This window comes from Garra rufa, chromosome 10 (genome assembly GCF_049309525.1).
Source record: "Garra rufa chromosome 10, GarRuf1.0, whole genome shotgun sequence".
In the NCBI taxonomy this organism is placed as follows: domain Eukaryota; kingdom Metazoa; phylum Chordata; class Actinopteri; order Cypriniformes; family Cyprinidae; genus Garra; species Garra rufa.
The window spans coordinates 32,049,459-32,189,609 of record NC_133370.1 but is presented as its reverse complement, the minus strand read 5'-3'; the positions used below and the strand labels follow the sequence as shown (position 1 = coordinate 32,189,609).

Here is a 140,151-nt window from a genome sequence, read left to right as displayed (position 1 = left end):
GTTTGGTATGATATCAAGGCAGTATTTGTTTTTCTGCAATGCGTTCGAGGGAGGACTTTTGCTTTATGGAGAACCGCGGCGGTGAGGATATGCGGCTGCCTCCTGCTGTGAACCCGAGACAGACGTGTTACAGAAATACATCCATTTCAATTGACTTTCTACTTTTCGTGACATTGTGCATAAATGATTAATAACTGCGGGAAAACAGTGGAACAAAACCTCTAATTTCAGCTTTCATGATGGTCTATTTAACTTCAAATGGAGCTACAGTAAGTGCTTTCGTCTGCGCTGATTTTGATGGACCCGTTCAGTATCGTCGTTCAGTTAGATGATTTTTTCAATAGAGAATTTGCTGTTATTATGCGATGAACTTCTGCGTATGTTTTGGCATTAATACGAATAGGCTACTTTCCAATTTCAGAATCACCTCTCTTGAGTATCATAAAGGGTAGTCAATTAAATCTCTTCCATATCTCTAATCTGTGGATGTATCTAACCGCCCTTCATCTAGATAGTAAAATTCCCTAAAGTGGTGTGCTTTGAGATCTGACCCTCGGGTTAATTAAAAACCAGCCGAAACTGGATCATCAAGCCGATGTCACGAAGTTCAGTGTATCTGCTGCGTGGCGGCGAGGGACGTGATGCTTTTGCCGTTGGCATTGTCATATTGAAATTGGAGGGACCATTGAATATCATTCGGCGGGTGCCGCTGGGAGAACGCCTGGCACGGCAAGCGTTTGTGCTGGCAGAAAGATGAAAATCCATTTAATAATTCTTTATTGGCCTTTTTTTCTCCTTGCTCTCCCACAGTGGGCTTTGGCCATTATCTAAGAGTGGCACCACTCAGTGACTCATTTAACTCCACTCTCCTCCCTCCTGTTATGAATCGAGGACGTAAGTGTTTTGCATTGCGTGCTCGCTCACTCTCTAAAGATACGGCTCAGGGCGTTATACTGAGAGGCATTGTCTGTGAGGTGTAGTTCATAACTCATATTCATGAATTTTGGCCACAAAGGGGCTTCTTTTCACTATTCGAATGAATCTGAGAAATGGTTTTGAATAAGAATAATATAGCTTTCTTTTTTAACGTTTTAACAGAAGACGTGCACGGCTTGCATTATGAAATCTTATGATGCAACGCTGTCTAAACGTTAGCCCTCACACAGCGGCGTCTATACTCCCATGCCCCATTACTATGAAACATAGCAATGTCTGAAATATATTGTCTGTCTTCATAGGAAGTAGAAAGCATACTTTCATGTCAGTCCCTCTTGTTATGTTTTATCCTGACCTTGGTTTCTCCTGGAATGTGTTTTCCTTCAGAAGCCTCTCCCATTTTCTCTATGTTTAAGTTCCCTATAGCTCAATGCACAGCATTTGTGAGACCAGCCACTATTAAATTGGATGAGAAAAAAATTCGTAGTACATTTGCATAAACTACTTGTTTTCTAAACAACTAGAGTTAGAGTGGAAGTCCACGTCTCTCGCCTCCCCTGAGTCCACTGAGTTTTAACAGACCCCCTAAAGCATGCAGTAAGTTTGGTGGAGAGTAATTGAGAATGAATGGGGGAAAGTAACATGAGAGGAGGCAATGCCTCCATCGTGATATGATTGGATATGACTGGTTATGTGATAAATCTGCCTCGTGTTTGTTCGCGTTTGCGAATCAATATAATGCCGTTAATGGGAACACTAAAGGCCATTACATATTGAATCTGAAATTTTCGTCCGAAATTCTTCCATGTAAAAAAAAAATGACCTCAAGACATTTACACACTGCCTCCAAAACTTTCGTCCATCATAAAAAAGTTGAAAATCTGTAGGAAGCATTTTGATAGGAAAGGATGACGAATACAAAAAAAAAAAAAAAAAAAATGCATACGAAAATTTTGGACTCAGTGTGCAATGACCTTAATTTTAAAAAGTACACAACTCACACACTTAGATATAACCACTTTGTTACAAGACTTAAAACAGCCTGAAAAATGATCTGTGGGTTTTTTAGTGAGTAATCAGCTTGGTGAAATTTAAAGTAAATCGTCTCAGGTTATGAATGTAACCCTGGTTCCCTGAGGGAACGAGACACTGCGTCATCAACGCTATGGGGAACGCCATTGGCGAGCCTCTCTCTGAACGTAGTCTTCAACCAATGAAATGACGGGAGTGACGTCACCGAGGCGGTGACGTAAGCGACCAGGAAGTATAAAGCACGTGCGTTTCAAACCGGCGTCAGCTTCCAGGAAATGAAGCGATGCGCGGCAGGAATGCGGGAATTATGGTCCATGACGCAGTGTCTCGTTCCCTCAGGGAACCAGGGTTACATTCGTAACCTGAGACGTTCCCTTCCGGGAACTCGAACTGCGTCATCAACGCTATGGGGAACGAGATACCCACGCCCCCATGATTCCAAATCCCTGCCTAGTGTCTGTGTTGCTAGGAGGAAAGGAAAGCGTTGAGTCTGGTGGGTCAGGCCAGAATACTGAAGGCCCTCACCTGGGGATACCAGAACGTGAAAGATAATACACCTCTGTCTGGGGAACCGCCAGAACAAGAGGGCAGTGCCTAAGAATACTTACCTGTCCAGGGCACCGGAGGATCTCCGCCTGGGGAAATTGCCAGGACGTGAGTGGTATTACACCTCTGTCTGGGGAAACTGCCAGAGCGAGAGGGAGAATAGGCCTTGGTCTGGTCATACCAGAACCAGAGGGAGAATAGACCTTGGTCTAGTATTGGACTAGAACCAGAGGGAGGACCTGCCTCGGCCCTCGGGCACACGAGGTGAAGTGATACACCTCTGTCTGCTCTACAGCCAGACCAAGAGGGAAATATTGTACCTCGGCCCTTGGGCCCACGAGGATAGAGTAATATACCTTTGTCTGGTCACTACCAGAACAAGAGGGAGAATAAGCCTTGGTCTAGTATTGAACTAGAACCAGAAGAAGAACCTGCCTCAGCCCTCGGGCACACGAGGCGAAGTGATACACCTCTGTCTGCTCTTCAGCCAGACCAAGAGGGAAATACTGTACCTCGGCCCTCAGGCCCACGAGGATAGAGTAATATACCTTTGTCTGGTCACTACCAGAACAAGAGGGAGAATAAGCCTTGGTCTAGTATCGAACTAGAACCAGAGGGCGAACCTGCCTCGGCCCTCGGGCACACGAGGTGAAGTGATACACCTCTGTCTGCTCTACAGCCAGACCAAGAGGGAAATATTGTACCTCGGCCCTCGGGCCCACGAGGATAGAGTAATATACCTTTGTCTGGTCACGCCCAGAGCAAGAGGGAATAAGCCTACCTCGGCCCTCAGGCCCACAAGGGTAGAGTAATATGCCATTGCCTGGTCACACCCAGAGCAAGAGGGAATAAGCCTACCTCGGCCCTCAGGCACACAAGGATAGACGACCACACCCCTGTCTGCTCTCCAGCCAGACCAAGAGGGAGATAATAAACCTCGGCCCGCAGGCGCACAAGGAAAAAATATGTATCTGTCACTCAAGGACAGTGGAGCCTGGAGTGGCTCTCAGGTCTAGCTCGTAGAACCTGACAAATGTTAAGGGTGAGGACCAACCCGCCGCACTGCAGATGTCCTGAATGGGGACACCTGCTGCCAGAGCTTTAGAGGCCGCCAGGCCTCGGATAGAGTGAGCCTTGACCTCCAAGGGTGAAGGCAGGCCAGAGGACTCGTAAGCAGTAGAGATAGCATCTGTGATCCATCTACTGATAGTAGGTTTCGAAGCAGGGCACCCCCTCTTAGGGGGGCCGTAACAAACCAACAATTGCTCTGATTTACGCCACATGGAAGCTCTGTGGACATATGTGTCGAGTGCTCGCACGGGACACATACAATTGTACTTCCGATGGTCGCGCTCCACGAATGGAGGAGGATAAAAGGCCTGGAGAATGACTGGCTGCTGTACCACTGTCGGAACCTTCGGGACATACCCCGCTCTAGGGTAAAGAAAGGCTTTGGCCATACCGGGCGCAAAGTCAATACAGGAAGGGGCCACAGAAAGGGCCTGAAGGTCACCTACTCTCCTCAGAGAAGTAAGCGCGAGCAGCAGTGCAGTCTTAACTGTCAGATGGCGGTCCGAAATCTCCTCTATAGGTTCAAATGGAGGCCTACAGAGGGCTTCAAGGACCACGGCGGGGACCCTCGCTCTCACTCACTTGACATCCTTCTTTGGAACAATGAAGTACTGGCTGTAAAACCCAGCTTCTCTGAGTGACGGAGGAACCACCTCGATGGCCTCCTTCCTTAACAGAGAATTTACTTCTTGCTCCATAACCAGACCCTGCTCGGGGCTCACCACCGTAGGAAAGACCCCTTCGAAAGGCGGCGGCGGAGCGCCGAATTGGATGTAATATCCTCTTTCTATAGTACGCAGGACCCACGTAGATACATTTGGCAGTAGTTTCCACGCTGCCAGAAAGTCTACTAAGGGAACCAGCCTCTCGAGGCTGGCCTCTGGTGTTACCAGAGATATTTTTGGAAGGCTGCCGCTTGCCTCTTAGCCTCCTGGTGCCTGTCGACGACCTCATTGACTGAGTCGCCGAACATCCCAGAAGGGTGTAGCGGAGCGTCCATCAGGAGGACCCTGTCCTTTTCTTTCATAGAGGACAGGGTCAGCCACAAGTGTCTCTCCGCCGCCACCAGGGCTGCCATAGACCGCCCAACAGCGCGGGCGGTCTCCTTGGAGGCGTGGAGAGCAAGATCAGCTGTGCGGCGCATCTCCGAAACATTCACCTCCCGACCGTCATCTAACTCCTTTAGCAGGTTGGCCTGGTAAGCTTGCAGAATAGACATTGTGTGCAAGCATGCATCGGCCTGACCTGCTGCCGTGTACCCCTTGCCCAGCAAGCCTGATGTTACTCTCAGCGGCTTGGTGGGCAAGGAAGGAGCCTTCAATGATGATGCCAAACCAGGTGACAGATAGCCCGCGAGCGTCTGTTCAACCTGTGGCATCATCTTATAGCCACTCTCCTCTAGCCCCCCGACATTTCCATAATAGTCGGAGGAAGGGACAAAGAGGCGGGCTGAGAATGGTTTTTCCCAAGACTTCGACACCTTGGTGTGGAGGTCAGGGAAAAACGGAAGGCTCCTTCTTTGGAGTGGTGACTTTGCCCGCAGGAAGCTCTCATCGAGCTTGCTTCGCTGCGGTTCATCAGTTTGTTGAGCGGGCCAGTTGATATTCAGTTTCTCAACTGTCCGAGTCACCACTTCCAAAAGCTCCTCGTATTGGGGGGACCGGGGGAGCGGTTGTGCACTTTCATCAACGCTCTCCACATCAACCTCCTCGGAGGAAGATAGGAGAAGCGTTGAGACCTCTTCCTGGTAGGAAGGAACCGCAGCGCGGGCTTCCTCATCCAGTAAGAGGTCATCCGATCTGTTAGGTGAGGAGGGAGATAGGGGATCACCCGTCTCCATTCCCTCTAACAGATCGAGCTGCGAACCCCACGAGTGCAGCCGACGCTCCGCCTCGGCGGAAGCGGGGCCAGACCCGCGAGGGACGCTGGTGAGAGCTCCCTCCTCGAAGAGAGCCCTCCGAGAGCGAAGCACCCGCAGTGGAAAACGCTCACACTGCAGACAGCCAGCCCCCTCGAGGGCTGACTGAGCGTGCTCCGCTCCCAAGCAGACCACACACAGAACGTGTGTATCCCCACCAACAATAAAACGTTGGCAGGGAGGGACACACGCTCTGTGGGGCTGCTCAACCGCTTTCTTAAACAAATGTTTCTTTCCCCCTCTAGTTGACATATCTGCTCAAATAAAAGCTGTGCAAACTGGCACAAAAACAGCAGATATGTAGACAAACAGACAGAGAGCGCTTCGCTGAATGACAAAAGCTGACGCCGGTTTGAAACGCACGTGCTTTATACTTCCTGGTCGCTTACGTCACCGCCCCGGTGACGTCACTCCCGTCATTTCATTGGTTGAAGACTACGTTCAGAGAGAGGCTCGCCAATGGCGTTCCCCATAGCGTTGATGATGCAGTTCGAGTTCCCGGAAGGGAACTCCATGTCTGTGACCAATATTTACAGAGCTCTGATGATTGATGATCCAAAAAATTCAAAAATAGTTATCAGTTAAAACTATTAAAAAGAATAGTTAAACTTAAGTTCACAAATATAATATATTTAGGGGCCAAGCACAGAAGGTGCTTAGATACCTCTTGTATCCATTAGATTTCTTCTTCTTCTTTTGTTTCTTTCGCTCTTGAGTCAATGTCAGCCCACAGAACTGCTTGCAGGAAAGTTATAAAATTTGACACACAGATAGAGGACAGTCTCATCATTAACCACAGCAAGTTTGGAGAAAAAAATCATGTTTATGCTAACAACTTTTGAACCATAAGGGCTAGAAACAATTGCACTATATGACATCATTTTCCGTCATTAAATTTTTTTCAGACAGTTTGAATATTCTGAAAAACCTACTCTTTCAAACTCGCCCTAGACGGTTTGTCTGATTTTCACCAAAATTGGATCCGATCATCTTCAGACCATGGTGGCATAAAGTCATGGAATTCAAGATGATTAGTCAAACCGCTCTTAAATAACGCATGAACGAATTTTACGAAGAACACGAAAAAAAGGATGTGAGACTATCTCCGCAATAGTTCGATGTATTGAGACCAAACTTGGTGTGTTATAACAAGCATGACCTGAGGCTTCCTGCACAGTTTTGGATCAGCACAACCTAGTGGTCAAGAAATATGGAAAATTGCATTTTTTGCTTATAACTTCTGAATGGTATGGCCAAAAACCTACTTTTTCGAACTCCTTCACAAGCTTTTTCACCAAAATCGAGGAAAATCGATTATCTTCAGACTTCCAAGTGTTCCGCACGAGTCCCAGAAAGTGAAGCCAAAAGTTTTTGATTGCCCCCCCCCCGGTGGCCAGCTGCAGTATATGTCATAAACCCCGCCCTTTCCATGTAATCTAATGGGACATTAGCTAAATAATCGAATTACACTTCAAATAATTTTTTTCCAAAGATAGTTTCCATCATGTGAGGTAGTTCTTGTAATGCTGATTCATGTTCAAGTGTTCGTTTTTCTAATAAGTTCGCTTTTAGGTAGTTATTTTATGCTATAAAAACAGGGTGTGGTGTCATAACTGTGATTTTGCACTTGGGTCTGCGGGAGTTTGGGGGGGGACTTTGATACCGCGGATCCGCCTCATGACACTACTGCGCAGACTCTGGCTCAAAATGAATCTCTACTGCACAGACTCTGGCTCCAAATGACATAATTTCCCCCAAGATGGCAGCGACCATATTGAGATGCTTTGGCTTCACTTTTCTACAGTCGTGGCCAAAAGTTTTGAGAATTACATAAATATTGGAAATTGGAAAAGTTGGTGCTTAAGTTTTTATAATAGCAATTTGCATATACTCCAGAATGTTATGAAGAGTGATCAGATGAATTGCATAGTCCTTTTTTGCCATGAAAATTAACTTAATCCCGAAAAAACCTTTTCACTGCATTTCATTGCTGTCATTAAAGGACCTGCTGAGATTATTTCAGTAATCTTCTTGTTAACTCAGGTGAGAATGTTGATGAGCACAAGGCTGGAGATTATTATGTCAGGCTGATTGGGTTAGAATGGCAGACTTGACATGTTAAAAGGAGGGTGATGCTTGAAATCATTGTTCTTCCATTGTTAACCATGGTGACCTGCAAAGAAATGTGTGCAGCCATCATTGCATTGCATAAAAATGGCTTCACAGGCAAGGATATTGTGGCTACTAAGATTGCATCTAAATCAACAATTTATAGGATCATCAAGAACTTCAAGGAAAGAGGTTCAATTCTAGTTAAGAAGGCTTCAGGGCGTCCAAGAAAGTCTAGCAAGCACCATGATCGTCTTCTAAAGAGGATTCAGCTGCGGGATCGGAGTGCCACCAGTGCAGAGCTTGCTCAGGAATGGCAGCAGGCAGGTGTGAGCGCATCTGCACGCACAATGAGGCCAAGACTTTTGGAAGATGGCCTGGTGTCAAGAAGGGCAGCAAAGAAGCCACTTCTCTCCAAAAAAAAAAACATCAGGGACAGATTGATCTTCTGCAAAAAGTATGGCGAATGGACTGCTGAGGACTGGGGCAAAGTCATATTCTCCGATGAAGCCTCTTTCTGATTGTTTGGGGCATCTGGAAAAAGGCTTGTCCGGAGAAGAAAAGGTGAGCGCTACCATCAGTCCTGTGTCATGCCAACAGTAAAGCATCCTGAGACCATTCATGTGTGGGGTTGCTTCTCATCCAAGGGAGTGGGCTCACTCACAATTTTGCCCAAAAACACAGCCATGAATAAAGAATGCTACCAAAACACCCTCCAACAGCAACTTCTTCCATCAATCCAACAACAGTTTGGTGAAGAACAATGCATTTTCCAGAACGATGGAGCACTGTGCCATAAGGCAAAAGTTCCATGATAACTAAGTTCCTCGGGGACCAAAATGTTGAAATTTTGGGTCCATGGCCTGAAAAACTAATATTTGTGTCATTCTCAAAACTTTTGGCCACGACTGTATAGTGGAACGAAGCGGAGATGTGTTGTCCATCTTTTTTTACAGTCTATGGTGCTGACACAAAGTTATGGATTTTGTGTTGATGGACAAAACCATTTTTGCATAGCAATGCAACAAATTTAAGCCATGGTGCCAAAATGACTTATCTCCTCAAAGCTTTGACATATTTACACCAAACTTTTGACTCTGTGTGTCACTGTCACCTCACACTGAACACAGTGATAACAGTGCCACATATTGGTCAAAAGTGATAACTCATTAAATTATATTATTAGTGGTTGTTTTCATGATTTTTCACCCATTTTAACCAAAACCATCTTAAAATGGCTTCAATTATGCTCTGATGCTTGCCTAGTGCTTGGCCCCATAATTGCTGCTTGTCTAGATTGTTACTGTCTTGAGTTATTATTTTGGAATAAAGGAATAAATGTAAAATGCAACCCAGGCTCATGAAAGTATGTGCTTCTAAACATATTTCTGCAACACGTAATTATATACCTTACTGTACGTTTCACGGCAGTTTCAATGTGAAATGTCCAAAGAGTGGCGCTAAAAGTCATATTAAATATGTGACCTTGGCACGTTTGTTTTACATTGGTACAAAGCACATATTGCTGCATTTTTATTATGCTGCTTGAGGTACGTATTGCGGATGTTCAGAATTCAAATATATGGGGAATGTCGCTAAAGGTAAATGCTCTATTGTGTTGGAAATATCCCCTACATCAAATCCAACCCTAAACCTACCCGATAGTGTTAAGAAATGCAAAAGTGATATAAAAACGCATTTGTTGATGCATATTTTAACTTCCTTATGCGGATTTAAGATGTTTTGTCAAACCATAGTTTCACAGGGTTTGTAATGGAGCTCTTTATCACTCAAGAGCAACAAGCTGTATATGTGATGACAATGTATCAGTTATGAAGTTATGAAGTCATAACATGAAATTCTGCAAGTAACGGTGTGAGAAACTGGCTTTATTATTAATCAAAACTCTGTACCTGTAAATCATGCTTCCTTTGAAAAGGTTTTACTGCCTCTAGTGTTAATTCCAACTGGAAACTGCAATGATTCATACATATAGTTATGTTTTTTTCTTTCCAATTTTGCAGAAATTTATATTGAGGCACGTATTTCCAATGAGCCTATGTTGGTAAAATGCTTAAAAATACAGAATATTGATTACATTGTTAATGAAAAAATAGTTTTCTTATAGTGTAAGTAATGTTTATTTAACCTACAAAATGTGACTGGGGCATGAATTTACATTTGGAAGAAAAATATTTTTTTTTTGGATAAAAATAAGATTTGGCCTAGTACCAATCAGGATGTAATATAGGATTAATAATATAGGAGAGTAATATAGGAGAATTTGACTCTGTATGCTCTGCTGTCTTTATGCCAAACGATATTTGTACTTAGCATCTAATAGTTTCTTCTTTTTTCTGTTTTTGTATTTTCCTTTTTATTATGCTGTATGTCTCATAAAGAATAATTCCAGTGTGAGAACACAAATAACAAAGACTACTGCATGGCAATTTCTTCGTTATTGTTATTGTGCTTGAATACCATAAGTTTATTGCTAAAATAATGCATGTTATTTTGTAGTGTTATTACTTAATGGCCTCTGCAAATGAGGCTAAATGAAAGAGTTATTTTCAAGCTGATGTGTATCACAGGCTCATCGCAATCCTGCTGTTTACTATCAATTGTCAGCCTTATTTTGTATTGTTTGCAAATGCCTAAGGCTATAAAGGCTGTAATGTGAAGTCTTATCAGGCAAAGCTAATTGTTCAAAGATGAGATCATAATACCATTGCATGCAAGTTAAAGATGAAATCAGTAATTTGTACCTTACTGAATTAAATTTTCCCACAAAGAAATTAGTACTGATACAATTATTAGTATTATACATGTGTTGAAAATGCTAAACTTAAATAAGATTAATGTCAAAGAAAATATTGTTTTGCCATTTATACCATCATATTTTTAATTTAATTTATTTAACTATATTACATATTCTGAATTCATAATAATCCTCTAATAAAACATTTGTCATGCATTTTAAATGTGAAAACATATTTTCTAGACTGATATATGATAGATTTTAGAAGAATTTTGAGCATGTCCAGTAAGTAAACTTTACCAGTATCTGTGAAAGTCATAGTTTTACTCATGCTGTTTGACCCTATGGGAACTTTCTTCACCTTCTGGCCTTGAGGATTAGAGACTCTTAGATGTCTTTGTAGTGAGAAGCAGACTTGGACTCCAAATGTAAACTCGAGTGGAGGCACAGAGACATCTGACAGCCATCTCATCAAAAAGTAAGGCGAGAGAATGCCGTACCTGTCTGTCTTCCTGAACTTCACAGATGTAGCTGAAGGTTTCCTCGCTTTTGTATGTCAACCAACCTTAGTTACTGGAGAACCTGCCTGGCTCTCGACATCTGCCCTAACAGCTTTTGTTGAGCGACAACTGTGATGTGACCCGTATCGAGAGAAGTAAACACAGCACAAGTAAGGACTAGAGAAGAAGAAATTATTTATTTTTTAAATGGATGACAAAGTATGGAGGCCATAAGAGATGAAAAATCATATTTTAATGTGGTTGTGTTCACTCCTCTTCCTATTATTACCATCACCCATTTTGCATTTGCTTGCAAAATTTTGATCACAAATGAAAAGATTTTCAGGGAAATTCAAAAGTTTTGCAAGCAAACATAAAACCATAAAAAGGGCTATAACTAGGCCTCAATTTGTCCTATCAACATGAAAATATTGCATTTTTCAAGGGTGTAAACGATTATACTTTTGCATGTTTTTTTGCACATACACGCAATATTCGTATCATATGACAGAACTCCTCATTCTGAACTTTGCCTCTACAGCCATTGCTGTCAATTAAATTGTTTGTTAAATGATTAAGATGTACTTTTGTGAACTAGTCCTAGGACCTCAGCTGGCGCTATAATAGTCACAAATGTAAAAAAAAATAAATAATAATAATTATATATTTATTTATTTTATGGTAAATTACCTGGATTTGCCAAAAATGCTTAAAATAATTAATTTAGGTGGTTACAGGCTTGCTAAATCTCTTTTATGTATGCAATTGTAGGCCTATGTACTGCATATTTTAAAATTGGATTGCATATCTGTTGCCGCCATAATAATTCATAATAATAATTCCATTTCAAATGTTTACATGGTTTTCTTCTCCTTTTTGTTCTTAACAGCTCCAACTCTCAGCAGTTATGAAATATTGTTCTTGTAAATATGTTTCAGCATTTAACTTTTTTTCAGAAATAAATACGCATGCAAATTACAGTGAAGTGCAACAGTTTGAGTAAGGTGTTTGGCAGTGGTCAATGTGGCTTTCAACTTTGAATTTTGAATCTGTTTCTTCGGATGGCAATGAAATTACCACACGACCTTGGTGTTTGTCAAGAAACAGTAGGTAATTTGGCCGGGGATTTTTACGCAGGTGGTGGGAGAAAAACACTGGCATTCTGGATTCAAACAGGGAAAAAAAACACAGACTAACCTTTGTAAATGTTGAAAATTGCTTAGGTCCCCATGAGAAACAATTACCGTCCAAATTGGGCTGTAGTCAATAATGTGGACCTGCTTTGAGCCGCTTGATCAGTGCTATTGATCAGTGTTCACCCAAATACATCCTTTAAATATGAGAATAATCAGATATAGGCCCTATAAAAAAACACAATATTTATGCTCACATCAGTATATATATATATATATATATATATATATATATATATATATACACACACACACACACACACAGTCAAGCCCAAAATTATTCATACCCCTGGCAAATTCTGACTTAGTTACTTTTATTCAACCAGCAAGTTTTTTTTTTTTAATTAGAAATGACACAGATGTCTCCCAGAAGATAATAAGAAAATGTACAAGAGGCATCATTGTGAAAAAAATATTACTCACCTTTTATTTGCATTTAAACAAAAAGTTGCATGTCCAAAATGATTAATTCCCTTCTAAATAATCAATAGAAAAGCCTTTATTGGCTTTTACAGCAATCAAACGCTTCCTATAATTGCTCACCAGCTTTTTGCATGTCTCCACTGGTATTTTGCCCATTGATCTTCAGCGATGAGCTCCAACTCTGTCAGGTTGGAGGGTCTCCTTGCCATCACCCTGATCTTTAGCTCCCTCCACAGATTCTCAATTGGATTTAAGTCAGGACTCTGGCTGGGTCACTGCAAAACAATGTTTTTGTCTGCTAACCATTTCTTCACCACTTTTGCTGTGTGTTTTGGGTCATTGTCATGCTGAAATGTCCACTGGTGCCCAAGGCAAAGTTTCTCTGCACACTGCCTGATGTTGTTGTTGAGAATTTTGATGTATTGCTCCTTTTTCATGGTGCCAGTTACTGTGATTAGGTTCCCTGGTCCACCGGCCAAAAACAAAACAAAACAAAAACAAAACCCCCCCAAAACATTAGGTTCCCACCACCATGTTTGACAGTGGGGATGGTGTTCTTAGGGTTGAAGGCTTCTCCTTTTTTACGCTACATAAAGGCTACATCATTGTCGACAAACAATTCAATTTTTGTTTCATCTGACCATAAAACAGAAGACCAGAAGTCTTCTTTGTCCAGATGAGCATTTGCAAAGGCCAAGTGGGCTTTTGTGTGCCTTATCTGGAGAAGTGGTGTCCTCCTTGGTCTGCGTCCGTGGAACCCAGCGGTGTGTAGTGTTCGTTGGACTGTCTGCATTGAGATGTTGCCACCAGCAGAGCCCAGATTCATCAGGATGGCCTTGGTGGTGATCCTTGGATTCTTTTTTTACCTCTCTCACTATCCTCCTGGCCAGCACAGGTGTCACCTTTGGTTTCCGACCACGTCCTCTAAGATTTGTCACAGTGCGGAATGTCTTGTATTTTTTAATATTACTTTGCACTGTAGCCACTGGAACTTCAAAACATTTAGATATGGTCTTATAGCCCTTTCCTGAATTGTGAGCAGCCACAATGAGCAGCTGCAGTTCCTCAGAGAGATCCTTTGTCTTAGCCATGACTGTCTACAAACCAACAGCAGAGAGCTTCTGTTTTACACCTGTTGAGTTGATTAAAACAGCTGTTCCCAACGAATAAGGGTAATTAGGATGCTTAAGAACAGCTTGGACTATTTGGAATGGTGTAGAACTTTGGATTTTCCCATAGACAGTTTGCAAAGGGTATGGATATATTTGGACGTCATTTTTGTTCAAATGTAAATAAAAGCTGAGAATTTTTTTTTTATTATCCCTTGATTATGAATGATGCCTCTTGTACATTGTCTTATTATCTTTTGGGAGAAGCCTGTGTCATTTCCGGTCAAAAAAAACAACAAAAAAAAAACAAAAACTTTTTGGTTGAATAAAAGTAAGAATTTGCCAGGGGTTTGAATAATTTCAGGTTAGAATGTGTGTGTGTGTGTGTGTGTGTGTGTGTGTGTGTGTATATATATATTACTTTTTATATATTATTATATATATTGAATTACTTTTTTTTACTGAAGGTAATATTACTGATGTCTCTAGGAAATTGTTCTTTTTTCTCTAACCTTTAACCATTGATTATAGCTATCAATTTTAACATGTATTACACTTTACAAATTAACTAAATTAATTTAAGTGAACTTAAAACAATCTTCACATAAAGACATTATTTACCTGTGCCCTTCAGCAAGTAGGAAATACACAGAAATTAGTTATCAACCAATAAATTCTAAATTAAATATAGATGAATCCTTAAAGCTACTAAAGTTATTGATTTCCTTTTTCCTTTGTTCTTTGAAAAACAGATATCAGGGTGATTAGGTTATTTATCTGCTATTACTTTAAGAGCTGCCGCTGCTGAAGGTCAGCTACTATGTCTAGTTGTCACCCACAATATAACAGCAGCAGCTCCAGTGAAATACTTTCAGCCTAGCCTATGTTATTCCTTTATTCAGTTTTGCATGATACTATAAGCAGCAATGCACAAGTCTTACAATTGTATTTTGACATGTCCTGTGCCTTGGGTGTATTGAAACTTCAATAATGACCCTAAAAGTCAAGGCCACATAATTTGCCATTGTGATGCTGTTAAAATGAGTAGTCCTATTAGGACTGACTGACTCTGCGCGGTGGCCAATTTCCTAACTCGTCTGCATGGAATGTAATACATCTCAGGCAAATTGTTTGTGTCTCACCTCAAAATGTAGTCGACCCTGGAGGGGCTCTCCAGATTTCCGGGGAAATATTTGGAATTCATCACAACGTAATTCGCCTACTCCGATTATTCCATTGCGGCCAAATCCGATTTGAATTTGTGACACTCTGGTTGGCATTGCTGAGAGCTACGCCTGCAATTTGTTTCAATGACAGGCCCTATTATGGAGCGTTTACTCTGATCTGCATGAATATTATGCTAATAAGAGACTCTGTCCCATCCTTGCTTTGATCAAACACAACCTCTCCCTCATCTTCAAAAGGGCTTGGATAAACAGTGAAGTGGGGACACAGCATATGTGGAAGTATGTGATAAAGTGCTATGATTATTGATAAGTATAGCGGTGGAACGGTTTCTGGAAAATGGGGAATTAAACGGTGCATAAAATATAATAGAAATGATTGACACTACTGTGCTTTTCAATCTAATTTGATCAGCATATGCATCTTTATTTATATTCACGTAAGATCTGTTATAAAAGAAAACTTGCATAATGTTGGCTCTAAAGCAGCTGGGATAAATGAATAATGTAGTGTTATTTTTGAGAGTGCAAAATGTGTTGATATTCAAGTTTACTGCAGTGCCTCAAGGGAGAGTTTATGTTGATGTTTTTTTTTCCAGTTGCTCGTTTATTATTGATGACTGCAGCAAAGCTTCTCATTAAGCATAATTAAATATCTTAGATGTGAATCAGAAAAGATTGGCAGGGAACATGGTCAGTTGTGACAAACATCTGTACTCAAAAGCTCAGCCTATGACTTTCAAATCAAGCCTCCTGCGAATAAAGCAATTTGCAGTTTAACAGTCTGAATTGCCAGTCTGAATTGCACTTCGAAGAGTTCACGAGGGCATGTTATCATCGACTGACACCTCTGAATAAAATATTACATTCAATATAAGACTAATTCAGTGTTTATTAATTAAATTGTGAATCTCTGTGATTGTTGATAGCTTCTGAAAAAATTGTTTTTATATCCACTGTGGTTTTGCATCAGTATGAGTTCAGTGAACACAAATCACACAAGTAAAAAAATGAGGATAACAGAAGGGTTGAACTACTAGGTAGATCTTTGTGCAAGATGCTATAAGTTGGCACTCTTTGACGTGTGAAGTATTTATTTTAGTATTACAACGCGAGAGTCTGCTGGGACTGAAACAGCCAAAGTGATGCAGCTTTTTTTCAGGGATTTTTCTTTTGGAGCGTTTCATCTGAATAATCTCTCCTCAGATCATGCATATTTAAATTGGGATGAAAAAAAATGGCAATGGCCTAAAAACATTTTTTATTGAATATGAGATAATCCTAAAAGTGGAGTGCTATGTTAAAGGATCTTGAAGGCAGTTTTTAGTCTTTGCATGGCCTTATTTCATTTAGCTGTTAAAAATCTACTCAACAACAGTCAATAAAGGAATAATTCACCTACAGATGAAAGTTCTGTCATCATTTACTGACCCTAATGTTGTTTTAAACCTACCCACCTACCTTTTCCCGCAAGAGCGGGCACGGCCATTTGTAAATTTTATGGGTCTGGCTTCTGATCTCATCTGCATCCAGGTATTTTTAGCTGTACAGAGCAGCTTGTTATGCTGCTTGATATTGCAATTAGGTGCACAGTGGTTTGCAGTGCAAATAGTTTAACCGTTTACTGCACATTTTTATTCTTCTCGTTATTTCCCTATAGCTGCTAATGAACAGGAAGTCTCGCCCATAAGCTTACTTCTGTGTTGAAGAATTAGGTGGATATGACTTTCGGTATGCAGTTACAATAAAGGAGAAAAGGGTTTTCAAACTTCAAAAAGGATGCAAAAACACCATAAAATACTGATGCACTATATAGTCAAAGACTTCTAAGGAAGTACAACAGTTTTGTCAAGTGTAGTGAATTTTACAGGAGACTCATCTCATTATAACTTGGCTCAACCAGGGGCGCCAAATTATGTAGTGAGTTCTGCTTTCGCCCACTAGGAAGGTGAAATAGTGTAGTGATGGGTACTTGTGTCACAGATGACGTTATGATTCTTGGATCACGTGTCACTTCATGTGCGGTTATGAGTACATCACATAAGACAGATTGGTGGGATATCTAACTTGTAGAACCACTCACTGTATTATCAACACAAGGAAGACACAAGTGTAATAAAATAAATTTATTAACAAATGATAGACAAGAGTAATCAACTATTAAATGAATACAATAAATGCAAATAGAATAAAGTGCATAAGATGCATAAAATGTGATTCAGTTGGGTGTTGCTATGTCAGAGCTATGTTGCTCTGTTGCTACTCTGAGACAAATAAGGTGAAGAACCTTACTATGTATTAAACAAATAAATTAGCTATTATTTGTTATCAACTGCAATCAGCTATATAATATCTAATGTAAATTAGAAAGATCATATACTGATAATACACAACAATGCCAAGGTCTCTGGAAGAGGTTTGGAGGTGATATTTACGTTCTCTGTGGTTGATTGAGCAGTCCGGTGGTGGTGAATTCTTCCACTGGTTGTGCTGGTAGCAGTCAGTGGGAAAAGGAGCAGAAATCCATTTCGACAGCCTTGAATGTGAAGTGCTGTAGGATGCTGATCTCCTGGAGCACCAAAGGGTCCTAAGATCTGGAACACGCAGATGTGGCCCTGGTGTAGGTGCTGAAGGCCCTTAGCCTGGAACACGCAAGCAAAGGTACCTGAAGTGAAGGTTTGCTCGCTGGAGCTTAACCTTGTTGCAAATGTCTATTTGTCTTCTGCCTCTCTGGGCTAGAGACTCAGAACTTGGTCAATCCGCTTTGTCTCTCTCAGATGGAGACTTAGGATGTGCTGCATCTGTTTGTTGTCTCACTAGACAAAGACTCTGAACGTGGAAAATATCTCTTTCCTCACAGGCAGAACGTGGTCGTATCTGCTGCTGCCTCAAAGCTGGAGACTTGAAGCGTGGAGCGTCTGTTTCTGTCTCATTGGACAGTAGGCTCAGAACGGAGGTACGGACTCATAATGGAGGTATCTGTTGCTGCCCCCTGGACGTGCCGGAGACTCAGAATGGAGGTGTATCTGTTAGCACCTGACCCTTGCGGGGCAGACTCAGTACAAGGAGTGTCTTTTGGAAGGGTACCTTTACACCTTTCCAATGAGAAGGAGATTGCAATTTGGCGCTTCTCCATTTCCGTGCTGTGATTGGCTGGTTCCATCAGAGCGGGGGGACATGGGGTAGCCCACCCTTCTTACCTCTTGTGGAAGTCATTTGCATAGTCCAAACACAAAGTTAGAAAAGTGTCAATAATGTTTTACTGGTGCAGTTCTCACTTTCCAAAACACAATCAGAAAACATTTGGTCAAGTAATGAACACATTAAGTCCAAACATGATGGGAAAAGATTGAACTGTCATGCATGCATTCATTTGTCCATTAACAGCCTAGTTTGTGTAGGATGTTGCACTACACATCGCTGTCCGTGAGAATACTTATTTCTATGAATAAGTATAAGATGTGAGTGTTATGGTTCGCATCAGTTCAAGGTTTGAAAACATAGTTATGAATGGATTTGGATGGATCTTTGTGATCTCTCTTTGTTTCACCCACTGCTGCTGCGTCTGGAGATCCTAAGGAATTTTTATGGCCGTCACAGGACCAAACCTTAGGAAACAGTCTCAAGGTATTGGAACTTCCAATAGGAAGTTCTGTCCTTTCCTGGGTTTTTGTATCAAAGGTCTCTTCTTGCCCTCTAAAAGGTGTCTGGCAGTTGTCCTGGCATCCTTATCTGATGGCGTTGGACAGTCTGCTAATGTTATTCCACCAAGATCCAATCAAAATGTAGCAAACCTTTGTCCACTATTGTGGTCAGGAAGGGGCCCTTGCCATAAACTGGGCCCTGGAATGCATGTTCCACTACACAAGTCAAGTCAAATATATTTTTATAGGGCTTTTTCACAGTACACGGTGTGCCAGATTTACTAATAGCTTGCACCAGCGTAAACCTTGTTTTGGTGTTAAAAAACTACTGTCAAGATTCTCTAAATACATGCAGGGAAATATTAGCGATAAAATAAACATTTATACACAGTTATTTTGTGACTGTCATTATTGCATATGCATTTCTAGGACTTTCCCTTTCAGACATAAAATTTGGGAGGAGTGAATGAATTAATCACGCAATGTCTTTACCTTTATTTACTAAGGTTTATGGTAGTCGGTTTATAGATTTTGGGCCATTATTTAACCCTAAAGTTAATTTCCAGAACAAAAATGTACAGATTATTTACTTATCCCCTTGTCATTCAAGATGTCCATGTCTTTCTATCTTTAGTCATAAAGAAATTATGTTTTTTTAGGAAAACATTTCGGGATTTCACTTCATATAGTGGACTTCTATGGTGCCCCTGAGTTTGAACTTCCAAAATGCAGTTTAAATGCAGCTTTAAAGGGCTCTAAACGATCCCAGCCGAGGAAGAAGGGTCTTATCTAGCAAAACAATCAGGTAATTTCTAAAAATAATTTACAATTTATTTACTTTTTAATCTCAAAGCTCGTCTTGTCTAGCTCTGCGTGAACTCTGTGTATTCTGGTTCATGACAGTTTGGGTTTATCGAAAAACTCCCATCTCAATTTGTCCTCCAACTCCTCCATTCTCCATTCGCCCTACATTGCTGTTTTACCTTTTTTTTTTGGAGCGTGTTTGACCCTCCTTGCACGTTCACTTTGTAAACACTGGGTTGGTACTTCTGCAGCGATGTAGGATATTTTGAAGTTGGAGGAGAAAATTAGATGTTTTTTTTTTTACATACACCAACTGTCTTGACCCGCAATGCACAATAAAGTTCACACAGAGCTAGATAAGACAAGCATTTGAGGTTAAAAAGTATATAAATTGTAATTTTTAAAAAAAAAATTTTTTTTTTTTAGAAAATAACCAATCGTTTCGCTAGATATGACCTTTTTTCCTTGGCTGGGTTTGTTTAGAGCCCTTTGAAACTGCGTTTTGAAAGTTCAAAGTCATGGGCACCATTGAAGTCAACTATATGGAGAGAAATCTTGAAATGTTTGCCTCAAAAAACATAATTTCTTTACGATTGAAGAAAGAAAGACACAAACATCTTGGATAACAAGGGGCTGAGTAAATTCTCTGTAAATTTTGGTTCTGGAAGTGAACTTCTCCTTTATCCCATGTTGCATCTGTGTTGTAAGTAGTATTGTCAAAAGTACCGACTTCGTTACCAGTCGTATGGGATGAAAAAAAATACCAGCATTTCCCACAAGCATTTTGACTGCTTTTGAGCGAATTCTTAAAAATCTCTGATTGGCTATTGTGTTCATGAACTCAACAGATATGTCTGTTATTGGCTACAATGATCATCGCTTCACACTCTTCACAAAGCACTTACACAGATACACACAGGACCGTTTGAAAACCACGTCTATGAGCGGTATCTGCTCAAAGATGGATCCTCTGATAAACATGGCTTTCAAAGGCTACTGTGTATCGCTCGGTAAAACCTATTCATTCCAGAAAGCCTTTATTAACCCCCTTGAGCTGATTGGAATATGATATATTGACAGTTTTTTGGGCTTAATTTTGGAAGAGCCAGGACATGCATTTAATATACAGTGGGTACGGAAAGTATTCAGACCCCCTTAAATGTTTCACTCTTTGTTATATTGCAGCCATTTGCTGAAATCATTTAAGTTATTTTTTTTCCTCATTAACCCCTTACACTCTGCGGCTATTTGGGGGATTTCCGCCTGCATTTGGCCTACCTAAATTCAAATGGTTCCCCTATACACATACAATGGAGGAAATTAAAAAAAATGGTTTCATTGTATAGAAAACCATTTAAACTACATAATATCAGTGTAATTATTTATAAATAACATTATATAGGTTTCAAAAACTACAATAAAAACAAAAAAATCATAGGCGCTTTTTGATTTTTTTTTCAAAAGTGTTTTTTTGAAAGTCTGTAACTCAGGATTTAGGTGTCTCAGTTCTTTGCAAATTGTTTTGTTTGATTCCACTAGGTCTCAGGATATACCAGAAAAAAGATTTTTTCATATAACAGTTTCTAATTGAAAGTTATTGAATTATAACCAAAGGGAGTCACATTACCCCTTTTACCCCTATTTCCCCACTTTTCCCCCCCTAAAAGTATACTTCTGTTTCTTAGCAAAAACAGGTTTTATAAAGCATATTACCCCTTAGAATACTATTTTACTATGTACCATAGCACTTTTCATGATTATTGACTGAATTATGTTTCATTTTTATGTTTGCCTGTGTATTTACTGAAACACCTACTGTACTTTATTGTCAATATTCAATATACACTCAATACATAGCTTAGCAGATTGTTTTGGTGTCCTTTACGTTTCAAAGTAATTATAGGAATAAAACAAACCTGAATAGAAGCGCTGTAATACTTATAGACGCGCTTATGAGCCGCGGATCCTCTGCTCTCCATGGAAACGGCCCGTTATTTATTCATTTAGCGTCTATTTTGGATAATGGCGACCGCTATATTCCTCTGAGACATTATATCTACACTCAAAGAGTCCAAAAACTACATATCCCACAATTCCCCGAACCGAAGTGTGACCCGGAACCTCTCCATGACACTTCTTCTTCTACGCGCTGGATATGCGTCTGTGTCATCGTTCACAGCTCTGTTCAGCACAGCGGGCGGCCGGAGAGTGTAATCTGATCTACTGAGACGCTCTGAGTGCGGCCGCAGACACACACGCAGCTGCTTGAGCGGCTCAGAGCGCACACACATAAGAGCGCAAGTGGATGGAAAAGCGCGTCTGGCAAAACAACGGATTTCTCAGCAATGAAGCAACGCAGAAACGTGAGAATGGTCTCGTTTGAAAGAAGAGATCCTAATCTAAAAGATAAAATGGCTTTTTGTTTAGTTTGTGGCTATTTGCGACTAACTGAAGCAGTAGAATATGGAGGAAAGTTATAGAATATGTCATTTTACTCTTGAGGTAATATTCTGACATCGCGATTCGATTGAAGATTATTTGATCTCTGTTTGTCACACAATAAAATGATTTATATGGTCAGAATCTTGAGAAAGAGAGCTTTCTTGTGATATATGACTTGTCTGTTTTGAGAAAAATATAAGAAATACACATTCTTTGTAATAATTCTTCATAATCGTTAGGCGGAAATTTGTGTTTGGAACAACATAAATTCTAAGCATAATTTTACTACTTTATCAATCATAAAACTAGAAGTTATGGTATTCCTAGTAAAGAGGAGACTCTAAGCTTTCAAATGAGATCATTTATGGGCTGATACTATATGAGGAAGGTCATGTAAATGAAGCAGCAACATTTTGAAACACTTTTTATTATATTCTGACATCGCAATTCAATTGAAGATTATTCGATCTGTGTTTGTCACACAATAAAATGATTTATATGGTCAGATTCTTGAGAGTGAGAGCTTTCTTGTGATATATGACTTGTCTGTTTTGTGAAAAATATAAGAAAAACACATTCTTTGTAAGAATTCTTCACAATCGTTAGGCGGAAATTTGTGTGTGGAACAACATAAATTCTAAGCATAATTTTACTACTTTATGAATCATAAAACTAGAAGTTATGGTATTCCTCGTAAAGAGGAGACTCTAAGCTTTCAAATGAGACCATATTTGGGCTGATACTATATGAGGAAGGTCGTGTAAATGAAAGAGGAAACAATTTGAAACACCGCAGAGTTTAAGAGGTTAATGTACACACAGCACCCCATATTGACAGAAAAACACAGAATTGTTGACATTGTTGCAGATTTATTAAAAAAGAAAAACTGAAATATCACATGGTCCTAAGTATTCAGACCCTTTGCTCAGTATTTAGTAGGAGCACCCTTTTGATCTAATACAGCCATGAGTCTTTTTGGGAAAGATGCACCAAGTTTTTCACACCTGGATTTGGGGATCCTCTGCCAATCCTCCTTGCAGATCCTCTCCAGTTCTGTCAGGTTGGATGATAAACGTTGGTGGACAGCCATTTTTAGGTCTCTCCAGAGATGCTCTGTTCCATTCAAGAACAGTCACGGAGTTGTTGTGAAGCCACTCCTTCGTTCTTTTAGCTGTGTGCTTAGGGTCATTGTCTTGTTGGAAGGTAAACCTTCGGCCCAGTCTGAGGTCCTGAGCACTCTGGAGAAGGTTTTCGTCCAGGATATCCCTGTACTTGGCCGCATTCATCTTTCCCTTGATTGCAACCAGTCGTCCTGTCCCTGCAGCTGAAAAACACACCCACAGCATGATGCTGCCACCACCATGCTTCACTGTTGAGACTGTATTGGACAGGTGATGAGCAGTGCCTGGTTTTCTCCACACATACCGTTTAGAATTAAGGCCAAAAAGTTATATCTTGGTCTCATCAGACCAGAGAATCTCATTTCTCACCATCTTCAGTTTTTTTTTTTAGCAAACTCCATGCGGGCTTTCATGTGTCTTGCACTGAGGAGAGGCTTCGGGCCACTCTGCCATAAAGCCCCAACTGGTGGAGGGCTGCAGTGATGGTTGACTTTCTACAACTTTCTTCCATCTGCCGACTGCATCTCTGGAGCTCAGCCACAGTGATCTTTGGGTTCTTCTTTACCTCTCTCACCAAGGCCCTTCTCCCCTGATAGCTCAGTTTGGCCAGACGGCCAGCTCTAGGAAGGGTTCTGGTCGTCCCAAACGTCTTCCATTTAAGGATTATGGAGGCCACTGTGCTCTTAGGAACCTTAAGTGAATTAGAATTGTTTTTTGTAACCTTGGCCAGATCTGTGCCTTGCCACAATTCCGTCTCTGAGCTCTTCAGGCAGTTCCTTTGACCTCATGATTCCCATTTGCTCTGACATGCACTGTGAGCTGTCAGATCTTATATGGGCTGTGTCCAAATTCAGGGTCTGCATCCTTCTTAGGATCCTTCCTACCAGGTTGAAGGAGGAGGGGTCCTCCGAAGACCGCAAAACCTGAAAGTAGGTGTCAGTGAATTTGGACAGCCTACACTTCTTTCAGTTCCCTGCTTCCCCGTTGCTCATATCCTGTCGCCTAGCAACCGTGACAGCGCTAAGCAAGAAGTAAGGTTATCTGTACTGCACAAAACAAAATAACTGCTCTTTCATCCCTAAAAGCGTTAAAAACATCTTCAATCACTAACAAGAAATTAGCTGTGTGTAAGGGGATATTCACACAGGCAGTAAGAAAGAAGCTGTTTACGAAAGTGATGTTTTTTAACATATTTACATACAAATGTAAAAAAAAAAAAAAAAAAAAAAGCTTAACGCTAAAACCAAAGGGCTTACTAGACAACCGCTGTAAAAAAATTTTTTTTGAAACGCCAGTTTTTTTTCAACTTCCATTATTACTACCGCTTGCTTCGTCCGCCATTATTTGAAAATTCTGGAAGCCTCTGCCGAAAGGAATTGTGGGATAGGTAGGACGGGAAAGGATCCACCAGACCCATCCTTCAAATTCGGGGAAAAGGAGGACGTATTTGTGGGCCGCATTTGAAGGATCCTATGAATTTGGACAGCCTTCGTCGCGGCGCTGTGACGTAACATCCTTCAAATGAGTCCTCCGAAGGATGTAGACCCTGAATTTGGACACAGCCATAGACAGGTGTGTGGCTTTCCTAATCAAGTCCAATCAGTATAATCAAACACAGCTGGACTCAAATGAAGGTGTAGAACCATCTCAAGGATGATCAGAAGAAATGGACAGCACCCGAGTTAAATATATGAGTGTCACAGCAAAGGGTCTGAATACTTAGGACCATGTGATATTTCAGTTTTTCTTTTTTAATAAATCTGCAAAAATGTCAACAATTCTGTGTTTCTCTGTCAATATGGGGTGCTGTGTGTACATTAATGAGGAAAAAAATGAACTTAAATGATTTCAGCAAATGGCTGCAATATAACAAAGAGTGAAACATTTAAGGGGGTCTGAATACTTTCCGTACCCACTGTAACGCCAGTTTCACACTGCACGCGTAAGCAGCGCATATTTTTTTCGGCGCCCATGTTAACAGATTAGAGCATTCACACCGCACGCAGGGACGGCGCGGCAGTGCGTAGCAGGAGCAGAGCAGAAGCGTTAGTGCTGCGATCGTTTTGGCGCCGAGTCTATTTTTGCTGTGCCGCTTACATTGGGTTAAAGCCACAGTGCATCGATCTTGATCAAAACTGGCCTGATTAACACGAAAAATAACAATTTCACCATAAAATCATGTATCACATGTAACACAATCACGGTTTAAAAGGCTCACCAGTAAAAATAATGTTTTTTTTTTTTTTTTTTTTTGTTGTTGTTGTTGTTGTTGTAAATAATGTCTAGTTAGCCTACTTGTTCAAAACAATCACTTTAGCAAAGTTTGTACTATTTTCTGCTTGTTTTGATATATACAAGTATAAATAAATTTATACTACTGCCATAAAAATGTTAATATAAAACATATTTTAAAATACAGAAACAAAATCTTTTTTAAAAGTGAAGATTCTGAAAGTATTGAAGGAGATCCTATAATAATTTTATATAGATTTACAGTAGTAACAACAAATTATATTTTTATATGATGGTTTCATTATCTCAAAGTTGGACAACCACCATAAAAAATATGATATATACCATATGAGTCAACAAATGTAAAAGTCAGTCATCTATTACTTATCTTGTAAATTATTGTGCCTTTAGCCCCAACAGCCGGGGCGATTAGTACCCCAAATATCATACTTTTACATATTCTTTTCGTTATTGAAAAACTGTTGCTTTAATTATCTTAAACCAAACTGGTAATCATTAAGACCTTTAAGATCTTTGTCTAAAAATATAATCAATATTTTAGCGTTTCTCATTTTCTACTTAAATCTACAACATACAACCATATCACAATTCAATGCACATGACAGACAGTTGTCGGAGAACACCTGAAATGCAGGACCGAATTAACAATACTCGTCTATATTTGCAGTACACAAGCTGCGGTTCAGCTGCGCGCGACAAACGCTGCCAGTGTGAAAGCCCAATGGATGCACGCTGCTTCTGCTCTGCTTGCGCGCTGTGCACGCGCTGCTTACGTCCTGCTTACGCATGCAGTGTGAAACCGGCGTAACCCTTATTGTATTCATCTGAAAGAGGAAAGTCATATACACCTAGGATGGCTTGATGGTGATTAAATCATATGGTAATTTTCATTTTTGGGTGAACTATCCCTTTAAGAACTAGTCTGGCCAACTAGCAGTTAGCAAAGGGGTAATCAGTCTTATTTTTTAACTTAGACTAACATACGTTTTTATGTAACTAAATGTAAAAAATGATAACCAGCCTTAAAGAAACAAAAAAATTGTAAAACTGTAAGGCTAGACTAAACCTTTTATGTATCCGGCCACACTCTTCATAATTTGGACTGTTCCAGTCACAGACATAAACAGCTCATTAGAGGGGAGAATTTTTATTATGAATAATGACTTAAATTAAGGTATGTTACACAAAAAGCTGTTGTATGACTTCAGAAGGCTTGGAATATAGCCCTCAAATTGTAAGAACTACTTCTGTGGTGCTGTTGCATCCTTTTAGAAGGCTGAAAACCCCCCATTCATTACAATATTGAAGAAAGTTTGGAACCACATGAGGGTGAGTAAATAAATAATTTTTTTTGTGTTTGCATGCACAAACTTGCATGATTATGTTTGGCACCATAAGTGATATAAATGCTAAATGTAATCTTTTATCAAGATGATTTATATCATTATATAAACGGTTGAAGCGAAATGTGTAGCACATGCACATTTTTGTCCATTTTCGCAATTAAGCTTTGCATGTAACCGCCTTGCATTTATTTACGTTTTGACAGAAAAACTAAAAAACAACCTAATGATTTTTTTTTTTTTTTCATGAGTCTAATTTTTCATTCCTAGGGTTTTGTACATATGAACACACTCGATCTTACTTTGAAAAATGTTTGAAGGACATGACTGCAATTTCATCTTTCTACCATTGGAATGTGAAAATCATCTAATTAATTTAAAGCATAACATTACTATAAATATGCAGATCTTGTTAGAAATCATGCCTGCACTATTTAATGTTTTCTGAGCTCTTCTGAGTTCTGGGGACTTCTGAGACATTGCTTCCTTCAAAAATACTAAGCCCATCCAAGTGAATAACTACACAACCCTGGTCGAAATACCTCCTCTGTAATATTCTTCTCTGTGTCAGAGATTTTTGGGATTAAATTGAACCGAAAAACCCACAGGCAGGAGAAAATATTGGATGTACCTGTATTCACCTCTGATTTGCCTCGGGAACTAATAAATGGCAAAATATGGTGACTGCAAAGAAGCAGCGACCTCAGATTTAACACTTTAATAGTAAACAAAGGTTGTTTCCTAAAACATACATCACTTTTCCTTCCTTTCTATTACCTAAAGTAGCATTTCTTCATTTGAAAAGGTAATTTTGTCCATTATAAACAACATAAAGACTTCCTCCTTACATTGTTAAAAGAGAAGATCAAAGAATTTCATTCTTTTATCATAGGAGGAGGTTGCCAGTACATTTTAATTGATGCATTTTTCGAAAAAAGGAAGCAGTATTTTTGAAGTACGATGACTCAATTGTAGCTTTTAATGAACCTAAGACTTCCTGTGAAGATAATTTGGTGTGGAAGCCGTAGTTCATAAGGAGACTATAGGTGGAGGTCCTTCCCAACATCAAGCACTGCAACCTCCACACCTCCCTCTTCTAACAGACTCTCAACACATCAAAGCCAAACAACAGCAGCCCCACATGCCTTCATTAAGACATAGATCAGCCACTTATGTCTCCCCTTTGCTCTGATTTAAGTTCCAAAGTTAACGTGAGGCAGTCTGACAAACTAATTTTAGATCTGCACGTAACATACAAAAAAAGTCTAAGTCTAATGCACTCTATAGGATAATTTGTAATATTGTGTTGTTGACACTACAGTGAAACTGATTGCATCAGGTACAACAATTTGCCAAATGTCAAACTTTTTTTTTTCTTATTTAGTTTGTTTATGCCTCAGTGATGGGCCATGTGCGAAACCATAAAAATAAGAATCGAATCGAATCGCCGAATTGGTCACAATACCCAGCCCTATTCCCAAGCTAACTTAAGATTTGTCGGCTCATTCAACTCAACAAGCAAACAATTCCTGACACGAGGAGTACTGTCTACTGGGGCGTGCATGTGTACTACTTCCTTTGAACTATAAAATCGGTTTGAAATATTGTGCAATGGGTCTTCAAATGAAAACGTGTGCTCTAAAGTCTACAGGAGTACAATATGAATGATCAAAAACCATGCACCACCATCTACATAAAATACCCTCAGTAATCATTACAGATGCAAAGTCATATTAATGTCACCCAACAGGCACACTTGCATGGTGATGTGTCCCCAGTGGTTATTATTTAATCAGCAGTAAATGGTCTTAATTAGTAGATTAGTCTCTTTCCAATTAGCTCATTCTGTAATTGCCCTAATCTACCACTGCAGTCCTTTGAATCCTAATTTAGAGCTGTGCATTTAGATTCACAGGGGACCTATCAAATGTGTCATTATGAACCAAGTTATTCTCACATAAACCAACTGCTTATGAGCCATTCCGGCCCAATTTGGAGAGCAGCTGCTGTGTTTTTGTTTCTATTGTGCCATCATTTGACTTGTGAAGACATTGTGAAGTCATGCTGCACTTTTTTGCTTTTTTATGCTGGCTAAATGAGACCTTTGAGGTCCATTTTGTTCTTTATTGCCCATTTCAATGTCCCTCCATCCGGCTTGACTTCTAATTTTAGAGAAGAATATGAGTGGTCACTCATTATGCGTATTCTGTCATTCGACACCATGTGGAGCCCTGCAAAAGCTGTGCTGGGGCTACAAGCATAAAACTTAGCAATCATTTCATCCTGGAAGTTTAAGTACACACAGCTGAGCTTTCAGGTAAAAAAAAAAAAAAAAGTTTGGTAGATCCAGTGAAGATCCTGTTTTTGGCATTGTCATTATGCAGTTTGTTTCTTGGCCACTGGAGGTGCAAAATCATGTTTGTGTCCAGGAAATGTATTCTGTAAATGTGCTTCTTACTAAATATTCTCTTATTTGAGCATATAATCCTTAAAAGCACATTTTATTTGGATTTTATTCATATACCAATGTTTCCATCTATTTTTTTTTTTTTTTTTTTTAACTACTGGCAAATTATATTATGTAACATCTTGCATGTTTAGTGACACTTTCATGTCACAACATTCTATTGTGTTGTTTTTAAAACTCTGTGGCACTTAAAAAAGTATTTACCACCTACACAAAACCCTACCTTAAACTTAAAACTTATGTGTTAATGAAAGCAGTGTTAATAAAAGCAGACATGAGATTAAAAAAAAAAACACTTTTGCTGAGACAGACAGCCATTTTAACTTGCTTCTACAAGTCTTAAGAGTTCTTTTATTCTGAATTATTTTACAGGATGCATAGCCAAGCGCTCTCTACTGTATGCAAGTACAGCACAATGGTGTACCAGGTGACCAAGCAAGTTTACTATGTCAGAAGCCATGCATATGGCTTTCCTTGCGCTCTACGTATGTTCTATGGCAATTTATAGAACCGCTTGTGGGAAAGTTATGAAATTTGTTACACAAATAGATGGGAGTCTCAATATTAACCATAGCAAATTTGAAATCTCTATCTCAAACTCTGTAGCTCAGGGGTGCCCAAACCTGTTCCTGGAGATCTACTTACCTGCAGACTTTAGTTCCAGCCCTGCTCCAACACAGCTGTCTATAATTATCAAGTGCTACCTAAGAGATTAATTAGTTGGTTCAGGCGTATTTGATTAGGGTTGGAGCTGAACTTTGTAGGATGGTAGATCTCCAGGAACAGGGTTGGGCACCCATGCTGTAGCTCCACCAATCAGCTATTTTTTTTTACTTTTGAACCGTAAGATCCAGAAGCTAAATTTTTCCTCTGGTTCCTTGGCTCATACAGAGACAAATGCATTCCAATTTTAAAATTCCTATAGGTCATGATTCTTCTTGCAATTTTGAATTTTTCCAAAAATCTACTTTTTTGAAGTTGCCCTAGTCAGTTTTCACCAAAATTGGCTCAGATAATCTTAAGAGCATTCTGGCAAAAAAGTTCTCAAATGCTTTTTGATATACTAAACCATTTGCGTAAAGCACATTAACAAATTTGACAAAGTTTGTGCAAACATTAACAAGAGGCATTGATATGAAGCTGTAATGCTTTAGCGGATTCTAACCAAACTTGGTATGTGTTACAACAAGCATGATCTTAGGGGACATGAGTATTTTTGGGACTACGCCACCTACTGGTCAAAATATATATAAAAAAGAGACATTTCTGCTTATAACTCCTGACCAGTTTGACCACGTGCTATTGGAATTATTGTAAATATAAATTTGCTAATCAGAAATTGGACATGAACGGCCTCAAGTCATATTCACTACTGGGATTATTTTAACACTCAAGTTTCTGATTTGGGTGGACCATAAACTCTATGGTGGAGGAGACAACAATTGCTGCTGTTAATTTCATACTACCTTGTATTGTCATTAAAGTAGTGAATAATCATATAACAATCATTTGAAGCATATTGTATGCACTATAAACAGTAAAATAAAAATGTATTTGACCAAAATTCTAGTATCTAGTGCAGTAAATGTTTATGGTTATCAACCAATGGAATAATCCAACAACAAAGCACTTGAATGCGACTAGCTCATAATCATGACTTTATAAGTGGGAAATAGAACATTTTTGATAGCATGTGAAGGCACCATTAATCCACCTAAATCACATATTTGTTTTTATTAGACATGTATAATTTTATGTATATACTAATGTCTCCATTTAGTATTTTTATTTTTAGAAGTAATTAGAGTTGGGGTACTCGGACTTGTACTCGGACTCGAGTCCGGTCTCAAGTTTAATTTTTAGTGGACTCGGACTTGTCACAGACTCAGATGCATTTTGACTCAGACTTGACTCGGACTCAAGCTTTTCGGACTCGGGAATAATTGCCGAGTCCAGCCGAGTCCAGGGACAGTTGACGGAAATTTTACTGACTTGATGCATTACGAAAATGACATTCAGTATTCGAACGTTTAAAAGTCTTTCCAGTACTTGAAAGCCTGCTGGTTTTTTGCATACAGACACACACATGCTCACCGAAAGCGCCTCTCAGTCAGCGTGCAAATGCCGAATTAAGTTTTCTTTTTCATATTATTGCTACACACTTACATGAAAAGTTATGTCAAAATGCACCATCTTGTAGAGTATTCATGCAAATGCAGTCGGTTTAGTCTTGAGTGAATTTCAACAGTTGGGAGAAATACAGATGTCACAATATATGATCTGTGCATTCGGTCTTAAAGCGACAGCAACGTAAACCTGCTGCAGCAGACATATTAAATTAATAAAATTATTTTGGACTTTATTACTCAAATTAACTCAACAGAGTTTTCTGAGGGGAAAAAATGTCAGAAGTGTGGGATTTAAATGATTTTGAGCTGAGGGTAATAGGGAGAATGTCATTTCTTATCAAAATTGTGAAATTATGATCTCGGAATTGTGAAAATAAAGTCAGAATTTTGAAATATAAACTCAAATTTACTTTTTTTTTTTTTTACTTTTTTATTCCATGGCCTCCATAGACTGCTACCTAAAAACTGTCCCCTTACAGCCTCATTTTCATCCAAAAAAAAAAAAAAAAATCAAAACACCATCTACCCTGTCTAATGTCTTACCATTCATCATATAAAACCCAAAACAGACAAAATCAGAGATAAGAGATGAATTTTCTGCTCCTCAGGTCTCATTCACTAAGCTTCCTACCCACCCTGTTGAATTTATACATTTACTATATAACAGTAAATAAAGTCAAGTCCTGTCCTATAATTTTTCACATTCTAAAAGCTGTTTCACTCTGCAATATGTCACAATACATAAGCTATAACTTCTGTTACATGACTTTAAAGTTTGCTAAGCAGGACACTAATTATAAAATGGTGTGAAATCAAAAATCCAAATGGTAATATGCAATAGAGGTTTGCGTTTAAATTGTCATTGCCTTATTCTAGTTGTAAAGGTTAAAACAAGGTTAAGATACTGAAAAACAATAGTGTTTAGTTGGACTCGGACTCGACTTGGACTCGACCCATTTGGACTCGGACTTGAGTCCGACTCGGCCCATTTTGGACTCAGACTCGACTCGGACTCGAATGGTTAAAGACTCAGACTTGACTCGGACTCGACTTAGGTGGACTCGACCCAACACTAGAAGTAATACATAGAATAAACCCCAATGATAGGCATGTTCTGGTAAATTAAGACTCAAAGAGGAATTAGCTTACCTGCCCTGCACTTTAATGTCTGAGATGGCATAGAAGTATCTAGAAAGGTTGTTCTCATCCACCATTGTCGCTCCAGTAGCAGGCCGTAGAAGTCTAATGCGAAGGTCAGTGAGGGTGAAGAAATCCCTTAGGTTCTTCGTGGTATCCAGCTGCCCATACAGAGAAGCCATGTTGTGCAGTCTTGGGCCAGCAAGAAGGGCGAAACGGTCTTTGATCTCGAACCGTACAGTCTTATCGTACTTCCACACGTAGCCTGTTGAATAGGCCTCAGTGCAGATGATTTCTAGCATCGTGCTTGGGGTCAGCTGATGGACTGCTTTTGGCTCCATAGTAAAGGCATCCAGACAGTCAGATGCGTAAAACTGATACGGTTGCCACGTACGACCGTAATCCAGCGACTTCTCCAAAACCAACTGCTCGGGTCGGCCAGACTCAAAGGTGAGGACGATGTCATCTGTGAGCTCTATCGTTTTGTTCCAGGACAGCGTGATGTTGACCTGAAGGGGCTTTGGGTATTTCTTCCAGGAGGTTGACTGCCAGAACGTGGTTGGGTTTCGTCCTTCAGAGTCGAACATGAGCTCAGGCGGGTGGGCCAGCTCTTCGGTATCAGCGTCGCATTCGTTATTGCACATATATGGGTTTTCCTGAAACACACACAGAGAGATCGGATGTGTTAATTATGCAGTACGTTAATAGTAACAGGTTTCCCTTTAGAAAGTGGCACTCGTTTAAGGTGAACTTAGAGAACACACACTGAGATGGTTGATTCTCCACATAAATCAAAATGTTAATGAACATATTCTTTGGTGACAACACTTCAGCCTCCATTAACACAGTAAGTTGGATGTTTTCCTGAGTTGACTGCTGAATATGGCGCTCTGAATGGCCATCGCCTGCATTCAGAGTGGTGCGTCTCAGGAGGGCTGCTCAACGGTTACCCACTCGCTCACTACCACCCAAATTGCTAATGTAATTGATATTCTTGCTTGTTGGCCAGTTGGAATGGGAGTGGAATTCCGATGAGTGAAGTCGGAGGTACACACGGAGCTCCATGCATTTTTCATGCGTCTGTGTCTGCCCTGCACCGCTGAGCCACTGTGTTTCAGATCAACTTTTTCATTAACATTCTGCACACCTCTGAGCCATAGCGCAAATGACAATCAGGCATGAACTTTGAGGAGACGGCCATTAATTTCCATCTTGTATACATGTTTGATCGGCTGCAATTGTCATAAATCTTGTTTTGTTTCAGGCACAAACAGCGGCGGAATGCAATTACAAAAGATGCATAACATCTAAAGGCTCTTGGGACAAAATATTCAGCTTTGTTTGTGGAATAATTTTATCACCATCACTGCTGTCAGTGGAAGAACTGACAGATTGTGATGCTTCCGCTCATCAAATTAATTATCTACTCTGCGTTGTTGGATCAAAATGTATTTCCCCTGTTTGTTTAGTCCAGGAATCTTCACGGGGAGATTGGATCTTAGATGCTGTGCTGAGTAAAGACCGTTTCACTTGGGTACAAGTGTTTAGTGAGGCAGAATAAACACATCTACTTTAAAGGAAAATTCATTTACTGCTATTCATGTCAGTCCGAACCCATATACAGGTTTCCATGAAGCACATTTTAGAAGAATCTTTAAACAATTCTTGCTTTACAATAACAGCTCACAGTAACCAATGGCTTTCAATCTGCAAATATTACAAATGTCAAATCCATCTACTTTTGGAATAATTGTGCACAGTACAGAATTGATTTTTAAATTTTATTCCTGAAACTGAAATGTGGTAGCAAACAGCATGCAGAATTACAGTTTTAAACTGATTGATTATTTGACAAAACATGGTCTGGAAGTCATTTGAAAACACTTTTGAAGGTTTTTAGACCTTACAGAGAGACAGACAAAAACAGACAGTTTGGATCCGTTTGAAATGTCACCCTTTCCCTTATTATTTAACATAACAACAGACTCAACCTTAACTGGAATCTGGAAGGTTTCATTCTTCTTCTTTTTCTGCTCTGGAAGTCTATGGCATCCCAAAGAAATGCTTGCAGGAAATTTATGAAATTTGACACAGAGAGGGCAATCTCAATATTAACCACAGCAAATTTGGAGTCTCTATCTTCAAACTTTCTAGAGCCACCAATAGCCCAGATTTGCACTCATATTTCTGCTAACAACTTTAGATCCGTAAGGTCTAGAAGCAAAATTTTGCAATTTTGAATTTTCGAGGCTTTACTTTTTCGATCTTGTCCTAGACAGTTCACCAAAATTGGCTAAGAAGAGCATTCTGGTAAAAAGTTCTCTTTTTTAAAAAGCAAAATGTTTTCATAAAGCAAGATGTAGGAAGACGTAATCTCCCAGAATGCCAGTGCCTGTTAAATTTCTCAGAACTGTTATTGAGTAAATTCTGTTTTTTGAATCCAATTAAAACTCCACTTCGGCTTCTTGTTGGCTATTGTAAATTCAATTAAAATTCAGTTCTTGAATTTAAAAGTTTAACACAACCATGTCTTTTAGTGTTGATGTGTATGAGGAACAATATTCAATTGATGTACATGCTACACAATTTTATTTATTTAAAAAAAAACTGTCATTTAGCAAGAGTGTCTCATAGAAAATACATATAGTTTTAAGAACAACATGAGGAAGATGAAAACCATTTTTAGCTGAACTATTTTAAGTCTTCATGTTAGTAAATGATCGGCCCCCCTTCCATTTACATGTAATGTAGAGGAGTCAATGACCACCTGCACACATGCTATTATCGATTTCTTCCTCCACCACATTACAACACTTACATTCCCTGATATAGACAAATCTGAGTGGCTTAATGTGACAAAGACGGCCAGACCTTCCACTGGATTCTCCTGCAGTGGCTCCCTGAGCAAAAGCAGCTGCCTTATCACGATCAATACGCTCTCTCTTCTCTTAACACTTTCGGAATAGAGTGACCAGTGTTGAAGGTGGTCATTGAAAAATCAATGTAGATAATATCCCATTCCATGTATGGTCTCTGTTAGAGGGGGAAAGACAGTGCAGTGGGGCTCATTAGAATAGCTGACATCTCCATCAGCAGCATTGGACCACAGCAGTAATTTCCAAAGCTGCTCTCTATTAATCCCTGTTGATTAGACTACCGCCATAGAAGTGTGCATCACAGACACTTCAACATAAAGGTCATGTTAGACTGGTCGCTAATGAGGTCCTGCCTCATAAAGCCAAAGGGGCAATCCAATATTGTGTCTCTGTGAACAGGCCAATGGTTTGAACTAGGATGTTAGGGCGTTCATCATACGAGCGTGTGTTAATTGAGTATTTGTGTGCTGTGCTTCAATGAAAACGTTCAATGTTATTACCCCAACTGACCCAGAGCAGAAAAACAGGTTGTAAATTTCAGCCCCAAGATGAATTATGGTACAGAATTGATAGATTAATCTATATGGCATAATATCACAAACACATTTTTAATCATTTGGCCACTGACACAAGCCTTTAATTAAGTATATGAATTGTGCTATTGAATTCTTTTTTCGATAACACTGAACACAACATCTTTGTAATTCTGAGAACAAACCATTATTGTATGACTAGAATTGAATCTAAATTCTTTTGAATAATGTTAACAACAGTCAGTTTGGATCTGTTTGAAATGTCACCTTCTGCCTTATTTTTAACATAACAGCAGACTTAATTTTTAACTGAAATGTGCAAGGTTTCTTCTTCTGCTCTGGAAGTCTATGAAATTCGGCACACAGATAGAGGACAGTCTCTATATTAACCATAGCAAATTTGAAGCCTCTATCTCAAACTCTCTAGCACCACCAAAAGATAGCAACAATAATTAAAATTAAAAGATAATGAACTCAATTATTGATTAATAAATTAAAATATACACTACTGTTCAAAAGTTTGGGTTATGAAATTTTCAAAAAATCTGCTTTTTCGAACTCAGATCATCAGAAATCAGAGCATTCAGGCAAAAAGTTCTCAAAAACATTTTAATATACCAAACCGTTTCCATAAAGCACATTAACAAATTTAATAAAGTTTGTGCAGCCCATAGAATTGCTTGAGAGAAATTTATGAAATTTAGCACAGAGATAGAGGACAGTCTCAATATTAACCATAGCAAATTTGGAGTCTCTATCTAAAACTCTCTAGCACCACCAAACGATGTTGTTAGATATAGCAACTATAATTGAAATTAAAAGATAATTAAATAATTAATCAATTAATAAATTAAAATATACACTACTGCTCAAAAGTTTGGATTCTGAAATTTCCGAAAAATCATCTTTTTCGACTCAGATAATCTTAAGAGCATTCAGGCAAAAAGTTCTCAAAAATGTTTTGATATACCAAATCGTTTCCATAAAGCGAATTAACAAATTCGACAAAGTTGGTGCAGCCAATAGAACCGCTTGAGAGAAATGTATGAAATTTGGCACACAGATAGAGGACAGTCTCTATATTAACCATAGCAAATTTGGAGTCTCTATCTAAAACTCTCTAGCACCACCAATAGGCCATATGTGCACTAATATTTCTGCTAATAACTTTTGAACAGCAGGGTCTAGAAGCAAAATTCTCAAATTAAAAATTTAGTATTTTTATCAAAACACACTTTGATCATTATTTTTTTACATCAAAAGATTTTGTTAGATATAGCAACACTAATTGAAATTAAAAGATATTTAAATAAATAATCAATTAATAAGTTAAAATATACACTACTGTTCAAAAGTTTGGATTCTGAATCAGCTTTTTCAAACTCAGATCATCTTAAGAGCATTCAGGCAAAAAGTTCTCAAAAATGTTTTGATATACCAAACCTTTCCATAAAGCGCATTAACAAATTCGACAGTTTGTGCAGCCCATAGAACCGCTTGAGAGAAATTTAGCACATAAATAGATAATAATATTAACCATAACAAATTTGTTTTTCTTGTATTAAAATATACACACTTGTTCCAAATTTTGGGGTCATTAAGGTTTTTTTTTTTAAAGAAAATAATATTTTAATCAACCTAGGATGGATTACATTGACCTAAAGGGCCAATAAAGACATTTAAATTTACAAAGAAAAAAAAAAAACTATTTCAAATAAATTACATTATTTTGAACTTTTTATACATCCAAGAGTCCTGGGGAAATAAATTACTCATTGTTTTTTCAAAAAATATAATCCAGCACAATTGTTTTCAACATTGATAATAATGAGAAATGTTTCTTGAACACCAAATCAGCATATTAGAATGATTTCTGAAGGATCCTGTGACACTGAAGACTGGATAATGGCAGCTGCAAAAATAAGCTATCAAATTGACGCAAGTACTGTGTTTCAGTCTAATAATGGTTCATCATTACGACTAAAAAGAACAACAACAACAGCAGATGTGATAAACATGAAGGTTGTGAGACTGACAGGCGGAGCCTCTGTTGATGCGGTCTGGGACAGAGTATGTGGATGAGGAACATAAATTCATTGCCCAGTGACAGCAGGGCCTGATGAATAGGTCCAAGCTGCCCCACAAATCAGCTGATGTGACAAATGATTGAAAATCGCACCCCAGATCACACACTAAACCCTCTAAATTTCCCATTCCTTCCATGCACTGAATCACTACCTGCAACCTAGGCCGAGTTTTTGAGTAACAAACTGTTTCCTGATAAAACGCAATAAAAAATAGAAAAAAGTGATAAAATGCAGTGAAACCCATGCACGAAATTTCAGTGTTGCATGTACAGAAAAGGCCTTTTAATGAAAGCTTGGAGTACTACAACAGAGGAGGTTGTGTGATTCACAGTTTAGACACTGATCAAGGGAATGCCTGAGGAAGTCTGGCTTTAACGTCATGTCTGATTACTCGTCTTTATTATTCTCTCTTGTTTCCTTCCTAGACAAAGACAGGATATGCTCCTTGCGGAGTTTACGAAGCAAGAGTGTTAATATTTTACATGCAATTCCGTTTCTTTAATGATGGAAATCTTTGTCATGTTATTGATAGATATGCAATAAAAAAATATTTGATAGCCTATTGTGGATATAAGTCTGGTAATAGCCAGAAAAGGTATTAAAGGTATTAGTATTAAAGGGATAGTTCACCCAAAAATTTAAATTCTGTCATTCCAAATCCATAAGACTTTCATTCATCTTCGGAACACAAATTAAGATATTTTTGATGAAATCTGAGAGCTTTCTGACCCTGCATAGACAGCAACGCAACTGACACGTTAAAGGCCCAAGAAAGGTAGTAAGGACATCGTTAAAATAGTCCATGTGACATTAGTGGTTCAAGCATTTTAAGGCATATAAGCACATATGAAAAAAGACATTATGTAGCAAGCCTGCAACCACCTAAATTAATAATTTTAAAAAAGCATTTTTAGCAAATCCAGGTAATTTACCATATAAATATGATGATTTTTAACATTTATGACTGTTATAGTGTCAGCTGTGGTCGATCTCCTTAAACTTCACCTTGTCACCTGTCGCATGTGCTCAGCAGGTTTCGTGAAGTTTTAAGTTTTACTTTAGGCTTTATAGGATTTTGAGTAATTTTGGACAGGCCCCTTTTCTAAACAACCACATTATAGCTTCCCAAAGGGTGGATTTTTAACTTTTTTCAACAAGTATTGACCCAGAGAGTCCACAGAATTGCACTGCAGTGTTTTTTTTTCCAGAACCTAGGACTAGTTTGAAAATGCATTTTTTTTACATCCTCTCAATCATTTAATGATTTAATTGACAGCAGTGGTTATAGAGGCTCTAAAGTTGTCCAGAATAAGGAGTTCTTTTACATGATATGAATACTGTGATACGAATATGTGTAAAAAAACGCCCCAGTGGCTGATTTTATTCAAATTCCTCACAGACCTTTGGGGCAGTGACTCAAATACGCCCACGAGTTTCGTTCTGATCAGCCTCCATTAATCTTGTCTAATAGGTGCTCAAACTTCATCAGCCAATGGCGGCCATGTTGTTTTGAGATACGCAAATGTCCTTATAGAGACTTGTGGCACTTTGGAAGAAGACCGTGCTCTTCTTTTTTCATGTTGATAGATTAAAGAGTTTCGTAGGTACATTATATCAATTTTTATGTTTTTTTTCCCCTCTTATAGCGCCACCAAGTGGCCAAGCTCCGCGATTTTTCCGGTGACCTCAGATTGAGCTCTTACATAGGTGTTCTGAGTTTGGCAAAGATATCTCATTCCATTCAGGAGTTATAGGCATTTTACCAAAAGTGGTCCTGCCCCTTTCGATCGTTTTAGCATCCCTTTGCGACAGTGAGTAGAAAACTCAACTTTTTTTCTGATAATTATTGATATTCACTCTCCAGATAATCTTTCTGCACTGGTTTGGTTCCGATCGGGTGAAAAACCTAGGACTAGTTCACAAAAGTAGTTAAAAAAATACCCGAAAATTTCGCCAAGAATTCCAGCTACATAAGACACTTGCCCCTATGACTGATGGTTTAGGAGTTATGTGTGATTTTGCATGTTTGATTACTGTAGCACTCCTGTCAGGCCGATTGGGGCAAAACTTGGTGACATTGTCGACGGTATGAGTACTACCATGATACCATCCCTCCAAGTTTCTAATCTCTATGATTTACGGTTTGGTCTGCATGATCAGTTTTATGTGGAGATTGCTCATCCTTGGCCATTCTAACAATTATAATAGGGTTTCAGCATTACACAAACTTTCATTTTTGGGTAAATTATTCAATAACTTATAACTTTATAATTTAAATTACCCAAATTAACTTTGGGTAATTTAATTAGAAATCTAGAAAAGTATATATGTTGCTTGCAAAATACATGTTAAGTAATTCATGGCTAATTTCAAATAGCCCCCAACTGGGCAGTTTTCCCCAATGGGGAAAGATTTTAAAAGCAGATGATGTAGTTCTAGTATCTACCAGCAGGGGTAACTGCATCATGCTAACCAGCCAAACCTTGACCCCTTTGTTATGACGCAACTGTGTGTCAAACTTCTCCACATCACTCCACTTGCTGAAATCAATGATTTGTTCTTTATCTGCTCTTCAGAAAAGTTCTTCCCCACTGCTATGGAAGGGATTCACTCTGTCTGTTTCATGACGCAGAGCCTCGTTTCAATTACTACAAGGGTCTTCACAAGCAACTATATAAGATTGAGTCCCCAAACTCTCCCAGAGGAACAGAATTGCGAAGGCTTATATTGATGAAGGGTTATGGGTTAGCCCAGAATCACAAGGATACATCACATCCTGCCTCACACAGACCTTAAAGCAAGATTTCGATGGCTGAAACTAATGCAGACTCTGTCAAGGTATGGCAGTCTTAGCTATGTCTATGGTGATGTTGAGCCATGCTGGCTGGAGGGGCCTGATAATGGAGAGGGCTGAGAGGAGGGACAGTGAGAGATTGTAGGTGCTGGCGATTTGACAGAAATTCAATAGCACTTTAATGGTCCATAGTCATCAAGGTGCTTTACTGCAGTGCAGGACTTAGCCCACTGACCATGGGAGAAATGAAGCAAAGCGGTGGTGAACTGTGAAGCCAGCGAGACCTGCACACGCTGCAGAATAAGATATGTGGAGTAGGCCTGACAGATTGCCGATTAGATATCTGGAAATCTCTTCATTGGCTGTAAAATGAAAACATTATGATAAGACCCTAGGCCAAGTAAATCCCTGCAGGAGTGTTAAATATCTGTGGCATTGGGTCACACAGGAAACACAACACGGATCTGGTCAGGTGGGGGGAAAAATTATGGATTTGAACAGTTGTGCTGCCATTATACCCCACCATTCAAAATTTCAAAATGACAATAATAACATGTTCACTACTGTTTAAAAGTAAGAGTTTTCATGTTTGCTCATCCGGGCTGCATTTATTTAATGGAAAAATACAGTAATAGCAGCAAAATTCTAAAATATTATTTCAATTTAAAATAACTATTTTAAAGGATTAGTTCACTTCCAGAACAAAAATGTACAGATAATTTACTCACCCCCTTGTCATCCAAAATGTTCATGCCTTTCTTTCGTCCTTAAGTCGTAAACAAATTATGTTTTTTGAGGGAAAAATTCAGGAATGTTCTCCATATAGAGGATTTCTATGGTGCCAGCGAACTTTCAAAATGAGGTTTAAATGTAGCTTCAAAGGTCTCTAAATGATCCCAGCCGAGGAAGGAGGTTCTTATCTATTTATATACCTTTTAACCTTAAATGCCCATCTTGTCTAGCTCTGCGTTGCGCATGCATACTCTGTGCACTCCGGTTCAAGACAGTTAGGGTCATCGAAAAACTCCCATCTCATTTTCTCCTCCAACTTCAAAATCGTCCTACATCTCTGTTCTGCCTTTTTTTTTTTTTTTTTTTGTAAAAAAAAAAACCCATTGAAGTCCACTACATGGAGAAAAATTCTGAAATGTTTGCCTCAAAAAATATTTCTTTTTGACTAAAAGAAAGAAAGAAAGAAAGAAAGAAAGAAAGAAAGAAAGACATGAACATCTTGAACAGCAAGGGGGTGAGTAAATTATCTGTAAATTTTTGTTCTGGAAGTGAACTTTTAAGCAACATATTACGGCTGTCGCAATTACAATAAAATGTGAAAATGACTGAAAAGTGTGGTCACGCTTTATTTTAAGGTCCAGTTCTCGATAGGTAGTTGTAAGGTAGTTCTCAATAAACTCCTAATTTTAGGGTCAATTTGCGAAATTAAATTTACATTTTAGTATTTGACATAAAAGACAACATACGGTTTTTATAATAATAAGGTGATTATAAAAATTGCCCTCCAAAAAATGAAACCAATTCCAGGGGGCAAATATTGTCCCTTAATGGAAAACTTAATTTCTGACCATGATGAGAAGAGACTGATTTTGTAAGTTAAAAGCATACATATTACATAACAAATCCCTCATCTTTCACAAGAAAAAATGCTGTCTGGAGAAGCATTGCAAAGTCATAAAAATACAAGGTACGCGGTTATGCTGTGCAGAGTGTTGTGAACTCTTCCACACACTTTTCTATCTGGCTGTGAATTGTGATTGAATCATGCAGCAATTTCACATTTTAGTGCAGACAGATAAATTACTTGTCTCGTCTAGTTAGGACGTGGTGTTATTTTAATGATTTGACATGTGAATGGTAGTAGCTGTGTTTGCATCTCAGCAGAAGTGTACACATTGCTGTCTTTCCTCCATGCCATGCAGCGTGCCCTTTAGTAAAAAGACTTTGAGAAAGCAGGGACTCTGAAAACAGCAGAAGGAGCCTGAGCTTTGAAGTGAACTGAAAATCAAGTGCAACATGTTGTTAAGCATCAGACTAATTGGGATTCACAGAGCATACAGAGACCAGGAGAACTTCACATTAATTAACAACTGGCCTCATTATCTATCCCATGGGGCTTCGTCCGGCTGGGGTAAACTTATCACCACTTCATTATCCAGAGGGGGTGGAGGAGACCGGATACACCAAGATGTCAGAATTCAATCAACAGTTCTTCCCACCACTTCTTCCGCCTCTCATGTGTAACAGCACAGATTTGGATTGGGTTGACTTACTTCCTGCCTATTTCTTTATGTGATATAATGTGGAACATAATCAGATTTTTTTAAGTAAATATTCCAGGATTTCAATGGTACTTCAACGGTAACCAACAGGTTCAAAGGGCTCTGCATGATCCCAGATGAGGAATAAGAATCTTATCTAGCGAAACAATCTGTCATTTACTAAAAATAAATAAATAAAAAAATTCTAAACTTTTTTAACCATAAATGCTCATCTTGCGCTAGCTCTGCACAACACTTTCTCACTCCCAACTCGTCACATATTGACGCCTGAAGCCCCCAGAAGTCCAGGATCGCTACTGATGCTTGGTCAGAACTCCTTGGCGTCACTTTTTGATGCTCAGGGTACCCCTTTAGCATCACTTTTGGATGTGCAGGGTCCTCTATTGCTTTTAGTTGTTTGTATTATGCATCGCATTTAATGGTTTGCGTGCATTTGCAAAAATAGAATCATTTTATATAAATGTATGCTTTTATATACATTTATATAAATGCACCCTACCCCTTCCCCAAAACGTAACCACTTCTGAACAATATAAACATGCAACAGGCAAATAAAAGTGACAGTGACAGGTATTTATTGCAAAAACTGACCCTGAAAAGCAGTATAAAAGTATTACAAACAAGTTGCATTGCATTCCAAGTCACAAATCTTTCAGTTACGAATGATTTAAAATGCAGCAGCTCGATTCCTGAAGAGGTGTAAAAAGTTTGATCATGCCACTCCTCTTTTGCGATCATTACATTGGTTGCCAGTCCACTATCGAATTGAGTTTAAAATCCTTCTCCTTGTTTACAAATCACTTAACAAGCAAGCTCCGCCTTATTTGTCCGATCTACTCCACTCCTTCCCCCTCGGCGAGGGAACTAAGATCAGAGGGCAAACTTCTCCTCCGGACCCCTAGAACTCGCTTAAAAACCAGGGGGTCTAGAGCCTTTAAGGTAGCTGCCCTCACCGTCTGGAACAACTTACCAGTTCACATTAGAATGGCTTCCACTTTATCTAAATTCAAGTCATATCTTAAAACGCATCTTTTCTTTCTGGCTTTTAACATATAGTTATGTGTGGTTTTGAATGGTTTGATTCTATTCTACAGTTTTTTTCCTTTGTTATATTGGTTTGATTAGTTTTAATTTATTTACTGACTTTTTATTTCGGGTATATATTATTGTTTGTTGTGCAGCACTTTGGTCAGCTCTGTTCCGAGTTAAAATGTGCTCTAGAAATAAAATTTACCTTGAACTGAGTAAACCATAAGGTTTTAATCGCTGAAAATGATCTTGCTCCCACACATATCAAACTCAAAAAGATACTCTCTAACTTAATTAGCATGACGCAATCGGTCACGAGACACACAAGAGCCAATGGCATTTCACAACCAAAGCTGACATAACACTTTGTCTGTCTATTCCTCTTAGAAATCAATCGTTTTGCTAGCCTGGCTATCACCAGACCACGTTATGACTTCGTCATGATTCGTGGTCTGGGAACCACATGTTCATTTTCTCGTATTTGAGGCGTGGTTTACGAATGCCCAGAGCCGTTTATTGGGCGATACGAATGTCTATCAAATGCGCCTGTGCGTAGCTCATAGCCAATCGTTTCAATTATACCGGATGACGTATGTAGAGCGAACGCAAAAAGTTGCTCTTTTTTCAAAATAAACTTGCATTCTAATGTCATTTGTCGCGCCGCTCGCGTCCAGTGTAGACCACGGTGTAGACACGAAAGATAACTTTGCGTCTGCTGCCATGCTGGATCCTTCGGTGAGTCGCATAGAAGGCGTCATCGTCTTGCTGCTCCCTCCCCGTTCTGTGATTGGTTCCCTATCTTAGGTGAAAATTAGGTCCATGGTTTCCAGACTGACTAGAAGCGTGAATAAAATCGCGCTGCGCAAGGCAGTATGGGGACACCCAGGCTATCGTTTTGCCTGGGAAGAATTGGGATATTAACTTTACTTTTTAAATAAATTGTGACTGTAGTTGTATCTGTCTTAAGTCTTAAGTCGCTGGGGTATGTTTGTAGCAATAGCCAAAAATACATTGTATGGGTCAAAATTATTGATTTTTCTTTTATGCCAAAAATCATTAGGAAATTAAGTAAAGATCATGTTCCATGAAGATTTTTTGTAAAATTTCTACTATAAATATATCAAAATGTAATTTTTGATTAGTAATATGCATTGTTAAGAACTTAACTTGGACAACTTTAAAGGTGATTTTCTCAGTATTTTGATTTTTTTGCACCCTCAGATTCCAGATTTTCCAATAGATGTATCTCGGCCAAATATTGTGCTATCCTAACAAACCATACATCAGTAGAAAGCTTATTTATTGAGCTTTTATGTGATGTATACATCTCAGTTTTGTAAAATTTAACCTTATGACTGGTTTTGTGGTCCAGGGTCACAAATGGTTAGATTTAGGGGCAGGGGTTGGGTTATGTGCTTATAAATGTGTAAATAGTGTAATGTAAAAAAACAAAAAAAAAAAAAAATGTTAGACTGTTTACATTGAAAAAAACACACCCCAACATATATGCAATAATGGCAAAATTATTACCCAATACGTAATTTAATCATGACGACATTCCCAATGCCTTTCGTGTCATCATATTGACAGCAAAGGTTTCTTATTTAAAGCAATTGAGGGTCCTGCACGTCTAAAAATGGCGCTAAAGGGGTCCTGACCAAACGTCATTATGTGACAAGGAATGAGAATGTGTTGCTTTGCAATGTGCACACATTGTGACTTCACGCATAACGTAATCATGTTGGAAAGGTCATGCACGGTTAGTTCCTCGTATGTGTACTCCGGTTCAAAAAGGTAGGGTAAGGCGAAAAACTCAAACTCATTTTCTCCTCCAACTTCAAAATCATCCGACATCATTGTTTTACCTTTTTTATAAAGAGCGATTCACTTTCTTTGCATGTTCGTTTTGTAAACACTGGGTCAGTACTTCTGCCTACGTCACATGTGATTACGTAATGCGTAAAGTCATGAATGCAGAACTAATTTAAGACCAGCATTTGTGGTTAAAAATCATATAATTGTTCTTATTTTTTTTAGAAAATAACTGATCGTTTCGCTAGACAAGACCCCTATTAATTGGCTGGGATCGTGTACAGCCCTTTGAAGCTGCATTGAAACTGCAATTTGGACCTTCAACCTGTTGGCTCCCATTAAAGTCCACTATATGGAAAAAAATCCTGGAATGTTTTCTTCAAAAACCTTTCTTTTCGACTGAAAAAAAGATGTGAACATCTTGGATCACATGGTGGTGAGTAAATTATCAGAAAATGTTGATTCTGAAGTGAACTACTCCTTTAAACGTAAGATCTTTGGTAAAAGTTGAAATTATCAGATAAAATATAGTTATGAAACAAAACAAAAAAAAATCAACCTTTATCTCATAATTGTGACTTTTTGTCTCATTATTATGACTTAGTGTCTCAATCTATTTATCTCATAGTTATAATTTACCTAAGCATGTTTTTTTCTCCTGTGGTGGAAATGGGATTATAACAGGAGCACTGTTTTATTTATGAACATTGCAACACCACTGCTCTTCTATGCTTTTACCAAGTTCATGCTTAAAATGTCCTTGAGGTTCATGTGTGTCATATGGCAGGGCTGCCAGCAAGCCAATGACCTTTGAGCCCATCACCACCACCCATACCACAACATAGCTGTTATGTTTGCGCTCTTTGAACTTTCACATCTGCCCTCGCTGACGCTTTCCTCCCCTTTCACTTCTTGGTTATTTTATTGTATAACACAAATGCAGCTCTGAGTCATATCAGCTCTAAGCTCTGCCTCTCGAACAGAACAATACAGAGGCAGTTTCTGTTAAACAAGTGACCCTCACTAATAATTTAAATATGTCACACTTATGAAGAAAATTATACAACAGACTCAGCTGATTAACCATCTGACTATTCATGTATTCTTGATTGCCACTTTACTGTAGGGTTAGTCATAGAAATTTCATAGCATGATTAATGAGCTGTTTCTCAAATCAGCTCAGTTTTAGTGGAGAAACTGAAGATGAGTTTAAGCACTGTGACTCATTCTGATTAATATTAAGTCTTCACACTACACCAAGTGTTGCCAAAGGTCCCTTAGAACCTGACTCCATATCTCAAGGTTTGGCTGTCTAACATGTCTAGCCTCGTTCACCCATGCTGGTATATTCTGGAAATACACCATCTGGTTATTTTTTTTAAATCTTGCTCTATCAAATTTTAATCCTCGTTTTCAGTGTAGTGCCTGTGTCAGAAAGTCAAAGTGAAATACTACTACTTTTGAAATAGGAGCGATCAAATGTTGATGCTTATTTTCAGTGTAGTGTCTGTGTCAGAAAGCTGAAATATTTATTTTCCATCTTCTCCTGGTGCCATCAACCAATCACCATTGTTATGACATCATTTGTCATGCAGCTTCAGAGTGATTACTTTTGGTACCTTGAGCAAAAGTGTCACATTTCAAATCAGGTACTTCCAGAGGGTCTTGTGTCATGTGAACAACAGCCATTGACATATACGGGAATGCTAACAGTTTTGAACATGAACAAGACGTCTGTCTGAAAATACTAATAACAAAACATGATTTGAAAACAAGCTGAGGTAATCAGTAACAGGCCACATGAGAGAACCAATCATATTAAGGGAAAATTATGTAATGTGACATGATGTGTCTATCTACCTTTCTTATATAAACTGTTGTATCCTTGATGCAGGGTATTCTCTGTGTTTGGTATGAGATCCTCCCGGCTGTGGTTAAAGTATATTGAAAAACATTGTTTGTTTTGTCTGGTTACTGCTGCACAGCAGGTATAGTGGAGCACATGCCCGTTTTTTGAGGGCTATATTTATACTGTAGATATTGCTATATTACCTATATTATACAATGAAGCCTAGAATATCACTTTCACAACAAAAAAATATTTTATATAATAGTAAAAAAAAAGCCCTCTTTGTTCTCTTTTTCTGGGTTATTGTTTCTACAATGGTGATTCTATTTAACTAACTTTTTTAACAAGGCCATAATCATGTCTGGAACATTTGGAGAACCAGTTGTTTTGAGGAAAACATAAAAACCAGACCACTATGGTAATTGTATTTATTTAAAGAAACTAAATAAATAAATAATTTAAATGGATTTAGGGGAATACATCAAACAAAGAAAAAAGAACAGTAGAACAATAATAATATTTTTTTTTTGTAAAGTAATCGATCTTAACAGCAAATAATATTTTTATTCTTAAATGCACCTATTCAGTTTCAGTTGTATTGTTAAAAACGCAAAACTGAAAATTTCTACTGTCGTCATAAACAATTATGAATTACATGGATCACGTAAATGACAGACCTTTGCTACAGTAACGAACACAACTATCATCGCACAAGCTCTTTACTTTCAGTGTTTATTCTTACATTCAGCATTAACAGCAAGCCAAAAGGGGTAAGCTTTCAACTGAACTGTATAGCCTACATCCATTTTAAACGCTTATTATGTTCTTGCCTCGTCCATGCAATGATTCCACAGCATTGAATGAGCGGGTTATTAGAACATTAATTCAACTGCTCAGGTAATTTCAGTGGTAGGCTTTCATGCTTTTCTGCAACAGACTTAAGTCTCTGTGTAAATTCAGCGTGCTTTGCATTCAGCTAATAAAAGATAAATGCTTCAATTTTCTGATGTTTTTTTTTTTTTTACTATTATTGGGGCAGTCTCCAGCTACATCTTAAGCTACTCAAAATACAGTCCGCTTCAGATTGGTTTTAATCACTGCACAAAAAAATTAACGCAATTTTTATGTAATTTTGACTGGGTGGGCAAGACAGTTATTTGGGTGGGCTCAGCCCAACCCTGTCCATGCCTGGAGTCGGTCCTGGTGGAGCACTAGAGATCTTATTCCCAAGTGATAGTTTTCAAAAGGGGTGAGACATCACCCGACTTAGTACAGTGTTGCCAGAGTATGCTCTAGTATGGACTTAAGTAGACACCCCAGTTGAATTTTTCACCTGAATTTGGGAATGTCGACCACAGATGTAACTCACTGCTTAAATATGGTACGATGCATTGTTGGAGAAACTAACTACATAGTGCCAAAAGTTTTGAGACATTTGGCTTTACATGAACATGAACTTTAATGACATCCCATTCATAATCTGTAGGGTTTAATACAGTGAGGGAAAAAATTATTTGATCCCCTGCTGATTTTGTTTGTTAACCCACTGACAAAGAAATTATCAGTCTATAATTTTTAAAAGAGTGCTCCTAATCTCAGCTTGTTATCTGTATAAAAGACATCTGTCTACAGAAGCAGTCAATCAATCAGATTCCTAGACCGAAAGCTCCAAGGGTGTCAGGGACAAGACTGTAGACCTACACTAGGCTGGAAGCCAAGCAGCTTGGTGATTAGGTGATAACAGTTGGTGTGATTGTTCGCAAATGGATGAAACACAAAATAACTGTCAATCTCTCTCGGTCTGGGGCTCCATGCAAGATATCACCTCGTAGAGTTTCAGTGATCATGAGAAGGGTGAGGAATTAGCCCAGAGCTACACGGGAGGATCTTGTCAATGATTCCAAGGCAGCTGGGACCATAGTTACCCATAAAACAATTTGGTAACACACTAAGCCATGAAGGACTGAAATCCTGCAGTGCCCACAAGGTTCCCCTGCTCAAGAAAGCACATGTACAGGCCTGTCTAAAGTTTGCCAATGAACATCTGAATAATTCAGAGGAGAACTGGGTGAAAGTGTTGTGGTCAGATGAGACCAAAATCAAGCTCTTTGCCATCAACTCAACTTGCCGTGTTTGGAGGAGGAGGAATGCTGCCTATGACCCCAAAAACCCCATCCTCACCATCAAACAATGAGGTGAAAACATTATGCTTTGCTGAATAATTCAGAGGAGAACTGGGTGAAAGTGTTGTGGTCAGATGAGACCAAAATCAAGCTCTTTGCCATCAACTCAACTTGCCGTGTTTGGAGGAGGAGGAATGCTGCCTATGACCCCAAAAACCCCATCCTCACCATCAAACAATGAGGTGAAAACATTATGCTTTGGGGGTGTTTTTCTACTAAGTGGACAGGACAACTGTACCTCATCAAAGGGATGATGGACGGGGCCATGTACCGTCAATCTTGGGTGAAAGCCTCCTTCCCTCAGCCAGGGTATTGAAAATGGGTCATGGATGGGTATTCCAGCATGACAATGACCCAAAACACACGGCCAAGGAAACAAAGGATGGCTCAAGAAGAAGCACATTAAGGTCCTGGAATGGCCTAGCCAGTCTCCAGACCTTAATCCCATAGAAAATCTGTGGAGATATCTGAAGGTTTGAGTTGCCAACGTCAGCCTCAAAACCTTAATGACTTGTCATTTTTTGCGAAGGGGTCAAATACTCATTTCAATCATTAAAATGCAAATAAATTAATAACATTTTTGAAATGCATTTTTCTGGATTTATAAATAGGTCATTTCTTTGTCAGTGGGCAAATGTACAAAATCAGCAGGGGATCAAATACTTTTTTCCCTCACTGTATGGAGTTGGCCCACCCTTTGCAGCTATAACAGCTTCAACTCTGGAAAGGCTTTTCAGAAGGTGTTTATGTGAATTTTTGACCATTCCTCTAGAAGCACATTTGTAAAGTAAGGCACTAATGTTGGACGAGAAGGCCTTGCTCACTGTCTCCGCTCTAATTCATTCCAAAGGTGATCTATCGGGTTGAGGTCAGGACTCTGCAGGCCAGTCAAGTTCCTCCACACCAAACTCACTCATCCATGTCTTTATAGACCTTGCTTTGTGCACTGGTGCACAGTCATGTTGGAACAGGAAGGGGCCATCCCCAAACTGTTCCCACAAAGTTGGAAGCATAAAATGACACTCCAGAGAACACATCTCCATTGCTCTAGAGTCCAGTGGCAGTGTGATTTACACCACTGCATCTGACGCCTTGCATTGCACTTGGTGATGTAAGGTTTGGATGCAGCTGCTCGGCCATGGAAACCTATTCCATGAAGCTCTCTACGCATTGTTCTTGAGCTAATCTAAAGGCCACACAAAGCTTGGAGGTCTATAGCTACTGACTGTGCAGAAAGTTGGCGACTTCTGCGCATTGTGTGCTTCAGCATGCACTGAACCTGCTCTGTGATTTTACATGGCTTACCACTTTGTGGCTGAGTTGCTGTTGTTCCAAACTGCTTCCACTTTGTTATAATACCACTAGCTGACCGTGAAATATTTAGCAGTGAGGAAATTTCATGAATGGACTTATTGCACAGGTGGCAACCTATCATGGTACCATGCTTGAATTCACTGAGCACCTGAGAGTGACCAATTCTTTCACAAATGTTTGTAGAAGCAGTCTGCATGCCTTGGTGCTTGATTGTATACACCTGTGGCCAAGGAAGTGATTGGCACATCTGAATTCAATGATTTGGTGGGGTGTCCTAATACTTCTGGCAATATAGTGTATCTAGACACTGCAGTTTCCCTAAGTGCCTTGGCACAAAAAGACGCATTGCACATTTGTGTCGTATATCCACAATTGTCACACATCCGCATTCAAATGGTTGTTAATGACGCCAATCAAGTGGTGGAGTGATAATTTCTTACTAATTAGTATTATGAACTAATTAGTTCAAGATCCAATTACCTTGCTGAAAAAAACAGCATATGCTGGTTAGGTATGTTTTGGTGCTGGGATGCTGGTTTTAGCTGGTTTATGCTGGTTCTTTGCTGATTTATGCTGGTCCTTTGCTGGTTTATGCTGGTCCTTTGCTGGTTATTGCTGATCCTTAGCTGGTTAATGCTGGGCCTTTGCTGGTTTATGCTGGTCATGTTGCTGGTCAAGGACCAGCATAAACCAGCAAAGGACCAGCATAAACCAGCAAAGAACCAGCATAAACCAGCAAAGGACCAGCATAAACCAGCAAAGAACCAGCATAAACCAGCAAAGAACCAGCATAAACCAGCTAAAACCAGCATCCCAGCACCAAAACATACCTAACCAGCATATGCTGTTTTTTCAGCAGGGTAATGTCAAATTATTGCTGTAAATAACGAACATGGCATCAGAGGACTGCCCTTCATTCATTGTCAGTGTAATAAACGCATTATTTTTGTTTACTTAGCTCATATGTAAAGAGTTGTATAAGGCTTTGTTAACATCTTATTAACCACAAATAGTTCTCACTTTAGATTAAGTAAAAAGTGAATTCTACAAACTGTAAATTATATCTCCTTATACTAACCCTACCTCCAAAACCTACCCATCACTGAACATTTCATGAAGCACTTAATTAATGATATTTTTCCATTTTCCGTGAGCTAAAGTGAAAACTATTCACTCCTAATTACCAATTGACAATTCCTTTACTACGACCTAATTAAAGAATGATACTTGTGTTAATTACAGTGAGAATGAATGAAGAACTTACTATTATGCACTTTAGTAGTGTATACTTATTATGAAGTGTTGCCAAAATTTGTAATGTATTAAATGGTTGTACTACATGTTAACTTACTTATTTTGCTAAAGCACATGATTTTTTAAGACTATATGTCATATGACAAGAAACTATAATTCTAATCACAAGTCGAGAACTGTAGTTCAAACCAAACAACTCTGTGATGCTGTAAATTGCTGAACTTTATTGGCAACAATGAAACTTGATCATAGTTGGTTGAGAAAGCTTTTGGGAAACACACCCCAGATCTCTCGCTCTCACTCCAATTTGTTACAAGAAGCTCTCCATATATGCAGGCGTTTAACATATCTCTCATAATAACAGCCTGTTTTACACATTTCATGTGCAAGGTGTTTTCACAAGGCTATAGCAGGTGAAGTTACTAAGAGATTTAGGGAAGAATCCTTTTTTTAGCTGCCAATTAATACTACAAATTGCAAAGCTGTCACCACCTTGTATTATTGCCCAAAGGAATATTCAGAGTTATTTTCAACCTAGCCTGTAAGTACTACATCTGTCGTATATTGCTAAAAATGACAATGGTAATTTCAACACATATTTCAGTATGAGTATAAAGAATTTACTGTAATACACTTATAATGGGAGTCTAGCAGACACGTGGGCCAAAGCAAAAATGTGATATTTTTTTTTAAATAACAATGCAAATAATAATAATAATAATAATAAAAGGTTAGCTATTTGAAATGTAAAGTTTTCTCAAGTATTGATTGAGGTAGGGCTACTTTTGTCAGTGGAAGAACCCAACACTGCCCTACTAAGGCAAGATCAATATCAACAGATGTCATTTTTTTCAATGCTGATGTAAATTTCGTGCAGCTCCAGGGTGATTAGTCACATGGTATATTTATGACTCAGGTCACTGGCATGAAAACCTAAGCATCCTGAAGAAAGACTGCTTGTGGGTTATAGATGGTGGTAGGTTGTACAAGTCAAAATGTCACAGTAGACATTAGGTTGACTATAACTCCAAGAATTCTTCACATGTAGTAACAGTTCTATTTAGAACTATAGAATTCTTATGAACCCTTGTTGCTCTTTGTGTTATAGTTTAGTGTTCTTTATTACCACCATTTTGTTTTTCAAATCTGTAACTGTCAAAGCACCTCATTACTGATTTTCTGGAGCTTAGTGATCCAACTACACAGACTGTCAACACGCTCTAGACAGGTAAATTATGTTATTCTTAAATTTAGATACAAATTTAACTTTGGTTAACTGTTTTTTTTAGTGTAAACTACATAATGAATTTTAACAGTGGCTACTGCACACTCTCCCATCACTGCCAATCCTAAACAGGGCAGTGTCAGTTTCTCTCTTTCAGCCACTCACACAGGTAGGCAGATCTTTCTCAGGCCCAGCAACACCTCAGGCTGACAAGTCCACACGGAATAGTTGAAGAATGACACTAGTACTTGTACTAAAGAAAAGTCTCAAGCCATTAAAGCAACTGTTGTCCCCACATGCCACATGAAGTGCTCCAGTGTTTATGACCATGGCATTTTATGAAGTATATTACTCATAAACTGACTCTCCAGAAACTGCTCAAACAAAAGTGTCTTTCTACTGCTTCAGTGCTTTTGTATTTCTCTGAGTGAAGAGGCTTTCAGCATCTGTGACCCCTGCGATCCTGAACAAGACTTCAGTCCAGAACTCGCTCTCTTCGGATGCAGGTCTGACACATGCTCATGAGGCTCTGCCTCAAAGACTGCCAAGCCGCTCAGATCAGAAGGAGGATGGGAAATTCACAGTGCCAGCCAGCAGGCCAGACTCTGAAAGGAATCCCTTGCCGTCTGGAGCGCGTTGCTGGCAGACAGTTTGCGTTGGATTGCCAAAAGCCCTTAGTTTCATTAATTTATTTGCAGATCTAGGCTTCAGCTGGGCTTTTTGGGGAAATGAGACTGATAAGGCAAGTTGATTCACGGTAATTTATGTCTGGTTGGTTGTCCCATAACAGCAAGAAAGTAATGTATAGCATGTGGTAGAAGAAAATTAAGAGTGAGGAGTAAATTATTTTGGGAAACCAAATTAACAGCATGTTGTGTATACAACAACATGCTTAGATTTATGATATGAGTTACAAGGCAGTAACAATTTAAACAACAGATTTTATTTGTGAACTTACGTTTAGCTATTCTTTTTAATAGTTAACTTGTAACTATTTTTAATTTTTTTTGGATCATCAGTGATAAAAGCTTGGTAAATATTGGTCACAGACACAAAGATTTACTTTAAATTTGACCAAGCTGATTACTCAATAAAAACTCATGTTTTTATGCCATTTTAAGTCTTATTTTGACGTAACATTGTGATTATATCAAGGTGTGTGAGTTGTTTATCTACTTTTTAAAATTGGTCTTCCCAGTAACACCATTGTTCATGCCGACTGATTTGGGACGCGGATCCCGCGCATACAGAAGAGGCGGGTTTTATTGCATGAACCAATCATATCGCGATGGGAGCATTGGCTCCTCTAACATAACTTTCCCCCATTCGTTCTCAATTACATTTTTATTTTTGTACTATAAATTTTTTGACACCCTCCCTTGCCTCCCTGGAGAAAATGCCTCTGATATATAGATAGACATTGATAACATTGTATATCTAAAATTTTTTGTCATTAACAGGATTTTATGGCTTTGGTACTTCACATCTGTTGTCTTCTCAGCACATCCACAATGGGACTGGTCCTGAAAATCGTCAGTCTTGTTTATACATCTCTGCATTATTTATCTTATTTATCTCTTTATCTTTGCACATTCACTGAGAAATTAAGCATCTGGATGCCTCAAAGTCATATGTCTCTTCACAATGATATTTTATCCTCATCCAAATACAGGCTGAGCGAAAGTACCATATGGCTTACAGAAAAATTGCACATAAGAATAGTTCTGACAGGAAATTGGCTTTGTGGCCTTGTTGAGCATGAAATTGTTCACCCTTATTGAATAGTTGCATGAGTGTGGTTCTCAAACCAAAAGCCACCTTGTCAGGGCTTGTCATGTTGTCATTGTCCGTAGAGTGTTTTGTACTAAATTCAGCGACTGACGATTGAACCACCAAACAAGAGGCTCTATAAATAGCTCTGCTTATCATTGCCAAACAAAGACAGTCCTGCCATAAAGCCTGTCAATATTCAGATGATCTCAGAGCAGCTCTAAGCTGCAAGCTCATCCTCGTTTTCTTGCTTAAGCTGCTTGGGGACCACATGGTAATCTGGCACCTCTGTTCACTTTCATGCATTCTGTGAGAGCAGGTCAGAGTTCAGAAGAATTATAGTAATCTAGTGACTCAGAGCACTGCTGTCCATTGTGCTACAAATGCTTATTAGCTCTGATGCTTCAAGCTAAAGGAGGACTCACTCAGGTCTGGACCACTCTGAAGCAAATTCGAATTATAAGTAGTATTCCAATGCAATTTCTAATAGATGGACTCATACCACAGTATTAGTTTGTGCTCTTATATTTGTTGTAGGGAGCCATCCAAGATGTAGATGAGTTTGGTTCTTTACTGGAACAGATTTGGAGTTGTGTGGATTGTTGTGATGTTTTTATTAGCTGTTTGGAACTAACTACATTTCTGCAAAACTCAAAAAGCTTACCTATACGTTTAAATCACTGCAGTTTCCAGTTGAAATGAACGCTAGAGGCAGTAAAACTTTTCCTACTTGATCTCATGATGAAAACGTTCCTGTGGGAACTTTTCACAAGATGCGAAACACTTACCAATAAGTACATATAAATGCAGTTTCCAACAGAAATGAACACTAGTGGCTGTAAAACAGCGAGCACTTGTAATCGTTTTCACACACAGTTATGATTACAGCTCCATATGTTTCATTTTCTGGACGGAACAAGTTTGCTTGTTAGCTCAGCTGGCACGGAATTGGAATTTGAATCCTTGGGTATTAATCCTGTGAAAAAAAAAACGACTCACAATGATAGAGCTGAAAGATGAGAGATCAAAAAACAAGCTAAAACGGCATGCTTGTCATCACGTTTTTACATCACATTCGCTTTTGTTATTCATACAATCGGGTAGGTTTTGGTGTAGTGCAGATGGCACGTTATTTAAAAAAAAGTCAAGGAGCATTAGAGTTATAGCACCACTCTATGTACAGTCGTGGCCAAAAGTTTTGAGAATGACACAAATATTAGTTTTCACAAAGTTTGCTGCTAAACTGCTTTTAGATCTTTGTTTCAGTTGTTTCTGTGATGTACTGAAATATAATTACAAGCACTTCATACGTTTCAAAGGCTTTTACATGAAAACGACAATTACATGACATTTATGCAAAGAGTCAGTATTTGCAGTGTTGGCCCTTCTTGTTCAGAACCTCTGCAATTCGACTGGAAATGCTCTCAATCAACTTCTGGGCCAAATCCTGACTGATAGCAACCCATTTTTTCATAATCACTTCTTGGAGTTTGTCAGAATTAGTGGGTTTTTGTTTGTCCACCCGCCTCTTGAGGATTGACCACAAGTTTTAAGATTTGGGGAGTTTCCAGACCATGGACCCAAAATTTCAACGTTTTGGTCCCCGAGCCACTTAGTTATCACTTTTGCCTTATGGCACGGTGCTCCATCGTGCTGGAAAATGCATTGTTCTTCACCAAACTGTTGTTGGATTGTTGGAAGAAGTTGCTGTTGGAGGGTGTATTGGTACCATTCTTTATTCATGGCTGTGTTTTTGGGCAAAATTGTGAGTGAGCCCACTCCCTTGGATGAGAAGCAACCCCACACATGAATGGTCTCAGGATGCTTTACTGTTGGCATGACACAGGACTGATGGTAGCGCTCACCTTTTCTTCTCTGGACAAGCCTTTTTCCAGATGCCCCAAACAATCGGAAAGAGGCTTCATCGGAGAATATGACTTTGCCCCAGTCCTCAGCAGTCCATTCGCCGTACTTTTTGCCGAAGATCAATCTGTCCCTGATGTTTTTTTTTTTTGGAGAGCAGTGGCTTCTTTGCTGCCCTTCTTGAAACCAGGCCATCTTCCAAAAGTCTTGGCCTCACTGTGCGTGCAGATGCGCTCACACCTGCCTGCTGCCATTTCTGAGCAAGCTCTGCACTGGTGGCACTCCGATCCCGCAGCTGAATCCTCTTTAGGAGACGATCCTGGCGCTTGTTGGACTTTCTTGGACGCCCTGAAGCCTTCTTAACAATGCAGTGGGAAGTTTGCTATTATAAAAACTACACGACTGTACAGTCAAGCCCAAAATTATTCATACCCTGGCAAATTCTGACTTAAAATTACTTTTATTCAACCAGCAAGTGTTTTGACCAGAAATTACAAAAATATTTCTTAGCTTTTTTTTACATTTATTTACAAAGTGGCATGTCCAAAATTATTCATACCCTTTGCAAACTGTCACAGTCTATGGGAAAATCCAAAGTTCTATACAATTCCAAATAGTCCAAGCTGTTCTAAAGCATCCTAATTACCCTGATTCATTGGGAACAGCTGTTTTAATCAACTCAAGAGGTGAAAAACAGAAGCTCTCTGTTGTTGATTTGTGGACAGTAATGGCTAAGAGAAAAGGCGCTCACTGAGGACCTGCGGCTGCGCATTGTGGCTGCTCACAAGTCAGGAAAGGGCTATATATGACCATTTCTAAATGTTTTAAAGTTCCAGTGGCTACAGTGCAAAGTATTATTAAAAAATACAAGACGTTCCACACTGTGAAAAATCTTAGAGGACGTGGTCGGAAGTCAAAAGTGACACCTGTGCTGGCCAGGAGGATAGTGAGAGAGGTAAAAAAGAATCCAAGGATGACCACCAAGGCCATCCTGATGAATCTGGGCTCTGCTGGTGGCAACATCTCAAGGCACTTGGCCTTTGCAAATGCTCATCTAGACAAAGAAGACGACTTCTGGGGCCGGTTGCATAAAACTGTTTTAGAATGGTCTTACAATTTGGTCATCTAATTTTTTTCTTTAAGACGGGTCTTTACTTTGTAAGCCAGTTGCATAAAATCTTAGACTGGTCTAATTTAAGACCAAAAAGTTAGACTGATTACCCCATGGCTAACTGTGAAAAAGTAGCAATACATCAAAATTCTCAACAACAACATTGGGCACCAGTGGACATTTCAGCATGACAATAACCCAAAACACACAGCAATAGTGGTGAAGAAATGGTTAGCACACAAAAACATTAACGTTTTGCAGTGGCCCAGCCAGATTCCTGACTTAGATCCAATTGAGAATCTGTGGAGGGTGCTAAAGATCAGGGTGATGGCAAGGAGACCCTCATCGCTAAAGATGAATGGGCAAAAATACCAGTGGAGAGCTGCAAAAAGCTGATCAGCAATTATAGGAAGCGTTTGATTGCTGTAATAGCCAATAAAGGCTTTTCTATTGATTATTGAAAAGGGTATGAACAATTTTGGACATGCCACTTTTTTTCAAATGAAAACGATTAAAAGTGCTCACTGTTTTACGGCTTCTAGTGTTTATTTATGTAGGAAACTGCAGTGAAATGTACTTACTGATGAGTAACTTTGTGTTTTGTTTTCGCGTATGTTTTTATCATGAGACCAGGAAGGCAATATCTGTGTTGCAGAAACGTACCTTTACCTTCAAAAAACATTTACCTTCAATGCACCTGTGTTGGTTTGGACTTATTATTATTCTGATGGCATGCATTCACTCCAGAGAATCCATTGGTGATGTACTGCAAAATTACTCAATATCTGTTTAACACACACACACACACACACACACACACACACACACACATACTAAACGCACATTTTAGCACCAATCACTGGACATTTCACTTTGAGAATGCAGAGAAACTTGGTAATGCTAAATTTTCTCATCTACATCTTGGAAGGCCTGGGGTGAATACATTTTCAGCAAATTTTTATTTTCATAACTATTCCTTTTAAAGAGATAGTTTACCCCAAAATGAAAAATGTGTCATCATTTACTCACCTTCATGTTGTTCTAAACCTGTATGAATTTATTTGTTCTGTTGAACACACAAGAAGAAATTTAAAGAATACTGGTAACCAAACAGTTGCTGGTAGCCACTGACTTCCATACTATGGAAGTCAATGGCCATTAAAAACTCTTTGGTTAAGATGCAGTCAAATTGCTTAATATGCTTTTCCACTGTTTCCTTTTGAGACAGCATTTTGAAGTGAAGTTAAAAAGCAAATAGCATTTAGTTTACATCACAGCCATTAAAGATGATTAGTTATTCTCATTAAAGAACTTTTGAATGGACAAAAAAGAAGTAAGGTAGTAAGAACATCATTATAATAGTCCATGTGACATCAGTGCTTCAACCGTAATTTACCTACAAGAATACTTTTTTGTGTGCAAAGAAAAGTGACTTTATTAGTTTTTTATTAGTACTTTACTTTAGTTTTTTTGTGCACAAAGTATTTTTGTAGCTTCATAAAAATTAAGGTTGAACCACTAATGTCACATTTAATGATTAATGTCCTTACTACCTTTCTTTGCCTTGAACAGGTCAGTTACATTACTGTCTATGAAGGGTCAGAAAGCTCTCTGATTTCATCAAATTCTTCAAAGATGATTGAAGGTCTTAGGTGTTTGGAACAACAAGCAGGTGAGTAATTAATGACAAATTTTTTACTTTTAGTAACTCTTTAAAGCTTAAACACAATGACTCTTTTTTTTAAAGAGGTTTTTAAATAACATGTCCAGTGGCATGTGTGCTCCATTTGCTTAATGTATAAAGTGGCATTCAGCATACAAATACCAGAAATTGTGTCATATATGCATAACCCTAACACTTTAAATAGAACGAGAATTTGATGAAAAAGCAATTAATTTAATTTATGATGAAGAGGCTTTCCTTGGAGATTTTTCAGCATTTCTTTAAATGATTTAATATTCACTATTCTTCAGAAGTAGCAACGTCTCTAAGGTGCTCTGTTTGTCCCACTTTGGTAGTCATAATTGATCTTTAAAATCTTGCAAGAACATTCTAGTACTCATGGCCTCTCCCCAAAACAATTAGAATAGATGTAGAGTAATTGAACATTTTGTTTTAATTAACAAGATTAATGTGTTATGCACAAACCACTTTATTAATAGCACAATCTAGCTTTGTGGGCAAAATTATGTTGTGAAGCCTCAATATCAAATTATCATCCCTATCCCCATCATGCCTGTTTGTGCAGTACAGTGAATAGACAAGGGGAGAGAACGTTGCAATGTTTTGCGTTTTATGCTGTATTTTTGTTGATGTTGCAAACAAGCTGAAGATGTAAGGTTAGAGAGAACTAGAGGAGAAAAGGCTCATCTACATGTTTTTGGACACATTCCCTTGTTGCTGCAGCTAAAAATAATATCAGGGTTAACTCCCTGCTGCCAAAAAGCTGTCCCATACACTCGATCTTCTGCTGTGTGTGTGTGTGTGCAACTCAGACTCCCACCTCTGTGTAGGTGATAAATGAGTGAAAGAGGTGATAGATCATAAAACACAACAGATTCATTGCTATTGTGGAACCACAGGTCATATTGTCCTCATGCTCAAGCTTCATATAGAGTGAGGTAATATTTAGGGAGCACAAATTACACCAACAATGACTGTTTGTTTTCTGTTTGTAATAATAGTGTCCAATGTCATATTACTAAGGACAATATGTCCAGCGACAGCATGGCCATTTAATTTGAGGGAACGTGTTGTCTCAGATTTAAAGGATAACTATTGCCAAAATGCAACCTGGGCTGTTTTTTTTTTTTTTTTTACTGTAAACGAGACAAACTTATATCTTAAAGCATAATTACGACAAACGAGCCGTTTTTGAGATTGACAGTGATTTCGTTTTGTGGTCAATGGCCGGTGAATGGGAGTACTAAGGACATAACTTTGAGTGCATCAAAATCGATATTTTTACAACACTAAGAAGGCTCGACACACCATGAAACTTTGCTCAAAGTATCGCCTGGGTCTCTACACATGAACTCGAGCATTGAGAACATTGTTTGTGTACACAGAGTTTACTAAAAAGAAAGTTTTTGAACAACTCACTTACACTGTTTGAGTTTCCGCTCATGGCCTTCTTGCCAGTCAAGAGGTGTCGATCTCCGAAGGCGAGGATGGATAGCTCCTAAAGCATATTTCCATATAAATGCACGGCTAATTCGTTGTTTTGTCGCAAGTGAAAAACAATATTAGCCTTCTAGTTGTAAAAAGAGCCTCATATAAGCCTAATATTTCGTCCTATGGAGTCCATTCATTCTCATTCGGAGATTGACACTTTTTGACTGGCAAGATGGCTGCGAGCGGAAACCCAAACAGTGAAAGTGAGTTGTTCAAAACCTTTCTTTTTAGTAAACTCTGTGTACACAAACAATGTTCTCAATGCTCGAGTTCATGTGTATATGGGGTTATTTTTGTGTCTTTATTATTCGGTAACACTTTATAATAACTATCCGTTATAACTAGTTAATAGATCATTAATAAACTGTTAGTTAATGGGTTATAAATGACTTGTTAACTGTATTTTAATGATTTATAACTATACCTAATAAATTAGTAATAGATCATGAACAAGCTGTTAGTAAATTACTTACTAAAGACTTGTTAAGTATAGTTTATATATGTTATTGGGACGTTATTCTAAAGTTGCAACTATTCTTCATTTATGAACTGTTAGTAAATGAGGAATAGTTGCAACTTTAGAATAACGTTCCAATAACATACATAAGCTAATAACTAACACTTAACTAATATATTAACTCACACTTTACAGATCAGTTGTTCATAGTTTGTTAACTATCTACTAATACCAGTGAATCTTTGTAGAACAGCAAATGGATGGGACAAGTTCAAGCTACAGAAATTTGATGTGATATTTAAAATATAACATTTTTGTACCTCAACCTTGTTCCACCCATAGGCTTTTCTGTGTACTGTATTTTACCAAAGAAACTCCACAGATTAAATGTTGAACATTGTGTTTAATGTATAGAAACACACATACTGAGCCATCACATGGCAGAACAGCAGTATACAACAGAATACAAACCCATGAGGTTTGGGCACTTTATCCTGATCAAACATCTTTAATAAAAAGATAGCAAACAGTCTTGCTTACCATCACCGTGGTTGTCCATGTGCACAGCATGGTCCACAGGTGTAGCTTTCTTTTTACTGGAAGTACAAAAAAGTGCCCAAACCACATGGGTTTGTATTCTGTTGTATACTGCTGTTCTGCCATGTGATGGCTCAGTATGTGTGTTTCTATACATTAAACACAATGTTCAACATTTCATCTGTGGAGTTTCTTTGGTAAAATACAGTACACAGAAAAGCCTATGGGTGGAACAAGGTTGAGGTGATTTTATATTTTAAATATCACATCAAATTTCTGTAGCTTGAACTTGTTCCATCCATTTGCTGTTCTACAAAGTTTCACTGGTATTAGTAGATGGTTAGTAAACTATGAACAACTGATCTGTAAAGTGTGAGTTAATATATTAGTTAAGTGTTAGTTATTAGCTTATATATGTTATTGGGACGTTATTCTAAAGTTGCAACTATTCCTCATTTACTAACAGTTCATAAATGAAGAATAGTTGCAACTTTAGAATAACGTCCCAATAACATATAACTATTAACTGATACTTAACAAGTCTTTAGTAAGTAATTTACTAACAGCTTGTTCATGATCTATTACTAATTTATTTGGTATAGTTATAAATCATTAAAATACAGTTAACAAGTCATTTATAACTTGTTAACTAACAGTTTGTAAGTTATCTATTGGCCATCTATAAGGCACAGTTATAAATATATAACAAATTATTAACTGTTATTTAACAAGTCATTTATAAATCATTAACTAACAGTTTATTAATGATCTATTAACTAGTTATAACGGATAGTTATTATAAAGTGTTACCCAAAATTATTTGCAGTGCATGTAATTTTTTTTACAATCTTTATTTTTCTTTGTGCACTTCAAACACTTTTCATCGCGAAACCACAAATGTTGCTCTCCTTTCTGCTGTCTTTTTTTGCGAGTCTACAATTTTTGTTTGCGAGTTGAAAAGTTTTGCTTGCGAGTAAAGCTGTGTCTCAGTGGGCGGTCTCTACCTATCAGGATGAAAGACCTTTTTCTATTGGTCACTCTTGATTGAAGTGACCACGCCCACTAAGTTTCGCCGCAAGCCGTAACTGCCGCCGTCAGTCTGACTGAGGAGAGAGTGAGCGAGGTTCTATTAACCATGGCAAACAATAGGTTGTTTACTGAGTTTACAACCAGCTTAAACTGAGTGACAAGTGAACTTATGTAGTCTCTCTTCTCATGCTCACCAATTTACATATGTAACGTTAGCTAAGCCCGTCTGTAGTTCGGTGATAACGTTGTATAGATTTGATTAGCTATAGCTAACGTTAGCTGCCAGAGCCCCCAATAGTAAAGCGTCGGGGGGGGGGGGGGGGAGGGGGTGGGTTTGATAGATAGTACAGTTTTGATAGATGATGATTGTAATCAAGGTAAAGACCACCATGACCACCAGCAGGAGTCGTACAGTAGCGGTATCAACTTTAAGTGACATGGCATCTGATGCACGGAAGGTGTGGTAGCAACTTTCAGCAGTGACCGTGATACAGTCCATCGGCACATGTCAGAAATGTCACTGGCACTGAGCAGTGGCATGTGCCAGTGGCTTCAGTGCGTCACATGCCATGTCATTTAATGTTAATACTGCCTCTCGAGTCGTAACATGAAGTAACACGCCGTACAAGTGTCCGTTATTACTGATGCGCAAATGCACCGTATATGCACTACTCACTATACATATTTCTGCTTGAACACAGTTCAGTATATTCACGTAGTTGTGAGGACCCATCCTAGCGATCTGCCAGGACCTTGCTGGCTAATCTAAAATATAATATTTTTAACCGATGATTACCTACACCCAACTTCACTGGAGCTATACTCTATAAAAGCTGAAAATATTGGCCTGACACTTTACTTTTGGGGGCTCTGGCAGGTAACGTTAACGTTAGGCTACAACGGATAATTAAATCTATTCAAAGTTATCACCGAACTACAGAAGGGCTTAGCTAACGTTAAGTATTTAAATGGGTGAGCATGAGAAGAGAGACTACATAAATTCACTTTTCACTGAGTTTATCATGTTAAATTAGTTATCTTACTCAGTAGACAATCTGTTGTTGTTCGCCATGGCTGATAAAAGTCAGTCAGACTGACGGCGGTGGCAGTGGCGGGGAAACGTAGTGGGCGTGGTCAACTTTGACCAATAGAAAAAGGTAAATATAATAAAATATAAAAGAGATTTTCAGCATAAATTATCCAGTAAGTCATATTTCTGGTGGCGAAAACCATAAATTAGATAGAAAAAAAAATTCTTAAATCAAGAAGGATTCTCTAGACGAGTAAAAATAATTTTATACCAGCCAATAGAAAAAGGCTTTTTATCCTGGTAGATAGAGACCGCCCACTGAGACACAGCTTTACTCGCAAGCAAAACTTTTCAACTCGCAAACAAAAATTTTAGACTCGCAAAAAAATACAGCAGAAAGGAGAGCAACATTTGTGGTTTTGCAATGAAAAGTGTGTTAAGTACACAAAGAAAAATAAAGATTGTAAAAAAAATTACACACACTGCAAATAATTTTGTTATCAATGTCTTTATTTTTGAGATTTAAGAATACTTTTTTTTGCAAACTTTTATTTTTTAATTACAAAATAATTAGTTTTACTTTCAAACACAGTATGTTTGTTTGAATAATAAAGACACAAAAATAACCCCATATGTGTAGAGACCCAGGCGATACTTCGAGCAAAGTTTCATGGAGTGTCGAGCCTTCTTAGTGTTGTAAAAATATTGATTTTGATGCGCTCAAAGTTATGCCCTTAGTACTCCCATTCACCGGCCATTGACAACAAAACGAAATCACGGTCAATCTCAAAAACGGCTAGTTTGTCGTAATTATGCTTTTAGATATAAGTTTGTCTCGTTTACAGTAAAAAAAAAACAAAAACAGCCCTGGTTGCATTTTGGCAATAGTTATCCTTTAAAAAGAAATTTAATTTAACGCTTCTAAAAAGCATCAAGAAAATAATCATCCTCAATCCCTCAAAATATTATATTTTAAGAGAATTACATATCAATACACATACCATCCATTGGGGGTTGTCATTTTATTTTAAACATCAATGAATGATAATTAAAGGAATATCTCACAATTAATTACAAAAGGACATTTTGCTGATCCACACAATTCCAGTACATCAACTAACATCTTTTAAAGTGAAATGTTGTGCATTTGTAAAAAGAAGAGTCATTTGGTTTACTTGTGAATAATTATTGTTTTTATCAGCTGTTTAAACTTATTCTGATGGCACCCATTCATTGCATATAGGATCCATGGTGAGCAAATTTTGTAATGCTAAACCTATACACCTATGTTTACATTTTAATTAAGCATATCTTTCAAAAGTTAACTTTCTAGTTGTTCACAACTACCACAATCAAAGGCCAGAAAGGTAGTAAGGACGTCATTAATTAATAGTCCATGTGACATCAGTGGTTTAACCGTAATTTACACTGCAAAAAAAAATGCTTTTCTTGATTTTTTTGTCTTATTTCTAGCCAAAATATCAAATAATTCTTAAATCAAGAAAACAAGTAAAAATGATTGTCTTGTTTTCAGAAAAAAACAAGTCAAAATTAAGTGTGTTTTAGCTTGAAACAAGCAGAATAATCTCCCAATGAGGTAAGAACAATAATCTTGTTTTCTTTTTGAATTAAGATTTTTTTGCTTACCCCATTGGCAGATTATTTTGCTTGTTCCAAACAAAAACTTAATTTAACTAGTTTTTTTCTGAAAACAAGAAAATTATTTTTACTCGTCTAGAGAATCCTTCTTGATTTAAGATCTAATTTATGGTTTTCGCCACCAGAAATATGACTTACTGGATAATTTATGATGAAAATCTATTTTATATTTTATCATATAGATGTAATTAAAATATATGACTTATGTAATATTAATATACATATTAGGGATGGCTGAACAAGTCCAGGGTTTTTCACATTTATTTTCCATGCTGTGTACAGATTATGCAAATGCAATATGCAATAGCCATGAAAGTTTTGCTTCTCTTTAGTGTTATTAGAGACGATACTACTGATCCACACTGGAATATAACTGCTGGCTGGGTTCATGAGATGCCTTTTGTGTTTTTAGCTTAGATTATTTCAAACAATCTCTCTCCCCAGGAATATGTTTTAAGTCGTGCACTGCTAGCTACTTAAAATTCCTGTCATGAATCTACCTGTGGGCAGACTTTTCTGAAATCTAAGACATATTCAGGAAAACAGTAACTTCAATAAGATAAGTTTGAGTCAGATTTCCCCACAGACATACTTAATATTCGAGAAACAGTAAATTATACAGGGTGTTTTAAATACATGTTATTCACTTATAGGCAGAAGATTCTACTGGTGGGTAATTTTAAGGAAAATAACTTTTTCTCATAACAAGGCATATATTGCATAAAGGGGTTTTATCTATATTTTAAAGTGCAGTGACACACACACACACACACACACACATACATATATATACATATACATATATATATGTGTGTGTGTGTGTGTGTGTGTGTGTGTGTGTGGTTTTCTTGCACTGATTGTGAATGCAGCATCATCCCAATGCAAAAGTGTTACCAATGCCACTGCAGAAATATGCCAGAAACAATTCTCTGTAAATGAGTACATTGGGGAAAAACAACAACAAAAAAAGGTGTAGAAACTATTTTTCCTCACAAACTGCTAATAAATTTCACAATTATTAACAATTCCAAGTAACACTGAATTAAACATACTCCAATAATCTGTTTTACTTAAAAAAATATTTTGCAGTGTAAAAGTGAATCCTAATAGACCAATTAGATAATAATGAAAAAACTGTATTGTTATGCCTTTGGATGCCAGAGTCGGTATGCAAATAGAATATCGCCGTCAAAGACACCATTTGAAGCTAATTGCAGACGTTTAAACAGACAGACTATGGATGAAACCTGTATGATTACTCTTGTTTTGGATATTTTTTACTTACTTCATTTAAAAGTAGACATTTCAAGCATATCTTTCTCATGTCTTTGAGGGAAGTATTCGCTGAGATTCAGGTTGTTTTATTTACATGTCTGTGAAGAGAGGTGACAGAGACCGAGATGACAGAGCACACCCTGTTCATTTTCTTTATTTTACAAAACTACATAGTTTTGTTGCTATTATGACTATACACAAATCAAATTAGACCCTTTGCAGTTTCAAACAATACCTTATTTATATCTGTACGATCAAATATGATGGAGTATTTTTAATTCTTTTCGTGGCCATCACGAAAATACGAGACAGCGAAGCCAGAGGGTTAAAGCATGAATTTGATATAAACAATAGGTCTACATAATATTCACCTATGCTGTTCATAGGGGACATATTATATTACCCCTACAGTTACAGCATAAAATAGCATTGAAACCTATGACATTTTACATAACATTTATCTGTTTTATCTCACAATTCTGACTTTTTCTTGCAAATGCAAGTATCTAAGCTTGGACTTTATAACTCAATTTAACACAACAAAAGTGAGTTTGTAAATTCTCAGGAAAATAAAAAGCCAGAAGTGTGTGATATAAACTTAGGGAGAAAAAAAGAGAACGATAAGTTGATTTTTCTTATTAGAATTGTGAGATATAATCTTGGAAAAGCGAGAATAAAGTCAGAATTTTAAAATACATAAACAAATTTATCTTTTTTATTTCTTTTTTTTTATGGCTTCCATAGACTGCTACTTGCAAATGAAATGAAAAATGAAAATTGGCGAGTGGTATTTGCATGCCAAGCCACTCCCCCGTACATACGGTTATATAAGATGGCGGCGTGCAACCACTCATTCAGACTTTTGCTTCGGAGCCTTCATGACTCGAGCCTTCACAACACTAAAGAAGAATACTACTAGAGTTCTTCCACGCTCTCTCCGCTGGCGCGCTGCCAAGCCTAAAAGAGTAATTTCTGAAAGAGCATTGTTTGGCAGCCGCCGGCGTGATCCTGCGGGCTGCCGTTTTCACGGCATCAACAAAGCCTTTGCAACCAGCGAGCAGCCCCGACGAGTGCTCAGCTGCCCCGCGGCTCCTCCCTGGGCAACCCGGGATCATAAAAGAGCGAATTTCGCACGGTTGTTAAGACGTTCTTTTCAGAATGTCTTTTCGGCCGTGCGCTTCTGGGTGCGGTAGTTTCCTCACCTCAGCAGACGGACATGAACGCTGCCTCACGTGTTTGGGCTTTGAGCACGCTGAGGCGGCGTTCACAGATGGTTCATGCCCACATTGCGAGCGCATGTCCATGGCCACGCTGAAGTCCCGCCGCTCGTTCGCGAGCCGGCTCCCCCCGCCTTCCTCCCGTGGTAAGTCGTTAAGCCGCCAATGCTTTTCAGCTGCTGCGGTGAGACGCGGGGGGCCCAGAAAGCCCCGCGGTCTTCTGTATCTCAACGTGGCCCCGTCGAGTTCCCGCAGCAGTACGTTCCTTATTCATCTCGAGCGTGCCCCAGCTCCTCTCCCCTCACCACTCTTGACGGCGGGGCAGCCCGGGGCTATGTGGCGATTCCACAGGTTGAGCGTGCCGTTGCGGTGCACTTATGCCCGCGGGGCGCTGCCACCTGGCGGGACCGTCCACATCTCCCCTCCAGGGCGTGCAAACTTTCATCCGCTCTGGCAGGCCGCGCCTACCATACCACTGGCCAAGCTGCCACCGCCCTGCACGCTATGGCCACCCTCCAGGTTTACCAGGCCCAAGCGCTTAAACATCTGCACGAGAGTGGTCCTGACCAAGGGGTTATGGAAGTTTCCTTGGCCAGGTGATGTCCACCATGGTGGTCCAGGAGCGACATCTGTGGCTGACCCTGGCCCAGATGGCAGACGCTCCCATCTCCCAGGGCAGCCTATTCGGCGACACCGTCGACGACTTCGCCCAGCAGTTCTCGACGGTCCAGAAACAGACGGAGGCCATAAAACACATCCTGCCCCGCTGCGAAGCCACCATCCCGCTGCCTGGACCCTCTCCTCCGACTGCCCGTCGCCGAGGACGTCCCCCCGCTGCTCCTAAAACACCAGTCCCCTACCAAGGCACACGATGCTAGAATGGCAGCCCGACCTCGAGCTTCCCATGGGAGAGGGACGCCGCCCGTGACCCAGGGACCGGCTAAAAACACCCGCAGACGAGCTGCGAAGCGTCCCTGACTCAGGCAACCCGGAGGTGGAGAAGATCGCTCTTTTGGGGACGACTACATCTGCGTTTCTGCTCCCGGTGGAGGGCCGGGAGTCACTATGCACTCACATAACATCGCCGTCGGCCTTCGGGTCGGCGATACCCACAAAAATCACAAAAAGAGCCGATTTTCTCACCTCCGGGGTTCCGGTCCCAAGCTCCCTTCCTGAGCAGCACTTCGCTTCCTCGGAACTGGACTCGGATCCCCATAATATCGCCAGCGCGGGAATCAGGGAAGAAGGTAAGCACTGCTCAACGCAGCCAGACTTTTCTCCAGGACGTTTATCCTTCTGGGATCAGTCCCCTTCCCCTTCCCCTTCTCCCCCCAGGGTGCCCCACCGCGGTCACGTCGGTCAACGCTCCCTTGATACCCCTGGCAACTCGGCTGGGAGCCTGGCTTCAGCTTCCCAGCCCCTCGCAGTGGTTGATACGGACAGTACGTCTCGGCTATGCGATTCAGTTCGCCAGGTGTCCGCACAGATACAGAGGCGTTCTCTACACTACTGTCCATTCCGACATGCATGCCGCTGTTCTGCGTGCAGAGGTTGCAGTCCTACTGGCAAAGGATGCAATCAAGCCTGTCCCTCCAGCCGAGATGAGGTCAGGGTTCTACAGTCCCTACTTCATCTTGCCCAAAAAGAGCGGTGGGCTAAGACCCATCCTGGACCTCAGAGTCTTGAATCGGTCCCTTCTCAGGCTGCCGTTCAAAATGCTCATGACGAAGCGCATGCTAACATGCATCCGTCCCCAGGATTGGTTTGCAGCCATCGACCTGAAGGACGCGTACTTTCACGTCTCGATTCTTCCTCGACACAGACCCTTTCTATGGTTTGCCTTTGAAGGTCGAGCGTATCAGTACAAAGTGCTCCCATTTGGCCTGTCCCTCTCTCCTCGCGTCTTCACAAAAGTCGCGGAAGCAGCCCTGTCCCCTCTTTGGCAGACAGGCTTCGTATCCTCAACTATCTCGCCGACTGGCTTCTCATAGCTCACTCACGAGATTCATCGTGCGAACAGAGGGACCTTGTGCTTCAGCACCTCAGCCATCTGGGCCTTCAGGTCAACCGAGAAAAGAGCAAACTCTCTCCAGTGCAGAGGATCTCTTTACTCGGTGTGGAGCTGGACTCGGTCAACATGACAGCCCGCCTCACCAACGAGCGTGCGCAGTCAGTGCTGAAGTGTCTGGAATTATTTAGACACAAGACAGCGGTTCCTCTCAAAACATTTCAGAGGCTCCTGGGGCATATGGCAGCTGCAGCCGCGGTCACGCCGCTGGGCTTACTTCATATGAGACCGCTTCAGCGCTGGTTACACGACCGAGTCCCGAGACGGGCATGGCACCGTGGCACACTCCGGATTGGCGTTTCCCCGCAGTGTCGCCGCCTATTCAGCCCGTGGTCAGACCCTGCCTTCCTATGGGCCAGAGTGCCCCTAGGACAGGTGTCCAGGCATGTCGTGGCTTACACGGATGCCTCCACCACGGGTTGGGGTGCTGTATGCCACGGGCAAGCAGCATCGGGCTCCTGGACAGGACCTCGACTGCAGTGGCATATCAATTGCCTCGAGTTGTTGGCTGTACTTCTGGCCCTTCGTCGCTTCCGACCGACGTTGCGTCAGAAGCACGTGCTTGTCCGCACCGACAGCACTGCGACTGTGGCTTACATCAATAACCAGGGCGGTCTCCGCTCCTGTCGCATGTCACAACTCGCCCGCCGTCTGCTCCTTTGGAGTCAAACGTGGCTGAAATCGCTACGTGCCATTCACATACCAGGGGAACTCAACCAGCCGATCAACTCTCACGGCAAACCACCCTCCCTGGAGAATGGCGACTCCACCCCAAGACGGTCCAGCTGATTTGGAGCCATTTCGGCGAGGCCCAGATAGATCTGTTTGCCTCCCCCTGAATCCTCCCATTGCCAGTTGTTTTACTCCCTCAGCGAGGCTCCCCTCGGCAGGGATGCACTGGCACACAGCTGGCCTCCGGGGCCCAAGTACGCCTTTCCCCCAGTTAGCCTCCTTGCACAGACCCTGTGCAAGATCAGGGAGGATGAGGAGCAGGTTCTGTTGGTTGCGCCACATTGGCCCACCCGGACCTGGTTTCCAGAACTCATTTCCCTCGCGGCAGCCCCTCCCTGGAAGATCCCCTTGAGGAAAGACCTTCTTTCTCAGGGGATGGGCACAATTTGGCACCCGCGCCCCGACCTTTGGAATCTCCACGTCTGGCTCTTGGACAGGACGCGTCAGACCTCACCTGCCTCCCTCAGGCCGTGATAGAAACCATCACTCAGTCCAGAGCTCCCTCTACAAGGCAGGCTTATGCGCTGAGGTGGGGTCTGTTTGTCGACTGGTGCTCCTCTCGAGGAGAGGACCCACAGAGATGCACGATTGCAGTAGTGATTTCCTTCCTGCAAGAGAAGTTGGAGCACAGGCTGTCCCCTTCAACTCTCAAAGTATACGTTGCTGCCATCGCAGCGTATCATGATGCAGTAGATGGAACATCTCTAGGTAAGCACCAACTCATCGTGAGGTTCCTGAGAGGGGCGAGAAGGATTAATCCTCCCAGACTGCACCTTGTACCCTCTTGGGATATCTCTGTCGGCCTTCAGGGCCTACGGGAAGCCCCATTTGTGCCTCTTGCATCAGTTGAGCTTAAATTTCTGTCTCTAAAGACAGCGCTCCTGATTGCTCTGGCCTCCATCAAGAGGGTAGGGGACCTACAAGCTTTCTCTGTCGACGATACGTGCCTGGAGTTCGGGCCCGGCGATTCTCACGTCATCCTGAGACCCCGGCCCGGTTATGTGCCCAAGTTTCCCACCACGCCTTTCCATGATCAGGTGGTGAACCTGCAAGCTCTGCCCTTGGAGGAGGCAGACCCAGCTTCTGCGCTGCTGTGTCCAGTGTGCGCTCTACGCATATACGTGGACCGCACTCGGCACTTCAGACGCACTGAGCAGCTCTTTGTCTGCTTTGGAGGTCAGCAGAAAGGGAATGCTGTCTCCAAACAGAGGTTGGCTCATTAGGTGGTTGATGCCATCTCCCTGTCATACTTATACCAGGGAAAGCCTTGCCCCTTAGGTGTTCGTGCCCACTCCACACAGAGTGTTGCCTCATCCTATGCGTTGGCTCATGGCGCCTCACTAGCAGATATCTGTAGAGCTGCGGCCTGGGCGACACCTAATACTTTCGCCAGGTTCTACAACCTTTGCGTAGAGGCCGTGTCCTCCCGTGTCTTAACTTAGATTTCAGGTGAGCGGGAGAACGGCTGGTGTCGGCTTGCTGCGCCATTCCTACGGGATCCGTGCGCTATTTCCCAGTATGTTCCCTCCAGCGAACTCTGGGTCCTACATGCCCCGCAGTTAGGCCTAGATGCGGAGTAGTTCCTGACTGTGTTCCTGCCGGGTCTCCTTCGCCCAGCAGGTTGTGGCAACATGTCTCAGTATTTTTCCAGTGGTCAGCCTGAGGCCTCTGTTTCCCTCGTATATCCCTCAAGTTATGGATATATTGAATTACATTTATTCCCACATGTTAAGATCTCATGTGCTCCGCCCCCCCAACCTCCGCTTCAGTACATCTGGCATCCCTGTGCCCCAGCGTATGACAGCGTATGACGTCACCGCGGCGCGCACGTCGCTGCCGCTGCGTCACTACCGGGCGACCATAACATAAAAGAGGCGCCCGTGCAACGCAATACATCTTCGCTGTCTTCAGCTATCTCTTTGTCTAGGAGTGCATCTATTCTTTCATCGGAGACATGCGTGTGACGTGTGTGGTAATTTGATACCCACACTTTCACATTACCCGAACTATGAGGGGATAAGGCAAGCAATATTAGCTCTTGAGAGAGTAGAATGCAATCGGTGCATTCATTGCTTGGTCCCGCGGGAGCCGAATATGTGCTGCGCGTCGCGATTGTGGAGTTAATTTACCGCCAAAAAAAAAAAAAAAAAAAAAAAATGGGGGATTTCCTGAGACTAGTTCAGCCATTATTATGGCAGAACAGTCTTACTAACTGCAGCTGTCTGAGGCTAGCTGTGTGTTAATGCTCCCCCCTTTAGGGTATTGGAAGCTTTCGGTCAGTTTTTCACCTTGGTTGGTCCTTCCTACACACAGATACCTGAGGATGTCTGTGTGTTGGTTTTCTGAATGCTCCCCTTTGGGGGCTGTTTTCAAAAGGACTAACCAGAGGTTTTTCACTGATCTGTTAGTTTTCCAGGCTCATTGGCCTTTCTGGATTTATGTGGCTATGGACTAGGTAGATCACTGCCTTTAAGTCCTTCATTCCATGAAGGCCCAGGCCAGATTTTAACTCCTTAAACAGGGTTTGTTTAAGTTAGAGTTAAATGCAGGTCACTTTGGGTGAGTACAATCCATTTTTCTTTTTAACAAAAGAAAAAGGAACTTCATACTGTCTCAGGCCTGTGTGTTGTGTTTTTGCTTCTCAGAGAAAAATGACAAGTCTACGGCGGATGCTTTATGGTTACGGCAGTGTTCGTCCTCTCCACGCCACAGGCTGTGCGGTAAACCACCCTTACAGCATATGTTAGACATAGGACTTATGTCCTCTTCAAGGTAAGCTCCCCAAGTTTCTTTCTTAGGATTGCCCTTGGCATGTTTAACGCGGTCCTTTGCAGGCCTGTTCTGAGAATCCCTCTAACCTGCTCCGGGGAATTTATGTCCCGTTAAGGCAGGAACATAAATCCACCTGGATGGGGGTCTGTCGATCCCCCTGTTAGCTTAAAAAAAAAAAAAACGAAGGCAGGGTCGGTTCGACCGAGGTAGTACTCCCCTTTCCGCGGGAAGGGTTTATTCAGAGTACCGTTTCTCGCTAACAGAGCCAGGTTTCCTCCCGGTTCATGTGGGTTTAGGGCCTGTCCTTCTTGTCCAGGCTGATTCTCACTCTTCAGGCCTCACGCACGAGCTGGGCTCTCCCCTTTCCGAGGAAAGGGTCCCCAATGAGCGCCCCCTCGCCAGGACGGGCGTTCCTCCCTGGCCTTCAGGGTTAGGAGTTTTTCCTCATGACTTACAAGATGTTATTCTGGATCTGTTTGTGTGTGTTGTGTTTATTCCTTAGGAAGGAATATTTATAATTCAACAAAGCACCCCTCCCTCCGGTCGTATGGTGGTGCTTGTCTTCCAACACTTCGATCCAGAAGGGACAGCCTACAGAACAGGTTTCCCCCCTTTCAGTGGTTAAACGTGGGAGTTTTTCCCTTCACCTAGGTAAGCGTCTTAAAAATACATTTTAGGATTACCCTAGCATGTTTAACTCTGTTGCAGATAGCCTGTGTACGAGAATCCCCTTCGTGTCCTCTCCTAAGTGAACTACAGGATTCCGTTGGACCCTGTTTAGGTAACCCAGAGGAAACTTCCTCTTTTAGCATCTGGTTTCCATGGAGACAGAGCTTCTCTAACCTGTTGAGATAGGAGTTCACTTGAATAGGAGTGCTTGCAGGCCACCCCCCTTTTTTACAATACGCCTGAGGACGGGGGAAGTGCTCGCTGCAGACTCGAGCAACTAAAGAATGCTCCCTTTTCTGCGGAAAAAGGTTTAAATTGAGCACCACCTGGTGACCACTTTCCAATTTTGGGTTATGATTCCAGTCTACTTATGTGAACGCTCCCCTTTCTGCGGAAAGGGTTTTACTGAGCGTCACTCTGTGACTCATCTCAAGCCACCTCATTCTAGCCTGAGGGCCAGGGTAATGCTTGATGTAGAATCTACACCCAGGTTGACGGATGCCTCCCTCTCTGTGGAAGGGCTTGAGCATCTTTCGGTGTTAAAACACCTCAGAAAGCTGGCACCTTAGGGTCGATTCTCGCTCCTCAGGCCTCATTTCACTTCCCTTTCCGAGGAAAGGTTTTACGAAGTGTTAAACCATAGGATGGTTTTTCCCCCTGACCTCAGGGTTAGGAAGCTGTCCTTATATTTAATTCCGGAGCTACCCAGAATTCTTTAAGGCAAACCAAACAGTGCTCCCCTTTCTGAGGAAAGGGTCTCTTAGAGCTTAAGAACTCACGTTCCTCCCTGTGCGCAGGGTTTTTGGAACTGACCTTATAGCTCCCCTAAGTTTAGGGTTCCCTTCAGAGCACCATCTCAGGGTGGAAAGTTTTCCTCCCTTCCTGGGGAGGGAATCTACCCTGGGTAGACTCTGAGAGTGACTACCTTCTACAAGGATGTTGGCGTGCCCCCTTTTCCTAAGGGTTCACTGAATCAGAAGCACCACTCCTTGGTGGCCGAGTTTCTTCCCTGTGAGTCAGGGTAAGGAGTTTGGCCTTCATACTTCAGGTTTTACTCTCCAGCCTTGGATTCTGGATGAATGCTCCCCTCTACGAAGGATAACAGTGAGAGCATTCGCTCCTGTTGGGCTACGCAGCTCCCCTTCTTTGGAAGGGTCCCCTTGAGCGCCAACCCACCTTCGTGAGATTGCCAGACCTTTATAAGGTCATGTGGACCGGGCTGTGCACGCTCCCCCTTTTTATTAAGGGTTCCCTGAGAGCAGTGCCCCTTCTGGAGAACGATCCTCCCTGTGGATCAGGGTTAGGAATTTGTCCTCTACTATCGTCCACTACTACAGGATGGTCTCAGCTCCATGTTTTATCTCTGTTGACAGATAGCTTGCGAGCCTCTGTCCAGTGTAGGGTGTAGCATGGCAATCCCCTCACCGCGAGGGTTATTCCCTTTTTTTTCCCCGTCTCTTCAGACGGCATGGAGCTGATAGTGAAACCCACTGGGAAAACACTCTCCTTAAACCCGATCATTTCAGTAAGCGACCCACGCTCATCCATCCACTATCAGGGCGTGCCACTACTAGTGGCCCTTTGAACGGACCCAGGACAGGTTTACTGCCCTCATATGGGAGCCAGTTCCTGAGGGAACTAGGCCCGATGTTGCGGTAGTTCCTCATTCTGACAAGTCTAAGTTTACATCGAAACTTAGCCGTTTCCCTCAGAAGGAATTACTCTAATTCCAAGCCTAGAGCTGTGCCCTGGGTTCTAACCCAGTCCAGGTAAGTGGGTAACAGTTCAGGCCTCTGGCCGTGGGGGATAACGTTTTGACAGCCGTCACCACGTCCTAGTAGGGGCGATGTAGATGTATTGCGTTGCACGGGCGCCTCTTTTATGTTATGGTCGCCAGGTAGTGACGCAGCGGCAGCGACGTGCACGCCGCGGTGACGTCATACGCTGTCGCCGGCCATTTCATGTAGTTTTTCTATGTATTCTTCAGACACGAGTCACGCTGCAGCGTTCCCCAAAGCGCCCTCTAGAGGATGCAGTGTCTCGTTCCCTATTCTCAGGGAACTGAGGTTACATACGTAACCTTGAGACGTTTTCAAGTAGCAGTCTATGGAAGCCATAAAAACGTCTCCGTTCCCTCCTTCAGGGAATGAGGGTTACCTTCGTAACCTAGACGTTTTCTGCCACCAGCCAAAAAAAAAAAAAAAAAAAAAAAAAAAACCTTCATCACCGGCTGCAAACACCTAATTGGTCTATATGTCTGATTTTAATATGTCTTTATAAGGCAGCCATTTCTATATAGAATGAATTGCTTTTATTAGGCAATTTTTTATTAAATGACTAGTGTCTTCATCTCATGTGAGTGAAAAGATGACTCATAATTAAAGCCATTACAAAATAAATCACATTTAGCTAGTTATGTTTAGGGGTAGGTTTAGGGGATGGAAATGTCATTAGCTCAGTATAAAACCATTACGTATATGGAAAGTCCTCATAATGATAGGTGTATCAGTGTGCGTGTGTTCAGTGAATTTATGTTGCACACAAGGTGAACTGTTGAGCATGTTGGTATGGGGCCCACAGCAGTGCTTTATTTCCTTGTTTACTTTACACCAGTCATCTGTGTTCTTCTATCTCACATTAGGGGGGTTACTCATAAAAATTTGATAGCATCTTAAATTAACCATCTGCTGTTCCTTTTCCCTTTATCATATTTGATCATGCCAGGAAGTTTAAGCTTCTTAGCAAACACAACTGATTGAATCTTTTAATGGATTGAAGCCATGGTGTGGAGTTAGTAAATTAGTTTAACTGTGTAATTATATCAGAAATATTGCACTCGCCTCCCACTATAAAAAGCCTAATGAGGCATCAAGAGAAAATATTGCTGAGTAACAAGATACTCTGTGTTCTGTACCAGCAACCACTGAGCATTGCTATTGTGCCCTTGAGCACTGCACTTAACACATAACTCCTCATTGCTGTTACATGACACCCCTGTTTCCCCAACCTCACTTCCCCCAAGGCACCATGGAATAGAAAAATCAGCTCTCATTGCTTCACCGGCTACCAGATCAGCATGGACCTCCATGACTGGCTTGTTACCTCAAATGATGCTGACCTGACATAGGTTAGGATGACCTGAAGCACTGTAATGTTGATGTCTATTAGAATGACTGTCAGTTTGTTGTCAGATTACTGTAATGAAAACATGTCAATATTTTACAGCAAGCTATTGCTGGTTGTAATTTGCCAAATGCGAAGATGCACACAGTGGACAGATATATTGGACAGGCAGAAATTGGTGTTTGATCCTGAAAAGAATTTCATGACAAAAAAAATGGCTATTATTCACAGTTTTCACCACAATAATGCAGTAGAGGAAACTTGTTGTCTAGTAATGTGACAACTAGTCTATTTGAATCCAGTGAAGATTTGTCAGTTTCTGTAAGGTAGGGGTTGACGTGATATGGGTGTTGTCGAACTATATGGGATAAGTTGTCACAGGGAGATCCTGCCTGGTATAGGCTTTTCAGCAAAAGCAATTCAGACTTATTTTCCTCAGAACTGCGTGATACACACTTGCAATTCTGGCTTTTTTTTCTCAGAACTGTGTAAAACAGACTCTCAATTCTGACTTTTTCTTTAGAAGTACATTACACAGTGATACAGACTCATTTCTGACTTTATTTCTCAGAATTGCATGATACAGACTCGCAATTCTTACTTTTTTCTCAGAAGTGTGTGATACAGACTCGCAATTCTGACTTTTTTCTCAGAACTGCGTGATCCACTGCAAAAAATGCTTTTCTTACTTGGATTTTTTGTCTTGTTTCCAGCCAAAATATCTGACAATTCTTAAATCAAGATGGATTTTCTAGACGAGTAAAAATTATTTTCTTGTTTTCAGAAAAAAACAAGCCAAAATTAAGTGATTTTTTGCTTAGAACAAGCAAAATAATCTGCCAATGGGGTAAGAAAAAAAATCTTATTTCAAACAGAAAAAAAGATTATTTTTCTTACCCCATTGGCAGATTATTTTGCTTGTTTCAAGCAAAAACACATTTAATTTGACTTGTTTTTTCTGAAAACAAGATAATTTTTACTCATCTAGAAAATCCTTCTTGATTTAAGAATTTTTAGATATTTTGGCTGGAAACAAGACAAAAAAATCTAAGTAAGACAAGCATTTTTTGCAGTTTACAGACTCACAATTCTGACCTTTTTTCTCAAAACTGCGTGATACAGACTCGCAATTTTGACTTTTTTCTCAAAATTGGGTAAAACAGACTTGCAATTCTGACTTTTTTCTCAGAATTACGTGATACAGACTCACAATTCTGACTTTTTTTCTCAGAAGTGTGAACAGACTCACAATTCTGACTTTTTTCTCAGAAGTGTGAACAGACTCACAATTCTGACTTTTTTCTCAGAAGTGTGAACAGACTCACAATTCTGACTTTTTTTCTCAGAAGTGCGTGGCAGACTCATTTCTGACTTTTTTCTCAGAAGTGTATGATACAGACTCAATTCTGACTGTTTTCTTAGAAGTGTGAAATGCAGACTCTCAAAACTGTGTAATACAGACTCACAATTCTTTTTTTAATCAGAACTGTGTGATACAGACTCTGAATTCAATTTTTTTTCCTCAAAATTGCATGATACAGACTTGCAATTCAGACTTTTTTTTCTCAGAATTACGTGATACAGACTCACAATTCTCACTTTTTTCTCAAAAGTGCGTGATACAGTCTCAATTCTTTTTTTCTCAGAAGTACATGATACAAACTCGCAATTCTGACTTTTCTGAAACACAAAACAAATTGTGCAATTCATTCCTGTGATGGCCATCAGAATTTTCAGCAGTCATATCTCAAGTCTTCAGTGTCTCATGATCCTTTAGAAATCATTTGGTGCTTAAGAAACATTTATAATTATTATCAATGTTAAAAACAATTGAACTTCTTTATATTTAATGGAAATGGTGAAACATTTATTTGAAATGGAAATGTTTTGTAACATAAATTGTTCAATATAATAAAAAAATAAAAAGAAATGTTAATTTAACCTCAAACTTTTGAGTGGTAGTGTTTTATGCGGCTACTTATCAAATAAATAAATAAATAAATGGATATGAAATATCCACTTGAGTTGAAATTTTGTTCATGAAAAGATTTTTGAGTGCATAGATTCAGTCCACCATCAAAAATATGATGATGTTGAAGTATTCTTGTTACTCCAACATCATCATATAATATTCTTGTTAAATAAACATTGTATTTAACAAGGTGATTGAAAACAACACTTAAAACAACTTCTAGAGAAAATGCACATTTGTGTAATTAAACTTAAAACTCTATAGTTAACCGAGATGCAGTTCTGGTTCAGTACATGGATACCAAAGGTGCATTTACAGTTTTCATATTTCTGACAGTTTATCACTGCTAGACACTATTTCTTGGATGCACTTCTGAATAAAGCCCCTCATGAATAAAATACATTACCTTCAAACATGTTAAATAATTTACGTTTTACTTATATCAGGTAATCTGTCACTCTACGTGCCAAGAGCCTCTTGCCCTTTCTCCTGGTTGATTTGATGATCCATAGTTTATTGTAAATGTCATTGAAACTGTAAAGGTATATGTGTCCACAAAAATATATATAATTGAATTATAATAAGCATACAGTACGCATTTTTATTAGTACACTCTTATGTGGTGTGTATGTGATGTTTTGATAATTCAGCCTGTTGTTATTAACTATACTTATCATGCTAGCACATTAACACCTTGCTGCAATTCTGTTGACCATCTGTGAGATTTTCACAAAGTGTGTTGTGAATTCAGTGAGCATGAAACAGATTAATATTTAAAGAACATTTTATGACCTTGCCTTCTTCAGTGTATGTGTGCTGCCAATGCTGTACACAACTCAAAAAAAGGGGAAAAAAAAGCTGTCTACCTTTGCAACATGCTGAATGGATAAAAGATTATATGCTTCACCTGGGTTTATTTTGCCCCATATTTATTTTATTAAAAATTGAAGACTTCTGCATAAATGTTTGGGATTTTAAATGTTATTCAAAAAGCCCCTTATGTTCAGCAAATCTGCATTTATTTGATCAAAAATACAATAAATCTATAATATTGTGAAATACTATTACAGTTTAAAACAATTGTTTTCTACAGTAATATATTTTAAAGTGTATATTTATTCCTGTGATGGCAAAGCTGTATTTTCAGCAGTCATTTCTCCAGTCTTGATCCTTCAGAAATCATTTTAATATTCTGATTTGGTGCTCAAGAAATAGTTATCATTATTATCAATGCTGACAAAAGCTGTACTGCTTTGTATTTGGTGGAAATAGGGATACATTTATTTTAAATAGAAATCTTTTGAAACATTATAAATTGTTAAATTGAATTCCTCTACTGTTAGAAAAAAGGTACAGTTCTGTCCCTGGGGTCACTGTACTCAAAGGTACAAAAGTGAAAAAGTATACCACTATGTATGTTTAAAATACTAATATGTGCCTTTAAGGTACCAATATGTACATTCAAAGTACTAAAATGTACCATTTGGGGTTAGGTAAGGTACAAAGATGTACCTTTTGTACCACTCATCACTCTAATATGCTGATTTATAATCAATGTTGGAAACAGTTGCGCTGCTTAATATTTTTTTGGACCTGTGATACTTTTTCAGGATTTTTTTGATGAATTAAAAGAACATCATTTATTTCTAATAATATTAAAAGGTCTTTACTATCACTTTTGAACCATTTAACACATCCTTCCTGAATATAAGTATTAATTTCGATTTTGAATAAACACTGATCTTTTTAACTTTTTATTTATCAAAGAATCCTGAAAAGAGTATCACAGGTTCAAAACAATATTACACAGCATAACTGTTTCCAATATTGATAATAAATCAGCATATTAAAATGATTTTTGAAGGATCATGTGACACTGAAACTGGAGTAATGATGCTGAAAATGCAGCTTTGCTTCAAAGAAATAAATATGTTAAAGTACATTAAAATAGTAAACTGTATCAAATAAATGCAGCCTTGATGTGTGTAAGAAGCTTCTTTAAAAATCTTACTTTTCCCAAAATTTTTGGAACAGCCTTGTTAGTCTATACATCTATATTAATACATCTAAATATTGTTTTTCTCAATTGATCTTTAACATTAAATTTGTTTAGTGTGCAAATTCCTTTTTTGTTTTTCATGAGTTATACAAGAGACAACAAATATCAGAATCAAGAATTCCAGACGCATAATATAAGCAATGTAGTGTGTTGCTGTATATGCTAGTTTTATTAAGAAGTTCATAAAAGTGTATTAAACTCACCAGGGCGCAGTACATCTCAGGTGGGTCTCCGCAGGTAATGTTGGGTGGGTCCAGAGACACCGTCAGGTATTTGGTCATATCAGTGGCCTCAGGCTGGCAGGCCATGTAGTGCCAAGCCAGGCGGTCCTCCGCATATACCTGGGACTTACAAACATCATAATGCCCCCATGAGGCTGGGTAATGCTGTGTGGCGTGACACCAACTCACCCACAGGGCCTGTATTACAAACACTAGCAGTAAGCACATGGTTGCGCCACTCTTCTGATGTCTCATTAAAAGGAGTCTGATAGATAATAAGCAGACAGAGGGTGACGAGGCAGACCGCCTCTGTGGTAAAACTGAACTTTAAAGGAGAAAAAAGGCTGGCATCTGTGACTCAGCTTCCTTAGGCCGCTCTAATTTCATTCATTTGTTTCTTTTCGTCTGATTGTGTTGCAGGGGCGCTTGAACATGTTTTGACAAAGTTGCGGTAAGTGCGGGTCACTGGTGTGAAAGAATGATATTAATTCCTTCTTGAAGCCATTAGTGGAGGCCATTGCAGATCATCCGCCTGTCCATCGCCGCTTCCCGTATGCTTTCCGCAGTCTGTAGGGGGAATGAACAAAAGAAGAGGAAAACAAAAATTGTGTCAGCGGAGGAGCTTTCAGGACTGGTGTTGTGCGAATAACGAGGAGCCCAGTGGAAAAGGTGAGGAGGTGCAGGTCAAGTGTTTTCTATAGCTGAGACAGACTTCATAGAGAAATATCCTAAAAATATCTGCTTATTACAGAAGACAAATAGCCAAACATCCCTGGAGGTACAAACACACCGTGTAAGTCTGCACATCTTTCCACAGTGCAACCCTCAAAAGTCTCTCAGCAATTTGAGATTTCAAGGATTCTATTCTAGCGTGAGGCAAGCAGTGGTGGAAGGAGGCCAATATTTTTTCCAGATATAGAAATGGTATGCATACTTCATATTTCATAGACCTTAATGGATTTCATAGACCTTTTAATGTCAGAGACAGATGCCCTTATTACTTGTGCTACACTGCAAAAAATATTTTGTTAGGTGGCCTGAAATGTGCTTCGTGTGATAACATAAAAGTAACTGGTTTTATATAAGTAAAGATATTTAATTGGATCCGTTTAATATGACTGAATCGACCAGGCCACGGTAGGTTACAGCAAATGAAAGTCATTTTCAAGGGTCAGGTCAGGATGAAATAGCTGTCGGGCTAGTTCACTTAAAAATGAAATTTCTGTCATCATTTACTCACCCTCATGATGACCAGGGGGCTATCAAGTTCCAAATGACAAAAAAGCATCATACAAGTTTCATCAAGTGGTCTGTAAGATTCAAGCACTGTATTTTAGTCCTCTAATGTAATTCAAAAGCTTTGTGTAAGGAACCAAAGAAAACCCAAGTAGGTATTCATAAAATCTTCCATCTTTCACAGCTTTCACATCTCTCTCTCTCTCTCTCTCTCTCTCTCTCTCTCTCTCTCTCTCTCTTATTTTTATTTTTTAAATATGCACATATTCAAATTTGGTGCATTGAGATCATTTACAACACATTGGCATCAAACCTGGAATGATAAACATTTTAACACACCATATTTTAATATACATGAACATTAATGTGATTTGAATGGTGCACTGGAGGAACAGTGAATAATGTTCTGCCTTTTCCTCATGCACAGCTATCGCATGGTTTTTCAGAAGACTTGGAATGTACAGTAAGTAAAGGTCTGTTCACGACTTTAAAGGTCCAGTTTTTGCTATTAACAAAATATTAACTACAAATTTTGCCTCAATAAACTCCTAATTTGCTGCTTATTAATAGTAAGTTAGTTATTTAAGTTTAGGTGTTGGGTAGAATTCAGGATGTAGAATATGGTCATGCACAATATTTGCTTTATAAGTACTAATAAACAGCTAATATGTTAATAATAGGCATGCTAATAAGCAACTAGTTACTAGTGAAAATTGGTCCCTATACTAAAAACAGTCACAGCCAATCCATCCTGCTTTAAAGAGCTAGAGCATTTAAAGTGGCAGTGTCACGCCAGGCCAGCAGAGGGAGCCCTTACCCCCACTGACTGTTGCTGCTCCCTCTGCTGCCTCTATGGTTACTTCCTGTTTATCAGACATAAAAGCCAGCTCATCACACACACACATGGCGAAGTATTGTTTTGCTCCAGCGGACTCTACCAAGCGTTTTCCATTGCTCCCAGGTTTCCTAGTCTCCTTGTTGTTCCCTAATCATAGTTCTGTTTTTGTTTTCCCAGTCTTAGTCTTAGTTTTCTAGTTTCTTGTTTTCATTTCATTGTTTCATTTGGACTGCCCACCTGGATTTTGACCTACGCTTGTTTTTTGGATTACGCTATTGGATTGTCTTCACTGTTCATGTTTGCTGGTGTTTTCGACCCTGTCTGTCTGACTACGATCTGCTTAATAAAGCCTTGCATTTGGATCCTCACTCTTGGTCGTCCCGTTTGTGACAGAATACTTCGCCACACCCGGATCCAGCGGCTTTACCCACCAGCAGAAGTACCCTCCAAGAATGAGCTCAGCAGACCCCGTAAGTTCACTCTGTTCCATTTTTCAAGATGACCGTCCCATCGAATGTTATGTTGAGGAATTTCTTACGTACAGTCACCTGGCACCTTGTAACGAATCGATGTTAAAGGAATGTTTCTGGAGCGGGTTGGACACTGATATCAGCCTGAGTTTACCCGATGAGGACCCGAGTTGGACCCTCGCACAATTCATTGACTTTGTGTTATCGTTTTGTGGCTCTCCATTCACTGTGGGTATACTCAAAAGGTCACAGCACAAAATGTCTGCCAGCCTAGAGCCTCAGCACAAGATGTCTGCTAACCCTGAGCCACAGCACAAGATGTCTGCTAGCCCCGAGCCTCAGCACAAGATGTCTGCTAGCCCAGAGTCTCAGCACAAGATGTCTGCCAGCCTAGAGCTACAGCACAAGATGGCTGCCATCCCAAAGCCCGTTCACAAGATGGCCGCCATTTCAAAGCCTGTTCAAAAGACAGCTGTCCCTCCAGAGCCAGTTCGCAAGATGGCCGCCCTTCAAGAGCCCCTTCACAAGATGGCTGCCTTTCCAGAATCTGCTTTCGGAATGACTATTCTTCCTGAGTCCGCATTCAAGATGGTCACCCAATTGGACCCAGCTCACAAGAAATCTACCACGTCTGACTCCTCTCGCAAGATGACTGCCACCCCAAGGCCCGATCGCAAGATGGCTGCCACCCCAAGGCCCGATCACAAGATGGCCGCCATCCCCAAGCCTGTTCACAAGATGGCTGCCACCCCCAAGCCTGTTCACAAGATGGCCGCCTTTCCTGAGTCGGCACCCAAAATGGCCGCCCTTCCAGATCCTGTTCACAAAATGGCCGCTCTTCCAGATCCTGCTCACAAGATGGCCGCCTTTCCTGAGCCTGCTAACAAGATGGCTGCCGCCACTCCAGGGTCTGCACTCAAGATGGCTACCGTCACGCCCAAGTCTTCTCACAAGATGTCTGTACCTCCAGAACCACTGCCCAAGATGGCTGCCACGCCCAAGTCCTCCCGTAAGATGGCCGCCACGCCAGAGCCTGCTGCAAAGATGGCCGCCACGCCAGAGCCTGCTGCAAAGATGGCCGCCACGCCAGAGCCCGCTGCAAAGATGGCCGCCACGCCAGAGCCCGCTGCAAAGATGGCCGCCACGCCAGAGCCTGCCACAAGGATGGTCGCCATGCCAGAACCTGCACCCAGGAGGACCGCCACTCCCAAGCTTGCACACAAAATGGCCGCCATACCTGAGTCTGCTATCAACATGGTGGCTACAGCATCAGACTCTCACCCTTCCAGGACTTATCAGAGACTAATATCAAGCTTGGAGGACCCACCACTGCTGTCAGCTCGTTCAGTTGATCCCTTACTATCAGCGTCAGCCAAGCCAACGTCTGCTCACCCCACATCAGCCAAGCCAGCGTCTGCTAGCGCCACGTCAACCAAGCCAGCGTCTGCTCACGCCACGTCAACCAAGCCATTGCCTGTGAACGTCATATCTGCTTCTCTCGAACCTGCACCAGCTGCCGTTCCTACCAAGTCAAGTCAAGTTACAGCTGCTGTCCCTGCCGAGTCAAGTCACGTCACAGTCACTGTTCCTGCCAGGACAAGTCAAGATACAGCTGCTGTTCCTGTCAGGCCAAGTCATGTCGCAGCAGTCGTTCCTTCAGAGCCAAGTCAAGCAGCTGTTCCCTCCGAGCCAAGCCAAGCCACAGCTGTCCCTCTCACGCCAAATCAAGTCACTGCTGCTCTTGTCATGACGAGTCAGGTCATAGCTACTTCTTCACTGCCAAGTCACATCTCCCCTGTGCATCCAGAGCCTTCACTCCCAAGCCATGCAGAGCCAACGCTCCCAAGCCATGCAGAGCCAACGCTCCCAAGCCATACAGAGCCAACGCTCCCAAGCCATGCAGAGCCAACGCTCCCAAGCCATGCAGAGCCAACGCTGCCAAGCCATGCAGAACCAACGCTCCCAAGTCACACAGAGCCAACGCTCCCAAGCCCCACGCCCAATGACCCGGAGGGCATTCCTCTGCCAACTGTGTTACCTGTTATGGCTATCGCCATTTTGAGTGTGTGGGCTGCACACTGCGCCCCAGTTGCCTCTTCGGCCCATGAGTCTGCCCACAAGTTTGTTCTGGAGACCTCATCTACAGGCATGTCCGCTGCGCCTATACCTCTTTCGGAGGTGGCGTACATAGCGGAACTTCACGCTCTGCCCGCTCCGCCAAGGCTTCACGCTCTGCCCGCTCCGCCAAGGCTTCACGCCCTGCCCGCTCCGCCAAGGCTTCACGCTCTGCCCGCTCCGCCAAGGCTTCACGCTCTGCCCGCTCCGCCAAGGCTTCACGCTCTGCCCGCTCCGCCAAGGCTTCACGCTCTGCCCGCTCAGCCAAGGCTCCCTGCTCTGCCAGCACCGCCAGTGCTCCCTGCTCTGCCAGCACCGCCAGGGTTCCCTGCTATATCTGCTCCGCCAGGACTCCTTGCTCTACCTGCTCCGCCAAGGTTCCTTGCTCTGCCTGTTCCGCCAAGACTCCTTGCTCTGTCTGCTCCGCCAAAATTCCCTGCCCTGCCTGCTCCGCCAAAGTTCCTTGCTCTGTCTGCCCCGCCAAGACTCCCTGCTCTGCCTGCACCGCCTAGGTTCCCTGTCATCTCTGTCTTGGCGTCTGGGGCCGTTCCAGAAGTCTCTGTCTGCCCAGGAACTGCCACGAAAGTCGTTCCTGAAGTTCTCGTCTGCCTGGTCACGGCTATGGAGGCCACGTTCTCCCATGAACTCTCTACTTCTCTCCTTGCTCTGTCTGCCTCCTCTATCTCTGTTCTCCCCAGGTCCCAGTCCATAATGCGGCCTCCTGTTCCGCCCTGGAGGGCTTCTACGCCTCCTGTTCCGCCCTGGAGGGCCCCTGCGCCTCCTGTTCTGCCCTGGAGGGCTCCTGCGCCTCCTGTTCCGCCCTGGAGGGCTCCTGCGCCTCCTGATTCGCCCTGGAGGGCTCCTGTGCCTCCTGCTCCGCCCTGGAGGGCTCCTGCGCCTTCTGCTCCGCCCTGGAGGGTTCCTGCGCCTCCTGCTCCGCCCTGGAGGGCTCCTGCGCCTCCTGCTCTGCCCTGGAGGGCCGCTCCGCCTCCTGCTCCGCCCTGGAGGGTTCCTAAACCCCTTGCTCCGCCTTCGGCTCCGCCCTGGAGGGCTTCTACGCTTCCTGCTCTGCCCCGGAGGGTCGCTAAGCCTCCTGCTCCGCCCTGGAGGGCTCCTAAGACTCTTGCTCCACCTCAAAGGACTGCTCTGCCTCCAGCCCTGCCCTGGAGGGCTCCTGAATCTTCTGCCCTGCTCTGGAGGGCCTTTGCCCAACCTGTTCTGCCTCAGTCTCCTGGCCCCCCCACCGCTCCCCTGGACTGTTTCCTCCTGTTGTTTTTTGGAGCGTCTGGAAGCCGCTCCTTGGGGGGGGGCTATGTCACGCCAGGCCAGCAGAGGGAGCCCTTACCCCCACTGACTGTTGCTGCTCCCTCTGCTGCCTCTATGGTTACTTCCTGTTTATCAGACATAAAAGCCAGCTCATCACACACACACATGGCGAAGTATTGTTTTGCTCCAGCGGACTCTACCAAGCGTTTTCCATTGCTCCCAGGTTTCCTAGTCTCCTTGTTGTTCCCTAATCATAGTTCTGTTTTTGTTTTCCCAGTCTTAGTCTTAGTTTTCTAGTTTCTTGTTTTCATTTCATTGTTTCATTTGGACTGCCCACCTGGATTTTGACCTACGCTTGTTTTTTGGATTACGCTATTGGATTGTCTTCACTGTTCATGTTTGCTGGTGTTTTCGACCCTGTCTGTCTGACTACGATCTGCTTAATAAAGCCTTGCATTTGGATCCTCACTCTTGGTCGTCCCGTTTGTGACAGGCAGATGATATAACTGCAATGCGTAGTTAAAATCTCAACAGTTTGTTAGTTGTCTTACAATCCATTACGCAGCATATTTATTTGAGTTTTAATATTTTATTAGCCTAATACCGTAATACCATTACGGAAGTGGAAGAAGTGGTGAACCTGCTGGTTTGGGCTGAAGAGCAGGTCGGAAACAATACATGTTTATTTGGATACTCATCAAAACGTGTGTGCATTTGCTGAAAAAGATGCAAAAAAGAACTCAATTTGATTGATGTGTGCTGTCCGAGCTGTGGCTTTTTGTGTGCGTGTGCGCACAGAAACAATCTATTACAGTGCACAAGTACCAAACTGAAATCTCTTTCAAGCTGTCTTGCGCTTGAATGGATTACACTGTGATGTTTACACTGACAAGACATTACACAAGTGAAAATGATAAACCCTCTTGAGGAAGCAGCACTATGCCGGTCGTTCAGATAGGTTATTAGATTTAGTGTCATGTTAACAGCAGGTAAGCTAATTGTATTTGTAGGTGAACATATGTTAATATAAAAATATTAGTACCACATTACATACCACTACTGGTAAACTAGCCAGTGTAATGAAAATATGTTTGAAAGCTTTGACATTACAAAAAGATGCGACATGAACGATATTGTCTGAAACATTGTTTGTTTACATCACATTGCGCCTCGCGTCATGAAAACAATGTTTGGGATACCACAACTTTGTGATGTAGACAGTTTGATGTTGGATATTCATCCAAATTATGGTAAAAACCAAAAACATTTGTCTGTTAAAATAACATGTCTGTGTTGAAAAAGTAAAGAAAAGCTTATATTAGATACCTATGATCGGGCTAATGCTGCTTCCTCAAGATAGTTTATCATTCCCCATGTTTTATGTATTGTCAGTTTAAACATTAAAGTAAAGGTTTAAGCCATTAAAGAGCAAGATAGCACGAAAGAGATTCCAATGCAGTACTCGTGCATTGTGATAGGTTGTTTCTGTGAGCACGCACGCATGCAAAAAGGTGCAGCTCAGACAGCACACAAGTACCAAAGTTCTCTTTCACGTATTCTTGAGCAAATGCTCTCAAAGGTATGTCAGAATAACTGTTTTGACGAGTGTCCACACAAACATGTATTGTGTCTGACCTGCTCTTCCAACGGTAACAGTATTACTTCTTAGTCCCCTCACCATATTGCCTCAAATACATAAGCAATTAGATTTATTATAAGCTCAGCAGTCATTTCAATTGGCCTTTCTCCATTTCAAAACGAGTATGTTTTCAAAAAAGTAAAGAAATGCTTTTATTACTTTGGTCAGTTACATTTTATATATTTTTATATTCGCTATAAAATGGGTAGGTTTAGGTTTGGGGGTAGGTTAAGTGTTCTAAAAATCTAAATAATTTATCAATAAAATGATAAAAATGCATTGATACAAATATCTTAGATATAAAAGATTTGTAAATATTGTACTAATATATTTTATTTTAATATTTTTTAGCTAAAAATACATAGCCCTTTTTCATTTTTAAATGTTAAAATACATCCAAATTGTACGTTTCAGCATAATTAAAAATGTACAAAAATGTATGTACGTTATGTACTAATATCTACATACAGTATAAACAATGAGACCATGATGGTTAAGTCCATAGTAAGTCCATATGATTATGCATTTCAGGGGATACAGCGAGGAGACTGAACAGTAATACCGTTAAGAAGTCGTAAACTTGCTGGCTTGGGTTGAAAAGCAGGTCGGAAAAAGTAAGTGTTAATGTGGTTACTTGTCAAAACAGCCATTCTGACATAATTTTGTATGTATATCTGAACGATCGGGATAGTGCTGCTTGCTTAAGAAAGTTTATCATTCTCACATGTTTTGTCTTGTCAGTTTAAACATTAAAGTTGCCATTAAGGTACAAGAAAGTGCAAAAAAGAACTCAATTTGGTACTCGCACACTGTCTGAGCTGTGGCTTTTTCCATGCGTGTGCACAGAAACAATCTATCACAGCGCACAAGTACTAAATTGAAATATCTTTTGTGCTGTATTGCGCTTGAATGACTTAAAACACTTAAATGTTTAAACTGACAAGACATAAAACACGTGAGAATGATAAACTTTCTTGAGGAAGCAGCACTAGCCCAATCGTTAAGATTAGAGTGATTAGAGTAATTAGATTTAGCATCCTAATTGTATTCGCAGGTGAACATATGTTAATAGAAAATATGGTACATACCACTGCTGGTGAATGAGCCAGTGTAATGCAAATATGTTTAAAAAGGTCTGACAAACCAATAAGATGCGACATGAATGATATTGTATGAAGCATTATTTGTTATTCTGTATGTTCACATTGTGCCTCGTGTTATGAAAACAGTGTTTGGCATACCACAATTAAAACTGTGTAATGTAGACCGTTTAATGTTGGATATTCATTAAAATTATGGTGAAAGCCAAAACATCTGTGTTTTAAAATTTATTTATTTATTTATTTGTTTATTTAACAGGGACATTGCACAACAAATGTGTTGCACAGACCAGAGATAGCTACAAGCTAATTTTCATCTGTAGTCCCTGGGCAGAGGCAAAGTGACAGCAGGTTAATACAGTGGACAATGAGCATTCCCATTGATGAATCCATTCACAATACAAAATACAGATAAAACACCTGCAAAAGGATCATCTCAACAAACATGCAATTGCAATACCTTTACAACTATTTACAGTTCACTTTTAAATTTACCTTCTTACATTTTTAACAATACCCCAATTAACCAGTTTTGTGCTAATGATCACAAATCTGACCGTCTTTCAACCACTTCTTTAGGTTAAGTTTAAACTGTTGCAAGGTACTACTCTCTCGCACAGTTAAAGGCAACGAGTTCCACATCCCTGCAGCTTTCACAGAGAAGCAATTCTGTCCAAAAGTAGAGGACCTAAAGTTGACATAACAGTCTCCTCTGGAAGAGGCTCGCGTTGTTCTAAATCCTGCCTCTTCACACGATTTCACAAACATTCTCAGGGGCTGTGGTGCCAAATCATGTAAAATTTTATATAATAAACTGACATTCGAAAACAAAATGAAATTATCAAATGTTAATAATTTATATTTCTTCACAATGTTACAATAATGGTATGAAACAGGTTTTCTATCTAAAATTTTGAGTGCCTGTTTGTACAAGCTTTGAAGTGGCTGTAACGCAGAGTTGGTTGATAGAGACCAATTTGTGATGCAATATGTAAAATGAGACAATATCATCGCATGCATATAAAGCTTGGCTGCATCTGTGCTCATTTGCGGGCGAATATATCTGAACTGCGATAAATTAAATTTTACAGTTTTTATCAGTTTTGAAACATGCTTTTTAAACGACAGTGTCCTGTCCAACACTACGCCTAAATACTTGACAGACTCTGCTTCGTGAATTCCTGTTCCTTTTACAATAATTTCCGAAGCAGAGTGAGAAGTATTCCTTATTGAAAAAAACATACTAACAGTTTTGCTAAAATTTAATGTCAAACATGATTGCACCATCCAATCTGAAATTTTTTCGATCGCTCCCTGGAGCACAGCTGCTGCTTTCTGACTTGATTTTGCATGGACATATATCACGGCGTCATCGGCGTACATTTGTACGTGAACTTCAGGACAAATAGCTGGAAGATCATTTATATAAACACTGAACAAGAGAGGGCCCAAAATGGAGCCTTGTGGCACCCCAACTGAGCAGTCTAAAAACGAAGACATAGTACTCTTAATTCTTGTACAGTGCTTCCTATTCTCCAAATAAGATTTAAACCATCGTAATGTCTCATCAGAAATATTGTGAGCGGACAATTTAGATAACAGGATGTTATGGTTTACCGTGTCGAATGCTCTTTTCAGATCTAAAAATATGGCACCCACCACCCCCCCTTTAAATGAGATTTAGTGTTAACCCACAACACATAAAATAACATAAAATAACATTTATGTGTTGAAAAAGTAAAGAAATGCTTATATTAGATAAATATCTGAATGTTTTATGTTTTATGTCTTGTCAGTTTAAACATTAAAGTGTTTTAAGCCATTAAAGCGCAAGACAGCATGAAAGAGATTTCAATGCGGTTCTCGCGCATTCTAATAGATTTTTTTCTGTGTGCACGCAAGCTTGCATGGACACATGCAAAAAGCCACAGCTCACAAGTACCGAATTGAATTCTCTTTCACATTTTCTATGGTAAATGCACACAAAAGTAGGTTATAATGGCTGTTTTGACAAATATCCAGATAAACACGTATTGGTTCCAACCTGCTCTTCACCCCAAACTGGCAGGTTTATGACTTCTTCTACCCGTAACAGTATTACTGCTTGTTCCCCTTGCCATATGGGCTCAAATTCATAAGCAATTAAGGGCTCAACAGTCCTTTCTTCCTCCATTTCAAAACTAATGTGTTCAAAAAGTAAAGAAATGCTTACTTAACTGACAAACAGAGCAAACCAACCCTGTGACGTCACACGCTGTGGTATTGCAAGATTACAAAACATATTTTTTTCTTTGAAATGGTTACATAAAGGCAAACTTGACTGCTTCACTTCCATATTTATTATATTTGGAAAGAGCAGTGTGAACATGCTGCTAAATGTCTCCTTTTGTACTCCACAAAAGAAAGGAAGTTTGTAACAACATGAGAGTGAGTAAATGATGACAGAATTTTAATTTTGAGTAAACTAGTCCTGAAAAGTAACATTTTCACTTTTTGCAGTGTATCAGTAATTATCAATCATTTAAAATCAATACAGAAAACATGCACACACATTGGCCAAACAGTATGAAAGAACAGGTTTCAGAATGCTCTCCTCCATCATATCCATCAAAATAAGGAATCCTTGATGGTGGCATATGATTGGTTGACTTGATTAGGTCCGTGCCCCCAACAAATAGGGGGATGAGCTATGATAGATGAGACAGAGCAGCCTCTAAATGTACTTTGTCAATCATGCTGACGTCTAACAAGGAGCCAATTACCACGTTCAGCCCCTGGCACGGGGCAGGATGTGATTAATAAGACATTACTGTATAGCCGTCAGCATCATGGGTTTCATAAAAAATGTCAGTAATAGGACTGAAATAGTGGCTGCTCTAAAGCACAAGAACAGGTGATAAGTTAAAGGCGGCAGTCATGGATAAAGGGATAGATAAGGTGCGGTCCGATATCACACAAGTGTTTTATCACACTCCTAATCCAGATAAAGCTTCAGACTCCCAGTCCTGTGATTGGGTTACAGTAGAGATGGGAAAGACTTTTTTCCATGCACTTAACACTAGGAATTTGAGAAGTGTGAGCTTATCAGGCTTGCATTAGAGAGGAAACTAATACATCGCAGGGAGATAACAGAGGAACGAGAGCTTCCTGGAATTTTCTAGAGATGAATGGAGACTGTGGAAGCGCCAGCTCATCACAAATAATACGAGGGTCTTTCCAAAATCGGTCAGAATTAGCTTTCTCGCCACCGTGGTATTGAGATTTAAGTGAAAACAACCTTTCTCACAATACTGCCTTGTCTTTATATAATCGCAAAAATCGTACTGTACCATGCATTTCAGTTATTTTTTTTTTAAATATCTGTATGTAATCTTTAGCAGTTCTCCATACACATCTTTTAAAACTTTAGTTATATTGTTGTGCTGCTTAAATTCACTTGTTGCCTCTAAAACCATTTTTAAATTTTTAAATTAATTTTTAAATAGTGTAGAATTGGCGATTTCCCAATTTTTTCATAACATCAAAATTAATAAAACAAAATGTTAGTTTTTGATATTACTTGTAGTAGATCTCGTAATGAATTTGGAAATGAATAATGTCTCTCATAGCTTCAATTATATTGCAGTGACCCCTAAATTCACTTCAGTATTTAAAACAATTCTTCTAATTATACTAATTTATCACAAAATAGTACAGAATTGGCTGTTCGTCAGTTATATCAGAATGGTAAAATCAGCACATCCTTAATCTTAAAGAAATAGTTGAACCATAAAGGAACCTTCTTAATGCATTGATGACGAAATCTCAAGCTCCAAACTCATATGACGTTCTTTCTTTCGGGAAATACAAAATGATAAATTAGAAGATCTATTGAGGGAAAAACTTGAAAGCTTTGGTCACTATTCATTTTAATTTCACAGAAAGATCAACCACCACATTCTTAAAAGCTTTTTTCTGTTTTCCACGGAAGAAAGAATGCAGGTTTAGAATGACAAAGGTGAACAAATGGCAAATCTTTAATTTTAGGGTGAACTGTTTCTTTAAGAGGGGCTAATTCCATTTGAAAGATTCTCATATTTCTCTGCTGCACAGAGAGCAACACATATATATTTTTTAATGTCTGGATTCCAACAACAGAAAAATAAGAGATTTTGCTATGGAAAAGGACCATGAATGTTTTACAACTGTCCTATATGTCCACATAAAAAAAAGTGTAGTGGTGGCTTGGGTATTTTTTTTATCCCTACTTTTTTTCCCCCAGAACCTCTGAAAACACCCCCCTGTGTCCACTTGTATTTTACTCCCCAGGCAACCGAAGCATACCAAAGTGTTTTTAAGTCAGCAGACACTCATAGCACATGGCTCGCCTTGGTTATAGCCTCTCAGGTACCCTGTAAAACCGCTGTGAATACTTCCATTTATTCAATGGTCTTTCCACTAACCTTGTTGTTCCTCACAGTGTCAATGCCTCTGACATGCCTTGATCATTTCAACTTTTTCCCTTAACCCCCACTGTGCTGTTCTCTTCCTCTCAAACACACACTACCACATGCTTTACATGTTAGCTTTGTGCGCAATGGGGCTGGAGCTGTTCAGGTGCTGAAATTGAAGTGAGCTCTAACAGCTTTGCACCCTGTAATCTTTTTTAAGGTTGTGAAGTTTTGTTTTCTGTCAGTTTGTGAACTGACAGATTAGCATCTGCTTTGGTGTTAATGATGTCAGTATGAAAAGAGGAATCAAGCTTATCTGCACTCTTAAAAATAAAGCATTGGAAAGGCGGGTTTCACAGCCATGCTTTAGAACAGTGGTTCTCAATCCTGGTCCTGGGGGACCCCTGCTCTGCACATTTTGCATGTCTCCCTTATTTAACACACCTGTTGAGATCATCAGCTCGTTAGGAGAGAGATACATAAACTGAACTAACGAGCTGATGATTTCAATCAGGGTTGTTAAATAAGGGAGACATACAAAATGTGCAGAGCAGGGGTCCCCCAGGACCAGGATTGAGAACCACTGCTTTAGAAGAACCATTTTGGGTTCCCAAAAGAATCTTTCAATAAAAAGTTGACAAAGAACTACTTTCGAACACAAAGAACCTTAATGGAACCATAGACGGCGAGTGTACAATTTGAATCTAAATCAAATTTTTATATAAAGCCAGCTGCTAAACTTTGCAGGAAACTTCACATATCAAAAGTGCTTGGTGTGTTTTTTCAGACATGTAAGAATGCATCAATCTTTCCTTGAGAAATGCCAATCAGCTTGCCGCTTGCTTCCCATCGGACCATATTCACCACATACCAGAGGAACATGCATAATTAAATGCCTCTTTCCTGAAAGGTTTGCATGCTCTGACACACACACAAGGTGACATGAGGTCTAAAGTGCTACTCTCATTCCCATACTGATGTACCGCCACACCGCTGAGATCAACACAGAGCCACGTCCTTCCAGTTAACTCCATGGAAGTAACATATCTGTGTTGAGATCCAGTTAAGCGGGAAAACAAATGCCAATAAATGAATAATCATTAAGCGACTGAAATGTGTTCTATCAGTAATCTTCCCTTATTAATTTTGTTTTTTTAATTAAAAGTCCTGTATGGTTTAGACAGTCATGATTAATGAACAGTTACTCTTATTATTAAACATAAAGGTTTTTCAATTATGCTTTGCTAGGCTGAGTAAAGAAAATGATCCCTCTTCTCATTAGCTGTATAAGCTTCTTGAATTAAATATAGTGTATGGTTATTATCTTAGGACAAAATCTTAATATTTCATTAAGGTTCTTCAGTTCAGTACAATAGTTTCTGGATTCTTAAAAGCACCTGTACAGTACATGTTAATAATTTACATGATTAGGATGATAAAAAGGGATTTTTAACTTCACCATACAACCTTTAACGCTTTTTTTGTTGTTTGTTTCTAACTGAAATCTTTATGTTTTAGTGTGAATGAGAAAAAGAGCAACAGGGTAGGCAAGAGTATAAGAAAATAGTCTTTAACTACAAAACACTAGACAAAACGCTTATATTTGGAGTCAAAACACTGTTGATCTTCAATGTCTTGACCAAACCGCACCTGGAACGAGGCGCATAAGGCGTGGAAAGGTAATGAAATAATAGCTTATGAGCGTGGTCAAGTTATGCGAATTACAAATTGAATGTGCGATATGCATTCCTTTAAAACACAAAGCAAAAATAATGTCTGTAATTGTAAGAATAGGCAAACTGTGCAGTTTAGAGGAAAATATTGTTCTAAATTTGGATAAAGCCATCGAGCTATCGATTAATTGACAAATTGGAGATGTCAGAAACTAATTAGACAGAAAAAAAAACACCTGAACGCAGATAATCTTATACAGAATGGTACGTTTTCAAACCTGCCTCAATTGATTTCCTCCAGATACGCTGAGAAAATACCTGTACACTGATAATGATTAGACTCTTTTTGGATCATGCAACATGCGAGGGACAAAAATAACCCACCTTGACAGTTTTCCAGACAGAAAACATCCAGTGAATGAATCCGATCTTTGCTGATCAGATCATGTCCCAGGAATGTTACTCCACAGCAAGTGACTGAATGCAACGCACAGGTTCTCCTACTTGTCTGTCAAATGTTCAACGACCAGCTGAACATACTTTACTGATAAGAACTCCAGCCTTTGTCAATAAAAGTCATTGTAATGACACTCAGCCCGTAAAATGCGAGTTATTGCAGCCAAACCTCCAGTTAAATTCAGTTGCAACCAGCGCTTACCTATCCCGCCCGGGAGAGAACAACTAACCTGCTGAAAGCGATCATCTCCAAATGTAAGTTTGAGGGAATGAAGCGTATTCAAGCCGCGCACTTGAGCTCTCCGCTGGGTCCTAAAGGACCCTCAGTCCCGAGAACATTTGGACATTTGCTTAACCTGGTTAACCTGTCAGATACCTATATACATACAGACTGACAAGACCTAGTCAGCTACCTATCTAGACAACATGTTGTCCATTATGAGGAACCTCTGGTAAATTCTAGTCTATGATAAATAATCATATATTAATTTTGCTAAACCCATCCACTAGAATAGTCAGCATTAAGAGTTTTAATCGACACTTATTTAATAAATAACAAATAAAAACGTGCAAAAAGATCATAACTGTTCTCAAACCTGCATCCGCGTAAAATAAAAAGTGACAAAAACCATTTTAAAGCCACTTAAAATAGTTGTTTTTGAAAAGTAATTGATGGTTACTGACCTTTCCGCTCTCCTACAGAAATATCTCAATAAATGTTGTTTTCCGTTGACCTAGGGCTGATGACGACGACTATACAGTCTCCTTCCTCTCAAGTGTTTTCAGCAGAGTTCAGATCGCCCGCACGTTAAATGAGCAGCAGTGATGCTTCCACTTCTACAGGTACAAGTCTTTTCAGTTTTTAAGAAAAAAAGTAGTTGAAACATTACTTTCACATTTTTATGGATAATTTTGATATAGTTTGGACAACTGACAGCTGCTTACCTTGCATGTTCTCTTCATACGTCCTTCTTTATATTGCAGTTCAGAGCAATATAATCTCAAATCTTTTAGATCAAAATGCACAGCCACACAAAAAAAACTGTCATTTATTGTCTCATGTGTCATAACGTTTTGCTATAGGCTCTATATCGAATGAGAACTGGGGCTGTCAGACTCCAAAAATGTTCTATAGTCGTGCTGTATTCCAGGTCCACTCTATAGCCATATGATAGCTTTCACATTTCTCACAAATTTTGAATTAACCTCAAATTCTTGTGCCACATAAGCACAGCAGATTTGAATGTAGTAGATTTGAAAGTTGTCACATGGCACCAGAAGATTTGGAATATACTGAATGAATCATATGGACATTTATGCAGTTTTTCATGTATCCTTGATAAGGTTAGGTTTAGGGTTGCGGTTAGCCTTAGAAAATGCAATGCTAGAACATGAATTTGATTAATTTGAAAATCTATTGATTCTCCTCAGTGGGAGTAGAAGTTGTACATTTCATACGAGCGAACGTGCATCATATGATTTTGCCATCTGTTTAACTGCAAGTTCAGCATGAGTTCAAGAGGTTGGATTTGTGTTTTCAATTTTCAGGGTGTGGTTCCTACACCAAAAAGAGTGAGCTGAACTCCAAAGGTTAAAGAGATAGTTCACCCCAAAATGAAAAATTTACTCACCCTCATATTGTTGCAAAACTATATGAGATTCTTTGTTCTGTGAAACATAAAATAATATATGTGACCCTGGACCACAAAACCAGTCATATAGGTACATTTTTTAAAATTGAGATTCATACATCATCTGAAACTGAATAAATAAGCTTTCCATTGATGTATGGTTTGTTAGGATAGGACAATATTTGGTCAAGACACAACTATTTGAAAATCTGGAATCTAAATATTGAGAAAATCACCTTTAAAGTTGTCCAAATAAAGTTCTTAGCAATGCATATTATTGATCAAAAATTAAGTTTTGATATACAGTATGTCACAAAAGTGAGTAGCCTACACCCCTCACATTTCAGCAACCGTTTTAGTATATCTTCTAAAGGGACAATACTATAGAAATGAAACTTGGATATTTTAGAGTAGTCAATGTGCAGCTTGTATAGCAGTGCAAATTTATTGTCCCCTGAAAATTAATCAACATACAGCCATTATTGTTAAAATAGCTGGCAACAAAAGTGAGTACACCCTAAGTGAACTTGTCCAAAGTGTCAATATATTGTGTTACCACCATTATTACTGAGCACTGCCTTAATCATTCTGGGCATGGAATTGACCAGAACTGCACAGGTTGTTTCTGGGATCCTCTTCCACTCCTCATGGAGCTGCTGGACATTAGACACACGGTGTTTCTCCACCTTCTAATTGATGATGCCCCACAGGTGCTTAATACGGTTCAGGTCTGGAGACTTTGGGTGCTTCTCAATATCCCTCCTCGTTTCCTCGCTCCTCCATCCTCCATCCTATGACCCGGAAACCGATCAGGCTCAGCCATCTTGTAGGACATCTCAATTCTTTAATTGCACCTTGAGGAGGCGAGGAGTGAGGAGGCTTCCTGAGGAGTCTTGATATTTTGTAGGTTTGGCTTAGCGGTGCACCATATGCGACGTCCTTGAAGTCCACTCACATATTCCCTCTTCCATCTTCCCCAGAAGACATTGGCTAAGTACTGAACATGATGCCACTGTGCTCTGCATAGGTTGTGATCTTCAAATTGGCCAGGTGGTACAGGTGGGGCTCCAACTTTCTGTGTGAGCAGCATTGCTGGTGTTAGTATCATTAGTTGTTCTGGATCCGTGGAGACTGCAGTTAAGGGACGAGCATTCACAATTGCACTCACTTCTGCCATGAATGTGTGAACACTTCATGAGTCTTGCAGGGCTATGTTGCAGGAGCATCGCATCAAGGATTCGTCGGGCAACTCCAATCATGCGTTCCCAGGATTCTCCCATATGTGAAGCATGTGGAGGATTGAACTGCCAGCAACATTTGTTATCCGACAGGTAAGCTTGGATGTTTGTGTTGTGGCAACCTTGCTTGTCAATTTGTAGCTCTTTGCAGGCTCTCACAAAGTTGGTTCCACAATCAGACCTCAAGATCTTGGCAGGGCCTCTGATGGCAAAGAAACGCCGCAGACAATTGATAAAACTCGAGGCACTCATTGACTCAATCACTTCCAGGTGGATCGCCCATGTAGTCATGCAAGTAAATATGACTGCCCATCTTTTAGCTTCTGCCTGACCTCCTCGTGTTTTCCTGACTGTGACTGGCCATGGACCAAAGACATCCAGTCCCACATATGTAAATGGTGGGTCTATGTGAAATCTGTCTGCTGGTAACTCAGCCATGATCTGCTCCACTGGATTGCCTCTCAATATGCGATAGGTTACACAGTTGAAGATGAAGCTGTTGACTGACCTTTTACCTCCAACAATCCAGTAGCCTTCTGCCCTGATGGCACCTTCTGTAAGATGACGTAGATGCCTTGGTGAAACACCTTTTCATGAAAGTGTCGAATCAAAAGCTGGGTAACATGATGTTTACCAGGTATAAGAGCTGGATGCATTTCTTCATATGATAGTTGCGCTCTCCCCAGTCGACCTCCTACTCTGAGAAGTCCCTTTGTGTCAGTGAATAGACAGAGTTTGCTAAGAGGACTTGACTTTTGCACAGACTGACCTTGTTCTAGGTGTTTAAAGTCATCCCTGTAGACTTCCCTCTGGACAGTTTGAATGATTGCATCTCTAGCTTGCTTTAGCTGCTCTTCCTCCTTATGCTGTCTACAAATGTGCCACCCACGACAGACATTTTCTGACTGGGGCTTAAAGGACTTGGCTATGTGTTGCAACTGTGCTACAGTCTTCAACAGGGAGCTCCATCTAGAAAATCGCTGGAACCTTTCACTTCCAAGATTTCGTTGTGACAGGATAGTAACACAGGTAACACATTCGGGACGAAGCTCTGCATCTGTTTCAGGACTGACAAGAGTGTAGGGCCTTTCTTTAAGTTTGTCTTGTCCTGCCAACAGGAGGAATGGGGGACCTGTAAACCAAAACGATAAAGTCAGTTGCTCGGGGAGGAGGCCTCTGCTAGCGGCATCAGCAGGATTAAGATGAGTAGGCACAAAGTTCCACTGATGTGGCTGAGTTGAGTGTCTAATGCGCTGTACTCGGTTGTGAACGTAGACGTAGAAACGCCTTGTTTCATTGAAGATGTATCCTAGCACTATCTTAGAGTCAGTGTAGAATCTCACATCATCCAGTATTGTATCCAGCTGTTCTTGAAGCATATCTGCTACTTCAACTGCGAGTACAGCTGCACACAACTGGCTTTGGCGCTAGTTTTGCTCTGCCAAAGTGGAAACCCACATCACTGAGACCATCTGCATTAGTGATTTTCAAGTAAGCTACTGTGCCTACAGCTTTAGTGGAAGCATCACAAAAGACAATAATCTCCTTTCTGTGCGCAGTAGATAAGGAAGTGGACGTATACATTCTTGGGATTTTCAGTCCTTGGAGATGTTTGAGGGAATCTTTCCATTTCTGCCATCGCTCTTGTTTTTCTTTGGGCAAAACAACATCTCAGTCATCCGCATTCCCAGAGATGTCTCTCAGAATAGAGCGACCCTCAATGCTTATGGGTACTACAAATCCTAGAGGATCATACAAGCTGTTGATGGTAGATAGCACTCCTCTCTTTGTGTAAGGTTTGTCACTTATGGCTACTTGAAACACAAATGTATCTGTTGACAAGTCCCAGAACAATCCTAAGCTTCGTTGGATAGCTGGTGAGTTTGCACCCAGATCAAGACCCTGTAGAGTAGCTGACAGATCCTCATTCGGGAAGGCTCTCATGATGACGGGGCTGTTAGATGAGATCTTGTGTAGGCGAAGGTTGGATCGTGCTAGCATCTGTTGAGCTCTGCGCAATACATCGACAGCCTCAGCTTCTGAACTGAACAATTTTAACCCGTCGTCCACATAGAAATGGCGCTCAACAAAGAGTCTCGCATCACTTCCATAGTCCTGCTGTCCCTCTGCAGCTGTTCTCTTGAGTCCGTATACAGCTACCGACGGGGAGGGGCAGTTGCCAAAAACGTGGACCCTCATGCGGTACTCCACAATACATCCATTAAGGTTGTGATCTTGAAACCACAAGAAGCGGAGATAATCTCGATGTTCCTCTTTGACCAGAAAACTGTGAAACATTTGCTCAATGTCCGCCATTACAGCATAAGAGTCTGAATGATCACACCTATCAGGCTGTTATTCAAGTCTGGGCCTTTGAGGAGAACTTGATTTAGGGATATGTTGCTGTACAGAGCACTTGAGTCGAACACTATCCTAATCTTCCCAGGCTTTTTTGGGTGATACATGCCAAAACTTGGGAGGTACTAACATTCCTTGTTGTCTTCAAGAGGGGGCGTGATCTCTGCATGTCCTTTTTTAAACATTGTCTCCATGAATTCCACATAATGGTCTTTCATGTTCACTTTATTTTCTAGAGTATGGCGAAGTGACAAGAGGCGGCTGACAGCTTGGTCTCTATTGTTGGGCAGGCACTCTCTGGGACAGCGAAACAGCAGTGGAGCCACCCAACTGTTTGCTTCGTCTTTGGTAAATTCATTGTCCATAATGTCCAGAAAAGCCTCATCCTCTCCAGACAGTGCAAGCATATTGTCTTCATTGGTTTGTTTGAAGATATGCTTCCCAATGTCATGAGATCGTTTGGTGCTCCTTATAAAGAGCCTGGGATCTTCATTAGTGAACCTTTCTTTGGAACAAATGCTGTTTTTGCAAGGTGCGAGAAAGCTGGGCCTGCCATGGGTTTGTGAGCTCCATCAAAGCACACATCCCCTACAATCACCCACCCCAAGTCGAGAAGTTGGGCATATAGAGCACTGTGGGGTCCATTTCGCTGTTTGCGAACCTTATGTGCACGGATAAGATTTCTCCCAATGAGAATGAGAATGTCAGCTGCAGGATCGAGAGGAGGTATCTGAGAGGCAATGGCTTCAAGATGAGGATAGTAAGCAGCGGCTTCAGGAGTGCGAATTTCCTGTCTGTTGTCAGGGATTGAATTGCAGTCTATGAGAGTAGGAAGCATCATTGATACTTTCCCATCTAAGGACTCAACCACAATGTTTTTTGCTCTCCTCTCACTAGTATCAACTGTTCCTGAGCATGTTCTCATGGTGTATGGAAAGACTTCTCCTTGAACGTTGAACATCTGAAAGAAGGCTGATCTCGCTAGAGAAAGGTTACTCTGATCATCCAACATGACATATATACGCTTCTTATCCTCAGGATGACTGTCAGGGTAAACATTGACTAGACAAATTTTTGAGCATGACTTTCCTTTTAGGCCTATTCCACATATCTCTGTGCAGACAGATGTTGTCACTGTGGAAGTTGGCTCCTTTCTCTTCCCGCCTTGAGCCTCTGTTGTTGCGGTAGGTGTCTTTTCGAACCATGGAGTGGGACCATTATGAAGGGCAGAGACATGGTCCTGGCTATTGTATTCTGAACAATGTATAGTCATCCTGCAGTCTTTAGCCATATGGTCTGAAGAAACGCAGCACTTGTAACAGATAGAGTTCTCATATTTCAGTAATGAATGATTCCTGTTATGGAGGAGACAGTGTCTTGACAGGTCAACTGAACCAGTGTTGACGCTTACAGCTGTGTTTGATTCGACTTCTGTTTTGTTGACAGAGATGGAAGATCTGAACCTTGACTGCTTCATTGGGATCCTTTCATCTTTAAGAGGCAATGTGTTAGAAGATCGAAAAGAGAAGCTGGGATCTGTTCTCATATCAGCGTAGTCATTGACAAACTCAACAAAGTACGAAAAAGGTGGATAATGAAGTAGACATTATTTCTTGTATTTTGTTCCCTTGACTATCAATGCCTCCTGAAGACTATGAGGTAGCTTCTCAACAATAGAATTTATCCCCTTTGATGTGTCAAGGAATCCAAGACCAGGTAGACTGCCTTCCTCTTTCACTGCCTGCACTTCCAGTAGCAGATCTGCAAGCTCTTGCAACTGATTGAAATCTTTATGAGAAATCTTAGTGAAACTCTTTAAACGCTTGAATAAAGATGCTTCAATCACTTCTGGGGAACCATAGTTTTTCTCCAGACGTTGCCATAACTGCCTGAGGCCTGCTTCTGGATCATATGCATGGGCTGCTCTTATTCTTACAGCATGTCGAAGGGACTCACCTTCTAGCCACTTGGTAAGCAAATCAAGCTCTTCAGTGGCCTTTAATTCAGACCATTAATGGCATTCAAAAATGCAGTCTTCCATGGCAGGTAACTCTCCGGCTTGTTGTCAAATATTTTGAAGCTGCTAGAGAGGAGATCACGTCGAGCGAGAAATACTGCAAGATCAGACACCTCACTGGAACGAGGAGCTGGTGTACTTGGTGAGTGGGGGTTTCCCATGTGGAAAAAAGGGCGATTGAGCTGCCTTAAATGCTGATACTCCATTTGATCACGTCTGTTTGTTGCAGGAATGTCTTTACGCCTCACACTTGCTTGATCGTGATCTTCTTTCACACTTTGATTCTGCGAAAAGTGTGTTCTGACGTATTCTTTAGTACGTTCAGCGGTGATGGAACTACCCCTTTCCCGTTCCATCATTTGAACCGATTGCTGCAGATTCCAACACCCTTGCTGCTGCGAGAGCTGCTTCAGCCTCACCCTCCTCTCTCAGAGCTTTTAGCGTTGCTTCAATCCTAGCCTTTTCGACTTCCATATCTATCTGACGCTTCGCAAACTCCGCTTTAGTGCATGCAGCCTCTGCTTTTGCGCGAGCCTCTGCTACGTTTCGAAGATTGCGACATTCTGTATCCTTTCTTAAATGACGTGCATGTAATCCACTACACGGCTCTTTAAGTGAAGAAATCTTTTCACTCTTCTGCCCCCAGCTTGCGTTTCTAAGCGGTGCTTCGGCAGAGAGCTAAACAAAGTCCCCAGTAAAGGTCATAGGCGGTTTGCGTTTCATACTCTCTTTACTGTAAACCAACTTGTGAAACTGTAACATAAAGTATACAAAATAATGTAAAGATAATTTGTCTAACAAAAGCACCGTTACTTGACAGACCATTATACTCAAACACACTGTGTAACACATTCAAGTACTTAAACCATACATTTCAACAAAATGTAAAACATAAACATGTTATTGTTATTCAGCAAATACAATCAAGTTTTTAACCTTTGAATGGTATTTTTACCATGGCATATGTAAACAGTTCTCAAACTATACAATCAAGCAAAATGCCTAATCATAGCGATGTATCTAAACAATAACTAAATGAATAATTATTGGAACTTACAGATTTTGCGTTCTCAAGGGCAAAACATGTAGGAAGGAAGTGGATGCACATTTATACTCTGCACCATGTGCTCTGCAATCCCAAAATGGCTGATGTACTGTTAAATGTTAGAGTTCTAAGAGTGGCCACTAGGTGTCGGTATTTAACGACAGACTAGAGCATAGGCCAGAATACAAGTTTATCTTAGTCTTATCAGACCACAGGACATGGTTCCAGTGATTCATGCTCTTGGACAGGTTGTCTTCAGCAAACTGTTTGCAGGCTTTCTTGTGAGCCAGCTTCAGATGAGGCTTTCTAGGATGATGCCTATGCAAACTAACAGTGTGCGGCGTATGGTCGGAGCACTAACAAGCTGACCTTCTACTTATGCAACCTTTAAAGCAATGCTGGCAGGACTTATGCATCTGTTTTTTTTTTTTTTTTTTAAAGCCAGGCTCTGCACCTGACGCACAGAATGAATGCCCAACTTCGTTGATCGACTCTTGCAAGGCCTGTTCATAAATGGAACCCATCTTAAAAAACCTCTGTATGACCCTGACCACTGTAGTGTAACTTGGTTTCAGGGTGTTACTGAACCTCTAATAGCCTTGACCGTCTTTGTGGAGAGCAACAATTCTAATTGTCAAATCCTCAGAGAGTTCTTTGCGATGAGATGCCATGTTGAACATCCAGTGGTCAGTATGAGAGAATTGTACTTAAAACACCTAATTTTAACTGCTCTAATACAAGATACATGACTTTGTATGGTCCTGTCAAGCAGACAAAAACATAAACATGATGAATAGGACATGTGGCTTTGCATGGTTAAACAAAATACTACTGTTATCACTTAGGGTGTACTTACTTTTGTTGCCAGTTATTTTGACAATGATGACTGTATGCTCAGTTATTTTCAGAGGACAGTAAATTTATACTGCTGTACAAGCTGCACATTGACTACTATCCAACTTTCATTTCTATAGTATTGTCTCTTGAGAAGATATACTAAAATGGTTGTTGAAATGTGAGGGGTGTGCTCATTTTGTGACATACTGTATTTACCGTAGGAAATGTACAAAATATCTTCATGGAACACAATCTTTACTTAATATCCTAATGATTTTTGGCATAAAGTAAATATCAATAATTTTCACCCATACAATGTAATGTTGGCTATTGCTAAAAATATACTTGTGTACCTACGACTGGATTTGTGGTCCAGGGTCATATTTTGAAAAACTGTCTCAGTGTGTTTGTCCATGTAGTGGAAGTCAATGGTAACCAACATGTTCTGGTTGCCAGTATTCTATAAAATATCATTGTTGCAGAAGATCGACACAAGAAGACATAAGGTTGAGTAAATCGTGCATTATTTGAATTTTTGGGTGAACTATCCCTTAAAGGAAATTTGAATTGCCTATAGTGTTTCCTGTGACATTGATAATTTCATAGTTTTCCTTAATATATGATGCTAGAGTGGGTAAATGTGAAGGAAATAGAAACAACTGTGTTGTGGCTTGCTTAAAGACATCTAATGTGTACATTTAAAAGAACAGGCTGTAATGTAAGTGGAGAACGATTGTAAAGGCTTTATCTTCGCAATACAAATGACTTTAAAATGCATGTCTTTGCTGATAGAGATCCTGCGCGATTGTGATCTGGCGTGTGACTCAAGCACACATTGTTATTGATTACCTAAGCCATTTATATGCAACAAAGCCCTATAAACCCATTAAAAAGTTGCAAGGCAATTTCCATTCTGATGAAGGGGATTTCGCAGCAGCCAAGTCCTGAATAGCTATTAACATTTGACTGAAGCATACAACTTGGTAAGTGTTGTGAAGGTGCAGCCTTTGCTTGCAGTCAGCGTTTGCGCTGTACTTGACATTTCTATTAAATGTTTGATCATTGAATCAGCTTAACCACTACACTAGCTACCAGTCAGCAACATGAGCTCAAGCCTTGCATTTGTGTGGTTTGCTTCGATTGGATCAATAAAGGGCTCTATGGATGCTGTCAGCGTCAGTGGTTTGCTGCTAACTGATAGCCGAGTCTCTTTTGATTCATTCCAGCTGGGTTACCTTGCTAAGCGACAAGTTCAGGATGATGTTTGGTTGATTGTGTGGTTGTTTTGTTGACTTATGCATGCATCACCTACCGTAATTCCCCGTTCTTGGCCCGACACCTGTTATGGGGGACTGGAAAGTTTTGAGTCCTGTTCGGCTGTTGGGTCTATTGATGGCTTCAAAGAGAAGCCCACCTGCCATGGCTTTTATCAGTTACAACCTCCCACACAATGTAAGCAACACAGAGTGCAGCTGAGACATCTGGGAGCTGAATTGTTCTTGTTGCTTCACTATGAGAAAGACCTTAAAACTTCATGAAAACACATCATGGTATCAAACAATGCAGAAACACTATGGTTTCCTTCCCCCAGCAACTGTCTTTATTTCAGCGACTTACACTGTCAGTTATATTATGTAGTAGTAGTAGATAAGGATTCCTCATGTGTCCTCCTAGTAGGCACTGGAGTGATACACTCTGATTATTGTCTGCCTTTCCCATATTAAATCTAAATAAGGCAAGAAATATATTTTTAAGGTTGTAACCAGGGTCCAAACACTCACCAAGCACCAAATGCTAGTAAAAAATAAGTTGAGAAAATAAAGTAAATAAAAAGTAAATAAAACAAAGTTGCTCATTAGTGCCTATAAAGTGAATATATGATATATGATTTTAGTCAAACTGTGAAGACTGACACTCAATGATGACTAAATGTTATATACAAAATAATCTTTCACAAACTGTCATTTAAGTATTATTCATATAGTTTTTTATTGTTATTTTGATGTGGCTTTTATTTTTATATTTTGTTTTTATGTTATTTTACAGTTTTTAATTAATTAAATTTGAGTAATTATGTTGTTTATGTTCTTTTATCAGTTTTTAGTGTTTATAAAAAATAAAAAAATATTTTATTTAAGTTTTAGTTTTTGTTTGATCTCAGTAAGTAACTTATTTCAGTATTGCCAACACAACATTTCTAATGTTCATTTAGTTTACATTTTTTATCCATTAATTATATTTCATTTTATTCTAGCCTTATTTCAATTAACAAAAATGTTTATAATAGTTTTAGTTAACAATAACAACACTGCTCACAAATTGTGGCTTTCACCCCAGTGGAAAATTAATTATCAAAGATAAAGATTCTTTCTCCTTTTTCCACAAGAACTATCATGATTTCTATGGAAGCGCGTTTCTGCCACTTGAAAGAAAAAAAAAAAAAATAATAATAATAATTGCGACCTTTTTATCTCACAATTCTGATAATTTTTTCAAATTACGAGTTATAAAGTCAAAGTTTAAGGGGGAAAAATGACTATGTTCTCAGAATTGCAGTTTTGACTTAACTTGCAATGGCATGTTATAAGGTCACAATTGTAAGATGTAAACTCGCAATTCTGAGAAAATAGTCACAATTGCGAGATAAACTCACCTTTCTGTATCTTTATCATCGTTTCTTTCTCCTTTTTCCACTAGAACATTAGTGATGTCTATGGAAGGCCGTTTCTGCTACTAAGTAAAAAAAAAAAAAAATGTTATGGTGACTTTTTATCTCACTATTCTGACTTTTTTTTTTGCAATTGCAAGTTTATATCTCGCAATTCTGACTTTCTTGCAATTCTGTCTTTTTTCAGAATTGTGAGAACTTGGGTAACACTTTCTATGAAGCCTGTATTCATAATACATTATAAGGGTATTCTTAAGGCATTATAATGAATGCATAATGCATTATAAAAACCTTTATAATATGTTATATCATCTCATGAGTATTCATAAGAACAGTTTTAATGTATTATAATTTTTACTTATTTCTGATTATAGCTTTTAAGAATATGATTACCTCCTCGTAGTTATAACGTATTATAAGTCTCATATCTTGCCATGTTACTCATGTCACTTTACTTAAAGCATACAAAGACCACTTATAAGTAATTATAATAATATTTCCCAAAGAACCCTGAGATCAGGCATCAGATGAATGTGTAATGGCACGACACATTTGTATTATCAGTTTGATTATTTTAATGGTACCCTTTAGACAGCTTTTGATAAGTAACTCTGCAACTCATTTCAGCTAGCAGTAATTATTATTAGTAGTATGCTAAATATATGAAGACACTAAATTTTTATGTTTCCCCAAAAGACAAACTATTATATTATAAGTAACTTTGCAAGTACGTGAACCTTCTACCTAATCTAATCTTAATCTAAGTCTACTAATACTTTAAGGAGTGTTAGTTGACATGTAGTTGGAAAGTTTAAGCTTATAGTAAATAGACTAAGGGGACCATCAAAATAAAACGTGATATAATGTAAAAAATAAATGTAATATGATATAGTCCATCATAAATGAAGTAGATTTAATATAGCGTCCATTGTGTGTTATAAATAATCATAATCTTAAAAGTTATAACCTCAAATACTTAAGTATTATAATGTATTATAATTGTTATGATTATTCATGAGATGATATAACATATTATAAGGTTTTTTATAATGCATTATGCATTCATTATGATGCCTTAGAAATACCCTTATAATGTATTATAAATAGGGGCTTCATAGAAAGTGTTACCACAACTTGTAATTGAGAGTTATAAAGTCTAATTCTGAGGGAACAAAGACTGATATGTTCTTTGAATTAAAAGTTTATATCTCACAGTTCTGACTTAATAACTCGCAACTGCATGTTATAAAGTCATAATTGTTGACCATGGACCATAAAACCAATCTTAAGTAGCACATATAGCAACAGCCAAAAATACATTGTATGGGTCAAAATGATCAAATTTTCTTTTATGGCAAAAATCATTAGGATATTAAGTAAAGATCATGTTCCATGAAAATATTTTGTTTTGTTTTTTTGATTAGTATTATGCATCGCTAAGAACTTCATTTAGACAACTAGATTTTTTTGCACCCTCAGATTCCAGATTTTCAAATAGTTGTATCTCAGCCAAATATTGTCCTATCCTAACAAACCATACATCAGTGCAAAGCTTAATTATTCAGATAATTATTTATTTTTAGATTATGTATAAATCTCAATAAAAAAAAAAATGACCCTCATGACTGGCTTTGTGGTCCAGGGTCACTCGCAGTTCTGCGGAGAAAAAAAAAAAAAAAAAAAACTGAAAAAACTCTAAATCTCGTAATTCTGACTTTATAACTCTTTACAAAGAGCTTGATTGACAGGCGATCCGACCAATCATAATGCTGAATCCACCATTTTGTCAGACATACAAATCAGACAGGAGAGTAGATTAACTTCGGTGGTGTTAAACTTGTAGAATTGTGTGTACATCTTTACGTGGTTGACTTAAAATACATTCTGAGGTTCATTTATGTTTATTTTGTGCTTTAAGTAAATATAAAAAGACAATTGGTTCACGTACCAATTGAACTGAGGCAATACAGTGATCTGTCACGACACATTAAAGAGCTACAAAACGGTAGTTATTGTTTGAATTTCTTAAAAAAAAAATACCAAATTTGAAAGCTGAGGCCGTTTCATACCATAAATAACCTGCTCTGTCTTGTCTGTTGGCAGTTTCTTCTTTGCTCCACAATGTATTTTTCACTACGTGAGAACATGATGTGTAATGTTATCTATTAAATAAAGCAAAACACAGTTTCATAGCTAGTCAGAAACATTTATGACTGGTGAATTGTTGGCATTGACAGGTATGGAAGAAAAATTTGCATCCTGGTTTTAACTAAGACATATACTCAAGAGAAGTGATATGAGGATAAAAGTCTCCTTTTTGTCTTCTTTTTCATGCAGTGTAACTGATCTCGTTTTTAGAGCAGAATCAGAATAAAGTGGTTGTGAGCTGTCTGACTCTGTCTGGTGAAGAGCAGGCATGCCCATTTCCCAGGCACCTGAGCCATATTGCCTGCTATGATGGATGGCATCATTCATTTTGACGAGCAGAACATTTTAGCACTCACATTCCACTAGATCCTTTCATTAGGGACTTGTTTTATGGCAGTAGCTTTATACCTCATGCTCAAGCCCAACTTTAGTTTCATTAGCTCTTAAATTTTTCTTTCAGTTGGTTTCAGGTTTTGTCACATGGCTTCTAGCAAACTCTTGGTGTTACTTAAGGTCAGGCTTTTTTCAGACGCTTCCTTGCAGCCATTTTCTCACAAAGGCAAAATCTGTGAGGAGTGCTTCCATTTTGCTACAAGAAAGTTTCAGAGATTTGCCAGTTCTTAACCTTTTTTGAGCTTTTTTCTCGTGACAGCAGGAGTGATCTGATTATTTTTTATTTCTGAGATCTCTCAAAGTGATATTATCGTTCAAAGCAGCTGAACACATGTAGTTTCAAAACTTTTGATTTTACTTTGAATGCAGAATGAAACCGTAGAATGAAAAATAATCAACATGGGGTAAATATTTCTGAAAGGACAATACAAACGGCTACATTCAAATTTTTAAGAAATCTTTTTATTTTCACTTTCATTGTGAATCCAAAGCAGACAATTGAAACATGCAATTTATTCTTCAAAGTGTCTATATCTCACTCAGACTCAGCAGCACTCATCATTTAAATGCTATGAACAATTGACCTTGAATGGGCATTACTATAAAAGAACCAAAGTACTTGAGACAATACAAGCATTATAATAGGTGGAATTAAGTGGATGTCACCAGCGTAAATAATGAATGAAGACGCCACAGGGGAGGGCTAATTGTAGAGTGCATTTGCCGAAAAACAGTGGGTTTTTGCCATGCTGCACACAGAATGGAAATTCAACAAGCCAATATTTAAACAGTGCCCATGATGGCTGTGAGTTGCGGTTTCATCTCTGTGAAATTAGTCCTTGTAGATGTATATGTGATCTAATGGTGTATGTGAAAGAGTAAACATAGGAACTATATGGATGTAAACTGTGAGAGACTGTAGGAAAATATCACCAAAGATGTTTGAAATTCTTAAGAAGGCAGCCAGTTGGCATTTTTGAGACCTGTAAGAGAGATACATCATGCAGCTCACTGGGGTTAATAATTACAGCACATGAGCATTTTGTAAGACCTGCTCTAGGTCTTGGCCTGGATCAGTTACATTGCCACAGAATTTGATTATAATACATTACAGAGAGCAACCTGCTACACAAGAGCTAATGATACTTCCATGGATCTCAGAAACCTCTAAAAATTGCACTCTGTCCTGTTTTGTACGTGTAAAACAATTTTGTGAAATGGTTAAAGGATTAGTTCACTTTCAGAGCAAAAATTTACAGATAATGTACTCACCTCTTGTCATCCAAGATGTTCATGTCTTTCTTTCTTCAGTCGTAAAGAAATTATGTTTTTTGAGGAAGACATTTCAGGATTTCTCTCCATAAGCGACCCGATCTGGCGAAATGAGTCGGAAGTCGCAACGTTCTATTTTAAGATACAGGCCGATAATGTAAAAAAACTATGATTTTTTTTCTTTTATTAGCTAATTTCAAAGAACAGACATTCAAATAAGTTCCGTAGTCCAGATAATTGAGTAAAGGTATTTAAATGACTATTAAAGTTGACTTAAAGTCTTAATAAATTCGCTGGAAATGAACATTTCTCAACTGGAAATGAACATTTTTCAGCTTTTCTCAACTCCTCTCTCACTTCTTAGCATAAAATGCAATAGATTTGGAAAGATTTGGGCAAAAAAACTTTAAAAGTGATTTTCTCAGGTTTTCAATTGGAAAAGGAGAGCAGACAACCATAATTCAAATGGGTATATCTTTAAAACCATACAAGGTATGACTTTGAAATGATAGGATATCATTTTAAAGCTTACAGTCTCCTCATTCCATTGATAATTTTGGGTCACTGTGACATATTTTGGATCGGGTCACATATAATGGACTTCTACAGTGTCCCCAAGTGTGAACCTCCAAAATGCAGTTTAAACGCAGCTTCAAATGGCTCTAAACGATCTCAGCCGAGGAAGAAGTGTCTTATCTAGTGAAACGATTGGTTATTTTTAATACAAATTGACAATTTATATATTTTTTAACCTCAAATGCTCATCTTGTCTCGTCTCTGTGATACACATGCGTAGTCTGTGCAATCTAAGTCAATACAGTTTGGGTATGTCGAGAAACTCCCATTTTGTTTTCTTCCCCAACTTCAAAATCATCCTACATTACTGCAGAAGTACCAACCCAGTGATACAAAATGAACATACAAAGAAGATCAAACGCCCTTTACAAAAAAAGGTAAAACAGCGATGTAGGACGATTTTGAGATGGGAGTTTTTGGACCTAATGTATTGACCCGGATCACACAGACTATGCATGCACATCGCAAAGACAAGACAAGACAAGCATTTGAGGTTAACAAGTATATAAATTGTCAATTTGTTTTGAAACGAACCGATCTTTTCGCTAGATAAGACTTTTTCCTTGGCTGGGATTGTTTAGAGCCCTTTGAAGCTGCGTTTAAACTGCATTAGGGGCACCATAGAAGTCCATTATATGGAGAGAAATCATTATCTGTAAATTTTTGTTCTGGAAGTGAATTAATCCTTTAAGGGAAATGCTGAAATGCAATATTACTGACACTAAAAGTGTAATTTATTAATTCATATACGTATTTTGTTCAAAGCTGACAGCAGTTTCTACTTTAGTTTTTTATTTTAATGAGTTCACTGTGGCCATACATTTGTTATGTAGCTTGTTCCACATAACCTGTTCATATATTCAGATTAATTAATAAGATTCATAATAAATACTGTATATTTGACCTATCCAGGGTCATTTTTATTGAAAAAAGTGTTGTGGAAAAGATCAGACAGAAAACATAAAGTTGCATTCATGCCATAGATGATAACTATAACAATAACAATAGCTGTGTCCTGCATCCTTCAAAGTCTGCAGTCCAAGACCAAATGCGTCACAGTGGCACATTGAAGGCTGTCCCATTTCGAGAGCTTCTTCAAATGCAGTCTCGAAATGTGTCCTTCGTTTCCTGAGCCACAAAGGAAAAAACAAATACTTCCTTCATGGCCCAGACCATCCCAGGATTCAATGCGTACTGGTGATGTCAGGAGCTTTTTGAAAGAAATGCCAGATTAAACTTTTAAATCTAAATATTGGGTTTCACATTTCATATTTAAATTTTATAAAAGAAACACTTTAAAGCTCTTCAAAACGTTGTCTTTCTAAGATGCAACTTTATAGATAAATTATACTTTTATTACTTTATGTACATAAATGGACCAAGGTAAACATATTTAGACAGACTGTGAACACTGTGAACCCTTGTTTGTTTTCAGACAGTTGAATAAACTTTTTAAAAAACAGAAATTGTGACTTTGTCTTGCAATAGTAAGTTTACACATTGCAAAAAATTCTATTAATTTAGAATTGTATTAACTTACAATTCTAAGAACATGTCTTTATTTCCCCTTAGAATTGGACTTTATAGCTCGCAATTGCAAGTTTATATCTCACAATTTTGAGAAAAAAGTCAATTGCATAATATAAACTCACAATTGCAGAAAAAAATTTAGAAAAGAATTGTAAGATTAAAATTTGCATTTGCAAGAACAAAGGTCAGAATTGCACGTTTTTATGACTCAAATTGCGAGATCACATAATGCTATTCTAGAAAAAAGTTTTTATCTCTCAGTTTTGACTTAATTTCTCTTTATAACTCACAATTGCGAGAAAAAAGTCAGAAGTGTAAGATACAAACTCACATTTGCGAGAAAACTGCAAGATGTAAACTCACAATTGTGAGAAAAGTCAGAATACAAACTTGCATTTGTGCGGAAAAAAAAAATTAATTGCGAGTTTATTTCTTGCAATTCTGACTTTATAACTTGCAACTGGAAGTTTAAATCTTACAAATCTGAGAAAAAAGTCTGAATTGCAAGTTTATATCTCGCAATTCTGACATAATTTCTCAGAATTTAAAATTAATTTATCAGAATTGCGAGTTCTTACTTTAAAACTCACAATTGTGAGTTTATATTATACAATTCTAAGAAAAAAAAAGCTTGGAATTGCAAGTTTATATCTCGCAGTTCTGACTTAATTTCTCAAAAATAAAGAAAAAAAGTCAGAATTTCCAAAAAGACCAAATTACTTTTTTATTTTTTATTCAGTGGCGGAAACGGGCTTCCATAAACTTCTATAACACTTACATTTAAAAAAAGGTCCACTACAAACATTGCTGCTGTTTATAGATTTATAGATCTTTTTCCTGAGTAAACCATGAGCACCGCCATTACGAATTCTAGCATCAGATTGGATGCTCTTCTGTTCTGGTCTGCATAGGAACCCATTCAAATAGCCCCCGTCTGTTTTTAATGTTTTTAACGTCGGCAACTTCGTGTCATCTACACACTCATTAAACTTGGAGGAGTGAGGCACTTACAAATGATGGTCATACTGCCAAGTGATGGCGATATGGAGCCATGTGCTTTTTAAAAACATTTTAATAGGTTTAACATTAGATTATCAACTCGGAATATACGCCAATTTGACTAGAAACACTGAAGACCGGAAATGCAAAGCATTTTTCAGGTTAAGAGTCTGGACAACAGTCCCATTTATCAATGCGCAGTTCAACTGCATCCTTCTCAGGATGCCATTAAAGATAGATTTTTACTAATTGTACTGAATTAAAAAAATAGCAAAGTCCACACCATAGCTATAATGATAATGGCACAGCTGACTTGATATTTGTTTCAGCTGATGAATGATTAAAAAGATTGACATTAGTTATCTTTATAATTATCTTGGTATGAATGGGCCTCAAGATTTGTGAGTAAGGCAAATTCAACATTTTGTCATTGAGAAATGATGCTAAAAATCCAAGTGAATGTCTGTGCTCACATTAGATTGTTGATGTCAGCCTTTAGACTGAACCAAGCAGATACGTTTAATCCAGAAGAAAAGATGATGTCGCCAAATTCATTCTCAAAAGAGCTGCTTTGACAACCCTCCATGTTCCAATTTAGAATAAATCAGGGATTAAACTCTGCTCTTTGATGCACTCACTTACCTCAAATTACATGCCTGTCTCTGTTGTCCTTTTTGTGTGCCCTTCAAAGAAAAAGATAAGCCAAACAAGCGGGTGTTCTCTAGCTCACTGGGAGCTCTGCTTTCAAAAGAGCTTCTGCGAGTATTTAGGCTGTATTTAGATGGCGATGTTGATAGCAATGTTTATTCGAACCATAGTAGTGAAAAGGAAAATCTCAGGATAGTCTGCGACCTCAGGTTATACAATAATTTTATTTAAGAAGATGGTTGCTAGCTTGCAGCTTGTATAATATGTGGTTAATCAGTGATGAATGACTCTAAACAGCCATGAATTGCTGCATATGATCTTATTTCATCCATGCCAAATGTTTAAATGTGATCCTCAGATTCACACATCAATGGATCCATCCCATCCCTACCAAAGGAGCCCAGGGATATTAAACCAGCTATGTAATAACACTCTATAGGTCCAGTGGGGAAATGAGTCTGACTCAGATCCAGTTCTCTCTGATGGATTGACAAGTTTTCCAGTGGGATTTTGCTGCCTCGGTGGTCTGCCGCTCTCTTTTTCATTTCGTCTAAGACTAGACGTGGGTAAATTTTCACCAGAGCTATCGATGTGCCTGATAGACAGAGATGAATGTGTCTCATTTTCTTATATCAGTGTGGGATGAGCTATAGTTTTACCACTCATCATGTCAATGGATCCTTTATATTGCCATACACTTTTGATTTATGACATGGTTGAGAATATTGATTTATTTTTAAAATAAATGTATGCTTTTATTCAGCAATACATTTTTATTCAACACATTAGGGTTTCTGTTTCAAATAAACGCTGTTCTGAACTTTCTATTAATCAAAAAATCTTTAAAAAAGTGACATGGTTTTTTTAACATATAAAGTAGCAATTTGTTTTAAATGTTAGGTCAGAAATGTTCTTGAGCAGTTGATTTACAGTATTTTGATCAAATACACTTCTAAAATATTAAAAGAATCTTACTAACCCTAAACCTTTAAATGGTAATGTATTATGTGGCATCAGTGAAAAGTACATTTCCGAATTTTATCAAATAAATAATTCATCTGTTGTTCTTGCTAAGCAAAGCATTAACAGTTCACTTTAATAAGTGTTGCATCTGCATGAGCTGTTTGAATTATAACTCAAATGGTTAGACTTAATGGTTATGATTAAACCCTCCCAAAATGATTTATTATTTAAAATTTGCATTGCAAACTGTAAATAAAAGCCAAGAGATAAGTGAAACCTGGCACATAAATTATATTGCAGAAGTTACCTTTCCTTTGTTGATTTCTCTTCAGCTAATCAACATTTTGTGAATTGGCTAAACCACCATCCTGGCTTTAATTATTGCTTCAGGGCATTGATGTTCAAATTATAATATTTGCATATTAAATTGCCTTGTTTTGTCAAAAATCTAATTCTTGTCAAGGCACAAGAGTTCTATTGTTGAAATCTTTCAATTGAACTCTATTCGGAATCACAATGTTCACTCTAATAATTATAATATAGCCTTACGCTGACCCATGTGTAGCAAGGCTGTGACTGAGATCTCTACAGAGGTATAAACCAGTGGGGAATATTTAAATTCAGATCAGCCATAATTTAGAATTCTGATTAGGTCAACAGAACATGACCCTGAATATCATGACTGAATGAAATATGTTTGTCAGAGTACTAGGTTGTTCAAAATGGACTGGAATTTATTGTCTAATATCACAAATGCTGCAAATATATGGCCCTCTCTGTGTTCAGTAATTATCAGTATTTATTATAAAGTACGACTTTGGTCTGTTTCTCATATTATCAAATGGCTTCAGAGTAGTGTAGTATAGTGCACAAGCAAGAACGCCTCGGGTTTCGTATGAAACCCTAGTTCCTCTAGGGAACGAGACGCTGCGTCACTCCGCTTTGGGAACGCCTCCAGCGTGCCCACGCTCTGAATCACGTGTGAAATCAGTCCAATAGAGAGTTACGTATGACGTCACGGACGGGGTGACGTCAGGAGCCAGGAAGCTATAAAGCACATGCGGTGAATGCAGCCGGCAGCTTCTGCCACCAGGAGCGCTGCAGGGATGCCAGAATTGTGGTAAGCGACGCAGCGTCTCGTTCCCTAGAGGAACTAGGGTTTCATACGAAACCCGAGGCGTTCCCCTTCGGGAACGTCGAGCTGCGTCACTCCGCTTTGGGAACGATATGCCCACGCCGCCAGAATTCCAAGCCCTGCTCTGTGTGGAGCGGGTGGAGAGAGAAGGGCGAAAGTAGCCCATGAAAGAAGGGCGAAAGTAGCCCTGAGTAATGTGCGGCCCTAGCCGTCTTAGAAGAAGGGCGAAAGTAGCCCGAATGGAGCGAAGGCCTCAGCCTCTCCCGTCAAAAAAAAAAAAAAAAAAAAAAAAAAAAAAAGGGGCGAAAGTAGCCCTGAGTATAGTTGCTCTCAAGCATAAAGCGGCCTCAGCCGTGAATGGATATCAGCAGGGCGGAAGTAGCCCGAGTGATGCGAGGGCCTCAGCCTCACTCGCAAGCGGGCGAAAGTAGCCCGTGGAAAAGGGCGAAAGTAGCCCAGAGTAAGGGGCGAAAGTAGCCCAGAGTATAAATGCTGCCAAGCATGACACTGCGGCCTCAGCCGTGCTGGAAATAGGGCGGAAGTAGCCCGAGGTAGAGGGCGACAGTAGCCCGTGTTAAAAGGGGGTGACAGTAGCCCCTGGTAGAAGAGGGGGCCTTAGCCCACCTGAATATATGGGCGGAAGTAGCCCAGAGCAGATAGTGTCAGCTTGTCTGAAGGGCCAAAGTGGCCCGAGTGAAACGAGGGTCTCACTTGCCAACGGACGAAAGTAGCCCGTGGCGAAAAGGGCGAAAGTAGCCCGGGGTAGAGGGCGAAAGTAGCCCGTATTTAAAAGGCGAAAGTAGCCTAAGATGATATCTCCAGCCCCCGTTGGGAAGGGCGAAAGTAGCCCAGTGTAGTTGTTGCTATCAAGCATGAGGAGTCTGCTGGAGTAAAACACAATTAGACAGCTCTGCTCGTAGAGGGAGCGTCAGAGAGGAGGGCCATAGAGCCCGGAGTATAGGGGAGATCCAGTTCGTAGAACCTGGCAAATGTAAGCGGCGTGGACCATCCCGCAGCGTTACAGATATCTTGCAGGGGGACCCCTGACATGAATGCTTTGGACGCCGCAACTTTGCGGGTCGAGTGCGCCTTGGCTTCCAAAGGAGAGGGAAGACCAGAGGACTTGTAAGCAGTTGAGATGGCATCCGTAATCCACCGACTTAGAGTCAGCTTAGAAGCTGGAAGACCTCTATTGCGAGGACCAAAACACACAAATAATTGGTCCGTCTTCCTCCACAGGGCAGCTCTGTGGACATATGTGTCCAGTGCTCGCACTGGACACATACAGTTAAGCTTCTGCTGTTCCGGCTCCGTGTATGGGGGAGGACAGAAGGCCTGAAGCACTACGGGCCGTGGCACTGCTGACGGCACCTTGGGTAAGTAGCCCGGCTTAGGGTGCAGAAACGCTTTGACCATTCCAGGGGCAAAGTCGATAAAGGAGGGGGCCACTGAAAGGGCCTGTAGATCACCCACTCTCTTGAGAGAGGAGATCGCCAGCAGAAAGGCAGTCTTAAAGGACAACAACCTGTCCGAAATTGCTTCCATAGGCTCAAACGGAGGGTTGCAAAGAGCCTCAAGTACCACGGCCAGGTCCCACGTAGGGACACGTGAGCGCAACGGGGGCCTCAGCCTCAGTGCACCACGGAGAAATCGTGACACCAGGGGAAGTCTTCCAAGGGAAGTAGTACCGAAGGGAGCGTGGAAGGCATCTATGGCCGCCACGTAGCCCTTCAAAGTAGAATGAGCATTGCCAGCCGAGAGGCGGGCTTGCAAGAAGTCCAGCACTGAAGCCAACGGGCAGTGAACTGGTTCGATTTGGTGCTGCCTGCACCAGGCGACAAACATATTCCACTTCCTGGTGTACGTCTTTCTCGTAGAGGGAGCTCTGGATTGAAGGATGGTCTCAACGACCTCAGTCGAGAGACCGGAATCTAGGAGTCGTGCCCCCTCAGGGGCCACGCCCACAGTTTCCACAACTCTGGGCGAGGGTGCAGAATTGCCCCTCCTGCCTGTGAGAGGAGATCTCTCCTGACTGGGATTTCCCATGGCGGGCCGTCTAGGAGAGACCTCAGGTCTGAGAACCAGGCTCGACCCGGCCAGAACGGGGCCACCAGCAGGAGGCGAATCCCGTCCTGGCGCACTCTTTCCAGAACTCCCGGGAGCAGAGCGATCGGGGGAAATGCGTACAGGCGAAGCCTCGGCCACGCCTGTACCATAGCATCCAGACCCAGGGGAGCTGGATGACACAGAGAGAACCAAAGGGGACAATGTGTTGTCTCCTGGCTCGCAAAAAGATCCACTTGGGCTTTCCCAAACTTCTTCCAGAGGACTTCCACCACGTCTGGGTGGAGTCTCCATTCCCCGGGCCTCAGCCCCTGTCTCGACAGGACGTCTGCTCCCACATTGAGATGTCCAGGGATATAAACTGCTCTGAGTGAGAGGAGCTTCCCTTGGGACCACAGGAGGATCTGGCGCGCCAGCTTGTTCAAGGGGCGCGAACGCAGACCTCCCTGATGATTGATGTAGGCGACCACTGATGTGTTGTCGGTGCGAACTAACACGTGGTGCCCTGTGAGGTCTGGTAGGAAGTGTTTTAGAGCTAAAAACACAGCACGCATTTCCAGGCAATTGATGTGCCAATTGAGATGGTGCTCGCTCCACAGACCTTGGGCTGAGTGGCCACTCATGACCGCTCCCCACCCGGTGAGCGAAGCATCTGTCGTTAGTGTTACACGACGACAAGGAGTTCCCAGCACCGGGCCTTGGGACAGAAACCAAACTTTCTTCCAAATGTTCAGGGCACGAAGGCAGCGCCGCGTGACCTTGATCAAACGGAATGGGTTGCCCCTCGGGGAGAACCCTTTGGTTCTGAGCCACCACTGTAATGGTCTCATATGCAGCAGGCCAAAAGGGATCACGTTGGACGCAGCTGCCATGAGACCGAGCAGTACTTGAAACTGCTTTACAGTGAGTGATCGGCCTTCTTTGACTCTCATGACTGCATGGAGGATTGACTTTACCCGAGCGGGAGACATTTGTGCCCGCATCGTGGTTGAATCCCAGACTACACCGAGATAAGTGGTTCTCTGAACTGGAGAAAGAACACTTTTCTTGGCGTTCAGTCTTAACCCCAGAGACTTCATATGGGCGAGAACGACATCTCGATGTCGAACCGCCAGTTCTCTCGACTTCGCTAGTATGAGCCAGTCGTCTATGTAGTTTAATATGCGGATGCCCTGGAGTCGCAGAGGAGCCAGCGCAGCATCTACACACTTGGTGAAAGTCCGGGGTGAGAGTGCTAGACCGAAAGGAAGAACTCTGTATTGGTAAGCTTTGCCCCCAAAAGCGAACCTGAGGAACTTCCTGTGTTGTGGAAGGATGGAGATATGGAAATAAGCGTCCTTGAGGTCTATCGTGACAAACCAGTCCTCGGACCTGATTTGAGAGATGACTTGCTTTATAGTAAGCATCTTGAATTTGAGTCTCAGCACTGCGTGATTGAGCAGCCTGAGATCTAGAATAGGACGTAACCCTCCATCCTTCTTTGGAACTATGAAGTAGCGGCTGTAAAAGCCGCTCTCTGTAAGATGAGGAGGGACCACCTCGATGGCCTCCTTCCTCAGAAGGGTTTCTACTTCTTGTTCCAACACCAGAGCCTGCTGAGGGGCCACGACCGTAGTGGTGATCCCCTGAAAGGGCGGCGGCCGAGCGCCGAACTGAATTTTGTAACCTCTTTTTACTGTTTGCAGGACCCATTGAGACACGTTTGGCAGAAGTTGCCACGCTGCCAAATGCTTTACTAAGGGAATCAGCCTCTCGAGGCTGACCTCTGGTGGTACTAGAGCTTGCGAGTCCCCCTGTCCCGCTACGCGAACGGGCGGATGCAGGGGGGACAAACCGCGGGAGACCGCTGCGCCCTGAAGCACCTGAGGTGGCAGGGTTAGCAAACGGATCTCCAGAGGGCACTGGGGAGATGTTACTAGCCCAGGGGGGCCTGCCCTCTGAAGCCCAGAGCCACTGGCGTCAGGGCTTCTTTGCCGAGGACCTCTTCGCCTGAAGGACGGCCCTCAGGTCGTCCTTAGGCTTAGAAGCCCCCGACTTAGAGCGCCTACGGGACCCCTGATGTCGAGGAGGAGTCCGCGTAGCAACGCTCCGCTTTTGTTCCTCTCGGTACGAGGAGCGGGCACTCGGGCGGGGCTGCTCCCGTCCAGCAGCCCCAGAGCTCGAGCGGCGAGGAAGAAACCTCTGGAATGCCGCCGCTTGTTGACGAGCCTGCTGAAACCTGTCGACGACGGAGGGAACCGCGTCGCCGAACAGGCCAGACTGCACAAGCGGGGCATCAAGCAGGACGGCCCTGTCGTGGTCTCTCATATCCGACAGGGTCAACCAGAGGTGTCTCTCTGCGACCACCATGGCTGCCATAGACCGCCCAATGGCACGGGCGGTCTCCTTGGTGGCTCGCAGAGCAAGGTCGGCGGTACGACGCAGCTCGCTGACATCGACCGCCGCCCCGTCCTCGCCCTCATCAAACTCTTTCAACAGGTCAGCCTGGTATGCCTGCAGCACTGCCATGGTGTGAAGGCAGGCTGTGGCCTGACCTGCTGCCGAGTAGCCCTTCCCCAGCAAGGAAGATGTTGTTCTTAAAGGCTTGCTGGGGAGTGCCGAGGTCTTTAGGGACGATGCTGAACTCGGGGACAGATAGCTAGAAAGCGTCTGTTCGATTTGAGGCATCGTCCCGTAACCGTGCTCACGAGCCCCCACCACGTTGGAATATGTGAAGGCAGACTGAGCGTGAACACGGGCCGAAAATGGCTTTCCCCACGACTTCGACACCTCAGTGTGGAGGTCGGGGAAAAATGGCAGACCTCGGCGTGGAGGTGGGGCTTTTGGGCGCAGAAACCGCTCATTTAACTTTGTCGGTTTCTGCTCACCAGTCACCACGTCTGGCCAGCTGATGTTGAGCTTGGCAACAGCACGGGTGATCACCTCCATTAACTCCTCGTACTCGAGTGGCTGGGCGGGCGTGGTTCCAGCCTGCTCGCCTACATCCATATCTCCCTCCTCAGAGGAAGATAGACGCAGCGGCGAGTGCTCCTCCTGGCGAGAAGAAACCGACGAGCGGGCTTCTACGCCAGAGAGAGGCATGGATCTGGCAGAGGAGGATGGAGAAAGGGGCTCGCCCGTCTCCAAACTCGATACCAGATCCAGTTGCGATCCCCACGAATGCAGGCGCCGCTCAGCCTCAGCCGAAGCGGGACCTGATCCGCGAGGAACGCTGGTGAGGGCTCCTTCCTCAAAAAGAGCCCTCCGGGAGCGAAGCGTGCGGAGGGGAAGCCGCAAACAATGCACACAGTCAGCCTCCTCAAAGGCTGACTGGGCATGCCTCACTCCCAAGCAAGCAACACACATAGCGTGTGTATCCTCGGCCGTGATGTAACGTTGGCACGGAGGAATACACTTCTTAAAACGCTTGCTATCGCCCATCTCTATCTATGTTAACACTCAAATAAAAGTGAAGCAAACTGGCCTCAAAAACAGTGTTAACAGACAAACAATTCACACAGAGCGCGACTGAAAGACAGAAGCTGCCGGCTGCATTCACCGCATGTGCTTTATAGCTTCCTGGCTCCTGACGTCACCCCGTCCGTGACGTCATACGTAACTCTCTATTGGACTGATTTCACACGTGATTCAGAGCGTGGGCACGCTGGAGGCGTTCCCAAAGCGGAGTGACGCAGCTCGACGTTCCCGAAGGGGAACTATTTTTATGAAATTAATAGTGCTTTTGTGTTCTTTTGAAGCTTGAGAGTCCATTGATCATTGTCTATAGTGTAGCGATTCATGTACAGTCATGTATGTTCTCTCCTGCCAACTACAGTCACTGAACTGAATAAGCTGTGCCTTTTTGTTCCTTTACAACAAGCCACAAAGTCACTTTCCAAAACCTTCACCCTCTCTGCTCCTCTCTGGTGGAATGAACTGCCAACCTCCACCTGAACTGCTAAAACCAACACAATTTTCAAGAAGCAGCTGAAGACATACTTTTTATGCTAGCCTTTACCCGCTCCACAACCTTAAACCAATGCAAAAATTCTTTATCTTTTTTTCATATTTGTCTTCTGCTTTACCTTGTTTTCTAATATAGCTTTCTAATTAATGTGGCTTTGTAGATATTGTTGAATATTGTAGAATATTGTTGACTCGGATAAAAGTGTTTGCTAAATGCATAAATATATGGCTCACACAAAAGTCACTTTTAAACCAGTTAGCATTCTCTTGGTCAACTCAGACAATTTGCTTTATTAAACTTAAACAAAAAAAATTTGCATGTGGAACTTTTTTGCTCATAAGCTTCAATCACTGAGAAATCTTTTGCACTGTCTGGATTTTATCCGTAAATTGATGCTACGTCTCCATTTATTGTAATTGCATGAAAACAAGCAAATAGCAAAATCTTAAAGGGAACTCCATGTATTAAGACTTGTATGGTTTTGTGACATAAATGTTGTCTCTTACTGAAATATGTAGTAGAAAACCCATTAAAGGTGCCATAGAATGGAAAACTGTGTTTACCTTGGCATAGTTAAATAATAACATTTCAGTACATGGACATGACATACCATGAGTCTCAAACACTATCGTTTCCTCCTTCTTATATAAATCTAGTGTTTGCAAAAGACCACCGAAAAATAGGTCAATTCCAACATAACACCGACTATTACGCAACATCCCCGGGATCGTTAATAGTTACGCCCCCAACATTTGCATCGCCCAATTATCAGTAACGTCAGCACATCAGTTAAACAAGGCAAGCCACTGAAGGGACACGGTTAGCTTAATGCTAGCGCTAGCCTGTTACATTGCAGTACAAAAGATTTCACTTACCACATAAACAGGGAGATGACTGCGCTGATGATGGCGAATGATTTACAGATCCCGAGTATCACTGTCAAGCAGCTGAACTTGTGTGGTAAGTAAGCACTCCCTCTGCATTATAACTTTACACAGAGCACACACGATCACAGTAATGAGACTAAAATGTCAGCGATTCAAAACGGCAGATTCAACAAACCACATAATAAAAGCGGCTAGAGCTCCTAATTAAATATATATTTTTATCCATGTGCGAGCTATAGAGATGAGCAGCTCTGTGATACAGCCAATCAGAGCAGAGCTCATTAAAATTCATGAAGCTTCCAAATAAGGCAATAACAGAGCATTTCATTCTAGGGACAAATCCTAGGGTTGTAAATGGACCTGTAAAACCGTTTCTGGAGATTTTTTGCCCATTCCTATGCCATATACCTTCTATGTAGATATCAGAGGACATTTTAAAATATTCTCTCAATGCATTCTATGGCACCTTTAAAGTTTTACGGTATTTTAAAAATCCACATCGTTTTATACATATACTGGTGCTACCTGTTGCTATTTTTACCACAACACAACTTAGAAAATACAGTACAATACTGATACGATGCCACATTGTGTGACTTTTAGTTGTAATTTTCAGTTGAAGGGCAAAAAGAGAAGAAATGTAAGTCTTTACTGCTTTCCTAGTGATAAGAAGAGGAGAAAAGAGAAAAAAAATCAATGGTTCGGCATTTGTTTTAAGCCTCTGCTTATACCAAGTTCTTGAGTCCCAAAAAGTGAAGCCAAAACGTTTTGATCGCCCCCGGTGGCCGGCTGCAGTATAGGTCATAAACGCTGCCCTCTCCATGTAATCTTAAGGGGATGTGACCCAAACTAAATAATCAAATTACACTTCAAATAATTTTTTTAGGTAGTTCTTAAAATATACTGTGCAGACTCTGGCTCCAAACAAATCTCTACTGCGCTGACTCTAATCTCTAGCTCCAAATGATGTAATTTCCCCCAAAATGGCAGCGGCCATATTGAGATGCTTTGGCTTCACTTTTTTATAATGGAATGAAGCGAGATGCACTATCCATCTTTTTTTTTTTTTTTACAGTCTATGGCTTATACAGTATTCATGCCCCTTTTGTTATATTGCTGCCTTATGTTAAACTGCTTTAAATTATTTTTTCCCCTTCATACACCATAATGACAAAGCAAAAAACAAACAAACAAAAAACTGTTTTTTAACATCTTTGCAAATGTATTAAAAATAAAAAACCTAAATTATTCCATTGCATAAGTAATTTACCTCAGGAGCATTCATATTGCTTGTAGATGTTACTACACTTTAAGTGAAGTTAACCTGTGGCAAAATCAATTGAATGAGTATGATTTGGAAAGGAACACATGGCTTAATAAAAGGTCTAACAGCTATCAGAGCAAAAATCAAGCCCTGAGGTAAAAATAAATAAATAAATGTGCCTATAAAATCTCAGAGACCACGCACCTGGGAAAGAGTTCAGAAAAAATCATGCTGCATTGAAGGTTCACAGAAGCATGTAGTCTTTGTTACACTTAATGGAAGAAGTTTGAAACAACGACAACTTTTCTTAGAGCTGGCCTTTTGGCCAAACTGAGCAATTGATGGAGAAAAACCTTGGCTAGAGTGGTGACCAAGAATCTGATAGTCACTCTAGTTGAGCTCCATGATCATACAGTATATGCAGATGGGAAAAACTTACAGAAGGACAAACATCACTGCAACACTCCACCGATCTGGGCCTTATGGTGGTGTGGCAAGACTAAATTCTTTCCCTTAGTGAAGAGGCATGAAAACCAACTTGGAATTTGCAAAAAAAGTACCCTTAAGGACCCTCAGACTGAGAGAAACAAGATTAATTGGTATGATGAACCTCAATTCCGAGCATTACCCTGCTGAAAAAAACAGCATATGCTGGTTAGGTATGTTTTGGTGCTGGGATGCTGGTTTTAGCTGGTTTATGCTGGTCCCTTGCTGGTTTATGCTGGTCCTTAGCTGGTTAATGCTGGTCCTTTGCTGGTTTATGCTGGTCATGTTGCTGGTCAAGGACCAGCATAAACCGGTCAAGGACCAGCATAAACCAGCAAAGGACCAGCATTAACCAGCAACATGACCAGCAAAAACCAGCAAGGGACCAGCATATACCAGCTAAAACCAGCATCCCAGCACCAAAACATACCTAACCAGCATATGCTGTTTTTTTCAGCAGGGTATGTTTGAAGGAAACCAGGCACTGCTCAATATCACCTGCAGAGTGCCATCCCAAAATTAAAGTGTGCTAGTAGCAACCTCATGCTCTGGGGCTGTTTTTCAGTGTCAGGGACTGAGGGACTCATCAGAGTAGAAGAAAAGCCAAATATATTAAGATAGCCTTTATGAAAACCCAGTCCAGAGCATTCAGAACCTCAGACTGGGCAGAAGGTTCACCTTCCAACAGGACAATGAACCTAAGCACACAGCAGAGTGGTTTATAGACAGCTCTGTGAATGTCCTTGAGTGGCCCAACCAGAGTCTGGGCTTGAACTCAATCAAACATTTCTGGGGAAACCTGAAAATGTCTGCCAGACTCTATCCAATCTGACAAAGCTTGAGAGATGAAGAGGTGAGGTAAAAAAAAAAAAGGCAGATAGTTGCCAAATGTTGATGTGCAAATCTTGTTGCTTCATACCCAAAAAGACTTAGACTAAAACTAGATACTATGCAATGTACTTATTTCAGGTATGAAGTTGTGACAATTCTGTTTTTGCTTTGTCATTATGGTGCATGGAGTGTAGATTGTTGTGGGGAAAAAATGAGTTTAAAACAGTTAGGCAGCAACATAACAAAATGTGAAAAAAAGTAAAGTGGTATGAATACTTTTGCAAGGCACTGTATCTATCAGCACCTGTAAACTCTTTCAGTAGCTGTGGTGATCGTATCAGCATTTAATTTTTTGTATTGTGTTGTGGTAAAATAGCAACAGATAGTGCCAGTAGCTCACCGAGTGCAACCGTTTCACGTCATCAAAATAATGACGGCCCCCATAGTCCAAAATGAGTATAAAACGATGTGAATTTTTAAAGGGTTCCCTTTAAAAATGTCTCTTTTTGTGTTCAGTGTAAAGAATAGGGTCATACAGGTTTGGCGCAACATATATGTGAGGACATAATGAAGGATCTGGCCTTTGATGGAAAACAGGAAATTCCTACTCATTAAATGGCATTATTAAAAAGTCAGAAGCAATGCCTTTTTTGCATAATTTGTTCGTTTTTTTGTATCTTTAATAAAATGTAGTAAATGTAGTGGAAATGTGTTTTATTAATAGATGGCATCTTTTTGCCATTAATAAACAACCTATTATCAAACTATCTTCATACATTCTTTGTTCTAAATCCCTTCTCTTATTATTCATTGTGGCAAGCCCATTACACTATTTTTCATGCAATTATCCATTGTCACTGAACAAATGCTTGGTTTCTCATTGCTCCTGAACAGTGGGAAAAACAGCTCCCACGACTTCCTCCTAAAACTCCTAAAAGTGTGATTCATCCACAGTATGTCTGTAGAGAAGTGGTGATGCTGTGAGGAAAGAGAGGGAGAGAGACAGAGAGGATGAGATCAAGGTCATCTCTGTCTAAAACGAATGAATCATGCATGTCCAGGCAACAGCAGGATGACTGCAGCACCTGACTTTCACATCCTGATGAAACCGAAGAAATGAGACGGGTGACATTTCATTGGTCATGGCAATGGCACATACTCTTTTGATGAAATTAAAAAAGAAGCGCTACTTAAACGAGGGGGAAGTTTCAGTGCAATTAACCTTTGAATTACACAAAGTGTATTTCAGTTAACCATTTTAGGCAGCATGTTAAATTCAAAACCACATGATACCTTGGTGAAAAGTCGAAATGGATGATATTTGCAATTTTTTTTATTCAGTGATGAGTAAAATTAAGACAAATTTCACTGATATTAATATCGATACTGGTACCTATGAGGATAAAATTTGTAACTACACTGTAAAACAACAACTGCTCAAATTGGCTGCACAAGTATTTAAACTTAAATTATAATAAACTGACTTAAGATTTAGCTGAATCTCTTATATATAAAAAATGATTAAATTTAATTTGATGAGGTGAAACTGTTTAACATTAAAAAGCAGTTATTAACAGAAAATAACCTATTTTTTTCCTCTTCATGCAATTCTTTGTATGCAAAGTTATTTTTTCCAGAAAGGATGATATACATGAATTTCCATGTTAAATAAATAATAGAATTGCCAGTATTTTTTTTTTTAAAAATCCATAATTTTGTGGATCAATTTTCTTAATATAGTATTGGACATTTAATATTTCAGCATCCATATTTCAGATCATCTGCTCATCCTACTAAAATGGATATTGGATGAACAAAATCCAGCAGAATCTATTGTTTTTTTGTATGTTTTATAAATCTATATTCAGTTCCTTCCTTCCTGAATAAGCGCAGAATAACAGCAAATATCCTTTCAATGGCTAAAGTCATAAAGGATGTTTATGCTGCAGGGTCTTTCAAGAGCGACAGCGGCACTTTTGCTTTACCTGAACCAATAAAGTTCAGCTTAACTCATGGGGACACATTCTAGGCCTGTCACAGCGAACACGGGAGTTGACGGGAGGGGTACGGGGGGGGCAGAGAACTCGCCGGATGGAGAGAGCGTGTTACAGGCAAGCAGGAGCTAGCGGCTGGTGAAAGGTGCACACCGTCTGAGATCATGAATTGGCTCCAGATGGGACCTGGCAGCCGGAAAAGGCGGAAGCGAATTGTATCGACAGGCTGTGCTGGCCAGACCCCGAACAAGGCCATTAGTGATGCTGTACAGTCACCTGGGAGAGCTCTCTCACACTGAGATTTCACTTTAGCTAAGTGTTGATTTGAACTCTCCAGCCAGGTTGAGTGCAATGGGAAGTACGCTCCAAATGTTCAGGCCAGAGCCTGCATTGTCCAAGTAACAATGGAGCCCTTCCTGGAAAATTTTTGATATATGTAGCCAGTTGTTTTCTTTTTTGGAACGATATGAGCCTGGCGGCACTGATAAGTGTTAGCACCCTACCACAGCAGTCTCCACATTTTCACGGATTAATTACATGAGTCATCTCTTTTATTTTCTGTGATGGAGCAGTCACCGGCCTCTTCAAAATATTGGATAATGCTATCAAGTGCTTATTGTGATGTCGTCTCATCTGGCTTATATCTGTCTGGCTCATTCCTGATTTATTAAGTAAAGAACCAAACACCTGACGCATTTACACGCAACAGCAGTTCAGTATGCTATAATGTGGTTAATACGTAAGTGCTATCGTGCAACATGTTTTTTAGGGGCTGTTTCCTCAGAATGTGTTTTTGCACTCTATGCAGGGCAAATAATTAGAAAAAACATGCTGCACAAAACACAGGTCTTTGACACACAACTTTATGAGAATTCCTCCTGAAAGAAATAAGTTTTTTTTTTTTTTTCGTGGTTAAGTGTCTCCTCTGACATGTTGCCAACAAATGACAGACAGTAGCTAAACAAACTTACAATGATATCCACGTTTTGCAGTGGAAAACAAAAAATCTATACATAGTCTATATTTGATAGTTCTAAAACTACATTAGTTAACTGAACTACTGTAAAAATGAAAAATACTTCTAAAGCATTCATTTAAGGGGTAGTTCACCCAAATATGAAAATTACCAGATGATTTATTCACCATCAAGCTATCCTGGGTGTATATGACGAATACAGACGAATTTCAGACGAATACAATCAGAGTTTTATTAAATAATGTTGTGGCTCTTCCAGGTTTTATAATGGCAGTGAATATATGTTGAGATTTTTCCTTTCTTAAAGGAAGTGCTCCTAATCTCAGCTTGTTACCTGTATAAAAGACACCTATCCACAGAATCAGATTATAAACTCTTCACCATGGCCAAGACCAAAGAGAAACAAGATTGTAGACCTACACAAGGCTGGAATTGGCTACAAAACTATCGCCAAGCAGCTTGTTGAGAAGGTGACAACAGTTGGTGCGATTATTCGCAAATGAAAGAAACGAAAATAACTGTCAATCTCCCTCGGTCTCAGGCTCCATGCAGGATCTCACCTTGTGGAGTTTCAATGATCATGAGAATGATGAGGAATCAGCCCAGAACTGCTTGAGAGGATCTTGTCAATGATCTCAAGGCAGCTGGAACCAAAGTCACCAAGAAATTGGTAACACACTATGCTGTGAAGGATTGAAATCCTGCAGTGCCCACAAGGTCCCCCTGCCCAAGAAAGCACATGCACTGGCCCGTCTGAACACCCATCTGAATGATTCAGAGGAGAACTGGGTGAAAGTGTTTTGATCAGATGAGACCAAAATTGAGCTCTTTGGCATCAACTTACCTCGTTGCATTTGAAGGAGGAGGAACGCTGCCTATGACCCTAAAAACACCATCCCCACCGTCAAACATGAAGGTGGAAACATTGCTTTGGAGGTGATTTTCTGCTAAGCTGACAGGACAACTGCACCACATCAAAGGAACGATGGATGGGGCCATGTACCATCGGGGCCAGGGCATTGAAGTCAGCCAGGGCATTGAAAATGGGTCGTGGATGGGTATTCCAGCATGACAATGATCCAAAACACACGGCTAAGGAGTGACTCAAGAAGAAGCACATTAAGGTCCTGGAGTGGCCTAGCCAGTCTCCGGACCTTAATCCAATAGACAACCTGTGACGGGAGCTGAAGGTTCAAGCTGCCAAAAGTCCGCCTCGAAACCTTAATGACCTTAATAAAGAGGAGTGGGACAAAATCTCTCCTGAGATGTGTGCTAACCTGGTGGCCAACTACAAGAAACATCTGATCTCTGTGATTGCCAACCAAGAGCTAAGTCATGTTTTGCGAAGAGGTCAAATACTCATTTTACTCATTAAATTGAATTTTTATTGTGTTTTTTCTTAATTGTTTTGTTGTTGTTGTTATTCTGTCTCTCACTGTTCAAATAAACCTACCATTAAAATTATAGACTGATCATTTCTTTGTCAGTGGGCAAATGTACAAAATCAGCAGGGGATCAAATAATTTTCTTCCTTCACTGTAGGATGGCTTGAGGGTGAGCAAATCATGGGGTAATTTTCTTTTTGGATGAACTATCCATTTAATCTTTTAAATTTCAACATTTATTTTTTCATTTTTGAAATGAAATGTTGTATCGTTTAGTATTGTTTAATGTACTGGAGATAACATAAACAATGTTAACATTATCAAAGATTAATAAACAAATTGCTCATTATTAATGCATTATTAACTTATTGTAAAGTGTTACAGACAATTCTTTTGTACAGTTTCAGCAGTTCATCAGTGGCTATATACAGTAGAGTACTCTGTAAAAATTGTTGGTTCTAACTAAAATGTATGAAAAACATATTTTATTCCCCCTTATTGACTCAATAAATGTGCTTACAGAAAGCCTTGCAATTGTACATGGGAGGCTCAAGAAGATGGCTGTTTATGCCATTTTAAGGTAGCGGGGCTCATATTGTTTGTTCTGTAACTAGTTCCTGAGGGAGTGTGTATTTCTACTGACAGTCTCTTCCTGACAGCGGGCAGAAAGAGCATCTGTGGAAACGAGTGTGTTGGAGACACCTCAGCACTCAGTCTTCCACCTCCTCTTGTCTGGAAGAGCGTCTAAACAAGCTACAGCTCCTCTGGGGCAGAAATGTATGTATTTAAACACAGCTGCAGCAGAAAGTGTGAGAAATCCACTTTCTTCTGTAACATTTCTTGGCTGCTGGCTTACACCTCGATGATCATGCAATTATATATAGTCCTTTTCTTGCTACATTACTTTGAAAACTTCTATACTATTCACTGTGTACAAGTTTTTGTAAATTAAATATTAAGAAGGTCAGTGTTTCTCTTTTCTATATTTTGCAATATGTGTATTGATTAAATTCAAATTTGACGTTGTGTTAATTATATTTGTCCTTATCACATGGATATCCACTAGGCAGGTTATAATTGTGCTGTTCTAAAGGATGCTAGGTCCATTTACAAGGTTAATAGCAACAATTTGGAAACCCTGGATGTACGATGCTTGTATTGTGAATCTATTATTACATGGTGACTGAGGATCACACTTAGGACAGGCTCATTTTTCAAAAGGGCCAACCATTTTCCTGTTGCTCTTTCACGGGCTGTTGATGAATTGAGTCTGACTACAGGCTATACCCTCTTTTAGCTGATGTAAATGAATCACTTCAGTAGCTGAACAGGTAAATTTTCGACATTGCACTGTTGAGTACAGTCCCTAATCAAGCCCTCCTCTGGTTCCTTGGCTTGACGTCACCACATCAAAATTACTTTTCTGATGGAGGAGGACTTGTGATCAATAAATAATTTGACTTTTAAATGGCTATATCATATATATTAGATGTTATGTAATAGTTTTCAAAAGGACTGATGTCAGAGCTTTTTCTGAACATGAATACATGAATATGAATATGAGCATGTAATATATGCTCATACTGTGCGTCATAAGCTCATTAAATCTGACAGCAACTTATTATCAATGAAGTGAAATATAATGTATAACGAATTAGTCACTCTCTATTATAACTGTATTATTGTCAGTTATAACTTATATTAAAAACAAGTAATAATACATGCTGAAGGCCTACATGTATACAATACAGATGAATCATGTGGTCATGACCAAAATGCTGACATTTGGAAAAACAGCACAATTGTGACTGTAGTGCTTTCATACAACAGCTCAGTAAACACAAGTTTATACAGAACAACTTACATTTTAGACAAAATATCATGTTAAGTAGTAGTTTTTTTTTTCTGAATGAATTTTCCTAAAGTGTTTTGAACAAATAATTTGAGTAAGTTGGTGACTTGTTCGTAGCAACTTGCTTTGTTCCAGAATGAATCAGTGTTTTTGAACTTATTGGTTAAATAAATGATTCAGTTACTCAGAAAGGCTTGTTTTGTTCCTGAATGAATCAAAAATTTGAATGCACTGACTGTCTGATTCAGTGACTCATTTAGAAATACAGCCACCTGTTTTGTTCCTGAATGAACCAGTATTTTAAATGCATGGATTGAGTGATTGATTCAGTGATTCATTTAGTAATACAGCCACCTGTTTTGTTCCTGAAAGTATCAATATTTTAAATGCATCAATTAAGTGACTGATTCAGTGACTCATTTAGAAAGACAACCACTTGTTTTGTTCCTGAATGTGTCAATATCTTGAATGCATCGACTGAATGACTGATTCATTGACTTATTTAGAAAGATAGCCACTTGTTTTGTTTCTGAATAAATCAATATCTTGAATGCATCGATTGCATGACTGATTCAGTGACTCATTTAGAAAGACAGCCACTTTTTTTGTTCCTGAATGAATCAATATCTTGATTGCATTGATTGAGTGACTGATTCAGTGACTTATTTAGAAAGACAGCCACTTGTTTTGTTTGTGAATTAATCAGTATTTTGAATGGATTGATTGAGTAACTGATTCAGTGACTCATTTAGAAAGACACCACTTGTTTTGTTTCCTGGATGGTTCAATATTTTGAATGCATCGATTGATCGACTGATTCAGTGACTTATTTAAAAAGACAACCACTTGATTTGTTCCTGACTGAATTGATATCTTAAATGCATCGATTGAATGACTGATTCATTGACTTGTTCAGAAAGACAACCACTTGTTTTGTTCCTGAATGAATTAATATCTTGAATGCATCGATTGAGTGACTGATTCAGTGACTTATTTAGAAAGACAGCCACTTGTTTTGTTTGTGAATTAATCAGTATTTTGAATGGATTGATTGAGTAACTGATTCAGTGACTCATTTAGAAAGACACCACTTGTTTTGTTTCCTGGATGGTTCAATATTTTGAATGCATCGTTTGATCGACTGATTCAGTGACTTATTTAAAAAGACAACCACTTGATTTGTTCCTGACTGAATTGATATCTTAAATGCATCGATTGAATGACTGATTCATTGACTTGTTCAGAAAGACAACCACTTGTTTTGTTCCTGAATGAATTAATATCTTGAATGCATCGATTGAGTGACTGATTCAGTGTCTTATTTAGAAAGACAGCCACTTGTTTTGTTTGTGAATAAATCAGTATTCTGAATGGATCAATTGAATGACTGATTCAGTGACTCATTTAGAAAGACACCACTTGTTTTGTTTCTGGGTGAATCAATATTTTGAATGCATCGACTGATTCAGTAACTCATTTAGAAAGACAGCCACTTGTTTTGTTCCTGAATGAATTGAAGTCTTGAATGCATCGATTGAATGACGATTCAATGACTCGTTCAGAAAGACAACCACTTGATTTGTTCCTGAATGAATTAATATCTTAGAATGCATAGATTGAGTGATTGATTTAGTGACACATTTAGAATAAAAGCCACTTGTTTTGTTCATAAATGAATCGATATCTTGAATGCATCGATTGTGTGACTGATCCAGTAATTGATTTAAAAAGACAGCCACTTGTTTTGTTCCTGAATGAATTGAAGTCTTGAATGCATCGATTGAATGACGATTCAATGACTCGTTTAGAAAGACAACCACTTGATTTGTTCCTGAATGAATTAATATCTTAGAATGCATAGATTGAGTGATTGATTTAGTGACACATTTAGAATAAAAGCCACTTGTTTTGTTCATAAATGAATCGATATCTTGAATGCATCGATTGTGTGACTGATCCAGTAATTGATTTAAAAAGAGAGCCACTTGTTTTGTTCCTGAATTAATCAGTATATCTTGAATGCATTGATTGGGTGACTGATTTTGTAATTGATTTAAAAAGACAGCCACTTGTTTTGTTCCTGAATTAATCAGTATATCTTGAATGCATTGATTGAGGGACTGATTCAGTGACTCATTAAGAAAGGCAGCCACTTGTTTCATTCCTGTATAAGTCTGAATGAATGAATCAAAAATTCAGTCATAAAGACTTTTTGGCCCAAATATGTAACTTTGCAAAATAGTATGTGAAAAAAACACACCACTAATGCACAAGCCGACAGTCTTCCTGGAAGGCACACACATAGGAGAGGAAAAAAAAGAGAAAAGTCCCAGTAGACTATTGCTGAACTGTAATTAAGCACTTTTGGAACACAGCTCAACCAATATATTACCCACATATTCCAATTAAATTTCACCCTTTCTTAAATAACCAAAGAGCATTGACCTATGAGTGTAAAAAAATGGATGTTATGATATCATTTCTTTTTTTTTTTTTTTCAACTGAAACAATGATTCAGCAGTGATTCAACAGCATGAAAAATACATCCGTTAAAAACACACTGTCACCTCTCCAAAAAGGGGATGGATTAACATCTTTTGTATGTACGAAGCAATTGGTATTTTGTTCACATGGAACATGAGAACAGCTATTAAATTCTTACAATTGCAAAATATTCTTTTGCATGCAAATGGCCTCCATAATTTTGTGGTTAGATGACTCAATCATCATTATTATCCTCATCATATTTTCTTTATCAGATGTAAATGAGGCCCATTGAGACACTGCAATAAGAATTGAAAAATGACAACAATAAAATACAATATATTAGTCTGTAAAAGTTAAATGAAGTTAACTAATAGTAACACTATGAAATGCAGTATTCTCTTATTTTTCTCGTAAGTCTGAATAACATTAAAAGGACACTTGGAGTTTTTCGAACTAAATTCATAGAAGAGGAAATATTACTAACAGCAATCATGCCTCCTTAAGATCCGGTCTCTGATCATTTTTAGCTTACATAGCATGAGGTAATGGATTCAAGTGTTTGGTATGAAGATAAGATAAGCTTGTACTTGAGCTCAGAGATCAAATGTGAAATTGGAACGCTGTCACATTCTCTTTCAAGTCTGAGACTTCTGAGTGACTGAGGAACAGATAAAAGACAGGCTACACAAAAAATGAGGGTTATCGTAATGAATAAAAGGACATGCTAATACCATAGTGCTCAGAACAGGTCTTGGCTGACAGAATACTGGCGTTTCTATGTTGGAAAATATAGAAAAAATGACCTTTAAGTACTCTTGTGACCTGAGGGGGAGATCACGGCCTTGTCTACTTTGTTCTTTATTCAGTTCTTACATCAAATAGCTTTTTGATGTTTGTTTACAATAACCACTGATTTGTGCCAAACAAAAGTAGACAATTTTTTTAGCACTTTAATCAGTTTCACCTTCAAAAACCAACCAAGGTTTTATCACTACGCCCAACACAGTAAAACAGTGTAGTTTGTGTAAAACAGAAGATTGTGATTACTTAAGCCAACCATCCTGAATCCAGAACATAATTAATGAGAGGTGTGTTAAATTATCAAAATGTCAGGAAGGAACATGTCCCCATGTAAAAGTCTTGTAGTGTACTATGGACGATAGTAGTGTAATACTTTATTTAAACTGACAAGGAATATATTTTACCAAATGGTAGCTTAGCTTAGTGAGTTGATTCGTTTTGAAAGAAGCTTTGTTCATGAGTTATACTACCATCAGGCCCCTTCAGCAAGGCACTTAACCCCAGGTTATCCCAGAAATTTGTTCCTGAAATGTACTGTGTCACTTTGACGAAGAAAGCATTTGCTAAATAACTTTTTTCTTCAGTTTTTTGGTTTTCAGTTCAAGTTCTTCCCAATAATGCTTCCAAGAAATAGGTCTAAATGTTTACTTATAACATTTGCTTAGGGTACATTAGGGTATCGTTAAAACACTTATGGATTTTTTATTACTTTTTTTTTAAAGCTCAGCAGACTAAATGGAGTTCTTAAACTCTTAAAAATAAAGGTGCTTTAAAAGGTTCTTCAAAGTGATGCCATTTTTGGTTCCACAAAGAACCATTCAGTCAAAGGTTCCTTAAAGAACCATCTCTTTCTTATCTTTTATAAATCTGAAGAAAATTCTTTTGCCACAAAGAACCTTTTGTGAAACAGAAAGGTTCTTCAGATGTTAAAGGTTCTTTATGGAATCATTTAGACAAAAAAGTTTCTTCTATGGCATCGTGAAGCACCTTTATTTTTAAGAGTGTAGTTCTTGGGAGACAGAGACATTGTGTCTATAAAAAAAGACACAAATGATTCAGTAGTCGACATACTCCCTCAATAGTGGACAGCATAGCTTGGATTATTTAACATTGGATGAATCTGATTAGAAATAATTGAGTTCATATTGAAATGTTTGACTTAATTACATAATTTGCAGATATGAAAACGTTTATTGAACACACTGTTGAAACTCTAGGTGATATATATGATGGTACTAAGGTCTTTCTTAGCAAAAACACTTAATTTGCTCTCCATTTAGGAGGGGGTAAATACGTATTAAAAAGATCTTATTTGTGGCATTTCTTTGCCTGTGGGTGCTTGTTTTATTTTTTAGATCTATTAGATCAATAACCTGCCTGGCATCAGTCAATATCAAACACATGGAGTAAACATCCACCCTACTTAAAAATGTGTAATTTAGCTCAAAGATTAGAGTGCTGTCATTTTCTCTCGCTTCTAAAGCCTCAAGGTATTAACATGATTCACACTAGTCAAGACCTTGTATGGTCAGAGTCATGTCACTGAAACAGGTTGATCGATGATAACAATAGTAACAGGTAACATAGATAACATTTGTTTAAAGATTAGTTCACTTCAAAATTAGAATTTCCTGATAATTTACTCACCCCCATGTCATCCAAGATGTTCATGTCTCTGTTTCTTCAGTCAAAAAGAAATTAAGGTTTTTGAGGAAAAAATTCTAGGACTTTTTTTTTTACATATAGTGGACTTCAATGGGGATCAACTGGTTGAAGGTCCAAACTGCAGTTTCAATGCAGTTTCAAACTCTACATGATCCCAGCCGAGGAATAAGAGTCTCATCTAGCAAAACAATCAGTTATTTTCTAAAAAAAAAAAAAAAAAAACATTTATATACTTTCTAACCATATTTTTGGTCATTACATACAGTATAGTCACGTTGGAAAGGTCACGCATGACATAGACAGAAATACTGACCGAGTGTTTACAAAGCGAACGTGCAAAGAAAGTCAAATGTCCTTTACTCAAGTGCTTTAATGAATGCAAGCACATATGAAAAAATAAATTATTTAGCAAGTCTGTAATCACCTAAATCAATGATTTAAAAAAGCATTTTTAGCAAATACAGGTAATTTAACAAATAAATATTATGTTTGTTAACAGTTTTGTTAACTGTTGCCAGCTGTGGTCCGATCTTCTTAAAACTTTGCATGCTTGTTTAGAATCACCTGTTGCATGTGCTCAGCAGGTTTCATGAAGTTTTGAGTTTTCCTTAAGGCTTTATAGGATTTGGAGTAAATTTGGGCAGGCCCCTTTTCTAAATGATCCCGTTATAGCTTCCCAAATAGTAAATTTCAACTTTTTTTTTTTTTTTTTTTTTTTTACATC

General features: G+C 40.0%; 1 protein-coding gene across 1 annotated transcript; it reads right to left on the bottom strand.

The window, feature by feature from the left end:
- Positions 1 to 32,127: 32,127 nt before the first annotated feature.
- Positions 32,128 to 97,551, bottom strand: ntng1b (netrin g1b). The gene is made up of 3 exons (XM_073849614.1): positions 97,260 to 97,551; positions 82,091 to 82,675; positions 32,128 to 32,775 (listed from the first exon to the last, which is right to left on the bottom strand). The coding sequence occupies exons 2-3, from the start codon at positions 82,361 to 82,363 to the stop codon at positions 32,128 to 32,130; spliced, it is 921 nt and encodes a 306-aa protein (XP_073705715.1). The 5' UTR covers positions 82,364 to 82,675; positions 97,260 to 97,551.
- Between the last annotated feature and the right edge of the window lie 42,600 nt (positions 97,552 to 140,151).

Coding starts and splice junctions, on each gene's coding strand:
- ntng1b (XM_073849614.1), bottom strand. CDS start 82,363: ATGAGACATCAGAAGAGTGGCGCAACCATGTGCTTACTGCTAGTGTTT. Junction 32,776..82,090: donor CTGAGATGTACTGCGCCCTG/GTGAGTTTAATA, acceptor TGTGTGTTTCAG/GAAAACCCATATATGTGCAA.